Source organism: Danio rerio, chromosome 2 (assembly GCF_049306965.1).
Source record: "Danio rerio strain Tuebingen ecotype United States chromosome 2, GRCz12tu, whole genome shotgun sequence".
Classification (NCBI taxonomy): Eukaryota; Metazoa; Chordata; class Actinopteri; order Cypriniformes; family Danionidae; genus Danio; species Danio rerio.
In genome coordinates this window covers 4,823,664-4,967,842 of record NC_133177.1, presented here as the reverse complement: position 1 = coordinate 4,967,842, position 144,179 = coordinate 4,823,664, and the positions used below count along the sequence as shown (strand labels likewise).

General features: G+C 37.6%; 1 protein-coding gene and 1 long non-coding RNA gene across 2 annotated transcripts; both read left to right on the top strand.

Annotated features, from left to right (window-relative positions):
- Positions 1–35,928: 35,928 nt before the first annotated feature.
- Positions 35,929–120,339, top strand: tmtopsa (teleost multiple tissue opsin a). The gene is given in 4 exon segments (NM_001118899.2): positions 35,929–36,362; positions 46,358–46,686; positions 95,426–95,659; positions 120,010–120,339. Coding segments are annotated over 4 exon segments (1,164 nt in total). The 5' UTR covers positions 35,929–35,992; the 3' UTR covers positions 120,241–120,339.
- LOC141377735 (uncharacterized) lies at positions 100,276–102,998 on the top strand. Its single transcript, XR_012390325.1, has 4 exons — positions 100,276–100,380; positions 100,945–100,999; positions 101,115–101,178; positions 101,298–102,998. It is a non-coding gene; the product is annotated as an uncharacterized lncRNA (long non-coding RNA).
- Positions 120,340–144,179: the final 23,840 nt, after the last annotated feature.

Sequence of the window (144,179 nt, the reverse complement as noted above, 5' to 3'; positions counted from 1 at the left end):
AGTGAATTGGATGAACTAAATTGGCCGTAGTTTATGGGTGTGTGAATGTGAGCCAGTTTCCCAGTAGTGGGTTGTGGCTAGAAGGGCATCCGCTGCATAAAATATATGCTGAATAAATTGGTGGTTCATTCCGCTGTGGCGACCCCTGATAAATAAGGGACTAAGCCGAATGAAAATGAATGGATATTGTATATAAAGAAAAATTAAACATTCTATCTTTTAATAAAGAACTTATCCTCTTAAGAATGGTTGTGCAGGTAGAAAATAACTGGATTATGAATGTCTCCAAAGACATACTTATTAATGCACTCAGAAATGTAACCAAAACTGCCATTACACTGTTTACTACGGTCAGTATTGTGGGTAAAACATTACAAGTAACATGAGTTACGAAATAATATTACTTTTCTAAGTAACAAGTAATGCATTACTTAAAAAAATGAAGTGATAATATTTGAGTTACTGTTCTAAAAAAATAATGTGAGTTACTTTTTAATTAATTTGTGTTTTTTTTTAAATAAATTGCTGAATTATAATTAACATAGTCAACGGATGTCCCTTTGCTTTAAACTTTCCTTAATCTGTATATACGGGATGTACAGCTCTAGGCTCAGAAAGTTCTTAGAAGGTATGATTATCCTAAATTATTGTTAATATTATTTATATTAACAATAATAATTATAATATTTTAAAGGTAAACGAAGGTGTAGGTTATAGGTGTTGTTAGTTGCAGAGCTCCTTTACTGAAAGTAAAAGAGTAATGTGTAAAAGTAAAGTAAAGAGAACGTAAAGAGGCTGAATGGAGGAGGCTCGTTCTTTATCCTTGCGCTGCAGATGGTCGGTTCACCTGTTTTCTCGCTAGTGATGCATACATTTTTTCCACTTACAAAGTCCACCATGTAAACGGCAAATGCACCATGGTGCGAATCAACTGCTTAAAGGAAATGTAAGATGAGACATTGATTGGTTTAATGCAGGTTATGATTAAAACAGACCCAGAGAATAACAACCCTGTAATGCTGTGTTCACACCAGATGCAGAAGAAGCGTCAAGCCTGAGTGCTTTAGATGTTAAGTCAATGCAAAGACGCGAATAGACATCCTGCGGCACGAAACGCACGAATGAGTTCGAGTTGGAAAATCTGAACTTCAGCGGACATTCGCACCCTGTTAACCAATCAGGAGCTTGCTCTTGAGGGGGCGAGATTGTGACATAGCGCCTGTTGTTGGTGTTCCATGTCCTCACCGGGCAGACAGAATCCCATCACGCGAATCTATTGTGAAGTGAATTTGAAGCGCGACTGGAGCGGATTTGAAACACGAATGAAGTAAGTGAACTCAAAATGTTCACGCGTCTATTTACGTGTGAATAGCGCAATTTATCTGCGCGTTCCGCTTCTGGTGTGAACACAGCATTAGACTATGCGCCGGGGCATAGAGCATTTTTTTTTGTCCTTAAGATAGCAGAAGTGGATTTAGACATGCTCTTAATGCTTTCGCACCATGCGCTTTAACCTTTGCGCTTAGATCGTTAAAATAGAGCCTTAATGCCCTGTTACCACTGAGTGGTACGGTACAGTTCGGTACGCTTTTATGGTCATTTCCACTGTCAAAAGGCATACCGAACCGTACCGTACCACTTTTTCTGCACCCTTTCGAAATGGTACCAAACACGAGAATGGGTACCGCAAGGTGGAGCTACACCCACAGCTGAACGCTCATCTGGAGCTAGCCAGAATGAAAACAAAGAGACCGCCATGTTTTTATACACAGCCGAGAGATTACAGCATAAAACTATATGCATATAATAACAAGCAATGGACAACCCAAGCTCAAACAAACCTTGTCGTTGTCTTGATGTAGACACAGCCAAGAAGAACAAAATCTGACGTGTCCTGTTGTTGTTTTACGAGGCCGTCTAAAAGTGCGAGCGGTTCGCTTTCTTCTGAGAGCTTGCGATCACGTCTATATTTGAAATAACGAACTTCTTGAGCTCATGATAATAATGTGTGTGTGGGTGTGTGTGTGATTATTGAAGTGTCTCCGTCATCTAATCCATTCAGACAGAAAAGGACAAATGAGAGAGTGAAGCGCGAACAAAGAAGCCTGACAAAACAGAGGAGCAAGTTGTTTTAGCAACCTGAATCATGAACAAACTGCCGTGTTTACCATCGGCTTTTGGACTATTAAGAACTCAGAATGACTCTCTAACAGAGTTTACATGTGCTGGTGAAGATTACAGACACAGATGAGAAGTTTGCACTGACTGTGGGCTATATGTTGCGTGTTGTTTATGAACCTAAATAAGGACTAAATGTATATTGTGTGTAGTTTTTCTGTATTTGGTAACATATCGGAGACTGTAAGGGTTTTTATGTGTTCATATATGTTCATTTATTTATTTATTTTATGTAATTGCAGACGTTACAGTAGGCTATTTCACACTGTTATTGATCTGCAGTTAAAATCAAATCATGTTCATAGAAAAGCTAGTAATAAACAACTGTTTATGTGTATAAAACATCGGCTTTGTGTGAAGTGCTTTTTATGATATGTGAATGACCCATACGGCTTTACCGTAGGCATTTATTCGAGGGAGAATGACGTTGATTAAAACTTGGATGTAGAAACGCAACCCTGGTAAAGGTGACCCGTACCGACCCGTGGTTGTCAACATTGGGATGTGAAAAAAAGGGATATGCCCACCATAATAAGGGATTGCCCACCCCCTTAAAAAAATTCCAAATTACTAAATATGTTTATTTGGAGCTGTTTGATTGTAAATAAACATTTAACTGGTCAGTAATATGTTTTAAAATGACTATTAACAAAAGAAAAATAAATATATACATTAGCAGCAAATACATTAGCAAACAGTTCAGCTTATTAAAGTTAATAAGCGGGTCTTCGCTGAGGCCATCTTCCAGCCTCCACCACGGCGAATGAAGCTCTGCACAAGACTTTTGGCCAGCGGAGAAATTAAAATGGTCGTGCCCAACTGAGTCTGGTTCCCTCAAGGTTTTTTTTCTTCACTCCCATCAGGTGAAGTTTTTTTTCCCTCTCCGCTGTCGCCACTGCCTCGCATGGTTCAGGATTGGTAGAGCTACACATCGATGAATTGGCTCTTCAGTGTTTGAACTCTCAGTAATGATTAAATCACACTGAACTGAGCTAAACTGAACTGAACTGAACTTAAACACTAAAACCTGAACCACACTGTTCCAGTTACTATGACCATTTATGTGAAGCTGCTTTGACACAATCTACATTGTAAAAGCGCTATACAAATAAAGCTGAATTTAATTGAATTGAATTGAATAGCTATTATAATGAAATAGAATCAAGCTATAAATCTCATTAGCCGTTTCTCCACTGTATAACATTCTGATTAAAGAGCAACAAATGAATCTCTCATTTATTAATTTTTTTTTATTACATTAAATAAGAGGTGTCACTTTAAAAATGCACACGTCTAACGTTATAATGAAAGCATTTGACTGCTTTCCTACGTTTTTATGCTCGTTTAAGACGAAATTAGTTGTGTTTGGGAAAAAAAACCCCGCCAAGATCGACATCTTTATATATCTTTATATATTATTATTATTAATTATGTGTATAAATCTGTTTAAACTAGCACCCAAAAGCCAGACTTCCTCCGCTTCAAATCGCGTGTACAGATTCAGTTTGGGAAACAGCGTCTGTTTATCACTAAGGAGCACGTCAGCTGACAGTCCTGCACCCAAATATAACTGTTTAAGGGATTGTATAGGAGGGGGGACGGCACCTGTAATCAAAAGGAAATGGAATTGCGCTGTTTTTAATATTTATTTAGTGTTTTCATTCCTAAACAAAGCGAAAGCACAGAAGACTCACGTTTTAGAGCAAGGGGCGACCCCTGGTGGTTCGGCGGTATAGGTTGTGTATAGGGAGGCTCGGCTGTCCAGAGAAAGACTGAAAATACGGGAAAACACCTTTACGGGATGAAAGCGGGATAGAAAAGTAAAATACGGGAGAATGTCGGGAAAAAACAGGAGGGTTGACAGGTATGACCCGTACCGTACTGTACCAGTCAGTGAAAACGGGCCATAAATGTCCAACACCGCTGCCTGCTCTTTCATTTTGGCTCCCATGCAATGTGAGGGGCAAATAATCAAAACTGGATCTTTAAAGAAACCCTAAAAATGATAACAAACTGTCCATATCCAGTCAGCATAGTTAAGATACTTCAATTCCGTTTAACTCCCTCAAGCAAAACTCTTGGACGTCTTTTAAAAGTATTATGATCAGGACCCTTGAAATATCCCTAAACCCACATAAGGCGCCCATGTATTGAAACTCATATTTCTCAAATGAAATAATCAGCACTGTATTGTAACGCCTTGTCATTTGGAAGATGTAGGTGGGACTGATGTGGCAATCCCATTAGCCATTTACGAAATAGAAAAAAAAATGTAATACGCTTTTAATTTCAACGATTTTATAGCTCTGCAGTGGCTTGATTTAAGCTGAAATTGTTTGACATTTCTCTTTGAATGCTACAACCAAATCCAGGTGAATAATATAGAAAAAGAAGCAGAGGGGGTAATCATGCCTTGCTCCCTGGATGATTGCTTTTGCATGCGGCGTAACAACTCCTATCAACATCCAATGGCGATTGATTGCGAAATTGCATTTTGAAAACATAACTTTGCGTATTGATTCGCTAAGTGTCAGGCGCAATGATTAGCTCTGTGAGCCCGGAGGCTAATGGATTATGATTTATACCTCAAAACACTATCAGAGTTTACCCTCAGTTTATCACGAGGCTGACAATGGGTAGATAATTTGTCAATGCTTTCGTAAAGCGCCAGACGTTTTCAGCCTGAATATCTGGCTCCAAGAATACAGATACCACGCTGTTCCTTGCTGCACTGTTGCATTTACATAAGCTGCGGTTTGATGAATGATGGTGCGGTGGCCTGATGACCCAGTCCAATACAGAGCCCTATTATATTTAAAGGAGAGTGCTACATGTCTAGATCTGCACCCCTGGGATCTGAGGTACACACAGAGCTGGGAAATCAGTCAAAACATCTCCCTAAACCAATGAGATCATTTAGAAAGTGTCCTATTTCTCTTTGTCAAAAGCAGTTTCTCCTCTTCATTATGTTGTTTTATTCAGGTTATCTAGATAAGTGGTTGTGTTCATGTTTTATTTCTAAGTATCATCTTGTAGTTAAGCTGTATGGAGCCAGATTGGTATCAAAAATAATACATTTAAGAAATAAGGTCCCACTTTATATTAAGTGTCCTTAACTACTATGTACTTACATCAAAAAATAAATACAATGTTCTTACTGTGTTTATAATGTATTTGAGAACACGTGGTGCTTTTGAGTTGGGATAGAGGTTGGGTTATGGACAGGTTTGGTGGCATGGGTAGGTTTAAGGGTGGGTTAAGGTGTGAGGGATGGTCAACAGTGTATTTACAAATGTAATTACAAAAGTTAATTACAGAAGTAATTACATACCTGTATTTAATCAAACATAAGTACACAGTAAATACATGTTCTTACACAACAAGTACATTGTAACAAACTATTAGTTTCTATGTAAGTACATATTAGTTAAGGGGCACTTAATATAAAGTGGGACCAGAAATAAAATTGATAAATGCACTGGACTTATTCACATTTACCGAACCCCCCCCCCAAACAAAAAAAATATAATAATAATACAACAAACAATTTGTGAATTCACAAGTAAAAATTATAAATACTTTTACCAAATGAATTAGATTTGTGTAATTCGTGTTTTGTATGAATTGGAGCCTAGGCTGGTTTAAGCTAGACATAGCTGGTTGACCAGGCTGGTTTTTTGAGTGATTTTGGCCATTTCCAGGCTGGTTTCCAGCCATTTCTTGCCTGGTCTTAGCTGGTCAGGCTGAGATGACCAGCTAAAACCAGCTTGACCAGCCTGGCTGGGAGCCCAGCCAAAATCAGCTATGTCCAGCTTAAACCAGGCTGGTCAAGCTGGTTTTAGCTGGTCATTTTCCAGCTAAGAACTGGCTGGAAATGGCTGGAAACCAGCCTGGAAATGGCCAAAACCCCTCTAAAACCAGCCTGGTCAACCAGCTAAAACCAGCCAAGCAGCCTAGGCTGGTTTAAGCTGGATTTTTCAGCAGGGTTTTAATCCAGTAAATTATGTTAACCTGCTACTTTTGTCCTACCTTCTGTCACATTATGTATTTTTGAATCATGTTTTGAATTCACCAACTGAATTCGAGTATTTAACGAATTGTGTTTTGAACTTATGAATTGTATTTTGTAAATATAAATTGCGTTGTGGATGTATATGAATTATATTTTGTAAATGTATTATTTTTGAGACTGATCTGGCTCCATGAAGCTGCGCTCGTTTGCATAGTTTTGCATGGTGCGCGTACATCCCTGTTTGACTTGTGGCATTCCCTCCAGCTCATGAAGGTTATAGCAGAATAAGGTTAGCTGACAGAAACTGTGCTTAACATGCTGCAGCCATACAGTAAAGATACTCTAAGCATGCCTGACAAGCCCAAGACAAGCTAACCATATCCTTTCCTATCTCTCCCACACCTGCCCACAGCTGCGAGCTTCAGCACATTCTTATTCGTATTCCACACACTAGCACACGATACTCGGGCTGCATATTCCCATGAAAATTCATGCGGTGGCTCTAGTGGGCCTGTGATCATTCCGGTCGGTCTAGGAGATGTCATCCGACAGATGCCTTTTACATCATATGAGGGAAACCACCTGTTAAACATTTATGGCTTGAGCTTCGTGCCTGGAATTCTGGCCAATTAGATGCAAAAAAAATAAAAGTATTTCAATTCACATAAAATAAAAAAGAGAATAGACACAGTTGATATACATTGAATTCAGTTATGTGGAGCATAAGAGCGATAATGCAAAAAGATGAAGTCATTATGCATTTATCGGAGCTGATGTTCAGTCGAATGCCAAGACTGGCTTGTCTTTTTCTTCCAAGATCCAGCAGGATCATGGGTTTGTAGGATAACTGTGAACAACACATTGTCACTCCTGACTCGTACAATATAATGTTGGAAAAAGAAATCTCTATAAATCTTTAACTTGTGGGAGAAGATTGTTTTCATCCATTGTAGAACTCAAGATATTAATATTGGGAGAAAATTTTCCAACATGCCCTATTTGTAAAAGCACTTTAACTATTAGATTGTGTTGGGTTTAATTCTGTGTGGAATAAATTTTATTCAGTTCTATAATTAAAGCAATTTTAAGTTAAATTAAACACAATTTTGAGTTTGTAGCAAAAAAATTATTGTAAAAATGTAATAAAATCTACATCTGGATACACTTTTTCTATCACCATCGACAATAGCTCTAGAAGCTGGCATGGTGTGAAACTCAAACTCAAGCTGCAGTCACACTAGAGTGTGATAATGCGAAATTCTGTCGTGCGGGGCTGCGAAAAGGTGCAGGAATAAACAAGATTTTAAAAAGCGAGCAATTGCTCCATGTTTTACATTTGTGTCCAAAGAGGTCATGTTTTGATCCTCGGTTGGTCTCACGCAGTCAAGTGATGCGTTTTCACAGGTCAGAGTTCACCAAGTTTGAACTTTGCACCGCAGCAACCTGCGAAACTTGACGTATGACCCTGCGTTTACGGTCTGACGCATTCGTGTGCGTATGACTGTAAGTCTATGGGAGGAAAAGCCCAGTGTGACCGCAGCTTAACACTCCTTACCAGTGCTTAATTTGTAAATTGCGAGGTCCCGGAACAGTTTAGGGCAGGGGTGGCCAACCCTGTTCCTGGAGAGCCACCTTGCTGCAGATTTCAGCTGTGAGGAGGGGGATCAATAAAATGAGGTGCTGGATCAGATTTCAGAGGTGCTGGATCAGGATCCGGCTTGTTCCGGCACAAATTATGCTTGGCTCTCGAATCATCACATACTGACATATCTGCCAACACTCCTGGAAAACTCACATAATTCCAACAACTCTTACCCCCTTAGGTTCTCAAATTTGGTACAGTACCCTAACCCCACCAGGTGTCCTGGAATTTCAAAGACAAAGTTGGCATGTGGGGCGATGCAGTGGCACAGTAGGTATTGCTGTTGCCTCACAGCAAGAAGGTTGACAGTTCGAGCCTCGGCTGGGTCAATTGGCATTTCTGTGTGGAGTTTGCATGTTCTTCTCGTTTTGGCGTGGGTTTCCTTCAGGTGCTCCGTTTTCCCCCACACAGGTGAATTGGGTAGGCTAAATTGTCTGTAGTGTATGTCCTGGTCCTCCAGGTTGGGGGTTAAGTGTTGGGCTAACGACTTACCTCATAAAAACTATAGATGTTACGAAACACCAACATGGTGCGGCTGGAAATCAACTTTGAAATAAATGGCCCTGGGAGTAAGAATAATTTTAGTTTTCCTGCTTGCTTTTCTAGTTCACTACTTAGGGCGTACTCACACTATGCTATTCAATCAGTGCCCAGACCCATTTCCTGGATCGTTTGAGAAGTGTGAGTGTGCTGAATCGGGCTCAGGCACGGTTCACTGATTGTGGTTTACTTGCGGCTTTGGCGCGGTACGCTTGTGTGTGAGTGCAAAACGTGCCTGAGCCTGGAACTGAAAGTGAGACGTGACTTTTAAGGGACCGTTTTAATATGGATTATTTAATCATTCTTACTGTTCAGTGAACGCAGACTGTCGTAGTTTATTAAAGACGCAAACCCCTCACTGCACCACAGATGCACACCTTCAGCAAACCTCCTAATTCTTGCAGCACAAGGACTTTGACTGTTTATGGGCGTCAAAAGTGGTGGATCTGTTCGGTGAAAAATTTGACTGCGTATCACTGCATACCAAACGACTTTAACGATATAGCTAAAGAAATGTCCACTGCTCTGAGCGAGAGCACTTACTGAACAGCGCAGCGTCGATGACGTAAGCGTGCCCAGGCCCGAATGTAATGTGAGTGCGGGCCATCGGGGGAGATGTGAAGGTGGACAAGCGTGCTTTGGCCCGGTTCAAGGCAACTGTACATAGTGTGAGTACGACCTAAGTCTAGTTGCTTTTTAATTAGTACCTACACATTCTGTTTTTTCTCTGATTACAGTTCACCATGTCTTCCTCAGGTCAGTGTCTGTTACCATTTATGTTTGTGTTGAATTGATTGACCGTTATCCCTCTGTTGAAACATTTCTTCTTTCTTGCCATTGATTAACCCTCTGTCAGGAGATCAGCAAGAGGCCATATTTGGGAATTTATCAGTTTAGTGTACACAGCTTGTTTTCCTGGACACTCACAATTCTTTTTTTCTACACTATACCTAGCAAATCCACCAAGGCAGATCTTCTAGTGGACAGTCCAAGGAGGGATTTTGACATGTTTCTGGAATGGCTGTTGATCTGCATGGTCGAGGACGGCATCACCACCCCCACTCTCTTGACTTGCAGCCAGGCCAGTCACAGCCAACACACTTTACAAAGCAATTGGCTGTGCCTACTGCGGATGAGCCTGCTGTGATGTCAGTACAAGAGGGAATAACCACTATGCTGACATCGCTCTGGAGCCTAAGCCAAACAGATTTCCTGATCAGGTGCGTGAGTCAGAAACACCAACCTTTACAGATATAGTGCTTGTGAAGTTTCAGTGTATTGAATAGAGCTCTGTACACACACTCCCATCACTGAGACGGGACTGCAGCTGGCCTCTGTAGCATTCTTTGAAGGTTTAGGACAGAGGTCACCATATTCAGATCTAGAGAGCCAGTGTCCAGCAGATTTTAGCTCCTACCTTAATCAACCACAATCTAAACAAGCTATTCAAGGTCTTGCTAGGTATACTTGAAACTTCCAGACAGGTATGTTAAGGCAAGTTATAGCTATAGTAAAGTTTGCAGGACACTGACCTTCCAGGACCAAGTTTGCTGACCCTTGATCTCTAAATCAACTTTCTTCACAATTTCTATCCAGCCCCCAGTCACCTGCATCTCTGCTGATTTGGTCGACCTTGAAACCCAAACAGTTGCCTTCCAGGCTACTTCTCCCAACTTTTTTATTCTAGCTAGATCCCTGACCCAGTCTCTGCTGGCTTCCATCACACCCTCAGTTCCATCCGGTTTTGCAGATTCAGTCAAGGTCTGTTAGTTCCCTGCAACATCTTGGGATGAGACATCACCCTTAACTCCACTTTGGCCCTCTGACCCATCTGCACCATGCACCCTCATACACTGCAAAAAATGCTTTTCTTACTTAGATTTTTTGTCTTGTTTCTAGTCCAAATATCTAAATACTCCTAAATCAAGAAGAATTTTCTAGACAAGCAAAACATATTGTCTTGTTTTGAGAAATAATATGCCAAGATTAAGTGAGTTTTTCCTTAAAACAAGCAAAATAGTCTGCCAATGCAGTAAGCAAAATAATCTTACGTCAAAAGAAAAAACAAGATTATTTTGCTTACCCCATTGGCAGACTATTTTGCTTGTTTTAAGGAAAAACTCGTTTAATCTTGGCACATTATTTCTCAAAACAAAACGATATGTTTTGCTTGTCTAGAAAATTCTTCTTGATATAAGATATTTTAGATATTTGCACTAGAAATAAGTCAAAAAATCTAAGCAAGACAAGCATTTTTTGCAGTGTATTCACCATATACAATCATCCTATTGACTCAACAAGGCTGTGCCTTGGTAAGTAGTTGGCGTGCTTTGGCATATAATATAGGCCTGGCATTGCAGACAGCATTTAAGGCTTAGATACACTTTTTTCGCTCTTCATTTTAAGGGAAAAAAATAGTTAGAAAATGCTGAGAAATAGTATACTTGTTTTGCACACTTCAACATCTGCTGCTCTCTCAAAACAACAATGATGGCTGTGAGAGAAAAACTGTTTTTTAAACATCTGGCAAACAGCCTTCTCTGTGTTTTCTGACATGCAATAGACTGAAGGTGCCTAAACTCTGTCCTGGAGGGCCGGTGTCCAGCAAAGTTTAGTTCCAACCCCAATCAGACACACCCGGGTCAGCTAATTAAGCTATTACAAGGCTCTCTAGAAACATCCTTGCAGGTGTGTTGGGGCAGGTTGGAGCTAAAATCTTCAGGACACCAGCCCTCCAGGACCAAGTTTGGACACCCCTGCCATAGATAGACAAAGAATGGAATAATGTTTAGAACTTTAAGATAATGTAATATTGAGATATTATAAGATCAGTCAGTGAAAGTTTCTAGTCAGACATGCAATTTAGCCTGGGATTAGGCTACAGCCTTGTCTGTGAAACCAGGAAATAATGTTTAAATCAGGCATTGGGCAAATCTTGTCCTGGAGAGCCTCGATACTTTAGAATTGATAAGGAACCCTGGGCCTGGTTTTTCAAAAGGTTTAATTCGGATAAAATTGATCCGGATTTGGTAATCCTGTTTTAGCAATCCGTGATCTCGTAATCCAGCTTACTTTGAGCCAGTTTTTCAAAGCAGCATCGCATTGGATCAATCTGATTCGGATAGGAACTTTTCAGGATCACTAAATCTGGATTACCAGTGCTCAATCAGGATAGGAAATCACAATCACAACTATGCTACGTAAAGAGCAACAAGTAGAATAGCCAGTATGGGGTCAATACAACTTTATTTTTATTTAAAATGAAAACACACACATTTGAAAAAAAAAACTAAAAACAAGAAAAACCCCAGTCCATCCTTGTACAGCAATCCGCTCATCTGAGACCTACAACACAAACACTGTACATTGAGGTTATTAAGTTTCAAAAGTAGATGTATTGAATTAAAAAGCCTTAATGTCAAAACCTCCACAATAATTTCAGTCTTCCTCATCTGATGTGGAGAGAGCAGCTTGTCTGAGCGTAGCCTTTAGGAGTCAGATCTCAAGTCTGGCTTTGGTTTGCTGCAGTTTGGTCAGAGTCAGTTGTTCCTCTGCCAGACGAAGCTGTGCTTCTGCAGTTTCAGTCTCTTTTTGCAATTGTTGAAAAGGATTTCAAAAATCAGTCATTGCCATTCTTTGCCTTTTTAAATATTCTAAAAACTTAAAAATTTTCATTGTGATGAATATATATATCAATTAGTGACAGAATAAAATGTATTGTTTTTGGTCAATTTTGACAGCTATTTGGGGGATTATTTTATGAGGCCAAACTCTTCCTACTTTGCTGTAGGACTATACTGAAAGGCTGAATACGTTGAAGCCTACCTAATCACTATAGCCTGATGGTAGAACAAATACAATTAAAACCTTATGAATAAATATATCTGAAAACCCCAAACTAAAGGTTTGATCCAGATCAAAACCAAGATTGGATTACTGGATCTAATCTAATTATTTAATCAATTTTAATTTTAACTCTAATGAATTTAATTACTTGAATCTATTTAAATTGTTTAAAATCCTTAATCTTTTGTAGTGCATAGACAATAAAGGTTAAATCCTTTATTATCTAATTGTAAGTCAAGCATGGCTTGTCAAGTGCAAGCTTCGGTAGAAATGTAAAATAGAATTATACTGCAAAATTTCTCAAATTAAAAAAAAAACTGAGAAAATACAATGAAAAATTAATACTCTGCTTATTTGACTTTATACCTTGAGTTGCAATTCCCAATTTTTGACTCCATTCATTGATTGATTTTATTTAATATGCAATCTTCTTGACTATTGAAACTATCGTTATCTTAAAATATAATTATTCTGTTAAATATATTTGACTAAACAACAATGCATATATATATTTTTTTTTTAAGTAATTTTTTTTTCAAACTGCAAGCTCAGTGACTCTTAAATTTGTACAGTAGTAGTACAGTAAGTAAAGTAAAGCAGGTGGGTAATCATATCAGTCAGGGCATGTAAGACAAGACAGAGGCTGTTGTTGTGAAAGGTGACTGATTTAATAGTATGGGGGATGAGGTGATCTCTGACAGGTGTGCTAATTAAAGAATTGGGTGCAGGTGTGGATCCAGGGGAATCCTGGGTGATGGAGTTCTTAATAAAAGATGATGACTGAGCTAGTGAGAGGGCTGGCAAAAGGGTTCTGCTATAAATAAATTAAAAAAAGATCTTGAGTCTGTTATTTTTAATACATTTTTTTTATTAAGGTCCATCAAATACCTTAATAAGGCACTTTCATACAAAAACAACAACTTAAGTTCTCAAATTCCAGTTGATCACAGATGTTTACAGCCAATTCAATGTAGTTCAAAGTGATCCAATGTATAATCAAAGTCCACGCTTTTGGGGGCAAGTGTATTTAGTGTATAAATATAACAAGACTGTTTCTAATAAAATGTTGTTAACCTTCCCTAGGTGTATGTGTAGAGAGTTATATTACTGGTGCTTGGGACCGGTGCAGTGCTTTGAAACTGTAGAAATGTGTGTAATCGATGCCTCTAATCTCTCGTAATACACTTTACTAACCCACAAAGGTGTTTAAACCTTTAATGTTTGAAGCAATCATGTGGGTATTACACGCCTTATTCTGCAATATGGAAGTGCACTCATTTTGCGATTTTATTTTAAAACTTTTTATTCAGTCGCATAGGGGAGAAATAACTGTGTAAGAAACGGTAGTAAGATACTGAGCAAGAAACGGCAGAAAACGGTCAAACTACCTGCTCTACATACAAGTCTTTGCTTGAATATATACATTATAAAACCCAAAAAGCTAAGGTAACTCAAACCGTTTCAAGAAACCGATTGTAACAAACCATTTAAAATCAAAAACTAATCCTAATGAGTACTGTGAACTGTAAACAAAGCAATTTGAGCACAGTAAAACCTTAAAAATGAAGAGAACTCAAACCAACTGAGTACTGTAAAACCCAATGGGTTAAGGCAACCCGTTTGAGGAAACCAATGCAACAAACCATTTAAGTTAAAAGTAAGTAATTGAATAAGACCAGAAGTCTTGAGCCAAAAAGACTCAAATGGCTGCACCTGCACATACCTGAAGAATAAAGTCAATAGGCAAAAATGAAGCATCGAACATCACTCATCATGTGATTACAAAAACAAAATTAAAATACTAAACAGTACATAAAAGGTTTTATTTTCTGATTTTAACCATTTTTTTTTTATTTAAAGACGTCTCTTAATTTTCATTTTCAAATCTCTTAACTGCAGACTAACTTCATTCATCAACACTCCACATCAACCTACTCCTCAAAAACGTCCAGCAGGTCCTCAGAAGAGATCCCAAGGCAAGCTGAGAAACCTTCAGCATGTCCTGGGTCTTTCCCAGGGCTTTCTTCCAGTGGGACGAGCCTGGAACACCTTTTCAAGTAGGCATCCTGGAGCCTCTTAGTAATTTTGCAATGTGCTACTGCTATGGTCGGTCAAGCAAATGTGTTTACTTTGCGTCTATTTAATGTTATTGTAAAGCGAATTTATTTCAATATTGATGTCTAGAACTCTTTCCCCAAACTCCCCGCTGTCCTGTATCTTGCAGTCTCATTGGCTGTAGGTCATCGCCAATGTGTTTTTCAGTCAGAACTCATTTCACACAGAATGATGACAGGTCCATGTCAAATATATCACAGATTCTCTCTGATTGCCTCTTTGATTATTCACACTGTATGAATGTCGCTCACGTGAACAAGCACTGATTTGCTTGTGATTTCGGGCATTCGTCAGCAATTTCAGAAAACCTGTCAGTGAGTAGAAATCACGGTTTAAATTGTGCAGTGTGAACTCACCAAAAGGGTCCATCCTGTGATTGAAGCTAACTTCTGTCGCTTGTATCCTTGGTCTTGTCTTTTCGGTCGTGGCCCAAAGCTCATCAGCATAGGTGATAACATGAACATAGATTGGCTGCTAAATGAAGGTCTTTGTCTTTAGGACACCTTTTATTCACCACAAACTGGCCGCATCGCTGCTGCCCCGATCCTTCTGTTGATCTCACACAGATTTCCACTCACTGAAAGGTTTGCTGACGAATGCCCGAAATCACAAGCAAACCAGTGCTCGTTCATGTGAGCGAAATTCATACAGTGTGAATGATCAAAGAGGCAATCAGAGAGAATCTGTGATATATTTGACATGGACCTGTCATCATTCTGTGTGAAATGAGTTCTGACTGAAAAAAACATTGGCAAAGACCTACAGCCAATGACACTGCAAGTTACAGGACAGCGGGGAGTTTGGGGGAGGAGTTCTAGACATCAATATCAGAATAAATTCGCTTTGCAATAACATTAAATAGACGCAAAGTAAACACATTTGCTTGACCGACCATAGCAGTAGCACATTGCAGAATTTCTCATCGAGGCTCCAGGATGCCATTCCTCCACCCGAAGACACTTGAATGTTTGAATATACTCTGTCCCAGGTTGAGGAGTTCATTGTAACCTCTCTCCATAATCTTGTTTAAAAAGTCAGTACTTTGTTGTGTATACGATTTTCTACAAATTGTCCGCTTCAAAATGTAGCTTGCCAACTAGTTTACTAGAAGTGGAATGAATAGCTCTCCCCATGCAAAAGTCTACTATGGTCAGTAGGCCACCCCCAATCATGCAAATGTCCTGAAAACTAATACCATGAGTTATCTTCCTCAAAAGAAAGAAACATCGAGCAATTTGTATCAAGAAAAGGGTGAGTAAACTCACAATTTTAAGTTTTGGGTTTGGGTGAACTCTCCCTTTATGACACCGAAAACTGTCTGACTTAAGCAGGGGTCACCAAACTTGTTCTTGGAGGGCCAGTGTCCAGCAGATTTTAGCTCCAACCCTAATCAAACACACCTGAACAAGCTAATCAAGGTCTTACTTGGTATACTTGAAACATCCAGGCAGGTGTGTTGAGGCAAGTTGGAGCTAAACCCTGCAGGGACACCGGCCCTCCAGGACCGAGATTGGTGACCCCTGGACTTAAGCCTAGTTCACACTACAGGATTTTAAACATCAGCAGATCGCTGTGCCGTTCACACTACATGACTTGACTTTGTGTCTTTTAATCGCTGTGGCGTTCACACTACGCAACACTACGTGAATGATCCACGAAGAGGGGGGTCACACACTACATGATCTGACAACAACTCATTTTCCAACAGCTCATTCAAGCTACCAAACCACAGCCAATGAAATTTTGAGGGAGTGGTCAGAAATAGCTGAACACTATTGGCTGCTTGTGTGCTGATTACATCACTGACAGCGTTTCAAGCATTCGAGGAAGCATTTAAAAACATCGTCAAATCAGCTGATGCATCAGCGGATTAATCACTCATCTGCAAGGTTCGAGTGGATAGATACACAGAGAGTTTTTAATTTTTGTAATTTTATAACTCTTTGAAATAAAACTAACATATCTATAACACCCTGCCACTTTCTAACTATCAGTGTATTTCTTTCTGACATTGTTATTTATTTATTTTTAATTACAAAACAGTAAAGAACTGAGCATTTCTGCCTTAAATTACCATATTGGTCAAAATGACTGCATGCATGTCTGATACTTTTCGCTGTGACTTTAAATATGTGTGCATTTTTTTTGCCTGGCAACTTCCTGCTAACATAAACAAAACTTTCTGATGGCAAAAACATCAATTTACTTCAGATATCTTTCAAAACAGCATATTCTGTGCTGTGAAATAGCTCCTGTTTAAAAGTGAAAACGAAAGCCAAGACCTTTGCGTGTTCTAGTATCTTTACTACATATTTATAGGCTGTATTACCAAAAAAGAGCGCCGTGCACCCGCAGATTTCTTTCCGATCACAGCCCGATCCGTCGGCGAGCTCGTTAACTTCCAAATCAGGCTCAAATCAGGCTTAAAATCCTGTAGTGTGAACTAGGCTTTATAAAACATCTTGAAAGCAAAAGGTTTTGTCCGCAAAGCAATTATCGGATCTAAATACTCCCCCTAGATTCTTGCCCACAAACTGTAATAGTCAGCAAAGTCTATTGTTGTTTTGCTGGCAATATTTGTTTTATTTTTACCATTCTTTATCAGTAAAACCCATCTTAGGTCCCAAACAGGGTACAATATGACTCAACTGAGCATTTGCAGCATAATGATACCCTTGGGTGCAGCTTTTGTGCTTGTTACAGAAAGGTATGGTTATGTTTGTGTGACGGCCTTGGACACCAGCAGTTCCTGAATGGCAGGCAGCCATAAATTCCAGGATTATGAACCTCACAGTGCTTATTTTTGGTGGCATTAAAATCACAAAGGTGCTGATGCAGGTCTGTTTAAATTGCACATTTCGCAGTTATCCTTTTAAACAACATCTTGTCTCTGTCCGTGAATTTTTGTTAAGGTTTGTATTTATCATTGTTTGTTAGTAATTATTGTTACTGATAGACCGGACATTCTTGTGCCAAAGTCACACAGGTAAAGTGTTCTGGTCTTTTCTCACATTTTCTTAAACTTAGACACTATTATGTAGACCAGTGGTTCTCAAACTTTTTTTCCTCAAGTACCACCTCAGAAAAAAATTGTCTCTCCAAGTACCACCAAAATGAGCAGTTTTGAAATACAGTAAAGTAGTAGGCCCAGTAAAGCAGCTACAACTCTGCAAAGTAAAAAAAAAACGTGGCAGATTACCTCAGAAATATAGGCTATATGTCATTTATGGCATATTATATACATCATTTTTGTTAAATTTTGAAATGTGTGTAGCATATACATGACATATTTCATTCCTCCGCGTACCACTAGAAGGAAGTCTGCGTACCACAAGTGGTACACGAACCACAGTTTGAGAACCACTGATGTAGACATTACTTGGACCGGGTTGGACCCCCTTTTGCTTTCAGAACTGCCTTAATCCTTTGTGGCATAGATTTAAAAAGTTACTGGAAATACTCCTCAGAGATTTTGGTCCATATTCAGATGAATCTCCAAAGGCTCCATGTTATCAGAGATGGTTGAACGCGTTCCTTTATGTCATTCAAATGGAACAACTACATCTTCTGAAACCACATGGGAACCTATCTTAAGACTTGGGAGTCTGGCATTTTAAGTTTGGAAATTCTCATCTTTATTTCTAACCTATATATTCATGTCACTGGCTTTGTAAAAATATGAGTATTGTCACAGAGACGATCCCTCCTTTAATTTTGTTTATCTGTTATATTTGTTTATTTTGTAATCCGTCAATTATTTTTTTACTATTTTTATCTTATCTTTATTGATAATTCATTCATTCATTTTCTTGTTGGCTCAGTCCCCTTATTAATCCGTGGTCACCACAGTGGAACGAACCTCCAACTTAAGTTTTTTTTCTGCAGCGGATGCCCTTCCAGCCACAACCCATCTCTGGGAAACATCCACAAACACATTCACACACACACTCATACACTATGGACAATTTAGCCTACCCAATTCACCTGTACCGCATGTCTTTGGACTGTTGGGGAAACCGGAGCACCCTGAGCAAACCCACGCAAACGCAGGGAGAACATGCAAACTCCACGCAGAAACACCAACTGAGCCGAGGTTCGAACCAGCGATCTTCTTGCTGTGAGGCGACAGCACTACCTACTGCACCACTGCCTCGCCTTTCGATTATTTATATGTTTGTTTATTTATTTAATTTTTTAAAGTTATGCACACATTCTGAATATGTCCCACTAATATACGTATATTGCAGACGTTGCAGGCATATCACAGTAATTTTTCCAGAAATTATTCACTATTTCCTTGGGGAGTGCACAAATTAATTGGGGAATGCTATGACCAGGGTTTTGCGAAGGGTCAATTGTTGCAGCTGGATGATTTCAAGTAAAGGACATGGATGTTGACTAGTGCACCTTATATATGCAAAGATCTACTGAGGGGAGACATACAGTAGGATAGGATATACACTAGAACCTTGTTGGGTAGGGAAACTTGAAACATACAGTATGTGGTTTGTGCCCTACTAGTAGCATATTCAATTCAGCCTCCAGGGTGAACCGCTCAAGGTCATTGTCAAAAGTAAAGGATATGTTGGCTCCCTGCGGGGAAAGAGGTGAGAAGGTTGTTGAAACACAGCATGAGAGTGTTAATACTGTGTGCTCCACCTCCGTTTATGAAGTGTACTGCCAGTTTTGTCCTTACAAACTGTCTGATTCTTGCTTCTGTCTTGTGACAGGAGGTCCATGATCAGATCTTGAAAGCTACTTGCTATAAAGCAAGTAATAAAAGTACAAAAATGAGGTCCCAGGTATGTGTTTTGGTTTTGAAATGTTGGATATTTGACACTCAAATGGTTCTAATACAAAAACCTAATGTAGTAAAGACAAATGGACACAAATATCACACTTTAATAGATGCTGACATAATGCATCATATGAACACATCTAAACTGAAGGTTGCCTACTTCTGTCTGGTTAATTAGCTGAATTACAGATGTTGCATTACCGGCCACTTTATTAGGTACACCTTACAAGTACCCGGTTGGACCCTTTTGCCTCCAGAACTGCCTTAATCCTCTGAGGCATAGATTCAACAAAGTACTGGAAATATTCCTCAGAGATTTTGCTCCATATCAACAAGATAGCATCACGCGGTCTGGCTATTCTCCTCTGACATCAACAAGGCAATTGCGCCCACAGAACTGGCGCTCACTGGATATTTTCTCTTATTCAGACCATTCTCTGTAAACCCTAGAGATGGTTGTGTGTGAAAATCCCAGTAGATCCGCAGTTTCTGAAATACTCAGACCTGTCCGTCTGGCACCAACAACCATGCCACATTCAAAGTCACTGAAATCACCTTTCACCAGGGAGATGGATTATATAATTTATACAAGTTAAACGTCATTGAATACATAAGAAGTCCATATAAAGATAGCTGTATGTGTGTGTTTGTTGCAGGTACAGTAGTGCACTTCTAGAGCACTTCAAAAAAGGTCCAACAAGAAGAAAGCTATTCAACAAAAACACCAGGGGCCTCATGTATCAACGCTGCGTACGCACAAAAACTTTGCGTACGCCAGGTTTCACGCTCAGAATCGCTCACGTTTGGATTTACTAACGATGAACTGAATGTGGAAATGTGCGCACCTCCACGCCAGCTTTATGGCTGGCGTACGCACATTTTTTGTGCGTGTCTGTTTTATTTCCATTGGCGACTCCTCGAGGCAGTTGTGTTAAATTCCTCTCTACAAAGTGTCTGAGCCTCGCAATGGCAGCTGTATGAGACTGGTTCATCTAGCACAGGGGTCTCAAACTCATTTTACCTGGGGGCCGCAGGAGGCAAAGTCTGGGTGAGGCTGGGCCGCATAAGGGATTTCACAAAAAAAAGTCCTCAAATGTCATTATTAACAGTTTTAATTATTTCTTCTGAACATGAAGTGTCCTGAACATTAATAGAACATTGAGTGAAGATTATGAACAGTTCTTCTGAACATGGCATCTTTTGCCTACTTCTTGCTGCCAGAGACTTGACAGCGCTTCTTCCCACAAATCTGAACCACATTTGGCTTTAGAGCGGAAGTAGTTGAGACCCTCAGTATGGCTTGAAGATGATCATCATTAAGTCATTAATAAGTCAAAGTAACCTGTACTTTGACTTATTGAAGTCCTAGGGAAAAAAGTGGGGGAACTCACTCAAAACTTCCATTCCCTCACCTAAAAAATGAGGGATAATGTATGTATAAATAAAACACCCCCCCCCCACTCCAGTCACATCAGTCTGTACCAGTCTGTATCTACCTATAATATATATAAGATGCAGGCTGTAGCTAGGTAGGTGGCAGGCTGCAGATAGGTAGCTAAGTGGCAGGCAGGGGCGGGAACAGCTTACCTTGGTTCTGGCCGGCGCGAGTTCCCTCCTAACACTTCCCGCCTGTCACAGCGTCTAACAAAGGGGCGGGGTGCGTGGTGACGTCACCGGCATCCCCGCCCCTTTGTTTACATGGCAGGCGGGGAATGCCAGTGACCGCTGTGTACGGATAGAATCAGCGGAGCGGGGAGCGCTCTCTCTCCCCGCTCCGCTGATTCTGTCAGTGAACAGCAGTCGGCGCGGGCCACAAAATATTGCACTGAGGGCCGCAAATGGCCCGCGGGCCGTGAGTTTGAGACCCCTGATCTAGCAGGTATATAAGGTTTCCATACCATACAGTTGACCAGCTAAACATTAAAGCGCAATTTGCAGCGGTCGCCTGTTTTCCCAATGTAATCTGAGCTATCTACTTTACGCACATTGCTATAAAGACACTATCTGAAGATGAATTTGCATGCGTGAATCAGAAACATTTCCATTCCATAAATGTGCAAATAAAATATTATTCACAGACTTATTAATGATTCCTACTTGTCTTTCTCGTTATAAATAGTTGACAAAATCTGATATGTAGCGGGCGAAAAAAGAAGAAAGAGTTCATCAGACGCTGGATTCGAACCGAGTTCATGCTCGAACATGTCAAAACATGTTGACATGCGTCTTACGAGCTGCGCCACTGAGACTGTTCTGAGTACTGCAACATTTTACACCTATAAACCACACTATTTATTTTTTAATTCACTCAGTGCGGTGTTCAGACCCAACGGTTAACCGCATCAGCTAAACTCTCCCACTCTATTTTTTTCTTTTGTTGTTAATTCCGGAGAACAAACTTGCAAATAACACCACTTTCCTCCGGTCTACCTCCGAAAGCAGCACCTCCAATTCACATTCTGTTCAAAGCTTCTCTTTTTGCTTGCTTTTGCCTTTGCTTTTTCGTTGGGTTTTGCCAAAGTAGAGTCATTAGCATATTCATACGGGGGAGGAGGCAGGGAGGGGTTTTGTGCTCGTGCATGTTGCGCTCAGTTTCACGTTCATTCGGATGTACAAAAGAATATGCGTGAGACTCGGCGTACGCAGTGTTTCATACATCTGAATTTTTTTCTGCGTACGCACATTTACAGCTTTGTGCGTACGCAACGTTTTAGTAAGATTTCCACGCAAGTCTTCGTACATAAGGCTCCAGGATTCATAACTCCATGTAAATGTAAGGTGTCTTGGACATGTTGAAAGATTACTACTGAAACGGCTGAAGATTACAGCATACGGAAACTAGTAGGAAGCGTGAGGTTGGTTACAAACCCATCCATTCTGCTGCTACCGATGACTGACAAATGGGAGGTTTTATGGTTCCTCAGACCAATGGAACAGAGGAGATTGGAATCCACAGACACACTAGAATGAAGTGAGTTTAATAAAAGACTGGATGATTTAATTGTGATTGGGACCACACAAATATTGTAAGCTTATACACTGGGAGTGGGCTAGTTCAGTCCTTTAATGTCCTCCAAGAGACCTCAACACATGATGGAATATGATCTCCACGGTCTCAAAGGATTTGGGCAAGTCATGGAGTGATACGGTCCACCACCACCAAGATTCAAGGGAGTCATCAAGGAACCTTGGACATGGCAGATTGAATTCAACCTGTCCTTGTAGGAAATGATAAAGCTGTTCGCTGGCCTGAGTGTACTCACAAAGATGGACAATGGGCTCTGTGGGGGAGTATGTGACGGGATCATCTTATGAATGTAACCCCATGAAATACTAGGCAGGACATGAATTCAACTTTAACCTTCTGTGTTTAAATGCACTGAGGCTGCATTTTGATAATAAAGGTGCCTTAAAATGTATTGATTCATTATGTTAACAATATGATTTATTTAGTTCTCTATTTATTTCTTTATTTAATACATTGTACTATATTGTAGAGCTGTAATCAGGCCATAAAAGTTAGGTCCGATAAGACTCGAGCCCGACAGAATTCGGCCTGAGCCTGATAAGTACATTTTGATTGATGTCTTTTTTAAAAGCCGGATCCTGTTTACAGCGAAATGCAAATGTGCACATGCACACAGCTCTTTTGCCTTTTTTTTTTCAAGAAAGAGTCGTCGTTTATGTGTTTTAACATAGGAGGCAGTCCCTTAATAATGTCTCTGGGGGCCCCCTAAATGTATGGGCCCTTAGAATCATCCTAACCCTCCCCCACCCAGCAACGCCCATGTATAGGCCACTTGGAAAAAAAAAAAGTCCTCTAAATAAGCACTCTAAATAGGTACATACTTATGCCGAGTTCAGACTGCATGATTTTCAAAGTACTCGTGTCTCAGATGTTTTCACACTGCATGACTATCTGGGCTAGCGGTTTGTCGCTGCTTTGTTAACACTTGCAAGATGGATCAGCGACAGGGGCTTTCACATTGCATGACTTTGAATCAAAGATAACTTCCTCCAAACTACGTCTCACAGCCAAAAACACGTAGTATATCTTTTGTTATTAACTACATAACAAGAAAGAAGCATTTAATGGGGTATAAAATCTACATATTTGCTCACCTTGGTTTGAAGGGAATTAGCAGTTTCTCCTCAACTTTCTTTTTTAACTTTATGTGAAACGTCAAACACACCGGTGTTCCTGTCAAACCTCCACTTGTTTTTCCTCCGTTTCTTGGGTCCAAATAAACCGAGCGCTTTTAACTTCTCCATCAATCTCCCGCAGGCCTGCAGGTACACACACACACACACACACAAGTGAATGCTGCTCTCTCATTGGCTGTAGGTGATTTTCAGTCAAAACTCATTTCATATGATTTGAATCGTCAGAAAGCAACTCCAAAAAGTTAGCACGCCAAATATCTCACAGGCATCGGGGACTTATTGGTGGTTCTCTCAGATCGTGTCTTTGATAGTTCATACTGTGTGATTGTCACTCACGTGCACAAGCAACGATTTGCCTGTGATTTCAGGTATTTGTTGCGTTTTCTCAAAACCTGTCACCGTGTCAAATTCGGGGCTAAAATCATGCAGTCTGAACTCGGCATTAGCCTTTAAATTGGCCAACACACCAATAAAAATGAGTCTTTCTTAACAAATTAAAATGAATTATAAATTATGACTGGTATTTGGCAATAACGAAATTAAGATAAAGGCTCTGTGAGATTTGTTCTTCACAATCTAGCATTAAGGCGACAGTGATGATGATTTAAAAACCGGTTTCCCCCACAGTCCAAAGACATGCGGTACAGGTGAATTGGGTAGGCTAAATTTTTTATAGTGTATAAATGTGTCTGTGTGGATGTTTCCCAGAGATGGGTTGCGGCTGGAAGGGCATCCGCTGCGTAAAACCTTGCTGGATAAGTTGGCGGTTCATTCCGCTGTGGCGACCCCGGATTAATAAAGGGACTAAGCCGACAAGAAAATGAATGAATGAATGAATGAATGAATTTAAAAGTCCCTCACTCGCCAAGATTAGGCTTCCTTTTGTGGAGGAACATGATTTAATCCACTGTAAATGGCTTTAGCGCAGTACTGCGCTCACTGAGCAGCACTGAACACCCTTTCACTGCTGCTGCTACCTGGCTGGGATGCATACTGTTCCGGATAATTTAGCATGTTTTGGGTAAGATTCAGTGGCGTAGCGCAAAATGGAGGAATTATTGACGGGGCCCCTTGTGAAAAGGGCAAATTATACAGTAAAGGTTGTGTGGGCCGTCATAAACTGAAGAGCGAAAGGGGGTGGGTGGGTATGATGAGGTTGAGCGAGAAGAGGGTTGCATTGCCAACCCAACACAATGGGCAGCACATTGAACACATTTTATAAGTGGTCAAAAACTTGTAAATAACTCATGAAAGAATAAAGTTACGTTAAAACCAAACAAACCATTGTTTTTCTTGTGAAATTCCCAATAAGTTTGATGTCAAATGACCCTCTTCCTATTGAAAAAAACAAAAGTTGGATCCAAGATGTCCAACTTTAAAAAGGCGACCATGGTCACCACCCTTCTTGAAAAGTTTGCCCCCTCACAAATACTAATGTGCCACAAACAGGACGTTAATATCACCAACCATTCCCATTTTATTAAGGTGTAACCATATAAATGGCCCACCCTGTACTTAAAGGTGCACATTTAGCCAATTAGTTAGTTAGAAAAGTTCTGACTCTGGCTAGACTCTCCATGAATCAGCTTCGATGACTTGAATACAAACAACTATTATTGGATTCAAAATATTGTAAATATTTAATCAGTTTCTTCATCCTCTCAGGACTGAATCAATGACTTTGGCATTGCGAGTGCAAACAATTGATTTTACATGTCATTACAAGGCTCTATTGTCAGCAGTCAATGCAAATTTAACTGCAGCACAGTATTCATGTGTTACATTTTCAATTGGCAGAAATCCTAAATTTTGTTTCAGTTTTAGCCAGAGCATTATTAATTCAGTGAACAAATCCATACGTACAAATTGAACAGGATTTTGACATGGGTAGAAAAATACAGAACGCTGTGCAGTCATATATATTACATGCTGCTCTTGTTGTCCATCATGTTGAACTTGCGTTAAAAGCTTGAATGTTTTAACAAGCCTCTCGATGTGCCGGCATGCAGTATACAAGGCAGCAGAAACATTTAAGAGGCTCTTTAATAGACCTGTTTCACATTACAACGCTTCACTGACAACAGTCAATTAAAATTCAAGCAGTTTGCAGAATACGATTTTTTTACGTGGTCCATTGTGTGTAACAGTGTAATTGTAAATGTCTTGTAGAGTCATTAAAACAATCAGTCACATTTAATTAATTTACAAGATTATGTGAAATGAGATACAAATTGTGAAGGCTTCTTCTCATGCAGCGCAGATTTTAATCTGCCTTTGCCAACCTGATTTCATCAAGTAGGACATGATACTGGATTAACATCTATGTTGTTCCTAGAACCTGGAATAAGCCAATCAGAAGTAAGGGATTCGTTTACCGTTTATGTTAAGTTTAGACTTGCGGTTAGGTTTTTGCACTTCTACATGATTGTTATCCACTTATTATTGTGATTTGAGAATAATTTACAGGTATGGTTGGGTTTAGAGGTAAGGAATAGGTATGGATTACATTTCCCAATAAAAATGGTGCTCCTGGATCAACATATTTTTAATCCAGGATCGCATCATACTTGGAAAAATCATGATGTCTCACAGCCTGTGACACAAATCCAGTTGCAGTTTTTGTAGGCTGTGTAATGGTTAAGGTAAAAATAACTGCATCTTTGAGTGGATCTACAGTGTAACTGTTGTCCAGGTGTGTAGAGAATTAGAAATACTGAAATTTCTGCAAGTGAGTAGTTTTTCTCAGGAACTGTACTTTAGTACTTTTTATTCCTAGAACTGCTCGATCTTGCAGATTCGCACTCTATAACATCAGAAAGATCCGACCCTTCCTATCTGAACATGCAGCTCAACTCCTTGTTCAAGCTCTTGTTCTCTCCAGACTGGATTACTGCAACTCTCTACTAGCTGGGCTTCCAGCTAGCTCTATCAAACCTCTTCAGCTGCTCCAGAACGCAGCAGCACGAGTGGTCTTTAATGAACCTAAAAGAGCACATGTCACTTTGCTGCTCATCCGTTTGCACTGGCTGCCAGTTGCTACTCGCATCAAATTCAAAGCTCTGATGTTTGCCTACAAACCCACCTCTGGCTTTGCTCCTTCTTATCTGCTCTCACTACTGCCGATTTATGTGCCTTTCAGAAACTTGTGTTCAGTGAATGAACGTCGCCTCGTGGTTCCACTTTCCCGATCTCTCACATTCAATCTGCCCAATTGGTGGAATAATCTCCTTAACTGCATCAGAACGGCAGAGTCACTCGGTGTCTCCAAGAAATGACTAAAAACTCAACTATTTAGTCTCTACTTTCCTTCCTAATCTGCAATTGCCTCTCTGGCTACATCACTAACTGTACTCAAAAAACAACAACAACAACAACAACAACAACTTACATTACTAACCCTTTCCTTCTTAGACTTTACACACCTGAACCTTACCTACTGCACTTATTCATTGTTGCTCTTATAGCTGTGTAATTTGCTTCCTTGTCCTCATTTGTAAGTCGCTTTGGATAAAAGCATCTGCTAAATGACTAAGTGTAAATGTAAATATAGTAGTTTAAAAATGTGAAAAACTTGATTTGTAGTTTGAAAAGTTGAAAAATCTCACAACAAAGTTGCTAAATTGGCACACAAACATTTCGCCTATTAAGGGTTATTTTTGGAATGTAACTTCCATGAATAACGAGGGACCACTGTAACTAAAAGCACTACAGAATGTTACGTTTTCAAACACATGCACTGTTTTTAGTATCAGTGCTGCACGAGCTGTTATTGTGATGCCACCAGCTGGACACTTGTCTGTTGTTTGTCAGTGTTCAAAGCAGTGTTGCCAATTTAGCAATTTTGTTAGCAATTTTTCGTACTACGAATCATTTAGTTAAGCCTAATACTCATTACTCACCACCTTTGAGTACTTTTAGAAAGGCTACTTTTTTACCAGTGGTGTAAAGTAACTAATTACAAATAATCAGATTACTGTAATTGAGTCGTTTTTCTCAGGAATTGTAATTTAGTAAGTAGTTTTAAACACATGTACTTTTACTTTCCCTTGAGTACATTTTTACTGCAGTATCAGCACCTTTAGTCCACTACTTTCCTTCAACCTGCAGTCACTACTTTATTTTTTTCTTGTCTATAGAGATTAGAAAAATCAGTCATGTGATCCCTGTACAATCAAATCGCACAAAGAAGGTAAATCACATCATAATGAACTACCTCTAGCAAGGCCGGATTAACCAATGGGCCTTATGAGCACAGTCCCAGGGGCCCATGTGCACTTGGGGCCCCTGTGTGGGGAGGAAAAAAAAGCTAATTTCGGAGTGTCTTTTTAGGCTAAGTGCAAATAGTACACCTAGTCGAATAAGCTGTTCAACGGTTCATCAATGCCTGATCGACAGAGACAGCATGACTACAGAGCAAAGCAGGATTGCAGTGTGAGTGGGGTACCTCGTAAAGTGCACAGCATTATCTTTACACACATTCGATCATCAACCCCGTTCAAATCCACCATCTGCTGAACTCATGCTATTTTTTCCTCTCAGCATTACAAGTCAGATTGGAAATATATTTATTTTAAATAAGAAAGAAACATAAAAAAATAATGCAACTGTGATATAAAGTCACAAGTGCCTCGTGGGTATCTAATAATGTTTAACGTTAGCCTATTTCCTATGTGTAACAGCATCTAAATAGTGATTATATTCTATAAAGTTATTTTCCACCTGGTGTTAAATGTTAGCAACATTAGGTTTGTAATCAAGTTGATCTATGCTGATTGAGTAATCTTTATCACGAGCAGAGCAGAGAAAATACAGGGAGAGGAGGAGAGAGACAGTAAATCATTAATAAGTGTGTATTATGAAAGACTCGGATACATAGAACTGGATTGGAGAGGCATTGTGTGTTAAATGCCATGGCAATAATATGCTTTATAAGTTTGTAAAAGTTATACATCATCTTTACGCACATTCGTATCATCTTTACACACATTCGATCATCAACCCCGTTCAAATCCACCATCTGCTGAACTCATGCTATTTTTTCTCTCCGCATTACAAGTCAGATTGGAAATATATTTATTTTAAATAAGAAAGAAACATAAAAAAAATAATGCAACTGTGATATAAAGTCACAAGTGCCTCGTGGGTATTTAATAATGTTTAACGTTAGCCTTTTTCCTATGTGTAACAGCATCTAAATAGTGATTATATTCTATAAACAGTTATTTTCCATCTGGTGTTAAATGTTAGCAACATTAGGTTTGTAGTCAAGTTGATCTATGCTGATTGAGTAATCTTTATCACGAGCAGAGTAGAGAAAATACAGGGAGAGGAGGAGAGAGACAGTAAATCATTAATAAGTGTGTATTATGAAAGACATAGAATTTGATACATAGAACTGGATTGGAGAGGCATTGTGTGTTAAATGCCATAGCAATAATATGCTTTATAAGTTTGTAAAAGTTATACATCAAAAATTCTCTTTAAAAAAACAATTATCTACTGTCCTATCAAATAAAGGTTAAAACCCCCCAAAAAAATTATTTAAAAAAAGCTACACTTTTATTCGTTGTGAATAAACGCCCTCTAGTGGCAAAAATTACACACAGTGGCTTTCAACATCAGACGTTATCAAATTTATCAGTGTTCCTTTCTCCTAGAACTTTCTGACTTTGATTTATCGCCGTGTAAATCAAAAAATGTCCACTCATCTTTTTACTGCACTGAAAAAGTATATTTGCTACACTTGTATGTAATGCACTTTGCTGTTTGCATTCTCCGTGCTCTGCAAGTTATACGCTAGATTAATGCTCTTGTTGAAAACATGATCCAAAGCTAGCTTGTTCATTTCTGGCTACAATATTATTCACCGAACGGCCATATCCACATTTTCTTTTGGTGTACATATTAAACTTCAACCTGAGTAACAGAGAACATTGGTCCAATTAGCTACACTAGCGCACAGCTGGATGTAGATTTAATATGCTGCTATTATTTTCCATCCCATTGAACCTGAAGGAAATTACAGTACAAAATGGATTTGAAAAAAGCTATACAGCTATACATTGTACAGTCATGATGTGGCAGCATATGCAAGGCTGCAAAAACCTTTAATAGTCTACAACGCTTTCAATCGCACTGTGTATTGACTGGAATCTTCTTCTAACAAGCGCTAACTTATTGTATGAGGTGTATATTGAGACATTATTATTCTCTATGGGACTATAAAAGCGGGCGCTGGAGTTGTGCTCTTTGCCTTGTGTAGCAGAGGAACTAATTAGACCAGTGTGCAGTTTAGTTTCACAAAAAATCTTTACTAGCCCAATAAGCATTGTCCTAGGATGGCAATCAGGTCACACTTTACTTAAAGGAGGTGTTTATAGGAGTGTTATGAAATATTTAATAATGACATGACAAATGAAAGTTTATGACAACAGTCATTAAGTGTCATTCCCTCAGTTATGTCATTTTATTTTCAACACAGGCTTATTGTGAACACGTACCCACGTATACATTTCTGGAGAGCACAAATTATGTAGCCAGAGCTATGTATTGCCTCATTTTGTCTTTAAAATGAATGCTACAGGGCGGTATGATACTGCCGACAGCTTCTGTTTCTTTTTGCACTACCAGTTTTACCACTATGGCTATTCCACTGTTACCAGTTTGCAGCACACTGCGCACATTGGCGTACTTAAGATGTAAAGCGGAGTTAATCGCGGTGACAGGGTTCAAGTCTGGCAAAGAACAGCTCCAGAAAGCATGTAAAACAAAAACAAAATGCAAAAAAAATTTAATAAACAAGTAAATAACAGGATGAGAATGTGGTGAAATGTGAAAACGAAGCCATGAATGGTTTTCTTTTTCTAGAATGCTTTTGAAAACACTGTTGGTTGGGTTTAGAGAAGGCGGTGGGAAGGTCAATTGGCGCTTTTGAAAACACTATTGGTTGGGAATAGGGAAGGCAGTGGGCAGGTCAATCAGTGCTTTTAAAAAACACTATAGGTTGGGTTTTGGAAAAGCGGTGGGTGGATCAATCGGTGCTTTTCAAAACACTATCAGTTGGATTTAGGGAAGGCGGTGGACAGGTTAATCAGTGCTTTTGAAAACACTATTGGTTGGTTTTAGGGAAGGCAGTGGGCGGGTCAATCGGTGCTTTTAAAAACACTATTGGTGGGGTTTAGGTAAGGCGATGAGTGGGTCAACCAGTGCTTTTTAAAAACACGATTGGTTGGGATTAAAGAAGGCAGTGGGTGGGTCAATCTGTGCTTTTCAAAACACTATCAGTTGGGATTAGGGAATGCTGTGGGTGGGTAAATCAGTGCTTTTAAAAAACACGATTGGTTGGGATTAGGGAAAGTAGTGGGCGGGTCAATCTGTGCTTTTGTAAACACTATCAGTTGACAGGCAGCCGCAAATGGCACTTGCAAGAGAAATTTGAGATCTGAAAAAACGTACACAGCGGCTTCTAGAGCAATCGCAAAAAAATAAAAAAAATAAAAATAAACCTGCATAATAACGTACCTCTTTGGATGTATTTCGCACTGTCCAGCAATGTATGCAGGGGTACATATCAATATTGAGCCTGGGTGGTTTATTTTAAATGCAATAGTGAAATTGAGATGTCTTTATGACAATTTGACATTTACAAACACCATAGCCTGTCTTTGTCTTTGACCTGACAACTTAACATCATCAAGACAAGATAACTTGTCAGAAATCTGTCATAAACATGACTGTCATAAGGTCATTGTAATCGTGTCAGATTTTATAACAGCATCGGTAATATTTTTGTTGACCTCAGACACAGTAATACAAGTTGAATTTGTCAAAAAAATGTCATCAAATATTAATGACATTGTTATAAAATGATTTGAGTAATGACACTTTAACTGAGGAATTTGGATGACAAATTAATTTTGGTTCACTGATAAAAAGCGATCAAAAAAATGTTCATGACACACTGTAAAAATTATCCGTAAATGAGCAGTGTTTCATATTTTGTGGTGCATGTTTTTATTTTTCCAGTTTATTTATGATTTTGAATTGCATTATGGGACCTTGATCTTTCTTCCAACAACGTTTAGCCTTGAAAATTTTAAAAGTAACTTTATTAGCATTTTTATATTAATATTTTTATGCCTAATTTACTAAACTGCCAGTACCTTTTCTGTTATTTTAGACTTGTTTCTCTCTCTATTTATTATTTCTTATGCCTTATAATATTTTCTTTTTTACAAATAACACATGCATGAACTCTTATTCATATTCATGACATGTCATTATGAATGCTTTATGACAGTCTTATGAATGTCCCCTTCAAGTAAAGTGAAATATTAAACTAAATACACATTCCAGCTCACCTCTTACTTGCTAATTACTTGCTGTTTTTTTCATTGTGAAACACTGAAGTGAACATTGGGAATGTGAAAAACAGTGAATTAGAAATAACAGTGTCCTCAGCTTTGTTCGTATGTTTTTGGCTTTTCTTCATCCCCCAGGAAGCTCTCAATTGTAGCCTTCTAGGATATATTTAAAAGTCTCTTCCCCTAAGAGCGATGCAGAGGGCTGGTTGTTTGTCAGACACCCTGTCTCCCCATTTTCTGTCTTACAACTCAATGTGTTGTGCACATGCATCTGTTTTAGCCAAGGCAGATTTACAGCCATTCATAAATTTCAGTAAGATCCAGGGCGAGGAACAAACAGAATGTCAAATAACCCAGAAAATCAAAGCGGCTGAACAAAGCCTGCATGAATGTGAAGGGGTTATATGGAAACTTTGCTACACAGAATACAAAGACCACAAATCAAATAACATATCAAATGCACATTCATCATCAACAGGTCTATATATATATATATATATATATATATATATATATATATATATATATATATATATATATATATATATATGTATATGTATATATATATATATATATATATATATATATATATATATATATATATATATATATATATATATATATTTATATATAAATACATTTGTTTTTTGACAATTTAAATATATGACCCTGGGTATAAATATGGGTTATTTATTTGGGTTTTATGCCAAAACTCAATCATATTAGGTAAAGTTCGTTTTTTTTCTCACGAAGCAAACTTGAGCACCATGGACAGAGCTCAGACCAAACATGTGAACAAGTATGAGCGATTCAAATGAAAACAAACATTGGGTTTTTATATATTTACAGTAGGACATTTACTTAATGTACACATTTGCTTATCACGTGATTACAAAAAAAAAAAAAAAAAAAAAAACGTGTGAAGTGAGGGCACTGTTCAGGGACTGGGTTTGGTTTTGGGCTAGTTTGAAAGGACACTGGGATACTTTTGTTGTAAAACCTGGCAACGCTGAGTAACAGTGAAGCGAACAGACCACAAGTACGTTCCTAACCACAGTCGACGCTTTGGAAAAATCCTGAACTGCTCAAAAGTCAAAGTTTTTTTGTTATGGAGCAAACTTAAGCACCATGGACAGCGCTCAGACCAAATATGTGAACAAAAATAAGGGATTCAATTTAAGTTATGGATGTCAAACTTGCCCTTGTCTTAAATTGAACATTGCCCTCGAGAGAGATAGAGAGTAAACTAAAATAAATGTTTTGAATTTTTTTCCTCAGGCTTCTATGTGTACAGTAAGTTTATTAACTTTCTTTTATCATAAATAATAGGTACTTTTCATTGCCTTTAAATTGAGTTACTGAACCTACACACACAAACACAAACTAACCCGAGAAAAAAAAGATCAATTACAAAAAAAGAATTGGAATCTGAGAGTCCAAAAACAAAATAGAAATACTGAGGAAAATGGCTAATGTTGTCTAGTGCTCAGTAATACACATTACTAATCAAACAACGGGTTTTGATATATTAACAGAATGACATTTACTTAATACCTACATAGAACATGACTATGGTCTTTACTTAAAATCCAAATGAAATTTGGCATAACAAAATCTTTCATTTTGACCCATAAAATGTATTTTTTTGGATATTACCAAAAATTACCTGTGCAGAATAAGTCTTTGGGTTTATGGTCCAGGGTCACATTTGCTTACATAAATCACATGAAGTGAGGGCGCTGTTCATGGACTGGACTGGACTTAAGTTGAGTTTTGATTGGCCTTTGGGCAACATTTGGTGTGAAAACCTGGCAACCCTGAGTAGCAGTAAAGCCAACAGAACACAAGTACGTTCCCATACAGTCAACGCTTTGAAAAAATCCGGAACTGCTCAAAAGTCGATGATTTTTTTCTTATGGAGCAAACTTAAGCACCATGGACAGCGCTCAGACCAAACGTGAACAAAAATAAGGGATTCAATTTAAGTTATGGATGTCAAACTAGCCCTTGTCTTTCACTGAACATTCCCCTCGAGAGAGATTGAGAGTTAAACTAAAATAAATGTTTTGCACTTTTTTTCTCAGGCTTCTATGTGTACGTTCAGTAACTTTCCTTTATCATAAATCTTATGTTCTTTTTATTGCCTTTAAAGTGAGTTAATGAACCTACACACACAAACACAAACTAACCCGAGAAAAAAAAGGATGATTTAAAAAAGAATTGGAATCTGAGAGTCCAAAAACAAAATAGAAATACTGAGGAAAATGGCTTTAATCTTGTCTAGTGATTAGTAATGCACATTACTAATCGAACAACGGGTTTATTCACAGCAGGACATTTACTTAATACCTTCATAGAACATGACTGTGATCTTTACTTAAAATCCTGATGAAATTTTGCATTACAAAATCTTTATTTAATTTTGACCCAAAACAAATGTAATTTTGAACATAACCAAAAGCATAAGTGTGCAGAATAATTCTTTTGCCTTGTGGTCCAGGGTCACATTTGCTTATCTTGCGATTACAATAACACGTGAAGTGAGGTGTTTGTTTTTTGTGTTAGTTTAAATGGACATTGGGCTAGTTTTAACTGACCATTTCCCTGCTGAAACATCCAGCTTAAACCAGCCTAGGCTGGTTGGCTGGTTTTAGCTGGTCGACCAGGCTGGTTTTAGAGGGGTTTTGGCCACTTCCAGGCTGGTTTACAGCCATTTCCAGCCTGGTCTTAGCTGGTCAGGCTGGGAGATAACCAGCTAAAACCAGCTTGACCAGCCTAGCCAAGCTGGGATTCCAGCCAAAACCAGCTATATCCAGCTTAAACCAGGCTGGTCAATCTGGTTTTAGCTGGATTTGGCTGGTCATTTTCCAGCCTGACCAGCTAAGACCAGGCTGGAAATGGCTGGAAACCAGCCTGGAAATGGCCAAAACCCCTCTAAAACCAGCCTGGTCAACCAGCTAAAACCAGCCAACCAGCCTAGGCTGGTTTAAGCTGGATTTTTCACCAGGGTTGGCTACCTTTGTTGTGAAAACCTGGCAATCCTGAGTAACAGCGAAGCAAACAGAACGCAAGCATGTTCCCATGCAGTCTACGCTTTAAAAAAACACTGAACTGCTCAAAAAGTTGATGTTTTTTGTTTCTCACGGAGCAAACTTTGAGCACCACAGCGCTCAGACCAAACATGTGAACAAACATGAGCAATTCAATTTAAGTTATCGATGTCAAACTTTTCCTTGTCTTAAAAAAACATCTTGAACACAAACATTGGGTTTTAATATATTTACAGTAGGACATTTACTTAATATCCAGGGTCACATTTGCTTATCACATGATTACAAAAAACACGTTAAGTGAATTGAGGTAAAGTTGGTTTTATATTCACACATTTAAACTTTGTCCTTTATAATTTCAGAAAGGTATTATTTGCAAATTTTAAGTAGGGAAATGATATTAGCAGCCAATATCAAAGCACAGTCAATTAAATGTGTTAATGTTGTTTAGAAGTCATACTTGCATGTTAATTCAATATTAAATGTACAAAACAGAGACTGGGTCACAAGTTGTCATTGTTTAAAAATGAATTAACGTGCGAACATAAAACCAACTTTACCTCAATGTGAAGTGTGAGGGCACTGTTCAGGGACTGGGCTTGAATTTGGGCTAGTTTGAAAGGACACTGGGGTACTTTTGTTGTAAAACCTGGCAACCCTGAGTAACAGTGCAGCGACCAGACCACAAGTACGTTCCTTATCACAGTCGACGCTTTGGAAAAACCCTGAACTGCTCAAAAGTCGATGTTTTTTCCCCTCGTGGAGCAAACTTGAGCACCATGGACAGCGATCAGGCGTGCGAACAAAAATAAGCGATTCAAATGAAGTTATGAATGTCACACTGACTTCCCCATCTCTGAATATTCCCCTCGAGAGCGAGAAAATTAATGTATTGCAAACCATTTATTGCGTCGTGCGTCAAAACACAGACGGGCAGATGTGCTGCAGAGGTTTTCTGCTCATAACCTGGATGATGCGTCCAGTAAAGCTCAGTAGAGCAGACAGACTCGGGCGTCAGAGAGGAGGTACACTACTTACACCAACAGTACACTTTCACCGCACATCAGGACTGTAAACACCACACGGTGGAGCAAAGGGACGCCAAACTTTATTCCTACTTTTAAAGTTGAGCAATTGCTAAATAATCGTCGCGCAACACCCAAACTCTTCAGCAAAAATACGATTAGATTTGCAGACTGTTGTCAAAACAGCACATCAAATGTGTCGCTTTCCCCTCAGAAAACAAAGCAGTGACTTATTGTGCTCAATGGATTGCGGATTGCGATGATTGTGTCCAACTTGAGTGTGCTCAGTTGCAGGAGGAACAGCGCGCTGTGTCTCGGTGCAGTGGAGGGACATTTGGAGGCGTCCTCCTCCTATCGCACCCTCAGTCCGACTGGACACATCCTCGTGGCGGTGAGCTTGGGATTCATCGGGACTTTCGGATTCCTCAACAACCTCCTGGTCCTCGTGCTCTTCGGCCGATACAAGGTGCTGCGCTCCCCCATCAACTTTCTGCTGGTGAACATCTGCTTGAGCGATCTCCTGGTTTGCGTTCTGGGGACGCCGTTCAGCTTCGCGGCGAGCACGCAGGGGCGATGGCTCATCGGGGACACTGGATGCGTGTGGTACGGCTTTGCCAACTCGCTGTTAGGTGAGTGTTTCGAGGAATGAATCTCCATATACTGCAGCCTATGTAAACTGCGACCCTTTTAGTTCATCTGTTTGATTGTTTTTGCATGTGAAAAAAAAGCTGATTGAGCGTTTGAAATCGACAGAAATAAATCAAAAACCTGTTGTTGAAATACATTGGTCTCCAGTTGCAGCTTTATGTTTATGAGTAATTCAAGTTATGTGACGTGGGATGCTGCAGCTTGTATATTAGTCGAATAATAGTCGACTAATATATTATTACGAATTAGTCGACTAATATATTATACGAATTAGTCAACTAATATATTAGTCGCTTTGGATAAAAGCGTCTGCTAAATGACTAAATGTAAAATGTAAATGTAAATAAAAAAAGCAATATTCTGAAGAAATGTTTTCCTTAAAGTGTCTGCACGTTGTCAAACTGACTTTGAATCAGTGAAAAAACGTGTTTCTTATTTTCAGAAGCATCATTAAAGGAATGTAACCGTTGTTGTTTTATTGACCTTTAAAATGTTTTTTCCCCTGAATAAATTTAGCAAGTTTGACTTGTCCTTCAGCGAGAAAACATTACAATGACTTGCTGTTAGGTGATTGTTTCATGGAATGAACCGCCACGTACTGCAATCCATCTGCTCAATCAAAGCTTATAGTTTGTGTTTGAAATCAACAGAAAAAATGAATCAAATTATCAAACTTGATATGAAATACATTTCGTCACCTTAGAATTATAAGGTTCTATCTGACATTTTTGTCAAAATTGAGTTATTGACATATTCTTATTAATTAACAACTTATTTATATTATGGGATGTTTTTATTTAATTTAATTTTTTTTTACAAATGTTACACACATGCTGTTTGTTATGGATTGCAAAAACTTTGAAGCTCATTATTTCAAAATCATTCAGAACTCAGATAGAACCTTATATATTTCCAAGGTGAAGATTTGTCTTCATGTTTATTTTTATAAATAATATAACTTGTATGGCTTTCCCAGAGATGGGTTGCGGCTGGAAGGGCATCCGCTGCGTAAAAACTTGCTGGATATGTTGGCGGTTCATTCCGTTGTGGCGACCCTGGATTAATAAAGGGACTAAGCCGGCAAGAAAATGAATGAATGACAACTTGCATATCGTAGGATGCTGCAGCTTGTATATTAGTCGATTAAAAAAGCAATATTCATGAGAAATGTCTTTAAGTGGCATTTTATATTTAAGTGGCATTTAATATTCCTAAATGATGTTTAACAGAGCAAGGACATTTTCAAAGGATGTCTGATAATATTTTTTCTTCTGGAGAAAGTCTTAGTTGTTTTATTTTGGCTAGAATAAAAGCAGTTATTAATTTTTTAAACACCATTTTAAGGTAAAACTTAATACCCCATTTAAGCAAATTGTTTTTCGATATACAATAACTTGCCTAATTACCCTAACCCGCCTAATTAACCTAGTTAAGCCTTTAAATGTCACTAAGCTGTATAGAAGTGTCTTGGAAAATATTTTTTCAAATATTATTTACTGTCATCATGGCAAAGATAAAATAAATCAGGTATTAGAAATGAGTTATCAGAACTATTATGATTAGAAATGTGTTGAAAGATATCTACTCTCCCTTAAACAGAAAAATAAACAAGGGGGCTAGTAATTCAGGGGGGCTAATAATTCTGACTTTAACTGTATATATATATATATATATATATATATATATATATATATATATATATAATTTTATTTATTTATTTTTTGATTATTATTATAAACAGTCTAAACCAACACAATCTCACGGCAGTTCGTAACTTTTTGATTTAGTGGCTAATTCGAATGAATTTGTACGATCTAATTCGTACAATTAATTTGTACGTTGCTCATCCCCCAATGACAGTTGGGTTTAGGGGTGGGGTTAGGTGCCGTACAATTCATACAAATCGTACAATTTCATCCGACTGAACTAGGTAAAATGAATAAACTAAATCATCCGTAGTGTATGAGTCAGGGATGGGCGATACCACAAATCTTTAATTCGATACGTTACCGATACTTTTTGTTAATTTTTTTACGATTCCGGTAAAAAAAAAATCATTACATGGAAATCTGATTTATTATTCTTATTATTTATTATTTGTATTTAATTATTATTATTATTATTATTATAGTTATTATTATTATAGTATATATTAATATACTATACTACTATTTGCTTACTATGTTTATACATATATATATATATATATATATATATATATATATATATATATATATATATATATATATATATATATATATATATATAGCAATTATTGCATTGAATTGGGGGGGGGGGGGGGGTTGCTTCCTTTTAAACTCACCTATATTGTCTTTTGTCAGACAGAGGGAGACTGAGCAGAGGAACACTAGACATCTTGTTTTTGTTTCGCTTTATAAGTTTCAGGTTGTGTTGTCTGTAAGTGTTCATAAAGGCTGCTTGTATTGTTGTTGTGTACGACTTTCCAAAAATATTGCTCCTTCATCGCTTTTTCAGCTGATGAGCACCACAACTCGCTGCGTTAACTCTGTCATTCCGTAATGCAGACGTGTTGACTTGCGTGTGTTGCGTACGTAAGTTATCTGAAAGGCACATGATTGCTCACGTCACGTTCCGCAGCAGATGGATTGGTGTAAGGTCTTGTATACAAAGCGTGACAGCGCTAAAACATTAAGTTATACAGAAATTATTAAAATATCAATACTTTTAAAAAAATATCAATACTAAATAGAAAGCTTCTAAGTTTCGATACTCGAGCATGGATGTGCACATCCCTTGTATGAGTGTGTGTGTGAATGAGAATGTATGTTTGTTTTCCAGTACTGGGTTGCGGCTGGAAGGACATCCGCTGCGTAAAACATATGCTGGAATAGTTAGTGATTCATTCCTCTGTGGCGACCCCTGAAATGGAGACTAAGCCCAAGGAAAATGAATGAATGAAAGTTACTATGACATTCAGAAAGTGAAAATCTGTTAATCATACCACAGATGTTTGTTCAAACCAGTAGTCTGCTTAAATGACTGGCATAATAGTTTTTAAATACTCTAAGACCTAATGAGAACTCATAGACAAAATCCACAAAAGCTGCATTGATAGAAGGAGGGAAGTGTAGTTTATAGATATGTATGAGGGTGATGGATATTTTCCCTTTTAGAGGCGGTGAACTGTATGCCAGAATAAATGCTGAATCTCTGATGTGATTCTTTGTCAATAACTCAGCTGATGAAACACAAACATTTGCTTATTGGGTTCAGTGGGAGACGGATTGAAATCACTATTTATTAAATTTCAGGAATTGTTATGTTCATCGTTATTAAAAAATGAACTGAAGCGAGGCATGAAGAATCTGATCACAATTTGAAGATTGCTTGTTACTGGTTTCACCACTTGACAAGCATGCTAGCCTAATAGCTTGTATTCAAGCCAAGTCCAGAGTTTATTGTCATTCTGCTATATGTGTGGACATAAGAGTGGAATGAAATGTTGTGTCTTGCTGGACTACGGTGCTACATAAATAAAAATAATCATAAATATGAACAACTTTGGGCACAAGAGCTGTTATAAACGTATTATAAACATAACTGACATATTACATATTACAGCAGTAATCTAAGTATACTATGCATGTACTACATAACAGTTACTATGTAAGCAGCTAGCTCTCTGCAACTCTCACATGGTCGCCCACTGAAGCTAAGCAGGGCTGCGCGCGGTCAGTACTTGGATGCGAGACCACATGGAAAAGCTAGGTTGCTGCCGGAAGTGGTGTTAGTGAGGCCAGCAGGGGGCGCTCAACCTGTGGTCTGTGTGGGTCCTAATGCCCCAGTATAGTGACAGGGACTCTATACTGCTCAGTAACCTGTGGTCTGTGTGGGTCCTAATGCCCCAGTATAGTGACGGGGACTCTATACTGCTCAGTAACCGCCGTCTTTCGGAAGAGATGTTAAATAAGAGGTCCTGACTTTCTGTGGTCGTTAAAAATCCCAGGATGTCCTACGAAAAAGATTCCTGGCCAAATCTGCCCACTGGCCTCTGTCCATCATGGCCTCCCCATATCATAATTTCCTTCATCACTCTGTCTCCTCTCCACCTATCAGCTGGTGTGCGGTCTGGAGCAAAATAGCTGCCTTCGCATCATCCAGGTGGATGCTGCACTCTGGTGGTGGATGAGGAGATTCCCCCCAATGTGTAAAGCGCTTTGAGTGCCCAGAAAAGCGCTATATAAATGTAAGGAATTATTATTATTATTATTATTATTATTATTATTATTATTATTATTATTATTATTATTATTATTATTATTATTATTATTATTATTAAGATCAGGCTGGTTATTTTTACATTGACAACCCCAGCTCATTGTGCCTCAGCCTTCATTTTTACAAAATATAAAAAACGTTGCTCCGGGTACATTTCGTTGTAAGTTTCAGATGCATTTCGTCTTTAAAATGAATGCAGCGGGGCGGTATGAATCCATTCCTTTTCTTGCTTACCAGCTGACCACTTACCTCCATATTGATGGCTTTTCCGATGTTACCAATTTAGCTCGACACGTACGTCGGCAGACTTTAGACACAGAGCGGAGTTGACAGCAATGACAGGGTTAGAGTCTGGTGGAGAACAGTTTTAGAAAGCAGGCAAGATAAAAACAAAAGCCAAAAAATAAAGTAAACAAGTAGAGAACAGGGTGAGAATGTGGTCAAGCGTGGTCAAAATCAGGCTGCAAGGTCTTTTTTTTTCTGCTTTTGAAAACACTGTCGGTTGGGTTTTATGGAAGTGGGTGGGCGGGTCAATCTGTGCTTTTTAAAACATTGTTTGGATTTAGGGAAGGGGGAAGGTGGAGGATCAGTTAAACGGTCAGTCAGCCAGTCGACAGCGGCCTCTGGTGCATTTATGCGAGAACAGCAGGCGCGCATGGTACTCGCGAGAGACATTTGAGATCTGAAAATTGTACACAGTGGCCTCTGGTGGATTTGCGAAAGCAAAAACTGCAAAAAACATCCTGGGATGTATTTGGTGCTCTCCAGAAATCTATACAGGGGTACATAATCAGAATGAGCCTGGGTTGTGTTCAATTTTCCCCACTGTCTCCAGTGGAAATTACCTGCCTCTAAATATCATTAGCGTGAAAAGCAATAAAAGTTGCTGTCATACTGCCCCCTAGTGTTCATTTTACCTAGAAACTGCTGTCAAATGTATGTTGAAGTACACTTTTTTTATGTGGTTTAACAAAAATGTAGGCTGAAGCACGTATTTCCAGTGAGCCTGTGTTGTAAGTTCAGTATGGTGAAATACTTCTGATTGTATTAGATCTCCAGGCTGCATCACAGATCAAACCAGCCCATGTGCAACTGATGTTCTCCACAAATGTTGCATCGGCTGATGTCGAATTAGGTGTGAAATGGAAAAGTCTGGAGAAGTATCACCACTGTTATAATTTGATTTGAACAGAATTTGTTTTTCATTGAAAGGCTGCCAGTGAACGCAGGAGAGCATCATTTCTTTGTCTGTGGGACAAAAATCACCTCTTGGCAACTTAACATAACCAGAATATTAGATTTCTGAATCCACCTCAGTGTTGCAATATTGAGATCTTATGCAATTTTTCAGGCACTTGCCTCATCAGATTCATCTCCTGCGAGATGTTTTGTAGGCAATTTATCATTAGAACAAGCAAGGGGAAAAAAAAAGCCTCTCGTCTCATAAAATGCTGTTGGTTTCATCTGGAATCGGTTTGAAGCAAGTAATCAAAAAGCGATCTTAAACTCTGATCCCCGAAGAACGCTTTAACAGTCTGACTGTGAGTGAAAAACCAAAGTTACATCTTACTAGTGCAACTGTTTGGCGGCATTTTGAAGCAATTGACTGTTATTTTATTCACTCATTCATTTTCAAGAGTTCACACTTAGCTCATGATTTATACATAGCTTGTTTGGCATGCTGTCCCGGGAGAGAGCCCTGAGCTCAAGGGATCCTCGAGCCCAGGGCTCCCCCCCTTTTGCAGGGCGAGTGGAGATTGAGCTCAGGTCTATCTCAAACTCCCCCGCTGCTGAGGCCAAGGCGAACTTCCTGAGAGTAAGACATTATAAAAAAGGTTTAGGCTTGTTTTATCTATAATATAGAGCACATTTGGGTGGTGGGAGGAAACCGGGGAACCCGGGGGAAACCCACGCGGACACGGGGAGAACATGCAAACTCCACACAGAAATACCAGATGGCTCAGCGAGGACCCAACACCATTGGTATTCTTGCTGTGAGGCAACAGTGCTAGTCACTGGGCCACCGTGCCGCCCATTCTGGATAAAGGAGGAAGAAGGGGAGGAGGGGGGGGTTTCTTCCAGACGAAGATAGTTGTAGAAAGGAAATGAGGATATATATAGTGGTTTGGGATCCTTTGATTGGAGGATCATAATTAGTTAATGTGGACCAGCTGGGTAAATCATGAGCACATGCTCCTCTCGAAATTAGTTTAAAACTAAACTTCACTTCGTTTCGGCTTAGTTTCTTTATTAATCAGGGTCGCCACAGCGGAATGAACCGCCAACTCACCCAGCATCTGTTTTACGCAGCGGATGTGTCTTGACTGTGTTTGTCCACCGGATGCCACTGTAGTTCGCCAGCAACCCCCAGCGAACTACAGTGGCTTAAGAACTACATATCCATACATACATCGCGCACACATCGGAATTCACGTACACTGATATGCAACCACAGCTGTCCTTGTTTACCGATGATTACCTGGACTATATATTCTGTCATTCCACCTCTGTTTGTTAGTTGGTCGTTGTCATCTTTGGTATGTTGTTCCTGATCTCGCTCTTGTATCTTGTTAAAGTCTAATTCGAGTTTAATCTGTCTTAGTTTCTTGCTTTGTTTGTTTGTTTGCCATTTTGTTACTTTGAACTTTAATTTTCAAATTGAACTTTTAATTTTTGTTACTTAACTTGAATTTTTGGTCACTGTTACTGCAAAATTCTATATTGAATCTGCACTTGGATTCTACGCCCGTTTTTGTTCCTGTTTTGATCACTCTAACGTGACAGGATGCCCTTCCAGCCGCAACCCATCACTGGGTAAATGTTATTTTATGATTGATTGATTTATTTAGCAATGTTTGTGTGTGGTGGCTCGGTGGTTAGCACCGTCACCTCACCGCAGGAAGATCACTGGTTTGAGTCCCGACCGGGTCAATTGGCATTTTTGTGTGTAGTTTGCATGTTCTCCCCATGTTCGCATGGGTTTCTTCTAGGTGCTCTGGTTTTACCTCAGAGTCCTAAGACATGTGCTATAGGTGAACTGAATATGCTAAATTGGCCATAATGTATGAGTGTGTGTGTGTGTGTGTGTGTGTGTGTGTGTGTGTGTGTGTGTGTGTGTGTGTGTGTGTGTGTGTGTGTGTGAATGCGAGTGTGTATGGGTGATTCACAGTACTGGGTTGCAACTGGAAGGGCATCCACTGCTTAAAACATATGCTGGAATAGTTGGCGGTTCATTCCGCTGTGGTGAGAGAGAGTAAGCCGAAGGAAAATGAATGAATGTATGTGTGTGTACTGGTTTTAGTGGTTTACAAAGAGATTTTTTTGTATAGTGACGTGTGTATGACCTAGTTGTACTCTATTATGGTGGTTTACGAGGACATGTTTGATGTCCAAATGCTCCAAATTCACACTTAATGGAATTTCTTGATGTTTAAATTTTGCCACAGGTTTCCTGTGAGGGTTGGGTTTACGGGTAGATGTGGAGAAGGGCTTTATAATAAGTGTTTTTTTTACTGGATGTAATACATTGTGGCTACTGAGAGTCCCTGTAAACCACTAATACCAACCTGTGTGTTTGATTTGTGCAGCTTATACCAGTGTTGCTGATCATGATAGTTAAAATTCAGTAAACTTTAAGGGTATAAACATAAGTTGTGAAGTAGTAGTTTTAAGGGAGAATTAAGTTGTTGTTTTTTTTGCACACGTTGTTCCAATGATGGAGTACGTAGTGGCTCAGTGGTTAGCACTGTCACCTCAAAGCAAGAAAGTCATTGGTTCGAGTCCTGGCTGCGTGGAGTTTGCATGTTCTCCCTGTGTTGGTGTGGGCTTCTTCTGGGTGCTCCGGTTTCCCCCACAGCCCAAACACAGCCGCTATAGGTGAATTGAATAAACTAAATTGGCTTTAGTGGATGAGTGTGTACGGATGCTTCTCAATACTGGGTTGCAGCTGAAAGACGTATCAACTAAATAGTTGGTGGTTCATTCAGCTGTGGCAACCCCTGATAAATAATGGACTAAACTGAAGGAAAATGAATTAATGAATGAATTGATAAAAAAACTCTAAGGTCATTATTATCAGCCCACTTTATTATTTTTATTATTTTTCAGTTCCGATTGACTACAAAAGCAACCTCTGTTGTGCAATGACTGACTTAGTTAACCTAATTAGGCCTTTAAATTACAGTTTAAACTGAGAACTAGTATCTGGAATAATAACTAATAAAAAGCAAAGATAAAAGAAATTAGTTATGAAAAATATTATGTTTATGCATTGAAAAAAGCATGTCCCTTAAACAAAACTTAAGAAAACATCAACCCAGGCTCATTCTGAGAACATAGTCCCGCGGACGTCTCTGGAGATAGCGAAATACGAATCTCGGGAGGTATGTATTTGTGCAGTTTTTGATTTCATGAATCCACGAGAGGCTGCTGTGTGTGCTTTTTTGCATCTCGAACGCCTCTTGTGAGCACCTGTTCACGCCCGCGCTGTTCTTGCGTGAACCTTCCAGAGGCCGCTGTCGAACAACCATTTGTCTGTCTGCCTGTCTGAATGACAGAATGATTGACTGTGCGACCGGCCAATCGGCTGACCCACCCTCCTCCTTCCCTAAACCCAACCAACGGTCCAGAACAAGAAAAGCCCTCGTCTGATTTTTTTTTTTTTTTAACCACGTTTTCGGATTTTACCACATTCTCAACCTGTTATGAACTCATTCACTTTATTTTTTGGATTTTGTTTTTATTTTCTTACCTGATTTCTGGAACTGCTCTTCCACGGACTCAAACCCGGTCGTCGCCGTGGTCAGCTCCTCTCTGCACCTCGAGTCTGCCGTCATTACTCAACGAGCTAACCAGACAAACTGGTTGCAGCAGGAAAGCCCTCTACATGGAGATCAGCGGTTGGCCGGCCGGCCGGCAAGCGCGAAAGGGAACATCGTCACTCCGTTTGCTTAAAAGATGAAATGCAGCCATACGTACCTCTGGCTACATAATACGTCTCCAGAAACGTCCGCGGGACTATGTTTTCAGAATGAGCCTGGGTTGGAAAACATATAAAAGTATAAAAATGGGTTAGTAATTCTGACTTTAACTGTACATACATTTCTTTGAGTGGCATTTTTATCAAATCACCCAATTATATGCATAAAAATTGTCATTCAAAATATATTTTAAATGCCACAGAAAACTATAAATCATAAACTTTTGGAAAAGCTGAATAATGATGACAGAATTTCAATTTTGGGAGTTTCTTTAAGATCTGAAAGTCTCATAATCATGGCGGTTGTCAGACCAGCGCATTGTTTTCCCTATAGATCCTCTGAGCTGGTTTATTTGGTACTTAAGTCATGCTCTAGTGGTTTAGTTAATGGATCAGCAATCGAGCTGGAGAAGGATTAGATCTCCATTGTGGTTATGCCCTTGAGCTGGTGCTTAAGTTTATGTATCATCCCCATTACACCATCACACAGTCAGATGAACTCACAGTATACACAGCTTTCAGAAACATCCATGCAAAACCATTATGTGACCTAAACAAATAAGTGTGGTAATATATAAGTGTTATAAGTGTAAATGAATAGGGGCAATAAATAAACTTTTCAGTGATGTATAGCTTTTTAGGATACTGCATGTAGTTTAAATTCCACAGTACTATATACACCTTATCATTAAACCAATGTCACAGCCTTATTTTAATGTGATCTTAAATTGTTTGCAGGCATTGTATCGCTCATCTCTCTGGCTGTGCTGTCATACGAACGCTACTGTACAATGATGGGCTCCACAGAGGCTGATGCGACCAACTACAAGAAGGTGATCGGTGGGGTGCTGATGTCCTGGATCTACTCTTTAATTTGGACCCTGCCTCCTCTGTTTGGGTGGAGCCGCTATGGCCCCGAAGGCCCCGGGACAACCTGCTCTGTAGACTGGACGACCAAGACCGCCAATAACATCTCCTACATCATTTGCCTCTTTATTTTTTGCCTGATCGTCCCCTTCCTGGTCATCATATTCTGCTATGGGAAGCTGCTGCATGCCATTAAACAGGTGAGTGAAACATTATTTACTCGTTGTCAGCGCACAAACACATTGACTCTCAGTCGGGATCCCTGCTTGACATTCTTTGGGATATCCCGATGGCATCAGATTAAGACATGCAGAGTCCTCCATTGTTTTAAATGAGAAAACGTTGGCCTTGACGCTAAAAGTAAATCTCAAATTATTATTATGATAAAAGGGTCCAGTGAAATGTTGATGTTAGTAAGGGTGTTGCTAGTTTAAAGGATGTCGTGAGCTCCAAAAAAGTGACAATATTTGCATTTAGAAGATGCAAAACTGATTCCGACTTGTTACTTCTGCCGAAACGGAGTAACGATTTTATTCACGTCACCTCATACTTCAGTTTGTCATTAAAGGGTCACGAAACACCAAAACACATGTTTTGAGCTGTTGACAGCCGTATGTGTGTCCCACACTGCTAAAAACACTATTAGGACACCTATATTTCACTAAAAAGTGTAAATTGGTTGTTTTTGTGTTATTTCAAGCAAATTCGTACTTCCGGTTTGAAACGAATTTTTGAAGCTGCGTCACGGTCATGACATAATAGCGTGTATTCCAGCGTGCAGACTGGACGTCTGTGCCAGAGTGTGCCTTATTACGTCTTACACTGTGCTGCATTAATGCATGAGTAAGGATTGGTTCAAACCAATCAGCGCGCTCTATTGTGCAACTTCATTAATATTCATTACTGTCACAGTGTTTAGACGACAGAGACGCCACGTTGTGTTGGCAGAACAAGCGTGAAGTGTTGCTTTTATAGTTTGCTGCCGTTAAGTTTTGTTTTCATTTTCTCTCTGTGAGAGCTCAGCTGGAGTCACGTGTGGATTAACAGTGTATGCGACGCTCGACAACATTAACTTACGTGTCTGAGGAGGCACATTGTTTACCTAAGAGCTGTTCTCATCTGCAAACGCTGAGATCCGGATTCGCTTGTAGTATTCTCTTGTTGCTGGTGATTGTCCTGTCTCTACAGATTTGGTAAGTGAGCGACCAGCGCTCTTTGCTTATTCAGTTTGTTCGTATCGAACTAAGTTAACTATTGCACCGAGTGTAAACATGTTAGCACCACAACCAAACTTTAAACTCGTGTAGGGTTTTCACAGCATTTAGTGACCGGAATAACACACGCGGCTTTCTGATGCTACCTGCCGTGTGCATCTAAGTTTCCGGGAATGCAGAGGTTTTTTTTTCTCTCATTCGCCGTGCGGTATCAAACATTGCATGAAAAATACACGCTTAGAGCAGATCCTCGAATCAAATATCTCGTTTGTCGCGAGGGGCATGAATGAATTCCCTGAATGAAAGAGCCAAACTGCAGTTAAAGTCCACCATTTAATAATTTGGCAAATAATTCGACTACAGATGTCCATGTAGGTTAAACACCATCACTTTCTACTGTGTGTGTGTGTGTGTGTGTGTGTGTGTGTGTGTATTTTGACTCTGAAACTCACGCGTGCCCAAATAGACACTCCAACACCATCCCACTTTTCTTCCTCCGACACTCCTCCCTAAACAGAGCTGGACACTCCCACTTTTCTGACTTTTTCCAAAGTAGAGGTGTGAAAACACCCTGCTGAAACGAGGGGGTTTCATGGCCCTTTAAATCTTCTGACCAATCAAATGCTCTCTATTATCTGACATGCCCCGCCTCCTTTAAGATGCTTCTCATTTTCCTTTTATGTGATGTGCTTGAGCTCAACCACTCTCACAGGCAGGGTTGTATGAAAAACGGAACGCTATAGAGGAGATACTAGCCTACATCACACATGACGTCACACGGGTTCTCGGTTGCAAAAAAAAAAAAAGGCAGCTTGCAATAGCAAACATGTCGTGTTGTGCGGTAGGATGCCAAATTTGAATAGAAAACTTAATGTTTACCGTGCACCACATTGCTTTTAATGCCAACTTCTTTGGCTAAAAGGGAGGTGAATGGAGTGAGGACCTAATTAATTAATTAACAAAACTATTTTACGCTTTGCCAGTTTAGTGGCTAATTCGTTACGTGGTACGTTTTCCAAAGCATCACAAAGTAAGAAGAGATTTTAACCAAGGACCAGTATCTGATGGGTCGGGACTCAGGAGTGAGAATGGGTTGCACTGAATGATTTCTTGAAAGTGTTTTCCCCTAAAAATGTTGCATTTTGTCCTTGATAGTGCGGATAGTACCTAATAAAGGTTATAATTTCTGTCATTTAGCAGCTGTTTATAGTTTACTTACTGCAGGGAGCATCCTGGGGTTTTGTTCTTTGTGCAAGGACACAGTATTGGTAGGAGATCTCAATAACTTTCGGGTTGCCTGCCATGATCCCTAAAGGTTCGCAAAATGTTCACCTTAAAATAAACATGTGTTTCTTTATTTAACTTCTCTGTGTGTTGTTTTAAACATGTATTTTCACCAGAACACAAATATATCTTATAGTTTTATGCTCCGATTACATGGTTTTTAAATTAAAACTACAACCAAAATTACCAGTAATACTGTAGCAATTTTGTACAATGTATGTGTTACCACAGGGAGTGACACAGACAACTGAGGTTTGGATCCAAATGCAGGTTTAATCAGTGGTCAGGCAAGCAATGGTCAATACAGGTGCAAACAGGTATATGAAGACTCCAGAATCGTAGTCAAAGTAACAGGCAAGAGGTCAGAAGGCAGGCGGCAGACGGAGACAAAAGGTAAACAAGGTCAAAACAGAGAAACAAGACAAGGAAAACGTGTTGTAGTGTTACTATACAGTTAACAAGACTCGGCAAAGTGAAGGAGTGAGTGTGTAGCTTAAATAGTGTGTGCAATCAGTCTCTGACAATCCTCAGGTGGTGTGAATGTAATCAGTCTAGCTGAGGAAGCATGTGTAAGTGTGAGCGGACTCAGCGGAGTGCATGTATGAAAATGTAGTCCAGAAATGGCGGATTTGTAGTCCATGCCCTGCTGAAAAATCCAGCTTAAACCAGCCTAGGCTGGTTGGCTGGTTTTAGCTGGTTGACCAGGCTGGTTTTAGAGGGGTTTTGGCCATTTCCTGGCTGGTTTCCAGCCATTTCCAGCCTCGTCTTAGCTGGTCAGGCTGGAAAATGACCAGCTAAATCCAGCTAAAACCAGCTTGACCAGCCTGGTTTAAGCTGGACAAAGCTGGTTTTGGCTGGGCTCCCAGCCTGGCTAGGCTGGTCAAGCTGGTTTTAGCTGGATTTAGCTGGTCATTTTCCAGCCTGACCAGCTAAGACCAGGCTGGAAATGGCTGGAAACCAGCCTGGAAATGGCCAAAACCCCTCTAAAACCAGCCTGGTCGACCAGCTAAAACCAGCCAACCAGCCTAGGCTGGTTTTTATAGTAGAGTGGTTATTGTTAGTAAAATCCAGCGATCTTATGAAATACGATCGCTGGTAATCGTGACAGTATGTACAGTGGGGAAAATTGAACACGTCATTTTTTCATGGGACTAATATTTCTAAAGGAGTTGTTGACATGTAGTTCAACCAGATTTTTAGTAAAACCCAAACAATACAGACATAAAAATAAAACAAACTAAACCATTTAAAATGAGTTATGTGTAGGGCCAGACATTTAAAATATCTGGTTTCTGTTAAAAAAAAAGAAAGTCAAACATTTTTGAAACAATTAAAAAAACGTGTAAAGGATTGAGCAGACTCCAAACTCCAAAGAGAAGTACCTAGAAGGTATATTTTCTTAGTTTAAAAGATGTAATGACACACTTGAATAAACTTATATTTTTTTAAAGGGTTATCAAAGACACGATCTGACAGAAGCAGTGATGTTTCACTGATGCCCGTGAGCCTGCTGAATATCTGGACATCGCTGTGACTCACAGTTGTCACAGTCCTGCAGTGTGAAAAGTGTTTTTGACTGGGAGTTGTACTGGCAATGACCTCAAGCCTGTGACAGAGCAAGATACAGGGCAAGGGAAAGTTCAGGGGGAGGAGTTGTAGAGTTGACACAAAACCAACCCAGGCTCATTCTGAAAACGTACCCCTATATACATTTCAGAAGAGCACCAAATACGTCCCAGGAGGTACATATTTTGCAGTTTTTGTTTTCGCGAATACACCAGAGGCCGCTGTGTACGCTTTTTCACATTTCAAATTTCTCTTGTGTCATTTGCGCCTGCTTTTCTGACGTAAATTCACTGTCGACTGACTGACCGACTGACCGATCGACTGACCCACCCTCCTCCTTCCCTTCTTTTCAAAAGCACTGATTTACCAGCAACCACCCACTTCCCTAAACCCAACCCATAATGTTTTTAAAAGCAATCCAGAAAAAGAGAAGCCCTCGCCTAATCTGTTTACCACATTTTCAGATTTCACCACATTATCGCCTTGTTATTTACTTATTTTACTTTTAGCTTTTGTTTTTGTCTTACCTGCTTTCTGGAACTGTTCTTTATTGGACTCAAACCCCGCCATCAGAGTCAACTCCTTGTTGCGTCTCTGGTTTGCCAACAAGCCACTGGACAAGCAGGTAACAACGGAAAAGCTGTTCACATAGAGGTAAACAGTCAGCTGGTAGCACGAAAAGGAATGCTGTCATACAGTACCACCCCATAATGTACTTTTAAAGATGAAATGCAGCCATATTTACTTCTACATAACTCAGCTACGGCGAGGCAGTGGCGCAGTAGGTAGTGCTGTTGCCTCACAGCAAGAAGATTGCTGGGACGCTGGTTCGAACCTCGGCTCAGTTGGCGTTTCTTTGTGGAGTTTGCATGTTCTCCCTGCCTTCGCGTGGGTTTCCTCCGGGTGCTCCGGTTTCCCCCACAGTCCAAAGACATGCGGTGCAGGTGAATTGGGTAGGCTAAATTGTCTGTAGTGTATGAGTTTTTTGTGTGAATGAGTGTGTGAATTTTTCCCAGAGATGGGTTGCGGTTGGAAGGGCATCTGCTGCGTAAAAACTTGCTGGATAAGTTGGCGGTTCATTCCGCTGTGGCGACCCCAGATTAATAAAGGGACTAAGCCGACAAGAAGAAATAACTCGGCTACATAATTTGCGAAGTCTAAAAGTGTATATAAAGGTACGTTTTCAGAATGAGCCTGTATTCTGTTTTCATAATCATATTTTCTTCTCAATTTTTATTTATTTTATTTCTTTCACTGCAAATCAGCAATACAACTACAACTCTTTCCTTTCATTGTGGTAAACACACAATATTTAGACCTATAAGATTTATGTATTCTAATTGCATTTAAAAATTTTATCCATTTGGATTACTTACTTTTTTTATACACAGTGGTAATTCAGAGTGTCTTACATAAACAGGAATAAAAGAGACAAGAATAAGAAAAAAAACAAAGAATAAAAGTGATTGAAAACCGATAAAAACAGATCACAATGTGTTTAACAGGTTACAAAAGAACAAAAATGTAAAGAAACACTAACAGTGCGATCTGTCGGATGTAGCACAGTGCTCATTCAGCAAAGGCACAGCTAAACAGATGGGTTTTCAGTCTTGATGTGAACGAGCCTAATGTTGGAGCACATCTGATCATTTCTGGAAGCTGATTCCTGCAGCGAGCGGCGCTTTTAGTAGCTGAAGGCTAATTCACCCTGCTTTGACTGACCTCTTGGAATTTCTAGTTGATCCTAAAGTGTGAGTGATCTGTTGGGTTTGTATTCAGTAAGCATACCTGTAATGTATTGAGGTCCTTGGCCATTTAGTGATTTGAAGATAGGTAATAATATTTAAAAATCTACTCTGAATGTAACTGGGAGCCAGTGTAAAAACATGAGGACAGGTGTATTGTGCTCTGACTTTCTGGTTCTGGTCAGAATCCTGGCCCTTGCGTTCTGGATGAGCTGCAACTGTCGGACTGTCTTTTTTGGCTGCAACAGTAATCCACCCTGCTGCTGATAAAAGCATGAACAAGTTTCTCTAAGTTCTCACTGGAAACAAAGTATCTAATTCTTGAAATGTTTTTGAGATGCTGACTTACTTGCTGCTTTGACATAACTATTAAGACTCAGATCTGACTCCAGAATCACACCAAGATTCTTGACATTATTTTGTGTTGTTTGACCCTTAGAGCAAAGGTACGCATTCAATGTACTCCTTCCAGTTAAAGTCAGAATTAATAGCCCTCCTGGATTCTTTTTCCCCTCATGTTTTGTTTAATGGAAACAAGATTTTTTCAGCACATTTATAAACAATATAATTCATTAATAACGCATTTCTAGTAACTGTTGATTTGAAGTTCTTCTTTTGTCCGCATTTGTACAGTAAGTCACTTTGGATAATGAATAAATGTAAGTGTGAACTTGTTTTTTTTTTTTTTTTGCTGTAAGTTTTTTGGTGGGTTACAACTTTTGACAACACATCTCAAGTGGCCAAGACTGAACTAAAGAGAAACTTTGTCTTTCAAATGCAGGACTGGTAACCAAAATATAGATTTTTGCAGAGACTAACTTGGACACCCGAGTTTTAATCCCAAATGAAAACACTTTACAAAGCACCACAAAAAGGAGTGCTGGCAAATTTGAAAGTTTCCTGTGATTTTACAGAGTTTTGTTAACATGGCTTCTATCGCCCACCATGTTCGACTTCTTCTAGAAGATGAGGAGACTGCTGTGCAGAGAAGTGGCATGGGAGAGAAGTGTAAGAAGATACTAGGAAGCAAATCATTCTCAGCGAGTGAGGGTGGGCGGAATTTAAAGCAGGAAAATGTCTGTCAATGGTGAGTCTGAGTGTTGCTTCTAGTGCAGCTCTACTGCAGTGTTTCCCAACCTTGTTCCTGAAGCCACACCGACAGTATACTTTTTCAGTCTCTCCCTATTCAAACACCCCTGAACCAACTCAAGTTAATGGGACAGATAAGTAGAGTCATTGGTGTGCTTCGGGAACAGGGTTGGGAAACACTGTGCTACAGAACATTGCCAGCAGAAAGATCTTGAAGATCTTAAGGCCTTTTTTAATCCTTTATATTCTTTTCATAGCAACTTTGAAAATATTTTTTCCCCCGCAAGTTCACTCATGCCTCACAGCAAAAAGGTCACTGGTTCGAGCCTCGGCTGGGTCAGCTGGCATTTCTATGGGGAGTCTGCATGTTCTCCCCGTGTTTGCGTAGGTTTCCTCCTGGTGCTCCGGTTTCCCCCACAGTCCAAAGACATGCGGTACAGGTGAATTGAATAAACTAAATTTCCTGCAGTGTGTGTGAGTGTGAATGAGTGTGTATTGGTGTTTGCCAGTGTTGGATTGTGGCTGGAAGGGCATCCGCTGCATATAATATATGCTGGATAAGTTGGCGGTTCATTCCGCTGTGCTGATCCCTGATTAATATAAGGACTAAGCCGAAAAGAAAATGAACGAATGAATGAAGATTGGCGACGCAGTGGCGCAGTGGGTTGCACGTTCGCCTCACAGCAAGAAGGTTGCTGGGTCGCTGGTTCGATCCTCGGCTCAGTTGGCGTTTCTGTGTGGAGTTTGCATGTTCTCCCTGCATTTGCGTGGATTTCCTCCGGGTGCTCCGGTTTCCCCCACAGTCCAAAGACATGCGGTACAGGTGAATTGGGTAGGCTAAATTGTCTGTTGTGTGTGTGTGTGTGTGTGTGTGTGTGTGTGTGTGTGTGTGTGTGTGTGTGTGTGTGTGTGTGTGTGTGTGTGTGTGGATGTTTCCCAGAGATGGGTTGCGGCTGGATGGGCATCCGCTGCGTAAAAACTTGCTGGATAAGTTGGCGTTTCATTCCGCTGTGGCGACCCCAGACTAATAAAGGGACTAAGCTGAAAAGAAAATGAATGAATGAATGAAGATTACTGATCCACCTGGAAAACATCAAAGAAAAACTCATAGGCCCAGTTTCACAAACAGGGCTTAGATTAAGCCAGGACTAGGCCTTAGTTAAATTAGGCTATTTAAGCCACATTTATAAAAATGGCCTCAGAAAAATATACTACTGGTGTGCACCTGGTGATAAAATATGGCACTGACATATTTTAAGACATCTCACCGCAAGTTATTTTGAGTTCATACAGCTCAAACATGCAATTTAATCTTGACTAGCCTTAAACCTTGTTTGTGAAACCGGGGGATAATGATTTTTGTTCAGCCGTCTGTTTCTTTTTCTTCAGCTGGCTCTTTTAAATGGACTAATGAAAGCCTCTGTAGCTGTAAACATTCACTTTACCGATGCATCTTAATTGCTGGTGTCATTCTGCCTTTACAAATGTGTGATAAATAACAGTTTAAAATCCATTCAGCTACTGACATAAATACTGCTCACTGGTATATTATTTATTTATATTGACCTTATTCTAAAATGCGGAAGTGTGCCTGTTTTCGCGATTGTCTTGGTCACACTTTACAATAAGGTTCATTTGTTGATGTTAATTAATGCATTTACTAACATGAACAAACAATGAACAGTACATGTTCATGTTAGTTAATGTTAGTTAATGAAAATACAGTAGTTCATTGTTAGTTCATGTTAACTCACGGTGCATTAACTAATGTTAACAAGCATGGACTTGGATGTTAATAATGCATTAGTAAATGTTCAATTATGATTAATAAATGCTGTACATGTGTTGTTCATGATTAGTTCATGTTAGTAAATGCATTAACTAATGAACCTTATTGTAAAGTGTTACCATTGTCTTAGAACTTCTGTTTCAGTCGCCTATGGGAGAAATGACAAGGAATAATAAACAGCAAAAAACGGTCAAACTACTTGCTCTACAAACAAATGTTTGCATGACTATACAGACCAAGTAGAATAATATAACAAGGAAATATCAGTTTGCAACATCAAACAGCGAAACGAGCAGTTTTTAATGTCTAAAAATGAATGATACCGGAAGTCTCGTGCCAAAAAGATTCAAATGGCTGCGCCCGCTCCTCTGCGGAGAATAAGCTCTAAAAATGCTGAATTTTTAGACACACACAAAACATTGCATGGGGCAACTTTTTGAGCAATGCTGCCAGGCGCTATTGCAGGGTAATGTTGCTTGACTGATGCAAATTTCTAATCAGCCAATCACATGGCAGCACCTCAATGCATTTAGGCATGTAGACATGGTCAAGATGATCTGCTGCAGTTCAAAGCGAGCATCAGAAGGGGGAAGAAAGAAGATTTAAGAGACTTTGAACATGGCATGGTTGTTCGTTGCCAGACGGGCTGGTCTGAGTATTTCAGAAACTGCTGATCTACTGGGATTTTCACGCACAACTATCTCTAGGGTTTACAGAGAATGGTCTGAACAAGAGAACATTTTCAGTAAGCAGCAGTTCTGTCGGTGCAAATGTTTTATTGATGTCAGAGAAGAATGGCCAGACTGGTTCCAGCTGATAGAAAGACAACAATAACTCAAATAACCAAATGGTGATAGTGGTGTAATGGTGTGGGGGATATTTTCTTGGCACACTTTGTGCCCATTAGTACTAATTGAGCATCATGTCAACACCTGAGTATTGTTGCTGACCATGTCCATCCCTTTATGACCACATTGCACCCATCTCTGATGGCTACTTCTAGCAGGATAACGCGCCATGTCATAAAGAGCTAATCATCTTAGACTTGAACATGACAATGAGTTCAATGTACTCAAATGGCCTCCACAGTCACCAAAGCTCAATCCAATAAAGCACGTTTGGGATGTGGTGGAACGGGGGATTCGCATCATGGATGTGCAGCTGACAAATCTGCAGCAACAGTGTGATGCTATCATGTCAATATGGACCAAAATCTTGGAGGAATATTTCCAGTACCTTGTTGAATCTGTGCCACAATGGATTAAGGTGGTTCTGAAGGCAAAAAGGGGATCCAATCTGTTATTAGTAAAGTGTACCTAATAAAGTGGCCAGTGAGTGTATATATATATATATATATATATATATATATATATATATATATATATATATATATATATATATATATATATAGCATAGTTTTCTTCAGCATTTACATACCTTAGGTTTTTACATTTTAAAGAAGTAATTTTAACTAATTAACTAATTAAATCAATAAGGATAGAAACCCTGCATTTTAATTATAGACTGTTTAAAGTACAAAATATGAGGTCATTTGTGATTTTCGTTTGTGTTTGGACTGCAGTTGCTTGCAATTATCAAGTTGAATAATAATACCTGTGCCAACTGAATATTTTATATATGTATATACATTAAGTTTGTCTCAAGTTTTAAATCTACATACATTTTCACAGTAAACGGATACAGGGTAGGGCTTTTCATTAATAAGGATGACTATGATTAATATTTGCATGCATTGCATGCGACTGTGTAATATTTATACAGTGCGGTTTTTGCATATTCAGTTCCTTAGGTTTGCATAGTTCAGCTTTTGCACATATTCTTTGTGCTTTTCCTGTATGTTTGACTCTGATCAATACCACAGAGTTATGATTTTGCAGTTTATACTGGTTTTGACATCAGCTTGACCTTTTCAACAACACTTGAAATGATCTTCAATGCTGTATGGAAGCACTAGCAGATAGCTGATTCCTGTTCCTAATTATTCAGAATTTTAATTTATAACTTGATCATCTTGGTGATGTGATTATAGTGTGCTTGATGATGAACTTACATGCATAAGCTTAACTTTCTTTTGCACAACCCTCATCACAGCTGCTTTTCATACAGTGTAAAATTTACCACACACATTTCTGTTCTAACATCTGTGAATTAAGTCTGGAATATTGTTAATGATATATTATGATGTACAAGAATCCTCATTATCATTAGTGCATTGCTTGAAGACGTGGCTATAAATACAGCAGCAAAAAATGTCCCCACTACTTTTTTTTTTTAGTCACTGTTATAAAAAGCAGAAGACTAGATTTTTGGTAACACTGTATAATAACTATACACGGTCCCACTTTACATTAATTGTCCTTAACTACTATGTATTTACATAAAAAAAAAAAAAAAAAAAATATATATATATATATATATATATATATATATATACATATATATATATATATATATATATATATATATATATATATATATACATATATATATATATATATATATATATACATATATATATATATATATATATATATATATATATATATATATATATATATATATATATATATATATATTTATAATGTATATGAGAACACTTGTGGTGCTTTTGAGTTGGGACAGAGCAGGGGTTGGCAACCCAAAATGTTGAAAGAGCCATATTGGACCAAAAAAAAAAAAAAAACAAATATGTCTGGAGCCGCAAAAAATGTAAAGCCTTATATAAGCCTTATAATGAAGGAAACATGCTGTATGTATCTATATTAGCCTATTATGAATATGTCTAAGTTGGCTACAAATACATAATGAGCCTTCATGATTAAATAGCCACTGAAATCAGGAGGTTGGTGTTTATTTCGTTGTCATTTAAACACTTCAGCACAGCCTTTGGTCTTTCAGTGGTATTAATTTGATCATTTCTTCTTGAGGCCCATCAGAGTTCACATACCTGCATAAACGCGCGTTGAATATCGGTCACATCACAGGCAATTGAGTATGCTGGCACTGAATTAATGTCCTTGGTTTGCTGATCGGTGATGTTACCTGCCATTTTAATAGCCCTTTCCTTCACTGTCTTAGCGGAGAGAGGTATATCTTTAATTTTTTGTATTATCTTGGTTTTGTTTTTGAAATCTGCAAATAGGTGTTCTAATATGTTGATGAATGACTCCTTCATGTAGTCACCACTGGTTTTCCATGCTTTATTATCTCCCGGTTTGTTTACAACAGCCACCTGCCTGGCATCCCGCCCTGCTGATACGTGTGTCGCAAATCTTCGTTGACAGAAATGTTGAAATTAAATATTAATTCTACACACTTTTACAGCATTTGAAAACTTTAAAAATGTTTGTCCTCCTATAGAAATAATATTAAAACTGAAAAAAATATATTAACCTCCCCCATCTTTTTCCATTTTCAAACATTTTTTGAAAAAGCTCCAGGGAGTCACAAGGGCAGCGCTAAAGAGCCGCATGCGGCTCTAGAGCCACGGGTTGCTGACCCCTGAGATAGAGGTTGTGTTATGGACAGGTTTGGTGGTATGGGTATGTTTAAGGGTGGATTAAGGTGTAAGGGATGGTCAACAGTGTATTTACAAATGTATTTACAAAAGTTAATTACAGACGTATTTAATCAACCATAAGTACACAGTAAATACATGTATTTATACAATAAGTACATTGTAACAAACTTAATTTCTGTGTAAGTACATAATAGTTAAGGCCACTTAATATAAAGTATGACCCTATACACTATTAATCATTCATTGAGCATAAGCATCTAGTGAGTTCATTATTTGTTCAGCATTAACTCTACATATATGTTAGTAAGCAGTTTATAACTGCAGTTACAAATGCTGTATTTTGTTTTTATGAACGCTTCACATTTGATGTGCTTGAGCTCAACCCAGGCCCGGATTGGCTAATCGGGAGGACTGGGAGAATTCCCGGTGGGCCGGTCCGTTCTTTGGTCGCGAGGGCCGGTGTCCCTAACTGCTTGCACTCTTAGCAGTTGCACTTTTTTCATTTATTTGTTTATTTGAATATAACCTCACTCTTTTTATTCATTATTTTGCTGCTGCTCCACTCTTTTTATTTGCAAAATGCAGCCCACAGGTTAATTTGGGGTCATTCCACCCCAAACAGCAGCACCTTAGTGAATATTAATTAATATTAATAAATATTACACCTGCTCAATGAAAATCAGATGATTCACTACATTAATAAATCTGACATAACTTGATCAGAAATCTAAAAAGGGGAGAAAAAGAGTAGGGTAAAAAAAGAGAGTAGACATAAATAGCAGCAGATAACAGTGCAATACTTATTCTTTATTCCGAACACCATCTCTTAATAGCGTCTTAATAGCATCTCTTAAAACATATTTTTTTCATTTTTAGTGTTAAGACATATAATACTGTTTGGGTTACTTATGTAGAGGTACATTTGTGTGTGTGTGTGTGTGTGTGTGTGTGTGTGACGACCGTTACAAACGACTGGATATAAAGCATTAATCTTCTCATATTTATGAAAAACATTTGAAGTTCTAAAGCAGCTGTGTCCTTGAAAAATGAGTGATAGTGTCATTAGAAACAGAATTGGAAATAACGTTATTTTAATATAATCAGTCGTCGACTGAGGTGGGCCGGTCTAAGGCTTGAAACTCCAGAGCTAAAAAGGAGTCCCACTCCTTAATAAAACCAAACACAATTGGCTGGTTTTTTTTTTGTTTTTTTGTTTTTAAGGGGAGGAGCTACTATATGCCCTATCCTTTCTTTATGTTTTGGTTGAGATTATGTCAAACATTAAAATGCACATTTCAAAACATTCTTATTTAGCATTAGCTTCCTTTTTTTTTTTTTTTTTACTAACTGCGAAAAGATTCCCTTCACGTTAGGATTGAAAACTCGGCTACTATCACAAATGACTTGAGCTGCAGTCCACAGCTCTGAACAATGGGTATAGCCTGAAGGTATGTGTCAGAACACGGGGGTCTGGAAACAGGAGCTTGTCAAGAGAGGCAGGGGAGGTGTACTGTAGATATAAATTCTAATTAAAGGACGATTGTACTGTTCCTCACCAGTCTGGGGAGCACGTAACCAACAGGGCCTGCATCGCTGTGATTCAGCAGCGCAACATGACAGAACTCAGAGTTTGGCCTCAGGTGCTGGTTGTGTTCAGAGACACTGGACGGAGCCGTTTGGACATTATCAGTCCTGCTGCAGCTGTGTGCGCGGTACGATCTGGCCAGCTCATTGCCTTGGGCGCAGGCTTCTCACACACAGATACAAATCCACACGTGTTTGTACAGCCTGAAGACTAACAGCCTAACCTATAGGGGAGGGAAAAAAAGCTTGTGTGAAGCGAGAAAATTAAACAAGTAGGGCTGCATGATACTGAAAAACTGACATTGCGATATTTTGGATTTCTGCAATATACAGTGGGGGAAATAAGTATTGAACTCATCACTATTGAACATGACATACTTCTAAAGGTGCGGTTGACGTGAAATTTTCACCAAATGTTGGTAATAACCAAAGAAGTTATGCATAATAAAGTGAAATGACGCAGGGAAAACGTATCGAACACATGAAGAAAGGAAGATTTGGAAAGGCAGGGAAGGCCCAGACAGCAGCTGAAATCTCTCAGTAGTTCTTTAGCAACCCACTGCTCTTTTGCATTGTAACTTAATTCCTGGAGGGCCGCAGCCCTGCACAGTTTAGTTCCAACCCTAATTAAACACTGAATTAAACTAATCGAGTCCTTCAGGCTTGTTTGAAACCTACAGGTAAGTGTGTTGGAGCAGGGTTGGAACTAAACTGTGCAAGCCTGCGGACCTCCAGGAATTGAGTTTGACATCCCTGTTGTAAATGAATATCAGCTGCTTCAGTCCAATATCTACATTAGCAGGATGATGAGGATGAAACCAGGGTGGACATTTCAGCAAGACAATGATCCAAAACTTCAAGCGTAAATAAGTACAGTACAGACAAGCTGTTAGATATTTCTCTCAGGACTCTATAAATCACTGCATTAAAGCACACTAATAGTTATTACTAGAGTGTTTTTGATCCATACTAAAGCACTTGAATTATTCTGTTGTGGTATTTCTATAGTTGATAGTAAAGTACGTTTGAGGAAACATTATGGACCCTTCAGGTACAAATATGTACCTTTTGAAAAGGTACTGCTCCAGTGGGCGAAGCAGTGGCGCAGTAGGTAGTGCTGTCGCCTCACAGCAAGAAGGTCGCTGGTTTGAGCCTCGGCTCAGTTGGCGTTTTTTGTGTGGAGTTTGCATGTTCTCCCTGCGTTCGCATGGGTTTCCTCCGGGTGCTCCGGTTTCCCCCAAAGTCCAAAGACATACAGGTGAATTGGGTAGACTAAATAGTCTGTAGCGTGTGAATGTGTGTATGGATGTTTCCCAGAGATAAGTTGCAGCTGGAAGAGCATCCGCTGCGTAAAAAACTTGCTGGATAAGTTGGCGGTTCATTCCGCTGTGGCGACTCCGGATTAATAAAGAGACTAAGCCGACAAGAAAATGAATGAATGAATGAAGGAATGAATGAATGACTGCTCCAGTGACAGCTCCTGTACCATTATTTCTGAGAGTGTAGAAATTAAACTTCGTTATGGTTGTCTGGAGAGTCTAACAGTATCGAGGGACAAAAGTTAAATAATAAATGTAAAATAGATAAGAATGTCCAGATCATGTGATCGTAAATCGGACCCAATCACATAGTTTCAGATTTGATCGAAATAGGACGTAACCTCCCGATTAAATATATATATATATAGTATTTTTTGACACATCTATAGACCGCTTTCTTGACTTCACGCAGAAACAGCAACGCATGTGGCATGACATCACTTTGTTGCAGAGACGCTGTTAGTTAAATGTCAGCAAAGTAGAACACGGAAGCAGCTTGAGTTAAAAAGCGCGAGTATGTCTGCAGTCTGGTGCTATTATAAAGTTGATGATGACAACATTGCCAAACAAACTGTGAGATATGTAAACTTGGAATTGCCTGCTGGGTATTTTAAGTTGAGGTGCTCTTAGTTTTTATATTAGACTAATATTTATACAGAACTTTGAGACCTTAAAATCATACCAACACAATCTCACGACAATTCTTAACTTTTTGATTTAGTGGCTAATTCGTATGAATTTGCACAATCTAATTCGTACAATTTGCTCATCCCCCAATGACGGTTGGGTTTAGGGGTGGGGTTATAGGCCACGCCTCCTTTTAAAAATTGTACAATTTCATACGACTGAACTTGTACAAACTCGTACAAATTAGCCACTAAACTGCCAAAACGTAAAACACTTACGTTTTCTCGTGAGATCAGGCTGAGCATACACGGCTGCCACTGCTTGATCCGTAAAAACTAAAAACTGCAGAAAAACTTGGCTCCTGAGGCGTGTTTGGCACTCCAGGAATGTATATAAAGATACGTTTTCAGAATGAGCCTGGGTTGGTATAATTCTTTGTGCTCAAATTGCTTGAGCTTTTAGTCACAGGCCCCAAAAATCTCTATTAGGGTTAAACTTTGCATGTGTTCTGAACTGTTTTCTGGTTAATTTATCATCCCAACTTGATATTGGAGATCCTGCCATGTGACTATTCTCACACATCGATGCTGAAGTGATTTATTTTGCAGCCCTTGAAACAAGTGTAATTCTCTATTGGTAAAAGAAATGGGTTTTTATGATGTGATTTTAATTGGGTATGAGCTACTGCTAATATCACCAAGCTTTTTAAGCGCGACCGTGTAAAAATGCTTACATAATGTTGCATTCTGATTGGCAAACCAAGCTTGTAATTAGCCTCCTCCAGAGCTCTTTTTTTTTCTTAGATTACTTAGCACCTTGTGGGTTGTGTGCTGAGATTAAACCTACTATGAATTGCAGTGAAGCGCAGTGTGGATGCCTGTGTGTGTGTGTGTGTAATTCATGCTTAGGGAACTTATTATCCTTGTATTAGTGTAAACTGTACTTGGCAGATCGCCTGCGCCAGGTGTCATTAGCATGCATGATTATCTGACCCACTTAATTTTGTTCCCTTTGCTGGTTGTGAGTAGCACATACGGCATGAGAAGTTTATCATTACTGTTATACAGCACTTATCAAATTTCCATCGTTGCGGTGTATCGATTTCTAGTAAATACACTTGGTTATGCTTTACAGTAAGTCTAACTGAACCAGTTAGAAAGAAAACTTTTTTTATGAATGTTTACTTTGCGTGACACAGTGGCGCAGTAGGTAGTGCTGTCGCCTCTCAGCAAGAAGGTCACTACAGTAGTTCGAGCCTCGGCTGGGTCAATTGGCGTTTATGTGTGAAGTTTGCATGTTCTCCCTGCATTCGCGTGGGTTTCCTCCTATAAGAGCCATGAGTTCATTGTTTTATTTATGTTAAATTTGTAATTTTGTGAAAGGCAAAACTTGAAAATATTTTGATAAAAGTCATTTAATTTTTAATATAAAGTATATGCTGATGTCACTTCCGGGAAGGAAGAATTTGTGTCATGAAGATGGAAGCAAGACAGTTTTTTGACCGTGTAATATAGTTCAGTTAAGTTGTTATTAAACATTTTCAAAAGGTGAGGCAGTGGCGCAGTAGGTAGTGCTGCCGCCTCACAGCAAGAAGGTCGCTGGGTTGCTGGTTCGAACCTCGGCTCACTTGGCGTTTTTTGTGTGGAGTTTGCATGTTCTCCCTGCCTTCGCTTGGGTTTCCTCCGGGTGCTCCGGTTTTCCCCACAGTCCAAAGACATGTGGTACAGGTGAATTGGGTAGGCTAAATTGTCTGTAGTGTATGAGTGTGTGTGTGTGTGTGAATTTGTGTGTGGATGTTTCCCAGAGAAGGGTTGTGGCTAGAAGGGCATCCGCTGCGTAAAAAAACTTGCTGGATATGTTGGTGGTTCATTCCGCTGTGGCGACCCTGGATTAATAAAGGGACTAAGCCGACAAGAAAATGAATGAATGAATAAACATTTTCGAAACGACATCACTGGACTGTATATTGGGGATACTCATCCCGAGGTCCTCAGATTATGCGGAGTCACTGATTGGATCCAAGACCAGCGACGAGATGATCCCAAGGTTTCCATATCCGGGACCAGGCCATATCCTGAGCTGCTGCTGCGCTGATGGTCGTGGGGAGTGGAGAACATGTGTCTGATTCCAGTAACGCTCCAAGGACAGATGAGTCTTCGCTGAGGCCATCTTCCAGCCTCCACCACGATGACTGAAGCTCTGCACAAGACTTTTGGCCAGCGGAGAAATTAAAATGGTCGTGCCCAACTGAGTCTGGTTCTCTCAAGATTTTTTTTCTTCACTCCAATCAGGTGAAGTTTTTTTTCCCTCTCCGCTGTCGCCACTGGCTCGCATGGTTCAGGATTGGTAGAGCTACACATCGATGAATTGGCTCTTCAGTGTTTGGACTCTCAGTAATGATTGATTCACACTGAACTAAGCTAAACTGAACTGAACTGAACTTAAACACCAAAAACTGAACTACCCTGTTCCAGTTACTATGACCATTTATGTGAAGCTGCTTCGACACAATCTATATTATAAAAGCACTATACAAATAAAGCTGAATTGAATTGAATTATGTTACTCGCGTTCAAATCCTGCTATTTCAAAGAGAGAAACAAGACAAGAAGAAATGGATTGATGGCACAAACACCTCCGGTTTCCTCCACGGTCCAAAGACATGCAGTGCGGGTGAGTTGGGTAGGCTAAATTGTCCTTAGTGTATGAGTGTGAATGAGTGTGTGTGGATGTTTCCCAGAGATGGGTTACAGCTGAGAGGGCATCCATTGCGTAAAAACGTGCTGGATAAGTTGGTGGTTCATTCCGCTGTGGCGACCCCGGATTAATAAAGAGACTAAGCCGAAAAGAAAATGAATGAATGAATGTTTACTTTGCCAACAGCTGTAATAATATGGAGGAATGAAATATTGGCGCTGGCTTACATCAGACAATATATCTGATGCAATAAATAAATAAATAAATAAATAAATAAATAAATAAATAAATAAATAAATAAATCAAATAAGGATGCTAGCCTTCTGTAACTCAGAAGACCGTAATAAGCTATTTTGGATATTAGAAGCATGGAAATGAATATCCAATCATTAGGGACTTATGGTCAGTTGAAGTTCTAAAGAACCTTTTTAAAGGTAAACACCTACTTAAAGTATTTATTATAAAGCACTAATTTAGGAAGAATTGCAAATGTTTTTTTTATTTTGCTGATTTTTGCAGCCTGTTTGAACCTCAACGTTCATATTATGTCATTACTTGATTGTGTATACTTGCAGGCCTATTTTAATAAAATAGAAAAAATATATAATAATTAAATATAAATCAAATGGTGTAAAATTAGATTGCGTATGTATATTTGTTTTATGCAGCGGATGCCCTTCCAGCTGCAACCCATCACTGAGCAACATATATACACTCATTCACACCACATACACTACGGACAATTTAGTCTGGAGGAAGCAAGTGCAAATCTGCAAATAAAGTGACATTTAAGGCTTAGGTTAATTAGATTAACCAGGCCAGTCATTGTATAACAGTGGTTTATTCTGTATGTATATATATATATATATATATATATATATATATATATATTTAAAAAAAAAAAAATATATATATATATATATATATATATATATATATATATATATATATATATATATATATATATATATATATATATATATATATATATAGCTTAAGGGCTAATAATATTGACGTTAAAATGGTGTTTAAAAAATTAAAAACTGCTTTTATTCCAGCCGAAATAAAACAAATAAGACTTTGTCCAGAGGAAAAAATATTATAGGAAATTCTGTGAAATCCTTGCACTGTTAAACATCATTTAGGAAATATTTGACAAATAAATAGAATTCACAAGAGGGCTAATTACTTTGACTTCAAATGTACATAATAAATATATGCACATATATTTTGGATGCGAATAATCGTGATTAATCTTTCCCCAGCACTAATATATTAGCTAACGTTAACTTATGAAACCAATCATTCATCATACCTTTTGCTCATGCTGTAAGCACATAGTTATAAATGTAACGTCAATAACACCCAAACCCCATTACTGCTGCTTTCAGCCATCGTCAAAAATCCCAGCAATTTGCATTTCATTATACACAAGACCTGGACAAATCATAACTAAAGTTCATAGGGAATAACACCATGCAATCTTTGAGCACTTAGAAAGAATTGATTTCCTAGAGAGCAGCCGTCCTATTCATTCACTGTCATTTTATCAAATTAAAATCACATGTATGGTGCGCAGCTTCGACACGCATTGAGAAAAAGATCAATTATTCACCTGTGAGAAAGGCTGAGTGACAGGTGAAGTGGCGGTTGTGTCAGGAACTTGACTCCCGGTATTCAGTTTGAGGAATGGCTTCAATTGTTGACTTTTGTCCCATCAATAAATCCAGCAGCCCATGACTGTAATTTACATTCAATTATGTTGTGTCTTACTCTTTGACTTTTTCTGCTGGCACAACAGTTGACAGCTTCATCTCTCAGATCGTTTCCGGTGATTTTTTTCAAGCCAGAACAGCAATGTATTTGAAATATTTGTTGAGATTAGTTTGTCAGATGTTTCTCAGATAGGAAAATGGCTTAAACTCTGTCATCGACTTTCGCACTAAGATTTAAAGGGCTAGCATTGCACCAGACACCCGTAAGTGGTTTCGTTTGAACGTGTAGAATCTATATTTTATGCACATATGCATCACTTTGGTTTTTATTCCACTGTACAAAAGTTATTTACACTTAAATACACAGTATTTTGGATACCCGAGCTGGGTATTGAACATTGGTTCATTTTCATATTTTTCAAATGACACATGTAGAAGTTATAGCTCAAATGAAAGCTCTTGCCGGTGCTCATACAGTTCTAGCATTCTTTTTACTGAATTATATTCACATATCAAACAGTTGTTGAATGAATCGCGGTGTTTCCATGACACAGAAGTGAAAACAATACATTCATGATCAATAAGCAGCCCCAGATAGCACAGACAGCTGTCATCTCTTACCTTATGCTGTGCGCTTCAGGGCCATTCTCCTCTGTTTTTGAGGTTTTGTGCATAAGTAATCCTTTTATATGTCTGATGTGGTCCAAACACAGTGAATTATGTTTGATTAAACAAAAGCATAGTGAAATATGAAAACAATGATCGCTCCCTGTGGCTTGTACAGCACCTCTCATCGGTTGGAATCCAATAACTTTTGCATAGATTATGGTGGAGACATTTTTCTTTTTTCCTATGATTACAGACATGTGCAGGAACCACCAACATTAATTACAGCACGTTAAACCACCTAAAAGCTACACTTTCAAATTTAAGTTTATAAAAAAAAAAAAAAATACAAAAAGCGCCTCTTTTTTGTGTTTATTATAACACAGACAACATATACAGATATTTCAAACACTTTCAATAGTGTTTTATGAAAATTCAAAGGGTTTTCTTTAAAATGAGACCAAATTTTTGCATTTACACCTCTGCATGTGGATTTGGGAAGCTTTTAAATTTGGGTAGGCAAAATAAAGGTGGAAATCCCAAAATAGCACTGGAGTTTAAGAGGTTAAATAGTAGCTGCTTATCAAGGCCTACTACATTACTGTTTCCATACTGGTCATTATGGTGGTACTTGGAGAACGTTTTTTTTTTTCTAAAAGCTTGACGACCACTGTTCCATATATTAGTATGATTCTCTGTGAGAAAAGTTGTTTGATACGAGCATTGGTTCATTATATGACAGTCTCTTCAACACCTCTTGTGCTCATGTCTGTAACAAATTGAAGTTGTGTAATTGTTAGTACTTCAAAACAAAAGCAAATTATATGAAATACGGTAAATTAACATAAAAATTTAGAAATTTTAAAAGTTAACTTAAAAGTTACATTTCGACAACCACAGCTTCTTTTACTGTAACTTACAGATCATTTTGTTTTTTGATTTTTTGCTGAGGAAATTTATTTTTCAACTTAATAAGGTTACATTTATCAAGACGCTTGGAAACAATGAACTAAACAAAGATGTGAGAAATTATTTTAAGAAAATACAAGGTACACATTCAGAGAAGCAGAGTGATAATGTGCATATATTTAAACTATTTAAACTAAACTACAAAAAATATTTTAATCAAGTAAAATAACTCCAGATTATACTTTGTTTACATACAGTCATGATGACCACAGCTCCACTCTCGAGTTTTACAACCTGCGCTGGGTGTGTGTGGTGTCTGTACTACTATGCTGTGAGCTAACTCTGACCTCTTAGCGGAGATACAGCGGAAGAATATTATAGTTCCCTTTCGTGTTCCTATTTAAATAAATATTTTTATAATATGCAACGCTTTAATTATTTAGACATTCTTAAATCTCTGATCACTCAGTAAGAAAACCCCCCAGAAAGATAGATACTTTTACTTCAGGATCGATCCTTTTGATACATTCCCAGTATCGAAAATAACAATATTTCAGGGTCGATCTGCCCATCCCTACCTGTGACAACAACAAAAAAATCCAACACAGTCTCATTGTGAATATGTACCACCGTATACATTTCTGGAGAGCGTGAATTATGCAGCCAGAGGTACGTTTAGCTGCGGTTCGTCATTAAAGTAAACGCTTCAGGGTGGTATGATGCCGCAGATGGCTTCTGTTTCTTTTCTTTCACGCTATCAGCTGACCACGTACCTCCATGTGGACAGCTTTTCCGCTGTTACCAGTTTGCACAGTAGCTCACCACCTACAGCGGCAGACTTAAGAAGCAGAGAGGATTTGATTGCGATGACAAGGTCTGGCGAAGAACGGTTCCAGAAAGCAGGCAAGACAAAAACAGAAGCCAGAAAATTAAATAAATAACAGGGTGAGAACGTGGTAAGATTTTTCAGGTTTCTTTGTCTGCATTGCTTTGAAAAAACACTATCAGTTGGGTTTAGGGAAATGGGTGGTTGGGGTCATCAGTCGGTCGGTTAGTCATTCGACAGCAGCCTATGTTGGATTTACAAGAGAACAGCAGGCACGAATGGCACTAGCAAGATAAATTTGAGATCTGAAATAGCGTATACAGTGACCTCTGGTGAATTCTTGATAACAAAAACTGCAACAACAACAACAAAAAAAAAAAACGTAGCTCCTGGGACTTGTTTCACAATCTCCAGAAATGTATATAGGGGTACATGTCCATAATGAGTCTGGGTTGAAAATGTCTGTCTTTCAGACGGCTGTAAAAATGCAACATTTTCCTTTTACCTTTTTATCACCAGTATGCTACATCATTTTGTGAATGACCCTTAAAGCAGATGGGGAATGGATGGACTGGATAATGGGGACTTTTTCAGGAAGATAAATCAAATGCAGGGCCTGCTGCTGAAAGCAAATTTCTATGTTATGTAAATGTACCCACTTATAAATAGAAGAAAAAAAAAGAAGTTTCACCATGTTTAGGCCAACCCAATTAAGTTGAGGATCCTGGTGAAGACTATAGTAAATCTGTAGGCAGCGCTGCAGCTCTGACACACACACACACACACACACACACACAAACACACATTGCACATTCATAGCAGGTTTATAGGATTGTGGCTGCTCAATTCCACCTACCGCTCTCATTGAACATGATTTGTGTCAGGGTGCACTGTCTCACTTCTGTATGCACACCACTTTTCTCACCTATAAGGGGCTGAACACAGTGGGCGACAGATGATACTGTGCTGAACAAGTTAATTTTAGTAAACTGATTAAACACACACACAATGAAATGTGTTCTGGGTGTACAACTCTAAAAATAGGAGCAAATTTGTTGCTTGTGGATGAGCTTTTATCACAACTAAAAGATTCTTTCTTTATTTTTGATCACCAGCAGCGCCCTATTTTCATTCCTATTTTCGTTTTAGATATAAAATGATAGTAATGTTTATAATAATACTAATAAACAATCTAATCTAATAATACTTACTTTTAAAAAATTGTTTAAAAAGAGTGTGTTTTTTGTTAGCCAAACTAAAAGAAACAAGACTCACTCCAGAAGAAAAAATTATAATATTGGAAATACTGTGAAAATGTTCTTAGTCAGGTAAACATCACTTGGTATATTTTTAATAATACAACTTTTACAGGAGGACTAATATTTTTTATAATAATTTCAGAAAAATTATATATATTTGTGCTGTCATATTATTAATCACAATTAATTGCATTTAAAAAAAAATCTCTTTACATAATGTGTGTACTCATTGTGTATAAATGTTAAGTATTATATAAATTATATTAAATACCAAACCAATATCTTAAATTTATACAAAATAAATCTGCACAATATAGACACATGCCGTATTATATAAATATAATGTAAATATAAAATATACAAGCTTTTTTTTGGATGTGATTAATGTTTTATATATATATATATATATATATATATATATATATATATATATATATATATATATATATATATATATATATATATATATATATATATAGATTCGAATACATTTTGGATTCTAAAGTCACGGTTCGATTTGATTTTAGATAATGAATAATTAATTAATAACAAATTAAATATTTGTAGCCTACCGTTTAAACTACCTGACCTGCATGGTCTTTGTTTTACCCATAAACAAATCATACAGTAAATGAATAAAGGCAAGATACACACATAATTACCACCTGTCAATCACTTTTTCTGCGGGACTCGTGAATAGGCAGTGATCTGTGTCGTTATAATGGCGTCGGTAAAAAAGACGCACAACCAACAGGAACCAGCCAACAGTATCTGAGGTGTTCGCTAAAATGACTAAGTACAAGTGAGTGAAAGATTGAAGCAGTCTACTGACCATCTGACTGCCTGGACTCGCTGTCTCGAGCGCATGACTGTGTGTGCGTCTTTTTGTGAATGAGTGTGTGTGGTCACGTGATGCGTGTTTTCAGCGGTAGTGAGGAAGGAGGGCTGCTCAGAAATGCTACACGCCAGTGTGGATGTGGATCGTTGTTGTTCTAATATGGCATTTAAAAACAAAGACCTATTAGTGTAAACAGGGTCTGAGTGTTTACTTTTCGCTAGCGGATTTGCAACAGGGGCAAGGCGGGGCGGAGGATCGCGATGCGCCCATCGTCTATCGGCCCAACCCTAATACATACATAGCAGAGCTTGCAAACTGCGTTTTTTTTTTTTTTTTTTTTTGTCGACAACACGAACGTTGTCAACATAACTCACTGGATATCAAAAATAGTTTCACACCGGCAACTTTATAAAAAGAGGAGAGGGGTTAAGTTCTGGCGATGGGTCTCCTGCGTCTGCAGTTCAACAAGCACTTCAACAAGCCTGTTTTTTCACGCTTGGCTGACGTGACATGGGGGTGTGGCAGCATCGACGATTCTACTTTTTGTTTCGATAATCGAAATTGAGCATAAATTTTAATCGATTTTAAATCAAAATCGTGACACCCTTAATGTATATATATATATATATATATATATATATATATATATATATATATATATGTGTAGAGATTGTAACAAATGCAGTTTATTTATAAGGATAGTGCCTATTTCATGCCGTTTAGCCTTATAACCCTAAAATCACCAGTTTTGTCATTACTTTAGACATCCGCTAGAGAATCATAGGTAACGTTAGATTAGTAATAATTAGGTAGTAAATTAGTAATGGCTTCTGCTATACTGGCGTCAGCTGCATCATTCATGTGAATGAATGGTGGAAGAAAGTAGTTCCTCATACAAAAGGGTTTTCGAGACTCTCCGTGTTTGGTTTTCTTTTTTTATAAACACGATAATGTCGTCGAACTGTTGTATAAACGCAATATCACACTCGTAGCAGTGCGATATTGCTGTATATGCTACTTGTGCTGATATAAAGCCACATCACACATGACACATCTAGTGTGAGTGTGATGTTGCTCATATATACTATGCAGTTTTACTATGGGGTTAGGCTGTGTGTCTCTATTCCAGAATAGCTGGAATAATTTTTTTGGCGATCAGATCTCTATGAAGGCCTCACCATCTGTTGGTGGATTTGGATAAAAGTTTAAACAGAAATGGGAATTATTATGATGTTGGCAACAGAAACTTTTGCAAATAAGAAAAGTTGTTACAACTTATTTCATGAATGATTTTCATCATTAACTATGACAAAAAAAAGTTACTTGCGGTTCTGAGATGCCGGATGGCTCATTTAATCGAGCTCCATATTCATCAAAAGCAGCTTATATGAGGGTTAATTGGTTAAGCCAATTTTCTAATAACATCCTTCATCTGGAGAGGACCGCAGCAACGTCCAAGACCAAAATTGCAATGCTGTTTTGATCTTTTTCATATCCGAGAGCACGAAGCCAAATGATCATGTCAAGCAGTGCACACCATCTGTGTATCATCTCCCATCCAACCCCCAAAATGAAGATGTGACACATTTGCAAGTTCCCACATGATGATAAACATGATGATAAAATGGACAAGACAAACTAATTCAGTCAATTAGATGAGCAATATCGCACGACGTTGTGCTGTAGGTAATTACAGCCATGTTGATATAGGGCCATATCGTATGCAAATGAGGGCGATATTGCATTTATGTAACTATATAAGATTGTAAATAAAGAAGAAACGACACAGAAACCCATCTGTGTTAGAAATGATTTCCTTCTGCCACTGATTCAACTCTCAAATTGACATTTAAACAGCTGAGCAAAAGCCTACAAGTTCATAAACATCTCTTTAGGACTGGTAGCTAAGCTAAATTGAGTTTTTATGCGTAGTGTTGGGTAACAATTTAGTATAGGAACCAATTCAGTTTAGTATAGGGACCAATTCTCGCTATTAACTAATGGCTTATTGCCAGAATCTGCAGACATTTTTTTTGCTATTTTTGCACAGAAGTTTGTAAATAATATCTGCAGATATATGAATGATTTTGAGAGTATAGTAACTAAAAATGCAAAACATGTCACTTTTTAATTCACGGTTTACAATACAAATCTAATTCGAACCGCTTGTTGAGCATAAAAAGTCATTCTCTCATAAAATTTGTTTACTAAAAACAGAAAATATCCCTTTTATGAACTGTATTGTAAATAAACCATATGCACATTAGCATATTATCCAGTAATGTTACTAAAATTAACATAAAAATTAATGAATATTTATTTATGCACATTTAAGTTCAGATGGCAAACTTAGAAAAGGTTTCAACTGCTCAGATTAATGAAAAGTATAAATAATAATGATTTTGCCCAAAAAAGTCGCTGTTAACACACCACACAACACAAACAAATATGATAAGAAAATCTTTAGAACAACTAAGATAATCAGGACATTACCCAGTAATGCAGGAAGAAGATAATTGCAACCCAGGCTCATTGGAAATATGTGCCCAGGACTACATTTTTGAGAACCAAGAAATATGTAGCCTGGACTACATTTTCTTGTAGTTTTTGTTTCCACAAATGTGCGCAGTGTAAATTTTTTTACCATTTCAAATATGTTACTGAGCCACATTTTCTCATACATGTGTAGTTCCTAAGCCACCCAACCTGCTCAGAGTTGGGATCGAACCAGCAACCTTCCACATGGCAGTTGGTTGCTCTTCCAAGTAGGCTAAAGACCATTGCCTCTAGCGTCTGTCGCGAGAGCACCTATAGAGAAGTGAAGTTGTAAAATGGTGCTCAGCACTTCACTAGCTGGCCTCTGCTACACTCACTCCCCTAAACCTCACTCCCATCCGGGTCACGGCACCAATGTAGCCCTGCCGGTCCTACACCATCCAACCCGATAGTGTTTTCAAAAACCAAACTATAATAGAAAAGGTTCTACCGTGACCTCACGCTGCTTTTTTGTGCTTTGTTTTACCTGGATTCTAGAACCTTCTTTTGCCAGACTTGAAACGAACCCCAGTCTGCTTGTTTTACACACAAAATGTAGCCATGTGTACCCGAGAGCACATATTTCTCGGTTCTCAAAAAATGTACACCACGGCACATTTTCCTAATGAGCTTATGTTAAATAATTAATCTCAAAATCATCCCGAGTATCTTGTGGTCTGTGCTTGTGGTCTGTTTAATTCTGTTGTTGTTTGAAAAAAAAAACATATCCAGGACGCAGCTTTCATTCATTTGAGTGAGTTGAGTTTAACTCGACAGATTACAGAAAGTTCACCCTGTCAACTTTCAGATCGTATAATTCCCTTCATATACAACAATCAGAGGAAGCGCCACTTCAGAAGCTTCTCTGTATGTATGAAGGCACATTATATTGTTTACAAAATAATGAAATGCACAGATACATCATTTATAACAAGCTCTACTATATACAGTTGAAACCAAAAGTTTACATACACTAAAAAAAGGAACATATCCATTTAAAAATATATATATATTTGATGGTAAATCATACTAAATGTTTACTATTTTAAGTCTGTTAGGCTTACCTAAATGATTTACATTTGCTAAATGCCAGAATAATGGCAAACAATAAAAATAAAATTGTTATTAATTTCTAGACTGTCAAAACTTTACATACATTTTCTTGGTATTTTTTAGCCTTGCTTTTAAACTGTATAACTTTGGTTAAATGTATTGGGTATCCTTCCACAAGCTTCTCACAATAGTTTGAAGAAATTTTGACCCATTCCTCCTGACAGAAGATTTGTTGGCTGTCTTGCTTGCACAAGCTTTTTCAACTCTGCCCACACATTTTCTATAGGGTTAAGCTCAGGGCTTTGTGATGGCCACTCCAAAACATTCACTCTGTTGTCCTTTAAGCACATTTTAACTAATTTGGCAGTATGCTTAGGGTCATGGTCTGTTTGGAAGACCCATTTGTGGCCGAGTTTGAATTTCCTGGCTGATGTCTTGAGTTGTTGCTTCAGTATTTCTACATAATGTTCTTTCTTCATGATGCCATCTATGCTGTGAAGTGGACCAGTCCATCCTGCAGCAAAACAGCCCCACAACATGATGCTGCCACCCCCATACTTCACAGTTGGGATGGTGTTCCTAGGCTTGTAGGCTTTTCCCTTTGTCCTCCAAATGTAACACTGGTCATTATGGCCAAACAGTTCAATCTTCAATCTCAGTCTTTTTTCCAGTGTAATTTAACAAATTGTAATCTGGCTGTTTTTGTTAATTCTGATTTGTTGTTGATTTTCCCATGTTGTCACACAAGGAAGCAGTGGGTTTGCTTGTGTATGCTATTCTAGAGTTGTGCCCCAATTAACTCAAATGTTGTCAATTAGCCAATCAGAAACTTCCAAAACCGTGACACCATCATCTGAGAGGCAGAATAATCTTATTGTATGTAAACCTGACTTTCAAGAAAAGTTGGTCCCACTTTATATTAAGTGTCCTTAACTACTGTGTACTTACATCAAAAAATAAATACAATGTACTTACTTTGTTTATAATGTATTTGAGAACACTTGCTGTGCTTTTAAGTTGGGATACAGGTTGGGTTATGGACAGGTTTGGTGGCATGGGTAGGTTTAAGGGTGGGTTAAGGTGTAAGGGATGGTAAACAGTGTATTTACAAATGTAATTACAAAAGATAATTACAGATGTAATTACATAGATGTATGTAATGTATTTACACAATTAGTACATTGTATTAAACTAGTAATTTCTATTTAAGTACATATTAGTTAAGGCCACTTAATATAAAGTGGGACTGAAAAGTTATAACAATTTCTCAAAAAAATTCTCATTATTCTGTTGTTAAGCATATCAGAAACACATTTGATAATCCTAACTTACCTAAAAAGGAAAAAGTTTAGTCACATTAACATCTGACTTTTTTAAATGATTATGTGCCTTTTTATACAGTTTATGTAAACTTCTGGTTTCAACTGTACATATTAAAATAAGAAGACTACATTTAGATGTCATGCCTGCTTTAAAGTAAACAATTTTTGAACAATTCAGGTTCATGTTGCTTATTACACACACAGGGATGCAGAGCAGCACACAAACATCTTTAAAGTATAAAAAAATGAAAGGATTAAAACGTGAAAGATGATTTTTGTCTACAAAAATATTTAACACATGTACAGACTTTGGATGCATCAAAATGAAAAGCTGTTATTCATTTGATTGGGTTGAGTTTAACTTGACAGATTACAGAAAGTTCACTCTGTCAGTTCACTCCCAAGTCTTATAATTCCCTTCATTTCTGGCAATCAGAAGAAACGCCACTTCGCAGGCTGCTTTGAGCAGGGGAGGTTGAATTGAGTCTCTGATTGTAATTTGATGTTAATCTTACATCTGATGATCATGTGGGTCCCTCGCCTTCTGCTATAAATTTGTGAAATTAGCCACCGAGGCCTTGCTAATTCGTTTAGGGCGTCTGCCCCACTGTGACTTTGATGACTTGAGAAGCGCGGCCCTTTCTCTCTCTCCGCTGAAATCAAATGAGCAGAGACACAGTCCTCACTCCCTGGCATTTGTAAGAAGACTCGTTTAATGACTTGTGGTCCTCATAAATTCTGGAGTGAGGCTGGGATTCGGCGTAGATGCTGCTGTCACCGTTAATTTCTTCTGCATCTCCTGCAGGGAGTATCAATCCCGGTTCCTTTGAGAGTTGCGAGAAGGAATCAGGGCAGCAACTCGAGCCGATTATCAAATGTTCCATCCGACCCACTTTCGCATATGCACTTTTAAATAGGTGGGTACTAATTTCAGGGTCCTTTTTGATCTCTTTATGGACCAAACGACAGCGTTTATATGCACATTATTTCCTAATTAAATTCCATATTCTGTTATATTCGATTATGAAATATATAACACTGCAAAAATTAGGGGCCTATCTTACACCCATGCAGCCAGCGCAAGTATCATTTTTATATTCAATACTGTAGAAGATCTATTGGAACCCGCCTAAAGCCAAGATTCTCACAAAAATCAGTCAAGTTTGCTAAAGATAAAATCATGGTTTGGGGTCGCATTCAGTATGGGGGCGTGCGAGAGATCTGCAGAGTGGACGGCAACATCAACAGCCATGAGGTATCAAGACATTTGAGCTGCCCATTACATTACAAACCACAGGAGAGGGCAAATTCTCCAGCAGGATAGCGCTCCTTCATACTTCAGCCTCCACATCAAAGCTCCCCAAAGCAAAAAAGGTCAAGGTGCTCCAGGACTGTTCAGCCCAGTCACCAGACTTGACCATTATCGAGCATGTCTGGGTTAAGATGAAGGTGGAGACATTAAAGATGAATCTTGATGAACTCTAGGAGTCAATTTCTTAGGACTCCAGTTGACTTTATTAATAAGTTATTTGAGTGTCAGTGACAAGACTTTTGTCCAAGCAAAGTCAGACCTGACTGTCCTAATTAAATCATTAAAAATCAAGGCATGATCACAATTTATTTAGGTAAAATAAGCGCAATCTAGAGGCCTTTCATAAAAGCCACTTCTGATGCTAAATGATCAACTAGAAGTCAAGTTATTATCTGTTGTTCCTAAAACTTGGATAGGCGACAAGACTTTTGTCAGACTCTTTCAGAGTGCACTGCTGTCTGATGATAATATGCTTTCTGCAGCCTTTCTTTTCCTCTTCACCACTCTTATTTATTAATGGTGTTTATGTCCATGGTGATTTCAAGTCTGGGATTGATTACTTACCTCTGTTGGTCTGGAAAAAAAAAACTCTCTACACTGGATACTGTATGCTACTTAGCTGAAGAGAAGAAGAAACCGGCATCGATGTTCAGCTCAAATTAATTCAATTCATCTTTATTTCTATAGCGCTTTTACAATGTCAATTGTGTCCTAGCAGCTTAACATAGAAGTTATAGTAAATTAAAACTGTGTCATTGCAGTTTTCAATGCCCTTTTTTTCCTAGCATATTCATGAAATTAACAAATGTGATGTTTGTTTAGCTTTATTAATCACCCATGTCTTATTCAGATTACTGGATTAATCTTTTTAATGCGTTTGCTATAAATTTTATAAGTCACACAGTGCCAGTGAATAATAATCAGCTATTTAAATATGGCTATAACCAGTTTGATGCCAACATAAGTGCATTAATATCACTTACACGACTTTGATTGTGATTTATTGTCACACCAACTCATACTTCATTACATCCGTTATGATGAAGTCTCTGTTAAATATTCACGACATTCAGATTTCTGCCGGTTCCTGAGCATTTACTGATTAGCAACAGTGCAGAACTGAGTACGTGAGTAAATCAGAAGCTACCTGACAGCACTCCATCTGTTTTCATTCATGTAATACCAGGCTTGCACATTCAGAAATCCTGAAAGCAAAAATAATCGCGTTGATCAAAAGGATTTGAGCGTGTCACAGTTGAATCAAAAAGGGCTCCAAACCTCTTCATTGATTTCCTTCAGAAACATAATCCAAGAGTCTAAGCGTTTAGTCCAATCAGTCGTGCAATTTTCTTGGGAATGTCAATAGATGTATACAAATCGCTCTGCTCAAATGGACATTGAAATTGCAGAATTGCAATAAGTGCTGTTGGATGCATCTGCCATGCTTTGGTTGGATAAAACAGGGCCTTTCAAATGTAGATCGAGACAGGCTAACTACATACCGCTTTCAATCTCTTTAAGCCATCGTATATTTCAACCAGAACGTCCTAAAAGTTTTTTTCTTTTTTCTTTTTAACCCTCAAGATTTCCTAAGGACAGTTTCCCTAAGGCAAAATTTTTTTGTTTTTATTATTTTTTAAATAGTTTCCTTAATTTGACCAGTCTTCCCAGAGATGGGTTGCGGCTGGAAGGGCATCCGCTGTGGCGACCCCAGATTAATAAAGGGACTAAGCCGACAAGAAAATGAATGAATGAATGAATGAATGAATTTGACCAGTTCAAAACTTGACTTCACTGTAAAAAATATCTGTTAATGAAAGGTTTCCATATTTTGCGATTCACAAGTGTTTTCCGTTTATTTTTGGTTGTGAATTGCATTATTGGAGCTTGATCTCTTGACATTTGATGCTGAAATTCAACTCTACAGTTTGACAAAGTCACTTTTATTGACCTTTAAGTAGTTTAAAGTGATAGAATGTTCAAGAAATAAAGTATATATATATATAAAAAAAGTCTAATATAAGAGGAAATGGCAGTACTGACAGTTTATTACAATGGACTTTTAATAACATACAGCATCAACCCAGACAATATAGTAATAATAATAATAATAATAATAATAATAATAATAATTCCTTACATTTTTATTAGATTAGATTAGATTCAACTTTATTGTCATTATGTACAAGTACAATGCAACGAAATGCAGTTTAGGTCTAACCAGCAGTGCAATAGCAGCAAGTGCAGGATACAGGTATAAGTTATAAACAGGGCTTGACATTAACACCTGCCAACCCGCCAAATGCGGGTAGATTTCACCTGTGGCGGGTTAGACACACTCCTCCAATAACCACTTTGGCTGGTTGAAAATAATTTTGTAATGGTCGTTTTCTTAGAGGCAGGGTTCGATAATAAAGATGGCCCAATATTCGCGAAAATGTGATCTTAGAATCAAGTAGCACGACCGACAAATATAACAGTTTTCGTGCGAGCAAATGAAAGCAGGTGAATACCTTGTGACAGGATGATGACTCTATTAAAAAGAGCATGTGTACAGTGATATTTTGCTTGTTTTGACACATTTAAAATTTGTGGCTAAAAAATAATAATTTATTTTTGGTGTGGTCAGAGATAAATTTGGTTAAACCTTAATTTTGACACCTGAAAAGTTATGTGAAATAAAAACCTAATTGCAATGCGACACATTTGCACATTCACATTGAGCAAGCTCATACACGACACTCACGAAAAGTGAAATAAATAAGGAGGCATGTGGACATAACACTAAATCAGGTAATTTTAGCATGTCAAAGTCAAATTTATGCATATAAAATATATTATCTCAATGAAAAATTGTAACTAGTGAAAATGGCTAATAATGGCTAATAATAAAAGTGGCTAATAATGTTGGAAATCTACTAGCCACAGTGGCTGGCGATAAAAAAAAGTCAATGTCAAGCCCTGGTTATAAAGTGCAGTTATAGAAAAACTATGGTGATATTTACAGATGGATGTACTATCAACATTATATACGTTGTATTAGCTATGAACAGAGATTTACAATAAATGAATGTATGTACCGGTTGCTATTAATAATGTAATGGGTCTCTTTGAATTTGAATTTTCATATCCGATAGGTGGATATATCCGATCCCTGGACCAGAACAATGCAATTTGGGTACATTGCCAGAACATAAGCATATAAGTACCTTGTGCAGAGTTGTCATAGATTTTATTTTGTTAAACCGAGTTGTGAGGGACCAAGCCAGCACGTACAGTAAGGGGCATACAAAAAAGAAGATTTTCAAAAATAATTATTTTTAATAAATTCAAAAAAGGTTCACAAAAAGTTCAAAAATAAATTAATTAAATAATTAAATCAATTGAAAGAACACTAAACTAAACAAGGAAAACAAACTGAGTTCAAACCAAACAAATCATGTCTAATCCAAAAACAGAACTCCATGAAATGACAAGACAGACCACATTTATAGCACAGGGACTAGTCCACATTAAACAAGAAGGGGGAGACAAAAACATACAATTTACAAATACAATAAACTAAGCCAAACATCTAAATACAAATCTAAATATAAGTTAAATAAATTATAAATAAAGCAAAACTAAATATAAATCTGAATAAACAAACATTGCAAATCATTATTGAACTAAACTAAACATGAGCTCTCCCTCCAAGCCATTAAGCCAATGGTATCGGCAGGAGGAACCAAAAGACGGCCTCTTGCGGCACATCGGACCTTTACTTGGGCGGACCACACCCGGAAACTCTTTTCCTCGTCGGCACTGCAGCACGGTAACTTAAACTCAAAAGAAAACTAAATTAGCAAAACATACAGTACAGATAACTGATTTTGTGTGCACCCAAAATAGTAATAAATGTACTGTGAATAATAAAGAAAGGTAATGAGAAACTGAAAAAGTGTATGCGTCTTATTTAAATCAGATATGTATGAAACGAAAATGTATAAACACAATAACTGAAATTGTGACCAATAAATAATCTTAAATGAATACGTATAACGTGTGTGTGTGTGTGTGTGTGTGTGTGTGTGTGTGTGTGTGTGTGTGTGTGTGTGTGCATGCCTCACTCTCAGGGTGCTTTCACACCTATGAATCGATTCAGTTGTTCCGAAACAGAGATTAAAATTGTTACATTGTTGCTCTTTGCTCTTGGAGCGGTTCGCTTTCACACTGCAAAGCTTCTAATCGGACCAAAAGAGCTAAAACAAGTCACGTGCGAGTAAACTCTCCTCACATTGGTCAGTGTCAGGGTTTATTTTGCAGCGTCCCGCTCAGCTGTCAGGAGAGGTGGTGGTTTGGTGGTGATCGACAGAGTGCGCGCGCGTGACGTGTCTGAGGAGAGATGTGGTGGGGAGGGGTGAGAAGGGTGCGCGACGATGCCTATTTGAGGACTGGGAGAGAGACGCGAGATTACCGGGAGATCAACACTCGTTTGCGGGCGTATCGGAGACTCGCGAAACTTCCCGCCCTACTCATAATTCTCTCTTCATATAGCCGTAAGCCTATTACATATCCATAAAACACTGTGATATAACCACGCTCGGATCGGATCGCTTTCTCACTGCAATCGAACCGCTCCAGGGTTCGTTTCAATCGAGCCGAGACCACCTCATTCAAGCGATCTCGGAGCGATTACTTTGGCGCGGAACAGAGCGCGATTGCCCTGTTCACATATGCCAAACGAACCGCGCTAACGAGATACGTTCCGAAACAAAAGTGTAGGTGTGAAAGCACCCTCAATGTGTGGCCACCACACTGGCCATCACACGAGTGATAGTGATATTAAAAAAAATAATAACAAAACATTAGGTTCACACTTGAGACCTTCCTGCTCAAAAATGTCCACTATTCAAAGATTAAGCAAGGGATGCTTAAGGGTTTAAATGGATTAAATGTTCCTCATAACTGAATTGGCTGAGCACAGGGTTACCACGTCTACATGCTGAGAAGCCAAGAGGCATGACAGACATATAGGGTAGGCTGATGAAGTGTAGAGCATGTCTACAAAGAGCAAAGCAGGACAGATCGTTGTTGAAAAGAAGCCTCAAGCCGTCTTTGCTGATGACATGAAATCCTGACAGGGTGAGGAATCCGATGTCAGGCAACACACAAAAGCAGGGCATGCCATATATCACATTAAGGCCCAAAGAGACAAGACAAGTTTTCTTGTTCTCTTTGTTTGAATGAGAGTGAGCATGTGGCTTTGACAGTGGACATAAAGCAAATTATTTCTGTTGAAAAACAGCTAAAAATGTGTGCTATTCAGCAAAACCAGTGCATTCCTAAAGGTTTGGAATGTACTTGTGGTAGCCGAATTGAAAACACACCATTTACCCAAATTTCAACTATATGCGACAAACAATACATAATTGATTTTTTTTTGTTTGTTTATGATTTATTTAACATTTTTCCATTTTACAAACATATTAAACAACTATAATAGTCTCACATGGTCGCCCACTGAAGCTAAGTGGTCAGTACCTGGATGGGAGACCACATGGGAAAGCTAGGTTGCTGCCAAAAGTGGTGTTAGTGAGGCCAGCAGAGGGCACCCAACCTGCGGTCTGTGTGGGTCCTGATGCCCCAGTATAGTGAAGGGGACTCTGTACTGCTCAGTGAGTGCCGTCTTTCGGATGAAACAATAAACCGAGGTCCCGACTCTCTGTGGTCATTAAAAATCCCAGGATGTCCTTCAAAAAAAAGTAGGGGTTTAACCCCGGTATCCTGGCTAAATCTGCCCACTACCCTTTGTTCTTCATCGCCTCCTAACCCTCCCCATATCATAATTGGTTTCATCACTCTGTCTCCTCTCCACCAATCAGCTGGTGTGTGGTGTGCGGTCTGGCACAAAATGGCTGCCGTCGCGTCATCCTGGTGGATGCTGCACACTGGCGATGGATGAGGAGGTTTCCCCCAATGTGTAAAGCGCTTTGAGTGCCCAGAAAAGCGCTATATATTAATGTAAGAAATTATTATTATTATTATTATTATTATAGAAATAATAATAGAAAAAATATATAAATACAAATAATAATAAAATAATAATAAATCAAGTAACATTATAATAAAGTAAAATAAGACCAAATTACACAAATAATGAGGGGCAGATGTCTACATTTATGCAATAATCTCAATTTGTCACCGAGTCGGTCCCAGTCATTCCCCTCGCTGGCCAGCAGAGGCCGCCATCTCCGGACTTCTAGCATTACATCATCCACATACGCTGATTGTGCATACACCTGTTCTGAATCAAGCTAACGACCCACGTACCCTTTATAAGCCAGCTCCAAACACTCAGTCAGTGCGAAGTCTTGTTTAGCCCCGGCCAGCATTTCTGAGCGTTATTCCCTGCCTAATTCTTCGTGTATTACTCCAGCCTGTTTCTGACTCTGCTTCGCCTTCTGCCTGCCCACGACCCACGCCTGGTACATGGACTCTGATACTCGCTACCTGCCCACGACCCACGCCTGATACACGGACTCTGATACTCGCTACCTGCCCACGACCCACGCCTGATACACGGACTCTGATACTCGCTACCTGCCCACGAACCACGCCTGTTATACGGACTCTGATACTTGCAGCCTGCCCTCAACCTATGCCTGGTAAACCCCTCTGTGTCTGTTCATTGCCAGTCTTGATACTTCATAGACTGTTGTGGATGTGAGTTTGCACGCTAGTGCATATTGTGTGTTTGAGTGAAAGCTTGACTAATAAATACTGCATAATGGATCCCTCCGTGTCAGTCTCCTCGTTACACAATTCGAGTAGTGAAAGATAACAAACGGATGTATTATTATTGTCAAGGGCTAGCAAAGGTGATCAGTCTAGATCCAGCCGGAGAGTTTTCATAACTGAATTTTAACAATAATTTTATTGTTTATCTTATTTATTATTGTTTATTTGTGTATCTTATTTTGATGGTACCTTTAACACATTTTGAGTTCAAGCTACATTGCATCTACATGCCAACTAATTCTCATTAAATTATAAGTAGACTGTCTGGTTGGGTTAGGATTAGTGTAAATTGACTTGCACTTGCAAATATTGTTATGGTCAGTTAAATGTCTGTTGAAAGAGCTGTATCAACAGATGTTAAGCAGACAGTAATATTCAAATTAGAAGTAGTTGGCAGGTAGTTGCGATTCAACTTTTAGTCAACAAAATGTGCAGTAGGGACTATCAAAAAAGTATTACCGTTTGCTTCTCTCTTTCTTTCAAGTTCAAAGCAAACTTGAATGCCAAAGCATTTTAGATATGTATGTAAAATAGCATATAATATTAACATCATCAAATTAATTAAATAATCAGCAAATGAGAAATAAAAGACTGAAAGACAGGAATAAAAACAGACGATATCTCTGAATATTATTATAATTACGAGATTAAAACCTGTCTATTTAAATAAGGCAAATGCGTTGATTACCATTACTAAAGGTCTGCATAAGTTTTGCAGCAAATTTAGACCAGTCTCTTCGAGTATATAATAAAGTTTTTCTGAGTCATTTAGATTAAACAAAATTATTATTAATTGTTTCTCTTGTGACTGTGCGCACACAGTCCCTTGCAAAGCCAAGCGAAAGTAGGGTTAACCAAAAAAAAAAAAAACAGCCTGATCTCAAGAGGAAATGTAAATATTTTACGTTTTGACAGTTTGGTGGCTAATTCGTACGAATTTGTATGAGTTCAGTCGTACGAAAAGGTACGATTTTAAAAAGGAGACGTGGCACTCAACCCCACCCCTAACCCCAACCGTCATTGGGTAATGAGCAAATCGTACTAAATTGTACGAATAGATCGTACAAATTCATACGAATTAACCAGTAAATCTGAAAGCTACGAATTGCTGCGAGAATTTGTTGAAAGACAGTTATAGGAGATTTTGAAAGCCAGGCCGGACAAACTTTTTAAGTCCCCAAGAGGCACGCCTCTGTGGGTCTGCAGAGCACATGAGACTGTCTGCGGGAGTGTTGACATTTCTCGCGCACACAGAACGAAACGGGTAAACGAGAGAAGATTTTCCACTACTTAATCGATCATGGAAATTTTGGTTATATTAGGCGGATACAAAAGAATGTAATAGGATGTTGTTGACAGTTTTACTTAGATGTAATGAGCTCAGAAAAATATCTATTACCTTTTAGGTTTATTTTAGGTTCGAATGTGTGTGTTTGGGAATGCGAGAGTGGGATTGCGAGCCTAAAACTCAAAACTGGCTCGAATAATAACAACATCAAGGTTTGAGCCAAACATATGAAAGAACACAGATGCTTGAATTAATATTTGACGTCCCATCAATAAAAGCTTTAATTTCCACAAATTAAATATTCCAAAAGAGACAAAACATTGACAAAAATCATGTAGACAGGTAGGGCAGCTAAGAACAACAGGTCTCTGATTATCACTGTTTTTAAATGGACAGATCTTACCTACAACTCCAGGGAAAGGAATAAAAAACAGGTGAGTTCTCTGGGCCACTGCTTTCCTTCGCCAAATTAAATGAATAACAAAACGTGACTATGAAAAATAATCCACTACCTGCTACAAAAAAACAAAGTATCAAAATAAACAAACTAGTTTAAACATTAAGAAAACTAAAGATTCAAAAAGTTAACAAGAACACAATTCTAAAGAGACTGGCATGCAGATGGATCCTGGCATGCGGGGCACCGCCTGAACGCAAGCCATCACCGAGCTGAGAGAAAGAGAGCGAGAGACTGAGCCGTCATTGTTGTCAGACTTATAAACTGGGAATCCCTAGTGAGGTCACGGGTGTCATCCAAATTAAAGAATTAAATAAAACACAGACCTGCGTAACAGAAAGCATTAAAACTTGTTGGAGCAGAGATTGAAGTCCCAAAAGGCAATTTAAATATGGGGAACTATTAATTGAATTATCCTTGTTGGAAAAAAAACTATGACCGATATGAAGACATTTAAATCTTCTACGATTATTTAAACCAGCAGTTTGTAACTTTTTAACATTTTCTTGGTTTTAACTTGAAATAAACAGCTCTCTGTGCCTATATGTGAGGTGAAACAGGTGAAGAATGAGATCAGATCGAGGCAGAATTGAACTGTCTCCACACCACTGCTTCTGTGAACAAATTAGTTCCTAACTTTGAATGGCTTTACTGGGCGTTGGTGGGCAGAGCTGGAGTAAATAGATGGGGCTATTTGCACTAATGGAAATGGATACTCTGAAAACACTGTGCTTATGAACAAGCAACAGATTAAAATGTGAAAACATTTGACCAAAATGATTAACAAGTACAACGCTCACTCACTCTAGCAATATACAGTTGAAATCAGAATTATTAGCCCTCCAGAATTGTATATTTGTATATTTGTTCCCCAATTTCTGTTTAACGAAAATATTTTTTTCAACACATTTCTAAACACAATAGTTTTAATAACTCATTTCTAATAACTGATTTATCTTTGCCATGATGACAGTAAATAATATTTGACTAGATATTTTTCAAGACACTACTATTCAGCTTAAAGTGACATTAAAAGGCTTAACCAGGTAAATTAAGTTAACTAGGCAAGTGAGGGTAATTAGGCAAGGTGTGTTCTTGTCACAAATACCAGCGATCTAGTCCATACAGATCGATGGAGAACAAATAAAGAACTACAAATCCCATTTTACCTGTTCACACACACCTGTTCCAGATTACCAATGAAGAGACACACACATAGACACACAGCTGAAGCTCATCATTGAATCATTTACTGGACTATGAAGGGAGCTCTTTTTGCAAAACACAGTCTTGTTTTACCCTGTGTAAAATTACAAAGTGGTTGTCCTTTTTCGTTGTGTCATGTTTCAGTCCTTGCTCTGTTTTTATTCTTTGCCGCCTAGCCTGACCTTTTGCCTGCATTTCGACCATGTATTTTTGATTATCGCCTGCATGACTTTTCTTAATAAAACTGCACATGGATCCCTAACTCTGTTGTCAGCGTCCATATGTTACCGTTTTATAGACTATTAAGAAATTATTTTGACATTATTGACCTTACTGGAGTTTGCCCTGTGCGCTTGCTTTTTTTTTTTTTTTTTTTTTTTTAGTTACTTCTTTGGTTTGGTGCATCAATCTTATCGATGCTATTATTAAAAAAAAAAAAGGTAATGATTCACACTCAGTTGCTTCGTACTGATTTTATTTTTTATTTTTCTTACATTTTACGGGTGATTAAAAGACAGAAGTTTCAGCTCAAAGCCTTCTTCAGTGTGTGACACAATTCTTTAACTCCACCCTTTTATCCCATAGTCACACACCTGTTTTTTTTAATTGTGTCACACACTGAGGAAGGCTTTGTGCCGAAACGTCTGTCTTTTAATCACCCGTAAAATGTAAGAAAAATAAAAAATAAAATCAGTACAAAGCAAGTGAGTGCGAATAATTACCTTTTTTTTGGACATTATTGACCTTAAAATAGTTTACAATTTCACAACTGCTTTTTATACTAGTTGAAATAAAATAAATAAGACTCACACCAGAAGGAAAAATATTATAGGAAGTACTGTGAAAAATTCCCCTGCTCTGTTAAGCATCATTTGGGAAATATTTCAAGACAAAAACTCACAGGAGGTCTAATAATTCTGACTTCAACTGTACCTTGTTGTAATATTGCTTTATTTTTCTCTGTTTAGAAGTGGGACAGTTGCTCTGTTTGATCGATTCAGTCTGTACTAATCTGGCAAGTGTGGGAAGCCTTTCAGCAAGGTCTTGCTGTAGATCAGGCAGTAGAGCGCGTGGTGCTAGAAACATCAAGGTCACGGGGTCAATTCCCAGGGAAAGCAAGAACTGACAAGATATCAACTCTCGCTTTTGGAAAATCGTCTGCCAAATGTGCAAATGTGGAAGTGAGCATCACTGTCACCTACTTACTCTGAAGGGCACACTCCTTAAAATGGGAAATCTGTGGGGAGCGGGGAAAGGGTGTCTCATGATGTGGCACACTTGGAGCAATGTAAAACTTAGCTTTTTTTTTTATTTGTTCAACAGTCATTCATAGTTTTCATATAGTATATCCCTTTACACAATGCTAAATATTCCCTTTAGAGTTTGCATCAACACAACACAGGCTCATTGTGGATACGTACCCCTGTCTATATTTCTGGAGATCGTGAAATATGTTCACAGAGGTATCTCGCTTCATTTCACATGTAAAACGAATGTTATGGGGCAGTATGATGCCACCAACGAATTGACCGCTTACCTTCATTGGACGGGTTTTCTGGTGTTACCAGATTGCCCAGTACCTCGCCAGATATGCCAATGTTAGGAGGTGGAGTTGACCATGATGATGGGGTTTAAGTCTGGCAAAGAACAATTCCAGAAATCAGGTAAAATATATATATAAAATGTATAATATAACCAGTATATATATATATATATATATATATATATATATATATATATATATATATATATATATATATATATATATATATATATATATATATATATTTATATATATATATATATATATATATATATTTATATATATATATATATATATATATTTTTATATATATATATATATATATATATATATATATATATATATATATATATATATATATATATATATATATTTATTTATATATATATATATATATATATATATATATATATATATATATATATATATTTATATATATATATATATTTATATATATATATATATATATATATATATATATATATATATATATTTATATATATTTATATATATATATATATTTATATATATATATATATATATATATATATATATATATATATATTTATATATATTTATATATATATATATATATATATATATATATATATATATATATATATATATATATATATATATATTTATATATATATATATTTATATATATATATATATATATATATATATATATATATATATATATATATATATATATATATATTTATATTTATATATATATATATATATATATATATATATATATATATATATATATATATATATATATATTCAGTGCAGGCTGATAACTTTTATATCAGATCTACTGGTGGTTTCGATCACAGAGCTTAACCTCCTTTGATTTTCCAGCTTATTCCGAATCTCCTCAAACACGCTGCTGTTGCATTCTGCATCTAAATCAACTCCTGTCCAGCAAGTTCAGCACAACTAACGCATGCTAAATACTCCCTCATCACCTTTTATTGTGTCTTTTCATCTTCTGACTGCTGACAGTGGGATGAAATGTGTTTGACGAGGTTATGCTCTTCACCATCAGTCACTGCGCAGATCCTCAATAGTGGATGAAACTGAATTTGTCAGTGACTTTGCTACACTGGCTCCTACAAATGTGATTTGAGTTATGTCCAAGAGACGAGAAAGAGCAATGCTCAATCCTAATTCAATCAGAAGTGTTGGGATTTGTTTTTAGCCGTTTAGCTTGCTAGCTTCAAACCTTTTTTAAAGGGGTGGTTCATCCAAAAAGTGAAAATGTACAATCAATGGTAATACTTAAGTTTAGGTCACAGTACACATTATTAACAAAACGTTAACAGATTGACAGATTGATTGATTGGCTCTAGAACACTCATCTGAAGTGTTGTCATACAGTGTTATGCTGGATTTCATCAATAGCCTTGCATTTACTAACACAGACTATATCTGAAGTGTTTGAAAGTCATTCGCTTTTTCCTCCTGTAGGAAAACATCATAAGAACAATACTTAGTGGCTCAATGTAGTAAAGCAGTGTTTTTAAAAGACTAAACACTTTATTGATATAGTGTACAGCCAAGCACATGTGGTCAGAACAAAAACGAGTCGCAGGTGATAAAGTATTAAAGGGCCATGAAACACCCTCGTTTCAGCAGGGTGTTTTCACACCTCTACTTTGGAAAAAGTCAGAAAAGTGGGCGTGTCCAGCTCTGTTTAGGGGGGAGTGTCGGAGGAACTAAAGTGGGAGGGTGTGGGAGTGTCTATTTGGGCACGCGCGAGTTTCAGTCAAAATACACACACATGAGAAAGTGATGGTGTTTAACCTACATGGACATCTGTAGTCGAATTATTTGCCAAATTATTAAATAGTGGACTTTAACTGCAGTTTGGCTCTTTCATTCAGGGAATTCATTCATGCCCCTCGCGACAAACGCGATATTTGATTTGAGGATCTGCTCTAAGCGTGTATTTTTCATGCAATGTTTGATACCGCACGGCGAATGAGAGAAAAAAAACTCTGCATTTCCTGGAAACTTAGATGCACACGGCAGGTAGCGTCAGAAAGCCGCGTGTGTTATTCCGGTCACAAAATGTGGCGCTATGTTTGCACTCAGTGCAATAGTTAACTTAATTCGATACGAACAAACTGAATAAACAAAGAGCGCTGGTCGCTCACTTACCAAATCTGTAGAGACAGGACAATCACCAGCAACTAGAGCCGCGTCTTTATGAAGAGAAGACTAACGTTACAAGCGAATCCGGATTACAGCGTTTGCAGATGAGAACAGCTCTCAGGTTAACAATAATCCTCCTTAGACACGTAAGTTATTGTTGTCGAGCGTCGCGTACACTGTTAATCCACACGTGACTCCAGCTGAGCTCTCACAGAGAGAAAATGAAAACGAAACTTAATGGCAGCAAACTATAAAAGCAACACTTCACGCTTGTTTTGCCAACACAACGTGGCGTCTCTGTGGCGTAAGCGCGGTGACACTAATGAATATTAATGAAGTTGCACAATAGAGCGCGCTGATTGGTTTGAACCAAGCCTTACTCATGCATTAATGCATCACACTGTAAGACGTAATAAGACACACTCTGGCACAGACGTCCAGTCTGCACGCTGGAATACACGCTATTATGTCATGACCGTGACGCAGCTTCAAAAATTCGTTTCAAACCGGAAGTACGAATTTGCTTGAAATAACGCAAAAACAACCAATTTACACTTTTTAGTGAAATATAGGTGTCCTAATAGTGTTTTTAGCAGTGTGGGACACATATACGACTGTCAACAGCTCAAAAAATGTGTTTTGGTGTTTCGTGACCCTTTAAGCGTTTTCCCAAAGTAAAGTGTGTCTGAGCCAGGTCCAAGCAAAATGCCAGCAGGTGTCTGTAGCTCCGCTCACTCTCCGTATCGTTGTCCTTGTTTGGTATTCCGCCATGAGTGCGATGACGCACGAACAAAATGGCGACGGTTGGCCGCGCCTATTTGTGGCTTCTTTTGCGCTCTTCAGAAACCTATGGGTGACGGACACTACGTCCATATATTTCACAGTCTATGGTCCCAAACCACATGGACAAACATTAAAAACACTTAACGAAAAGCAGAGGAAACTGAAGGACTTAATTACACAGAGTGATGATGAAATGAAAATTAAGAGATCTGTAGAACTATTCAATTCAGTTTAAATAATCAACATTCAGGTGACACAGCAGCTTAGTGGTTAGATCTGTCGCCTCATAGCAAGAAGATTGCTGGTTTGAGTCTGGCTGAAATCGGTTGGAGTTAAACAAAAGAAACTATGTTGTAGCGTTGCCAGCAGCACTACACCACCTGACAAAAGTCTTGTCGTCGATCCCAGTTGTTCGAGCAACAAATAATAACTTGACTTCTTGTTGATCATTTGGAAAAGGGGCAGAAAGGACCATCTTTCTGATGAATCTTCTGTTGAGCTGCATCCCAATCATCACAAATACTGCAGAAGACCTACTGGAACCCACATGGACCCAAGATTCTCACAGAAATCAGTCAAGTTTGGTGAAGGAAAAATCATGGTTTGGGGTTATATTATATTTGGGGGTTGGGTTTGTGGAGAGGATGGCAACATCAACAACCCGAGGTATCAAGATATTTGCGCTGCCCATTACATTACACATTACAGTGGTCTTTCTCATACCTCCACATCAAAGTTCTCGAAAGCAAAGAAGGTCAAGGTGCTCCAGGATTGGCCAGCCCAGTCACCAGATATTAACATTATTGAGCATGTCTGGGGTAAGATGGAGAAGGCATTGAAGATGAATCCAAAGAATCTCGAGGAGTCCCGCAAGAACGCTTTCTTTGCCATTCCAGATGACTTTATTAATAAGTGATTGGAGTCATTGCAGAGATCTGTGGATGCAGTCCTCCAAGCTCATGGGAGTCAGACTAGTGGCGTAGTGTAAAATGCGGAGGCCCCCCTGCAGGGATCACTGACGGGGCCCCCTGATGATTGGGGGGAGGGGGGGACAACGCTGGGAAGCGATCACAAACTAAGGAGCGGGAAAGGGAGGCAGGGTGGAGCGACAACGTAGGGAAGCCTTCACAAACAGAGGAGCGATCACAAACCTAAAGTTGCAAGAGCGTCAAAGTTGCCAGAAGTCATTCAATTTCATTGAGAACCAGCAGCTAGAAACAGCGCGGCCCGTCTTCTCTGGTGTGAGCGTCGAGGAGAGTTGAAATCAAGTCAACTTTATGGTATGAGCTATGACGCGGTTCGGCAGCAAGCAATCAGAATGAAGTAGTCCACCGCTTGAGAGGTGTTCAGAGAACACAGACCTGTGAACTTCGGTTCCAACCACAGTTGTTCCCAAGAGTTTGATTATTGCGGTTGCCGGATTTTCAATTATTGAAAATAGCGACGACGCGAATCACGCGGGGCCCCCCCCGCAGTGTGTGCCCTGCGGGCCCATCCGCTACGCCACTGAGTCAGACACAATATTCATCCTTTTTCCACTGCACCATGACTTTATATTCTATACTGCACATTATTTCTGTTAAGTGACAAGACTTTTGTCTAAGCAAAGTCAGACCTTACTGTCCTAAATAAATAATTAAAAATCAAGGCATGATCATCTTTCATTTTGGTAAAATAAGCGTAATCTAGAGGCCTTCGGCTTTTTATATAAGCCACTTCTGACACCAAATGATCAGCTAGAAGCAACAAGATTTGATGCCATAGTGGAAACCTACTGTAAGTCTCAGGGTGGCTTTAAAAGAGATTACTCAGATCCACAAGTCCCCTAAAAACACTCAGAACAGCATCACATAGGAACAATTTGAAGAGTGACTCATTTTTAAAAATGCCACAAATGTACAAATGTCACTGGTGGAACTCAACAGAAAAAGCCTCGGTTTCTTTGTGCTGCAGAAAAAGTAAGGGTGTCTAGCTTTCATTCACATTTACATGACAGCAGCGATGAGGTATTTCTTATCACATGCTGCCAGTGAAGTCCCACCTCCTCTCTTAATCACCCGTTCTCATTGTACGTCTGAACCTGGAACAGTGATAAGAGGCTCAGGACAAGAGGATGTGGATCCCTCAACACAGCAGTGGCTTTTCTTAGTGTAAACGGACAATGAAGGAGATGACGTGCACATTTGGAATCTCTTTTACTGTCTAGCACATGGAGGTCGGTTATATAATACAATGATCAATACCTGACCAATGGCGCACACAATTACTATACGGCATGCCTTTTCTTCAGTGCTAATTAGTCTTCTTTTTATCCCTTCACACATCGACCTTCCACCTTCCGTCTTTTTTGTGTTCTCATTTATAAAAACTCGTGATTAATGTGTGAACTCTAAACAAAGAGGTTTAAATAGAAATCAATCATGAGTGATGAAGCTGTCAAGTTACAGTCTATGAAAGATCGAGATATTTAACCCTTTACGAAGACTTTATCCTGTTTACATGTAGCTTTCGAAGACCCCTAAATGGTCTACTACATGACTAGAGTTGTTTGATTAATAGTTTGTACTCTGCAAAGTCAAGTAGAAGGTCTTGTGCGGTGTCTGCATAATTATTGTTCATTCATTTCCTTTGGCTTAGTTCCTTATTCATCAGGGGTCGCCACAACGGAATGAACCGCCAACTATTCTGGCATATATTTTGCACAGCGCCTTTCTAGTCACAACCCAGTACTGGGAGGCAATCTCGCAATTACACACACACACACACTGTCACGTACAAAGAATGTTCAGATGGATCCAAGTGCAAGTGAAAAGAGTATTTATTGACACAGTCAAGATAAATGAAAAAAAAGAAAGAATAGATGGATGAACAAATTAATGAATTATTAAAAATCAATGAATTAATGGATGAATGAATGAAAAAAGAAAGAATATATGAATAAATGAAAAAAGAATGGATGGATAAACGAATCAATGAATTAATCAAAAAGTCAATGAATGAATGAATGAATGAATGGAAATTTATTTATTGAAAATGAATGAATGAATGAATGAATGAAAAAAGAATAAATGAATTCATTAATGAAAAATGAATGAATGAAAAAATGAATGAATGAATGAATGAATGAATGAATGAATGGAAATTTATTTATTGAAAATGAATGAATGAATGAATGAATGAAAAAATGAATGAATGAAAAAAATGAATGATTGAATGAATGAATGTAAACATTTATTAATTTATTAAGAATAAATGAATGAATGAATGAATGAATGAATGAATGAAAAGAAGGAATTCATGAATGAAAAAATAAATGAATGAAAAAAATTAATGATTGATTAATTGAATCAATGAATTAATGTAAACGTTTATTTATTTATTAAGAATGAATGAATGAATGAATGAATGAATTAATTAATTAATGAAAAAGAGAATGAATAAAGAAATAACCAATTAAAATACCTCCCTAAAATGCAACTTTTGCCACATTTAGTGTATGAAAATCCCTGAAACTATTTCATTCTGTCTACAGGTGTTGAGCAGTTTCTCCAGAGGATGCTTATCTGTTCTTGATTAAAACTTTATTGTTCCTTGAGGGGTATTTCAGTAGAAAGAAAGCTTTCTTAGTCAGCAGAGTTCTAGCCTTTAGAGAGAAACACTATTGGACTTCATATCAGAACAAGCTTAAGAGATATTAAGGTTCACAATAAGTTCCTGCACCAAATGTTTGTGAAATAAGTATGTTTTATTATATTATATGTAACTAATAAACATACTAAAATGTGGTTATTCTTATATCTAACATATACAAGTGTTGTTACAGATGAACAGATGAAATGTTGTTACTGATGCTCCATCTATCTGTATTTGTTTCTATCTGATGATGAAGGTCAGCAGTGTGAACACGTCTGTGAGCCGCAAGCGTGAGCACCGTGTCCTACTGATGGTCATCACTATGGTGGTTTTCTATCTGCTGTGCTGGCTCCCCTACGGCATCATGGCCCTGCTGGCCACTTTTGGAGCTCCAGGACTCGTGACGGCGGAAGCCAGCATAGTGCCCTCCATCTTAGCCAAGTCCAGCACAGTCATCAATCCTGTCATCTACATCTTTATGAATAAACAGGTGAGCATGTGGAAAGATATAGCTGGATTTTGAGTAAATGTGAATTGACCTTATGCACTGATAATATGGATTTGATTAGTCATTTTCATATTGTTATATCATTTTATATTTGTTGTGTTTAAAGGTGCCATAAAAAGAAAATCTAGAAATACCTAGAAAGAAAGAAAGAAAGAAAGAAAGAAAGACAGAAAGAAATAATGAATGAATGAATGAATGAATGAATGAATGAATGAATGAATGAATGAATGAATGAAAATAAAGAAAACAATAGTTAATGAATGCATGAATGAAAAAACAATGGATGAATGAATGAAAAAAATGAATGAATTAATAAAAAAATGAATAAATGTATGGATGAATGAGTGAATGAATGAATGAAAAAAATAAGAAAACAATAGTTAATGAATGCATGAATGAAAAAACAATGGATGAATGAATGAAAAAATGAATTAATTAATAAAAAATGAATGAATGAATGAATGAATGACAAAATAAACAAATTAATTAATGGATGAATGAATGAAAAAGTAGATGAATGAATGTAAAATGAACTAATTATCGAATTAATTAAAAATGAATGAATGAATGAATGAATGAATGAATGAAAAAGAATGAATGAACAAAAAAGAATGAATGAATGGTTGAAAGAATTAATAAATGAATGGATGATGACAAATAATGAATAAATAAATGAATGAATAGATGAAAACAATAATTAATGAATGCATGAATGACAAAATAAACAAATGAATTAATGGATGAATGAATGAAAAAGTGAATAAATAAATTCAAATGAACAAAGTAATGAATTAATTTAAAATGAATGAATGGATGGATGGATGGATGGATGAAAAAGAATGAATGAATAAAAAGGAATGAATGAACGGTTAAAAGAATTAATGAATGAATGGATGATGAAAAAGAATGAATGAATACACAAATTAATGGATGAATAAATCAATGAATAAAAACAATAATTATAGAATGCATGAATGAATGGATGAATGAATGAAAAAATGAATGGATGGATGAATAAATTAATTAAATAATACATTGATAAAAATTAATGAATCAATAAAGGAATAAATAAACAAAAGAACGAATGAATGAATGAATAAAAAAAATCAATAAAGTAATTTTAAAAAATGAATGAATGAATGGGTGTGAAAAAGAGTTAATGAACTAATGAATAAATTAATAAGTGAAAAGAGAATGAATAAACTGAAAGAACGAATAAAAATGTGTTTAAAGATGTCATATAATAAAAATTTGGAAACACCCTGGCATAGTTGAATAATAAGAGTTCAGAGCATGATGAATCCAACATCACTGGCTAAAAACGTAAATTTTTTACATGAAAATTGAACCAAAACAAATGCTAACAATTTCAATAAAGGCTCAGGTATTTTTGTCAAACATTTATGTGTGCACATTCCATGCGGGCTTTTTAAAAACTAAAACTTTAGATTTTTAGCTTCCTGCCATGAGAAGAAGCTCCCTCGAAGCCGAGTCTGCTCATTGAAGTTTTCCGAGTCTCCAGAAAGTGGGTGCCAGGGATGTTGTAGTCCAATCCATCCATGCTGTCAGCCTGATAAAAGTGATTCGACTGGTTTACTTGCGTACTCTCGTGTGAAACAATCCAATTCATTGTGCTTGTTGTGCCATCCGTCAATCTGTCAGCGGTGCAGTGTGGCACCGATGAAGAGGGTAAATAGCTCTGTGCCCTCCACATGTGCCTTGGGACCCACTATTTATACAAGCAAATCAAGCTTCTGCCAACCTAGGAGAAGTAGACTATGTTAACACTCCACTAACTCAATAAAGCTGACTCTGTTTGGCTCTGAGAGGTGGTTTGTAGGGCGAGAGTGTTTTTTTTTCTTCTCGTCGAGTGCGCTATTGGGTTGTCTCATTGCAGGAAAGCAGATCTCTCTGGAATAAGATGGAATGCCATGCAAAGGTCATAGACGGCCTGTCAGCTCTGCAGTCTGAAAAACCACATCAGTGAGATGCTTAACTTCCTCTAAATCCCAGATATGTTTTACTCTTGGCACCAGACTCTGCTTTGATTGATGGGGCTTGTCATTTGTCCTGTCTAATGTTGTCTGTGAACCAAAGAGCACAACAAGCAGTTACACACTCCACATACCTTCAGAAGGGAACACTGGTGCATCTCTGTGTAAATATCAGCCTGTTTTGAGAGATTCCTTCCTTCCAGTCTCTTGTGTAGCCACGGAAACTTACTATAAGGTATTTTCAGTTTGTGTAAACTCCATGTGGCCCGTCACATCTCAAATAGTTTGGAAAGCAAGAAATACCAAGCCTCAGCATAAAATACATAGTCTTATGATCTAATGTTTACAGTATTTAAAAAATAATAATAATAAAAATAAATAATTATAAAAAATAAATAATATATATATATATATATATATATATATATATAAAGGCCATGTTTTCTAATTTTAATGGTAATAGCTACAATGCGTACAAAACATTGTTCAGAACTTCAATAGTTAAATCATTCTTCAAATTAAATGCAAAGCTGGCAGAACTAAAAACAGCTGATGGAGTATACACAAACCTGCAAATTAATCAGTCACAAGATGGCGCCAAACAGTCAAAAACACAAAGCTGACAGAAACGAAAACAGCTGATGGAGTATACACTAACCTGCTCATTATTTAGTCACAAGATGGAGCTAAACAATCAAACACACAAAGCTGACAGAAACAAAAACAGCTGATGGAGTAAACACTAACATGTGCATTATTCAGTCACAAGATGGCGCCAAACAGTCAAACACACAAAGCTGACAGAAACGAAAACAGCTGATAGAGAATACACAAATCTGCGCATTATTCAGTCACAAGATGGCGCTAAACAGTCAAACACAAAAAGCTGACAGAAACGAAAACAGCTGATGGAGTATACACTAACCTGCTCATTATTGAGTCACAAGATGGAGCTAAACAATCAAACACACAAAGCTGACAGAAACAAAAACAGCTGATGGAGTAAACACTAACATGTGCATTATTCAGTCACAAGATGGCGCCAAACAGTCAAACACACAAAGCTGACAGAAACGAAAACAGCTGATGGAGTATACACTAACCGGCACAATATTCAGTCACAAGATGGCGCCAAACAGTCAAACACACAAAGCTGACAGAAACGAAAACAGCTGATGGAGTATACACTAACCGGCACAATATTCAGTCACAAGATAGCGCCAAACAGTCAAAAACGAAAACAGCTGATCAAGTATACACTAACCTGATCATTATTCAGTCTCAAGATGGCGCTAATAGTCAAAAATGTAAAGCTGACAAAAATTAAAACAGCTGATGGAGTATAGACTAACCTGATCATTATTCAGTCTCAAGATGGCGCCAAACAGTCAAACACACAAAGCTGCCAGAAATGAAAACAGCAGATGGAGTAAACACTAACATGCGCATTATTCAGTCACAAGATGGCGCCAAACAGTCAAACACACAAAGCTGACAGAAACGAAAACAGCTGATGGAGTATACACTAACATGCGCATCATTCAGTCACAAGATGGCGCCAAACTGTCAAAAACGAAAACAGCTGACGAAATATCCACTAACCTGCGCATTATTCAGTCACAAGATGGCACCAAGCAGTCAAACACAAAAAGCTGACAGAAATGAAAACAGCTGATGGAGTATACACTAAACTGCTCATTATTCAGTCACAAGATGGCGCCAAACTGTCAAAAACGAAAACAGCTAATTGAGTATACACTAACCTGTACATTATTCAGTCACAATATGGTGCCAAGCAGTCAAACACACAAAGCTGACAGAAACGAAAACAGCTGATGGAGTATACACTAACATGCGCATCATTCAGTCACAAGATGGCGCCAAACTGTCAAAAACGAAAACAGCTGATGAAATATCCACTAACCTGCGCATTAATCAGTCACAAGATGGCGTCAAACAGTCAAACACAAAAAGCTGACAGAAATGAAAACAGCTGATGGAGTATACACTAACCTGCTCATTATTCAGTCACAAGATAGCGCCAAACAGTCAAAAACGAAAACAGCTAATGGAGTATACACTAACCTGTACATTATTCAGTCACAATATGGTGCCAAGCAGTCAAACACAAAAAGCTGGCAGAAATGAAAACAGCTGATGGAGTATACACTAACCTGCTCATTATTCAGTCACAAAATGGCGCCAAACAGTCAAAAATGAAAACAGCTAATGGAGTATACACTAACCTGCTCATTATTCAGTCACAAGATAGCGCCAAACAGTCAAAAACGAAAACAGCTAATGGAGTATACACTAACCTGTACACTCAAAAAAATGAATTTTGGCTTTTGTTGGTCCAAAGAATATAACTATGTTTAAATTAAACAATTTGCTTATGTTTGTGTACTAAAAATAAAAGTGTTATGTTGGAAAAAATTAGAAAAAGTAAGTTTTCACATTTAAACAGCTTGCTTAATTAACATGAATGAAAGGGAGTTGTGTTGCTTCTGCAGTACTGCATTTTGGTCAATAGGTGGAGTAATATCTGCACATGCGCAGTTTCAAAACAACACAGGAAGTCAGAAGATTCAAACCACAACGATCACTCTCAGCTCGTTTAGATCGGCGCCATAATATGGGAATCAAAAGATGAAGATTACAGTACAAATTGAGAACGTGCACAGAAAGCTTTCCTTAATGTGGACGCAGGTGAGATTTTTTTACTTTGTATATATTCATACTGAGGCTGTGACAACATTTGAATCATTAATGAACTTCCTTGTAATACTATGTTGTGTTTGTGTATAGTATTGTTATGAAATTGTCATGTTTCCTGTGTCTTTTTCACATTAAAGGCAGATTAATTTCTAGTTTTTTTGCATTCCTGTGAAATTTTAAACTTGGTATATATTAACCCCAAAATAAAGTTGCAAACGTTGGTAGTAAGAAATAGTCTAATTTTAAATGAGTGTCAAGCAGTTTATCAAGTTTTAATGCCAGTTTTGATAACTTACATAATATTAATTAAAAGGTGGTGTTGGCACAAGCATATGTGACACTTACTGTATATAGGATGACATCTAGCATGATGACATATTTAATGTAAGCTTATATGTTTGGTCATCTAACACATTTAAACTTTTAAGTTTAGTAGTTTGCAGTTTTTTTTTCATTTTTATTATTATAAATATATTATTCTAAATGCTATATATTTATATTATTATATTTTATTATTACAAATCTTTGCTCACTCGCATCTTTTTTCTCCCTCAGGGTTACAGCTCAGCCTCTGTCCCATATCTGGTTGAGGAGACTGTGGATAATCCAGGTACTATGCCTTTAGATGCCTAGACACGCATTAAAATGATGTACAGTAAAAATTACTAGTAATTTTAACTACTAATTATTTAGTAAATTACTAATTGTCATTTCATGTCGTTTAGAACATCACCAGTGGAAAAAAAGGTGTGAATGCATTCAGAAAAAGCCCTTGTGAGTGAGTACACGGTAAGCCATTTACTTTTTTTTTTTTTTTTTTTACATTTTGCATTTTCCTCTTAAACTATTTCCTCCTTTCACCTTTGATCTGTTGGTAAACTTTTTATTTTTTTACTTGACATTTTTAGGATGCTGGGCATGATGAAGCACAAACCTTGATGTGCAACACCACCTTATGAATCTACAGTAGTTACATTAACATTTAGCAGACTCTTTTGTCTAAAGTGACTTACAATTGAGGAGACATTCAGCAAATCAACAAGAAGAGGCAATACACCCAAGATGTGCTAATTATACAAAAAATGTTAAGAATTAAGAATGCTTCTACATGTGGTTTGTCAAGCCCACTCACCTGTGTGAAGCAGACTTCATGCACAATGTTTTTTTGCGTGTGTGTTTGTTTTTTTAGATATAGGGAGTGGTTGTAAGAAAGTGTCTAGTGCAAATGTGCAGAAATGGTGCCCAGAGAGATGAATGTGTCTAGCTATTGCATGTTCTGTGATGGTTGGTCTAATTTATGATGTAATGCTGATTGTGTTACATTGCTTTAAAGTGGTAATCTTTCTTTGAACAACTAAAGTGTTATCTGCTTTTTCAGTGTAAAGAAGTTACAGCATAGTTTACAAAAGAAGACTTAATTTTTCTAAGTATATTTTTGTAACTCATTTAATGGCAGAATATTATTTTTAAATGTTTTTTGTAATATATGAAAAGTAATTTGAAAAGTGTATTTTATGATGTTTTTGTAAGCTTATTTTTGTAAATCATTTATTGTTTTTAATTTACTTCATACTTGTATTAATATTAATTTAATAGTATATTGTACATACAGTATTTAACTTATTGTAATAAGTGAAGATACAGATAAAGACAATATTTGGATTTTGATAATCATTTTATTGCTGGAAAATTTGTAAAACTGTAAAAATGCTATTGAATAAACTCAATGAAACAGAAACTGTTTTTTTATTTTGTTAAACATAACAATATAAATTTTAGAATAATTGAACTTAAATAACTACATTGATTAAAGCTAAATTCTGAATGTTACATTGATTGAACTAAACAACATTACATTACCTTTATGTAACTAACTTAAGTTCACTAAAATAAATATTCTTTCTTAAAGGTAACTTAACTCAGTTACGTGGAACGAGTGGACAAAAAAAAGTTAATTAACGCCAACATGTCATTTTTTTGAGTGTACATTATTCAGTCACAATATGGTGCCAAGCAGTCAAACACAAAAAGCTGACAGAAATTAAAACAGCTGATGGAGTATACACTAAACTGCAAATTGTTCAGTCATAAGATAGCATCACACAGTCACTGCTAACTTCATTCAACAGGCTACAGTCCTTTCACTGCCTCCAAGTGTTCATTTTACACAACAACAAAAATGTGTGTTTTTGCACTTCTGTAGAAGTCTAGTGTCACGTATTTGGGGTCTTGTTGAAGGAACATGTTGTTTGTAAGTGGCCGGACTTAAGGTATCTGTCCACTGGCACAGATTGGTGAGATTGATAGCAAAGCAGTGAGAGCGCAAACGTTTTCCCATGCCAAGCAGAAGGCAATTGCTTTTCATTCGAGAGCAGGCATGTCTGTGGTGATAGCGTTTCTGGTGGATTTAGTGATTAAATCACAGAATACCGCTGTCAGTCCTGAATACACTTACAATCAGGGATGCACTTGATACCTATAGTGGAAATTCGCATACTTATTATACGATCTGACACCAACAACTGATCTGTGCACAGACTGAGAAATACAGACAACAGAACAGAATGGAGATATCAAAGAACGTAAAAGTAGATAGAGAGAGAGGTAGGAAGAAAAAGAGAGAGGGCATACTGTTACATTTGGTATCATAAATAAATATATAGAATTTATAGTTGATTCACACAGGAAATGTTGCATCCCACACACCAGAAACGCCACTGATTACTGACCGACAGAATAATTAGAATGAAATGTAAATATATTTAAATGGTTTTAAAGGGTCACACCAAAACACATTTTTTGAGCTGTTGACAGTAGTATATGTGTCCCACACTGCTAAAAACACTATTAGGACACCTATATTTCACAAAAAAGTGTAAATTGGTTGTTTTTGCATTATTTCAAGCAAATTCGTACTTCCTGTTTGAAACGAATTTTTGAAGCTGCGTCACGGTCATGACATAATAGCGTGTATTCCAGCGTGCAGACTGAGCGTCTGTGCCAGAGTGTGTCTTATTACGTCTTACAGTGTGATGCATTAATGCATGAGTAAGGCTTGGTTCAAACCAATCAGCGCGCTCTATTGTGCAACTTCATTAATATTCATTAGTGTCACCGCGTTTACACCACAAAGACGCCACGTTTTGTTGGCAAAACAAGCGTGAAGTGTTGCTTTTATAGTTTGCTGCCGTTAAGTTTCGTTTTCATTTTCTCTCTGTGAGAGCTCAGCTGGATCACGTGTGGATTAACAGTTGACGCGACGCTCGACAACAATAACTTAAGTGTCTAAGGAGGATTATTGTTTACCTGAGAGCTGTTCTCATCTGCAAACGCTGTAATCCAGATTCGCTTGTAACGTTAGTCTTCTCTTCATAATGACGCGGTTCAAGTTGCTGGTGATTGTCCTGTCTCTACAGATTTGGTAAGTGAGCGACCAGTGCTCTTTGTTTATTCAGTTTGTTCATATCGAATTAAGTTAACTATTGCACTGAGTGCAAACATAGCGCCGCATTTTGTGACAGGAATAACACACGCGGCTTTCTGACGCTACCTGTCGTGTGCATCTAAGTTTCCGGGAAATGCGGAGGGTTTTTTTTCTCTCATTCGCCGTGCGGTATCAAACATTGCATGAAAAATACACGCTTAGAGCAGATCCTCAAATCAAATATCGCGCTTGTCGCGAGGGGCATGAATGAATTCCCTGAATGAAAGAGCCAAACTGCATTTAAAGTCCAACATTTAATAATTTGGCAAATAATTCGACTACAGATGTCCATGTAGGTTAAACACCATCACTTTCTCATGTGTGTGTATTTTGACTGAAACTCGCGCGTGCCCAAATAGACACTCCCACACCATCCCACTTTAGTTCCTCCGACACTCCCCCCTAAACAGAGCTGGACACGCCCACTTTTCTGACTTTTTCCAAAGTAGAGGTGTGAAAACACCCTGCTGAAACGAGGGGGTTTCATGGCCCTTTAAGCAGGGCCGGCCCGTGGCATAGGCAGTATAGGCAAATGCTACGGGCGCTGTACATCCAGGGGGGCGCCAGAAATGAGCGCGGTTGAGTTGGTTTTGTGTTTGATATTCCTGACACATTCAGTATTAGACGGCCAAACCTCAAAAACCTCTTACCCTAAAAAGATCTAAAGTTAGTTTCCTACAAAAAGACAAAGCTGGTTATGTTTCACAGCTGTCTTTTTCTTTTTTTTTTTTTGCTCAACACTACGACCACTGATCCGTTTGAGCCCTCGCAATCTGCGTTTAACTGGAAGAGCTCGTGCTGAGCAAGCTCTCAGTAAGGGACCGTCAGAAAAGTGCTTATTTTTTTCGTTTTTTTTTTTTTTTTTGCTTGGTCCTGCTTGTTTTATTTCAAACACAACTAATATTCTGTTAAATGAGCACAAACGTGTACTAAAGCAGTCGAATGCTTTATTATAGATCTGTGCATTCTTACATTAACACCTCTGTTATCAAGCAAAACACAATGAGAGATTCATTTGCTGCTCTTCACTAAATAACTAGTAACTTTAATCAATATGCAAATACAATTAAAAGTTAAATAGATTTTATAGCTTTATTTAATTTCTGTTTAGGCTATTGTTTTTAATAGGCTAAACCTTTTATGTTATTGTCAATATTTTATAATGTTTGCTATGTATTCTATCATTTGAAGCTATTTGTTTTCCCATGTTTTTTTACATCCCAACGTTGACAGATTGCTAATCAATAAATAGCTATAGTGCTATCTGTTAGTTTTAACGTCAGCTAATGTTATGGAAGGGCATGGATGTTATGTAAATAGTACTAGTAATGTAACCACCCCCATCAGTCCTTCCTCAAGCAAATGTGTAAATATTAGATCTATTCAGCAATAACATTAATTGCATTGGCATATTTATCTGACGTTTTCCCAGCTTGTAGCAGTCAATCAAAAAGCTATTCAGTCTCTTATGATTATACTCTAGCAGTGGAATTTACTGCGATGTGACGGGGCGTCACCTGAAATCTTGCCTAGGGTGCCAAACTGGTTAGGGCTGGGCCTGGTTTTAAGCATCTAAAATGTACTGTATGTTCACTTGCTTATTGTGCCTTTATCCGTTTAAATTCACGTCAACTACACCATTTCCCAAATTATTGTGCAGTGACATATCAGTAAGACTAAATTAAAATAAATGCGCAGATCTTAATTTTCAAAGAAAGGGTCTTTTTTATATCGAATATTAATCTTAAAATGAGGATACACAGGGCATTCAGATGAGACACAGGTCAACTATTTAGTGCAATATATACACTCACTGCTCACTTCATCAGGTACACCTGTCTAACTGCTTGTTAACGCAAATTTCTAATCAGCCAATCACATGGCAGCAACTCAGCAATCACATGGCATGGTAGTTGGTGCCAGACGGGCTGATCTGAGTATTTCAGAATCTGCTGATCTACTGGAATTTTTACGAGAATGATCTGAAAAAGAGAAACTATCCAGCGGCAGTTCTGTGAGTGCAAATGCCTTGTTGATACCAAAGATTAGAGGCGGGAAGGCCAGATTGGTTCGAGCTGATGGAAAGACAACTGTAATGCCTTGTTCAGACTGCGTGATTTTCGCCCCGATTTTGGCTCGCCGATAGGTTTTGAGAAATCGCCAACTAATGCCTGAAATCACAGGCAAATCCTGCTCGTGCACGTGAGTGACAATCACACAGTATGAACGATCAAAGACGCGATCTGAGAGAATCGCCGATGAGTCGCCGATGCCTGTGAGATATTTGCCGTGCTGAATATCTAAAGCTGTCGGCGATTCAAATCATGCCGTGTGAATTGAGTTTTGACTGAAAATAACATCAGCGATCGCCTACAGCCAATGAGAGAACAGCTTTTGCTTGTGTGTGCGTGTGTGTGTATACCTGCTGCAGGCCAGCGGGAGGCCGGGGGAGAAGTTAAAAGCGCTCTTTTTCGGTTTATTTGGACCCACGAAATGGAGGAAAAACTAGTGAAAAAACTAGTGTTTGACAGGACTCAGGAGCAACTGTGTCTGTTTGACGTTTCATACAGAAAGAAATTAGTTTATTATCAACGTTGAGGAGAAATGGCTAATTCCCTTTAAACCCAGGTGAGCAAACATGTACATGTTCTACCCCATTAAAGGCTTCTTTCTCATTATGTAGTTAATAACAAAAGATATACGACGTGTTTTTGGCTGTGAGACGTAGTTTGGACGAAGTTGTCGGCGATTCTTCCTATCATGCAATGTGAATGTCCCTGTCGCCGATCCATCTTGCAGTGTAAACAAAGCAGCGGCGAAACGCTAGCCCAGATAGTCATGCAGTGTGAAAACATCTGACACGACTACTTTGAAAATCATGCAGTCTGAACTCGGCATAACTCAAATAAGCACTCGTTACAACTGTGGTCTGCAGAAGAGCATCTCTGAACACACAACACGTCCAACCTTGAGGCAGATGGGCTACAGCAGCAGAAGACCGCTCCTGTCAGCTAAGAACATGAAACTGAGGTGACAATTCACACAGACTCACCAAAACTGGACAATAGAAGATTGGAAAAACATTGCCTGGTCTGATGAGTCTCAATTTCTGCTGTGACATTCGGATGGTCGGGTCAGAATATGGTGTCAACAACACGAAAGCATCGATCCATCCTGATTTGGATAAGTGTTTCAGGCTGGTGGTGGTGGTGTAATGGTGTGGGGGATATTTTCTTAGCACACTTTGGGTCTATTAGTACCAATTGAAAATTGTGTGAATGCCACAGCCTACCTGAGTATTGTTGCTGACCATGTCCATCCTTTATGACCACAGTGTACACATCTTCTGATGGCCACTTTCAGCAGGACAACTGTCACGGTTGCAGGTTTGTGCGCTTTCCAGAGTGTCTGTTTGGTCACGTGGGTTTGTTTTGTTTTGGTTGTCCACGTGTATTTGCTATGGTCATGTGCCATGACGGTACTCAGCTGTTTTGATTAGCTCACCAGCTGAGGCTCACTATCGTGCCTATATCTGGGCGACGCTTCAATGTTTCTTTGTCAGTTCGTTGTGTTTGCTCATATGTGTCTGTCTGTGCTCAGGACTGTGAGGAGTGGCTGCTGGACCCGATCTTTCTGTTTCCTGAGCAGCCCTTTACTCCTCGTGAACCTACACTATTTCCCTGTCCTTTCTTGTTTATCCTGACTGTGTCAAATAAACTTTTTACTTGCATTTTAGATCCTACTCTGAATCTTTATAACTGTGACAGATAGCGCAGCATGTCATGAAGCTTGAATCATCTCAGACTGGCTTCTTGAACATGACAGTGAGTTCACTGTACTCAAATGGCCTCCACTGTTGAGGACCAGATTTGATCCTTGTTAAGTTTTGTCCTTTCTGTGCCCTGCTCTCACCTGTTAGTCCTTGTGACTAACCTGTTCTAGCTTTACTCTTATTGGCGTCCTTATATCTGGCTTGCCCTTCATACCCTTTCTTGTCAGTTTATTGTTGTTACGTGTTTCATCTCTAGTCTGCATTGCTCAGCTTACCTTCTTTGTTCTGCCCAGTCCTGTCTCGTTCCTCATCTGCTTGTATACTTTGATGAATGTACTGTGAGATTTGTTATGCCTCTCACTCTGCCCAGACTGCCAGCGTGTTGATGTCGGGTGTTCTCCAAGTAGCTGTGGGCTAACCGTATCCTCCAGCCCTCATCTCTGTTCAGGTTAAGCTGATGGCTTTTGTGTTTTTAGAAGATCCAGCTCTGCGTTCCACTTTTCAGTTCTGTTTTTGAACGGCAGACTGCCTATTTTGGACTTTGATACAATAAGCTCTTTTAACTCGCCTTTTTTGTCCATAACATCCACAGTCACTAGATCTCAACAGCACAATTTGGATCAAAGCCTGACAAAGGTAGTTTCATCAAGTCAAAAAAAAATATTTATGTGGTATTTTGAGCTGAAACACTGTAGGATTTATCAGAGGCTTATTTTTTTTTTCTTGTAAAAATGGGTAAAATAGGTCCCCTTTAAGAAATTTTGTAGTATCATTTCCCTCCATTTTCCATTTCATTCAATGATGGGTGGTCCAAATGCATGGATTTCTGGATGGCTGCTGAATGGAGTCTCTGTTCCAACAAGACGTCAGCAAGCAGGTGGTGGATGGAGATTTGGTTTGGAATATTAGACAGTGAAAAGGTTAGATGCCTTCAGGGGTACTGAGAGCATCAGGCCGTCTGTCTTGAGCCCATAACTGACCATTTTTGCCATCTGCTGTGGTATAAATAAACGATCTTTTCTGCTAGAAATTAAAAATGTATATTTATTTTCATTAATCACAACTTTTATTTTTAATTAATCACATCGTACTGCACTGTGCAAATTACTTTTTTTTTATTTAATAAATTATTTTAAAAAGTAACCATGCAGGTTTTGCAATAAATAATCATAATAATAATAATAATAATAATAATAATAATAATAATAATAATAATAATAATAATGAAAATAATAATAATATAATAATAACAATAATAATAATAATAATATTAATGATAATAATAATAATAATAATAATAATAATAATACTATAATAATAATAATAATAATAATAATGATAATAATAATAATAATAATAATAATAATAATAATACTATAATAATAATAATAATAATAATAATAATAATAATAATGATAATAATAATAATAATAATAGTAATAGTAATTGTAATAAATAACCTAGTGATGTGTAGTACAAAATAACCACAACAAAAATAAATAACTAAACTAGACTAAACTAAATTAGACCAAACTAAATTAGATTAAACTAAACTAAATGACATGAAATAATAAATAAATAAATAAATTAATAAATTAATTATTCAATTAATTAATTATTCAATTAATTAATTAATGCTCAAGTAGTTCAAAAACCTTTATGAATCTCTTTTTTCTGTTGATCACAAAAAGAAGATATTTTAAAGAATGTTCTAAGTCTATGACAACTGACTTCCATAGTTGGAAAAACAAATAGAAGTCAGTGGTTATTGACTTTGACCATTTCTCCTAATAACTTCTTCCAAGTTCAATGGAGGAAAGAAACTGAGGTTTGTAAGCAAAGCGTGTGTAAACGGTGGCAGAATTTCCCTTTAAAAACTGTGCGTTTACCACCAGCCCAAGATGGAATGATAAAAATGTAACAAGATTGTAATTACATTTTTAACATCTGGTAAAGGGAGAATTAGGAGTCAAATGAGCTGTTATGTTTTACTGCAGTTGCTGTTTTGGCATATTTTTAAAAAGCTGTTTACAACTGAGTTTGAGACATTTTTTAAGAGAGCTAAAATAAATAAAAAAATAGCTTTGCTGACATAGTGGTGGACTTTTCTGACCTGGACTTGCCAAAATAAGATGATTTTAAAAGCAATCGGGGTTTTAGTATAATAATAACAACAATAATGATGATGATGATGATAATAATAATAATAATAATAATAATAATAATAATAATAATAATAATAATAATAATAATAAACCACCTAGAGATTGTAGTACAAAATAACCAAGATCAAAAAATAAATAAAAAAATTAAATAAATAAATAAAATAAATATATCAAATAAAATTTATTTTTGTTCAATCAATTATTTTTAAGATGGTTAAAAAAGTAGCTATGATTTTAAATGATAATAATAATAATAAATACATAATAATAATAATAATAAAAATAGTAATAATAATAATTAATAATAATAATAAGCAACCTAGGTTGTGTAGTACAAAATAACAAACAAAACAAGCAAAATTAACTGAAATGTGTTAATAAATGCGTTAAAAAAATAAATAACAAGACCATTCAAAACAACCTACTGCATATAAGCAACATGCTAAAAAATCAAATAAAATAAAATAAATTGCAGTAAAATAAAATAAAATAAAATAAACCAACACACCATAAAATCCATCAGCCACAGCAGTACCACTTAAATTTCTTCCACTTTATTTTTATCTCATGTGATTTTTCTCATATATACTACATTTTTTGGCCAATACAAATTATACAATATTACAATGCTTTGTTAATGAATGCTACAGCATACCTGTCAAAAGTTTTGTCATCAATCCCAGTTGTTAGAGTAACAAATACTAACTTGATTTCAAGTTAATCATTTGGAAAAGTGGCAGAAGGTCCATTTGTCTGACGAATCATCTGTTGAACTGCATCCCAATCATCACAAATACTGCAGAAGACCTACTGGAACAGAATTGGCCAGCCCAGTCTCCAGACATGAACATTATTGAGCATGTCTGGGTAAGATAAAGGAGGAGACATTAAAGATGAAATTAAAGTATCTTGATGAACTCTGGGAGTCCTGCAGGAACGCTTTCTTTGCCATTCCAGATAACTTTATTAATAAGTGATTTGAGTCATTGCAGAGATGTTTGGATGCAGTCCTCCAAGCTCATGATGGAGTCAGACACAATAGTCATTCTGTTTCCACTGCAGCAGGACTTTATATTCTATACTGGACATTATTTCTGTGAAGTGACAAGACTTTTGTCTAAGCAAAGTCAGATGTCACTGTCCTAATTAAATCATTAAAAATCAAGGCATGATCATATTTTATTTTGGTCAAATAAGCGTAATCTAGAGGCCTTTGCCTTTCATATAAGCTACTTCTGATACCAAATGATCATGTAGAAGTCAACTTATTATCTGTTGTTCCTAAAACTTCAGTCGAGAGTTTTGTCAGGTAGTGTACTGTTATAGTATAAATAGGTACAGAAAATGTGGGGTAATTTGATGAGATCACTACAGTATTATTACTGAATTACCACAACAGATTAATTCTAATGTAATAAATTATAATTTTAAAGTAATTTATTATAGTGTGGTTCAAAAACCCTGTAGGATAGTGTTTTTTGAAGTGGGTTAACACTGTTATCCTTCTCCCTAGTCTAATGATTTCCCTATATGTAATGTGTATTTATATAGCGCATTTATTGTGTATGGCCACACCCCCAAAGCGCTTCACAATCATGATGGGCGTCTCTCCACACCACCACTAGTGTGCAGCATCCACTTGGATGATGCGACGGCAGCCACAGGACAACGGCGCCAGTGCGCTCACCACACACCAGCTATTGGTGGAGTGGAGAGACAGTGATAAAGCCAATTCGGTCATACCTGTCTACATTGGGGATAAGGGATGAGATATAATGGATATGCCCACCATAATAAGGGATTCCCCCAACACCCCAACCAACCCAATATGTTCATTTAGAGTTGTTTCATTTTAAATAAACAGTTAAATGGTAAGTAATATGTTTAAAGAGCAACAAATTAATCTCATATATTAAGATTTTTTTATTACATTAAATAAGAGGTCTCACTTTAAACATGCACACATCTAACGTTAAAATGAAAGCATTCAACTGCTTTCCTTACTTTTTAATGCTCATTTCAGTTAAAAATTAGTTTGGGAAAAAAAACAACAAGATCAACATCCTTATATGCTGTTATTATTAATTATGTGTGTTCCATATGTGTGTATGGAAACAGCATCTGTTTATCACTATGGAGCGTGTCAGCTGATCATGCACCATTATATGACTGTTTTGAGGATTGTATAGGATGGGCGACGGCACCTGTAATCAAAAAGAAATGGAATCACGCCGTTTTTAATATTTATTTTTAAGTGTTTTCATTTCTAAACAAAGCAAAAGCACAGAACAGACTCACGTTTTAGAGCCAGGGGCGACCCCTGGTGGTTCGGCGGTATGGGTTGCGTATAGGGAGGCTCGGCTGTTCAGAGAAAGACTGAAAATACGGGAGAAATACGGGAAACTACCTTTACGGGATGATAGCAGGATAGAACTGAAAAATACGGGAGAATCCCAGGAAAAACGGGAGGGTTGACAGGTATGAATTCGGTGGATATTCACTGTAATGTATTGTTATTGTACGATCGCTTTGTCCAGTCTCAACATCTTGAGTCAGAATGATGCCAAAAACATCCTTACAAACATCCTCGACTTATATTTCGCTGGTAAATCATTGCATTGATTTACAATCAGTTCATCCCAGGTTAATTATGTGTCTGGCACTGAGCGTCTGGCTTTCCCTTTTATATAGTCTTTCAGGAAAAGACGAGCGCAGCATTCATTGTGCTTGATTAATTACCTCTTTGCTCTGATATGCTTCATCTAACAACTGATTGCGCTCTTTTTCACGCTGTTGAAATAAATGATTAAGCAGCACATTTCCTGCGCTCGGACACGGTTTTGTGCGTATCCAAAAATGCCACAGATCTGCTGCAGGCTGCTTTAATCCAAGTTCAGCAAACTTCAGAAGAATATGTCATTCCAGCTGCATACAGACGCACCAAAAACGCAGAGACAACAAAGAAGCGTCAGTAAAGTCATGTCTGTCGTTGAGACGCATCTCTCAGGACGGTTCAGAAAGACTCTTGTCAGATGTGATATCATATCAAAACCTCTGTCCTGCTTTGTTGCGTGGCTTTTATCATCTGTCTGAAGCAGTGCATTCTGACGAGATCAGCCTTCTTGAGTCTGTTTGTGGTAGATTTAAAACTGATTGGACAAGTGTGGGCGACGCAGTGGATCAATGGTTAGGACTGTCGCCTCACAGCAAGAATGTCAATGATTCGAGTCCCAGCTGGGCCAGTTGGCATTTCTGTGTGGAGTTTGAATGTTCTCCTTGTGTTGGTGTGGGTTTCCTCCTTGTCCTCCGGTTTCCCTCACAGTCCAAAGACATATAGGCAAGGCAAGAATGTGTGGATGTTTCCTAGTACTGGGTTGCAGCTGGAAGGGTATCCGCTGCATTAAAAAAAATGCTAGAATAGTTAACGGTTCGTTCCGCTGTGGCGACCTCTGATAAATCAGAGACTAAGCCAAAGGAAAATAAATGAATAGTTAAGTTTAGATAATGTATTGACTAACATGAACTAATACTATGAATAATAATACATCCAGACAGTTGTTATCGCTAAATAAAAAGGCTTATTATGGAGGTCTTTCTCACCGCAACCAGTTTGTCCGGTTAGCTCGTCATGTTACGTTGGCGGAGCGGAGACTGGTAGGGTTCGAGTCCGGGGAAGAGCGGTTCCAGAAATCAGGCAAGACAAAAAACAGAATCCGAAAAATAAAGCGGCGAGAATGCGGTGAAATCCGAAAACGTGGTCAAAATCAGATTTTCTTTTTCTGGATGGCTTTTGAAAATTGTCGCTTGGGTTTAGGGAAGGAGGAAGAGGAGAGTGGCTGGGTCGGCCGATAGGCCAGTCGCCCAGTCTATCGTTCAGTCATTTAGTCAGTCATTCGGACAGTTGGTTGCTCGACAGTGACTCAAAAGACTTGAAATGAACGATATCACCTGCACAAATGTGCACTTGAGCGGATGAACGAATCACTCCCTGAGAGGACTCGTAGTTCCCAAATCATATTGAAGATTCGTTCAAAATGAATGAATCGTTCAAGAACAAACTATTACTAATCCGCAATCCTAACATTAAGCGCCAATGTTTCAAAAGAATTAAACATAAGTCCATTTCTCTAATTAGCATTAAAGGGGTGGTCCACTTCGATATCATATTTCAAACTTTAGTTGATGTGTAAGGTAGCTGTGTGAACATAAACAACATCTCTGAATGCAAGACTCTCAAAGTTCAATGCAAAGGGAGGCATTGGCTTTTACAGCGTTAGCTTGGTGCATCTTACAGCGAACAAAGCTTGGGGACTACAATGGTTAATGATGTCATAATCCCTTCAGGTTACACACACACCCCGTGCAGTGAAGGGGCGTGTCCAGAGCCGCTGTAAAGTTATAACAGAGATGCTTCCTAGTGATGTGAATCACAGCACGTTATGTTAGCTGACCAATCAGAGCCTCTCGAAGGTGGGTCTTCAGAGGAACTAGGAAATATGACAGTCATTTTCATGTTAGCAGAGTAGCTGTTTATAATTATTAAAAGATATATATAAAAAAATTACCTGATTTTCTACAAATGAACCACAAGCACACATTGCTTTGCACCCCATAAACACAACCAAACCTTAAAAATACAGTCTGAACCACCCCTATAAAAAAATATCACTAAAGATTAATGCGGCTCATGCTTATAATTATATCCTGAAAGAGCGGCTTCATTTAAACTAATATAGTCATTTTGTTTAAGTCAGGTTTCAGTAAGACAGAGTGCATTAAGATTGTTGTCTGTTATTATATCAACACAGAGATGGATTTTTTTGTAATTCATATAGAGTGCTCCATGCCAGACAAATTCTTATTGGTGCACAGTATAAGAGATGTTTTCAGGTATTCATCAAACTCCAGCTGATGAAGAAAGATTCTCCTGTATGTCATTTTCAGTCTTCAATTCCTCCCAGCCCGTAACTATGGAAACTGTGAGTTGAGGCGAGTTGAAGACTAAAAATGCTGTACAGATACAAGAACCATTTCTTCGCTATCAACGTCCACCAGAAAACTCAGGAACAGAAGATCTGCGGTGAGTCCAGCCTGCGTTTTCTCTGGTTGCGCTTCAACTTGCTTGAGCATCCGTTTGATGTGAAACTTGATCTGGGGTTTCTTACTACCATATTGTTAGTGAAACAATCTCGCCGGTTATGGCAGTTTCCCATAATGTGAGAAAGTGAGTATGAATTAAAAGCATGGATTTTAAATAACCAGTTCGCTATGTGTTTTCCATCATTTTGTTTTAAGATGAAGGTTGTTTTGAGGTTTACATTGTTGTGCACAGTCCAAAGACATGTGCTACAGGTGAATTGAATAAACTAAACTGTCCATAGTGTGTGTGTCTTTCACACTCATACACTATGGCCAGTCTATTCAATTTATCTAAAGCACATGCCTTTTACTGTGGGGGAAACACCCTGAGGAAACCCACACTAACACAAGGAGAACATGCAAACTCCACACAGAAATGCCAACCTACTCAGCCAAGACTCAAACCAATGACCTTCTTGCTGTGAGGCGACAGTGCTAACCACTGAGCCACAGTGTCACTCCTAGGTATTTTATATTTATTTGATTTTTCCTCCTAATGCTGAAATTTTGTTCTTTAGCCTTCATATGGTTATTTAGTGGGTTTTGCCTAGACACAGACAAGAGGCTGAAAGCAATCATTTAGCAAGTCTATCTTACACTGCATACTCAAACAGCAAATAAATAACACATGATTATTTCACTGACCATAATAATAGGCCACAATTTATACTGATTGTGTAAACACAATGATGCTGACAGTTTATTTGGCGCTGAGTTGAGTGCAATGGGGAAAAAAGACTTACTGTAGAAAATGATCTCACAGTAGATGGATGGATGGATTGATGGATACTGTAGATAGACTGATATCTATATAGATAGATAGTGGGATGGATGCATGGATGGATGGATAGATGGATAGATGGATGAACGGACTGATGGATGGATGGATACTGCAGATAGACTAATAGGTATATAGATAGATGGCAGGATGGATGGATGGATGGATGGATGGATGGATGGATGGATGGATGGATGGTGGTGGGTGGGTGGATTGGATGGATGTATAGATAGATATATGGATGGATGGATGGATAGATACTGTAGATAGACTAATAGATATATTGATAGATAGTGGGATGCATTCGCAAGTGTGCATGGATAGATAGTGGGATAGTAGGATGCACGGATAGATCTCACAATAGATGGAAAGATGTATGTATGGATGGATGGATGGATAGATGGATACTGTAGATAGACTGACAGATATATAGATAGATGGATGGATGGATGGATAGATGGATACTGTAGATAGACTGACAGATATATAGATAGATGGATGGATGGATGGATGGATGGATGGATGGATGGATGGATGGTGGGTGGGTGGGTGGGTGCTATGGATGGATGGATGGTGGGTGGGTGGGATGGATGGATGGATGGATAGATTGTGGTGAATGGATGGATGGATAGATAGACTGATATATAGATGGATTGATGGATGGATGGATGGATAGATGGATACTGTAGATAGACTAATAGATATATAGATGCATAGTGGGATGGATGCATGGATAGATAGATAGATAGATAGATAGATAGATAGATAGATAGATAGATAGATAGATAGATAGATAGATAGATAGATAGATAGATAGATAGATAGATAGATAGATAGATAGATAGATAGATAGATAGACAGACAGACGGACAGATGGACAGATAGATAGATAGATAGATAGATAGATAGATAGATAGATAGATAGATAGATAGATAGATAGATAGATAGATAGATAGATAGATAGATAGATAGATAGATAGATAGATAGATAAATAGATGATGGATGGATGGATGGATGGATGGATGGATGGATGGATGGATGGTGGTGGTGGGTGGGTTGTTGAGTGGATGGATGGATGGATACTGTAGATAGATACTGTAGATAGACAGATAGATATATAGATAGATAGTGGGATGGATGGATAGATAGATAGATAGATAGATAGATAGATAGATAGATAGATAGATAGATAGATAGATAGATAGATAGATAGATAGATAGATAGATAGATAGATAGATAGATAGATAGATAGATAGATAGATAGATAGATATCTATTGTTTGTTCGTTAGATGGAAACGCTGCTTTATTCGCATGTCTTTTATGCAATATTCCAGTTTCGCACATGAAGTTAATAAGCTTTTTCGTATGGAAACACAGCTACTGTTTGCTTTATCATGTAATGAACGTCATGTGTAAATGTTGCACCTTTCAATTTCTTGAGGAAATGTAGTTGACTATAAGTATACTTATAGCAGACAATGTATACTAAGTACACTACGTTTTCTTAGGAGAAGTGAGATCCCGAATATTATTTGAAAGAGAAGCGCCACACATCTGAGATTCTCCATTTAATGGTTTGCTTGTCATGTTTGCACTAAACTACAGAGGTCAAACTTTCGGTCTTTCAGTGTCCACAAAAAATAAAAAATAAAAAAAAAGATGACAAATGAACCATCTTTGTTGATCTTTTTATTTAATTTTCACATGTTTTGATCAGGATAATTGCATATCTACTATTCGTTATACAAAAACAGACCTGTTATATGACAAGTCTGTCTTATTATGCCTTGTCAATGTGTCATTTAATTAGCGCCATTTACCTTTGTTAGCCTTACAGATGACCCCCCCCCCCCCTTCTTTTTTTTCCCTTTGTGACTAAATGGAACGGACACAATTACTCCAGATGATCAATTCCAATGGAAATAATTGAGCCGGTGTACATTATCAGCACATTATTAAATTGCAAATTGCATAATTGTGCTGTTTAAAATGTGTAAAATGTCATTTAGATAGCATTTTCAAATAAAACCAATGATGAATATGAAAAGGATCTCTCTGCGAATGGCGGCGCTGATAATAATGAGGGGTGTTTGGATAAGAGAAGGGTCCTTTTCTAATCAGACTTCCTAAATGAGCTGTAATTGTTGTCTAAGCTTAGCTATAGCTGATGGGCTTGTTCTTAGTTGCAAGCAGGGGGGAAAGTGACTCATTAGTGTTATGCGGCTCTTATGAAGTAAAGGCACTGAAGTAAATGTGCATGCAAGGTCATATGAAATCAAAGAACTGGGAGAAAGCAGAACAAAACTAATGAACTACAACCTTACATGCAGTGCTCAACGTATAAATGACTCCCTCAAAAATCTCTCATTTAAACTAATATATTCTATAGGAAGCTTTACAATATTATATTTGTGCAAATACATTAGATTAGTCAGTACTGGAGACAATTTTGGAGATAATCTAACAAAATACCCGACTAAACAGTCTAAAAGTAGTACACCCAAATGATTATGTTCGGGAAAAATATTAAATTAAAAATGAAAACGTTCAAAAAGACCCACAAATTTGTACAATTTGTGGAAATTTTGTACGTTTTCCCCAATATTTTACATGAATTTTAATGTTTTCTCTTTATATCTAAAGATGTTCTGCGACTAAAATATTATTTTAATAAAAATATCCGTTTAATAAATCTGTTTTGTTTAAATGCACTAAAATACATTCACCGGCCACTTTATTAGGTACACTTTACTAGTAACAGGTTGGACCCTTCAGAACTGCCTTAATCCTTCATGGCATAGATTCAACAAGGTACAGCAAATGTTCCTCAAAGAAATTGACGCGATAGCATTACAGATGCTGCAGATTTGTTGGCTGCACATCCAAGATGCGAATCTCCCGTTCCACCACATCACCAAAGGTGCTCTATTGGTTTGCTTTGTAATGTGTTTTACAGTGCTGGGCAAGCTACTTGAAAAGTGTAGTGAGCTAAGCTACTTAAAATGTAGCTTAACTACACTTAAAGCTACCCACTTGGAAAGGTTGTAAGCTAAGCTAAAAGCTACTCAGCAAAAGTAGCTCAGCTACATCCAAGCTATTTTTGCAATTTTCATATTTAAATCGAAGCAACTTAAATCCAAGTCTAATCTTAGTGATCAATTAAACTGTCAATGAAACATATGAGACATAATAGTTCAGATCAGTTGTTTACTGTAAATAATATACTGTACTAAACAGAAACAAATTATAGTATGTATCAGCTAAAACAAAAAATCCAATAAAACCAGGTGTTACACAATTAAAAAATTATAGTAATTTATAGTAAAGGGAAGTATTTTGACATAAGCATTATAATGTATGAATATATATTGCATCTTATAGGGGTATGTACTTCTCGAGCTATGGTCACGAGGAATCCTGCTTCAGAAATAACTCCTCTCCCACAGTCAACTTTCCATCAAGCATCCGACATCGCCAACCAGAGGTGGCAGTAACGCACCAAAAACTTAAAAAAACAGAAAGAAGAAGAAGAATTCCTCATTCTCGCCATCATATGGATTTACTTTCATCGGCTAGACATCGGCCTCACAGCTCCGTGAATGTCGGTGCCGTCACTTATTGATCCGCGATCAGTAAATGTAGCAATTAGATTTAGAAGGTAGCAACGCTACCGCCACACTACTGAGAAATGTAGTTAAGCTAGTAGCGTCACTACTTGTAGCGACGCTACTGCCCAACACTGGTGTTGTATATTGAATAAATGAAGAAATCGATTTAACTACGATCATTTTTATTTCTATCAAGGGCAAGGGGTGAAGTATTCGAAACCCAGACAAATAACCTGTTGTATAAAGAACAACAAGTACCATTGGTTATTCATTATTTTGAATAATTGAATCATTTATTTTACCATTGCATTCTTCAGCATGATTTTTTTTTGTTTGTTTATTTTTATCACGTTCGTTAAAGGGACAGTTCATCCCAAAAAAAAGTCCTTAACATTTACTCCCGCTCAAGTAGTTCAGATGTTTATGAATTCATTTCTTCTGCTTAACACAAACGAAGATATTCTGAAGAATGTTGGAAACCAGCAGCCATTGGCATCATTCTTCAGGATATCTTCCTTTGTGTTCAACAGAAGAAAGGATCTCAAACAGGTTTGAATGAATGAGTAAATTGACAGAATTATTTATTTGGGTGAACTATCCCTTTAATTTGTGTACCCCCATTATTCCTCTAATGTTTTGTATTTGTTTGTGTTTGTGTGTGTGTGTTAAGTTCTACAGGTGTTTCAGAGCTCTTCTCAACTGCGACAAACCACAACGAGGTTCTAGTCTGAAAAGCTCTTCAAAGACCAAACCTTTTCGTCCCGGACGCCGCACGGACAACTTCACTTTTATGGTTGCTTCAGTGGGACCCAATCAGACAAACCCAGTGGAGGACGGCCCACCATCAGCAGATAACACCAAACCTGCAGTGCTCTCCCTCGTGGCCCATTATAACGGATGAGAGTCATTCTCCATCAGAAATGACAACACTTGAAGAACTTTTCACACTAAATGAGGGAAATGCAGTGTGAGATTTGGATTTGTTTACAGGCGAGTGGCATTTACATACTGTAAGATATGGGAAATGAATCCTGAGGGAAGCTGATTTTTATTATTATTATTATTATTATTAAAGGGGACCTATTATGCAAAAATCACTTTAATGAGGGGTTTTAACACACTTTTGTGGCGACAGTGTGTGAATACAGCCAGTCTCTTATGGTAAAAATGAATTATTTCTATATTTTTATAATCACACTTGATGAACACTTCGTCTGCAGAAACACTTTGATTGACATTCTTCCTTTGTACGTGTCATCAGACCGAGAAAGCCCCACCCACTAGTGATGATCTCTCTCTTATTCGCAAAGACAGCCCTAAGTGAGAAGCAGCCAGGGCCAGAGCAAGCTGAAATGCCGCTCTGGGCAGAGGACGGTCATGCCACCCTCAACCCGAAAGTGAAAACGAAAGTGACCGCTTATCAAAGTGAAGAACTGGGGTGGTGAGGGAGGTGTTGCGGACACCGCCCTCTCTATTCTGCTGCCCTATGCACTGATCTAACTGAGGACGCGAGTAGTGAGGGAGGTGTTGTGGAAATAACTAATAACGCAGGTGGTGAGGGAGGTGTCACGGACATAACTGATGAGGCAGGTGGTGAGGCAGGTGTTGCGGACGCCGCCCTCTCTATTTCGCCACCCTAGGTCACCTCTATGGACGCGCTGGCCCTGGAAGCAGCCGTCATTAATCCTGTTTTGAATGTGCCCCTATGCTGACACATAGGCAAGTATAGCTCCGCCCTCTTCTGAAAAGAGCACAATCTCATTTGAATTTAAAGTGACAGTCACCAAAATGGCACATTTCGAAACAAAGCCGTAATGGAGCAGTTTCAAATAGTTATAAAACATTTTTCGTGTAGTATTTTGAGCTGAAACTTCACATTCATACTCTAGGGATATCAGAGACTTAGTTTACATCTTGTAAAAAGAGACATAGTAGGTCACCTTTAAGTTTATTTTTGCGTTCCATGTATGTCTGTAGTAATATGTAGCTATCCGCTTCTAGTTTTGGAATTTTCTTCAGATTCTGTTGAGATGACTATTTTGTAGACCAGTCCAAAAGCCTGCAGAAAATAGAAAGAAAAAAACTCTTCCGTAAACAACTGTCCTTGAATGTCTTTTTAAAACGATGATCTTTTTTGTAATACTCTACACTGAAGATATTTTTAAAAACGCACTCTTTTTTTCAATGTTAGTATTATAACAAAAGGTTTTTTTTACATATGTATGCTTACTTTCCTGGTGTTAAAATGCCGTTTTCACTTTGTTAGCAGTGTTACTGCTTGGTGTGTTCGCAGTGAATGTAAGTTTTAGTTAAATCTTTTTCTTATAATTTATGATTGTATTACAGTTCAATGTATGTCTAAATGCATTCAGTAAGCCAGTACCTAAAAACCTACTTTAAGTATTAGATACTTAACGGTTTACTGTTTAAATGTGTTCAAATGACATATTACACAAAAAAATGAAGTTTGCTGTTTGTTCAAACTGCTTTTTTAAAATGAGCAGAAACAACACAATGTTTTATGGTTAATCTATGGAGCCAGGTCAGTCTCAACAATAATACATTTACAAAATAAAATTCATACACAATTCACATTTACAGAATGGAAACCGCAAATTCAAGACACAGTTCATAAATATGCAAATTCAATTCATGAATTTAAAACACAATTCAGGAATACACAATACACAATTCGAAAATTAAAAACACAATTCATAAATATGCTAATTCAATTCGGAAATTCAAAACTCAATTCATAAATACAAAAACAAATTTGTAAACTTAATACACAACTAATAAATATGCTAATTCATTTCAAAAACTCAAAACACAATTCATAAATATGCTAATTCAGTTTATAAATTCAAAACACAATTCATAAATATGCAAATTCATTTCATAAACTCAAAACACAATTAATAAATATGCTAATTCAGTTCATAAACTTAAAACACAATTCATAAAAATGTTAATTCAATTCATAAACTCAAAACACGATTCATAAATATGCTAATTCAATTCATAAACTCAAAACACAATTCATAAATATGCTAATTCAGTTCATAAACTCAAAGCAAAATTCATAAATATGCTAATTCAATTCATAAACTCAAAACAAAATTAATAAATATGCTAATTCAGTTCATAAACTCAAAACAAAATTCATAAATATTCTAATTCAGTTCATAAACTCAAAACACAATTCATAAAAATGTTAATTCAATTCATAAACTCAAAACACGATTCATAAATATGCTAATTAAATTTATTAACTCAAAACACAATTCATAAATATGCTAATTCAGTTCATAAACTCAAAGCAAAATTCATAAATATGCTAATTCAATTCATAAACTCAAAACAAAATTCATAAATATGCTAATTCAGTTCATAAACTCAAAACAAAATTCATAAATATGCTAATTCAATTCATAAACTAAAAACAAAATTCATAAATATGCTAATTCAATTCGTAAACTCAAAACAAAATTCATAAATATGCTAATTCAATTCATAAACTAAAAACAAAATTCATAAATATGCTAATTCAATTCGTAACTCAAAACAAAATTCATAAATATGCTAATTCAATTCGTAAATTCAAAACACAATTCATAAATATGCAAATCTAATTTGTGAATTCAAAATTCATTCATTCATTTTTTTTTCGCCTTAGTCCCTCTATTAATCCGGGGTTGCCATAGCAGAATGAACCACCAACTAATCCAGCACATGTTTTATGCAGCGGATGCCCTCCCAGCTGCAACCCATCTCTGAGAAACATCCATACACACTCATACACTATCGACAATTTAGCCTACTCAATTAACCTGTACAGCATGTATTTGGAATTGTGTGGGAAATCGAAGCACCTGAAGGAAACCCACACGAACACAGGGAGAATATACAAACTCCACACAGAAACGCCAACTGTCCCAGCCGAGACTCGAACCAGCAGCCTTCTTGCTGTGAGGCGACATCACTACCTACTGCACGATTGCGTCACATAAATTCAAAATTCATGTCATAATTACACAAAACACAATTGATAAATACACAAAACACAATTCGTAAATTCAAAACAATTCATAAATATGCAAATCCTATATGTAAAATCGAAACACAATTCATAAATATGCTAATCTAATTCAGAGATTTAAAACACAATTCATAAATATGCTAATCCTATTTTTAAAGTCAAAACACAGTTCATTTGGGGAAGTATTCTTGATTTTTGAGTCTAAATTCACGGTGAGATTGCGTTGGTCATTTTGAGCAGACAATGAACCCAAGATCTCATAAAACAGCATGTTAATCTGTAAAAAACTGGAGTGCAAATTCATAATTGCATGATGGGAACCAGGGCATGAAGGGAGCACAACTCAGAAAGTAATTCCTTCATTTTATCTCTTTGATATTTACTCAAAGACTCATTGTAAACATCATAAACAATTTGAAGTAGCGTGTAAATCCATGCTTTAACTCTTCTACAAGCGTCAATTGAGTAATAATATAAACTTTACGGTTAGGCTTTACTTAAAAGGGGTGTTCATAAAAAAACATTTATATTCACGACACATGTTATGAATGTGAATGAATATTCATTTATGCTTAAGATAACTGTCTTTAAGTGCCATTCGGACAATTATATAATGTCTTTATGAGTACTTGACATTTAAAAAATAAATCTCAACTCAGCCCTGTCTCATGGGGAAAGTAACTATTTTATGTTTTGTCAGTTCAGCTGTAAATTCATATGAATTCATTCATTCATTCATTCATTCATTCATTCATTCATTATCTTTTTGGCTTTAATAATCCCTTTAATAGTCCCATTAATAATCTGAGGTCGCCACAGCGGAATGAACCACCAATTTATACAGCATATGTTTTACGCAGCATATCCATACAAACTCGTACACTATGGACAATTTACCGCATTTCTTTGGACTGTGGCCAAACTATTAAGGTGTACCTAATAAAGTGGCAGGTGAGAGTATTTTGAATTTGTGTCTGAACTTTTTTCTGAGATACGTTTAATGTAGAAATAAACAAAAACTATTACTCCAGCTTGATGTCACGCAGAAACATAACTATTTCACATTTTGTGAGTTTAGTGGCTAATTCGTGTGAATTCATATGAAAAAGTAAAAATTTTAAAAGGAGGCGTGGCATAAAACCCCACCCCTAAACCCAACCATCATTGGTAATTGAGAAAATCGTACTAAAGTGTACGAAAAAAACTGCGGTCACACTGGGCTTTTCCTCCCAAGAATGCGTCAGACCGGAAACACAGGGTCATGTGTCAAGTTTTGCAGCTTGGTGAACTCTGACCTGCGAAATCGCATCACTTGACTGCGTGAGACCAATCGAGGATCAAGATGTAACCCTCTTCGTTGGTGTGCTTCCCCAAAATGTCTCTGCGTTGTGTATGTGTGAAAGGATGAATAAGGACACCAAGACCGTGGTTAAGCCAAACAGCAGCTTTCCCTTTAATGGACTCCTCTCTTCATTTTGTCACTTCACAAAATAATTACAATGTGTAACAAATTATTAGATAGAAATGATGTAAATGCTGCAGCTACAAAACTAATAAGCTAGCTGTTCACAAACTAGCTTAAACGATAAACTAGAACATATGAAAGGCAAATATAAATGTTAAATATATTCAGGATATAAAGAACCAACCAAATAACAGAAATTTAAAACATGGAGCACACGCTTGCTTTTTTAAACGTCTAATAATCTTGTTTAACCCCACCCCTTTTCGCAGCGCCGCACAACAGAATATCGCATGCTCAAACTCTAATGTGACCGCAGCTTAAGATCATACGAATTAGCCACTGAAAAGTTTCCAATTGCCGTGAGATTGTAGCCCCTTTCACACAGTGATACCGGTAAATTTCTGGAAAATTTCCGGAACGACTTTACCGTTATATTGAAAAAAGGGCTGTTCACACAGGCGAGGACGTTACGGAAATTTTCCGGAAAAGAGCATTCACACATCCATCGCAAAATACCGGTAAATTCTGACATCATTCACCACAAATGAGCTTTAAACGGCTGCGCTTGTATTAGTAAACATTTGACTACATTACAAACTCTGTGGATGATCAATATTGTGAACAACTTTCGCAGGATCACTTTCGCATGTCGAGATGTTCATAATATGTGCGTGTGCAGGCGCTCATAGGCGCACGCAAAGCTTGAAGGTAAACAAACAACGGCTTATCATAAGCATCTCATCGATGATTATTTACACAGTTGGCATTAAGAAGAACATATAAACGTGATCTGACTAACTTCTAGCAGCTAAATGTGTCTGGAAAAATATTCAAAGGCTTTTATCCTCACAAACCGCGCGGACGTAAATGCGTCTGACTGTTGTGATTGGCTAAAGCAGACGTCTCACGTCAGCACGTTCTAGACGTGCACGCGCTTATTACGGGAATCTTCCTTCTGCATTCACACAGCGCAGCATTCCGGCAAATTGCCGGTAATGTTACAACTTCTCTTTCCGGAAAATAGCCAGAACGAATTTACCGGTATTTTCAAAAAGGACCTGTTCACACATACAACCTTTCCGGAAAATTGCCGGTAATTTTCCGGAAAGGTCTGTATGTGTGAAAGGGGCTTGTGTCAATATTACAACATATTTTTTATCAGCATATCAAACCTATACATTAGCACTTTATATTGTAGCATATTTTAAACATGTTAGAATTGTTATGTCTGATTCCTAATCACTGTGTAGTATTTATTAGTTCTTTTGAATTCACTATGGGAAACTACTTCTGCATTTCCGACTTTAAAAGCTTGATATAATTGACACATTTTTGATGTTAGGCTGGACATTCATGTTCTTGAGTGGAATTAAAGCCTTTTCATTTAATTAACATATTAAATTAGTCACGCTCTCCAAACGCATTCCATTTCCGAGCGCACAAACACATCCGAAATTTTAAGATGCTCTAGCACACAAGTTCAAGGCTCGTCAATGTTAGGATGTTTAAAAAAAAAAGCTTGTTTAAGCGTTTTAATCAGCTCTGCGTCTGCTTGTGCTCAGCGTAGGCTTATATAAATGAAATTAATTAGTCGTGCATGACTTTGTGCTTTCATTCATTCACCCAGAAACTCTGTAGTCACAATTACTTTGGTACAATAATGCAATAGCGACACATTTCTGAATGATGCAAATTACGCAGTGCACAAGTATTTTGCCTTGCTAATGACAGTTTGCCTAAAAAAGGACTATAAAAACGTGCAAATCAGATGCAAATTTTGTGAATAATTTTCTGTAGGGACTGTTAAAGATGGCTTTTTATCCAAACTCTTATTGGAAGAATTTTAATTTATCTTTCAAATGACAAACTTGTCCACAATGCCATATGAATTTTGAAAATGGACTATTCTGATCTTCGTGTTTGATAATAAGTCGTTATTTGATTTGAAATGTATACTTTTACAATAGTTATCTTTGTAAAGTGTGTAAAATCTCAGTCTGAGGTTGTCACGTTTGAGATTGAACACAGTATGATCAATAAAGGTCTTTTAAAAGCATCATTTTTTTCCCATATATGATTTTTTTTTATTATTATTGGTTGATCTTCCACAACATAACCTCTGGCTTCTGTCAACAGTCTAGTGAGTTTCACTCATCCTTTAAATGTGGAGATGATTATGTGACTTGACAGAATGGCAGTTTCTAAAGAGGTTAAACTGTCAGTCAAGCAGAAGAAGCTCAACACTTACGATGTAAGAACTTAAAATAAACTTTGACTTCGTGGTAAGCTTCAAACTGTTGCTAAAAAAAGAGGACTCAACTTTTCAAGTATACTTTATATATATATATATATATATATATATATATATATATATATATATATATATATATATATATATAATATATATATATATATATAAACAACCCAGGCTCATTCTGAAAACATAGTCCCGTGGAGGTTTATGAAGACTGCGAATTGGGTGCATGACTGCGAAATGGCTGCATTTAATTTTTTAAGTGTACGTTATGGGCGGTCATGTATGACTTGAGATGCAGAAAAGAGCTGAACATGATAATGACCGGGTTCGAGTCCGGAAAAGAGCGGTTTCAGAAATCAGGTAAGACAAAAACAGAATCCAAAAAAATAAAGTTTTATAACAGGGTGAGAATGTGGTAAACTCTGAAAACGTGGTAAAAATCAGACGAGGGCTTTTATTTTTTTGAACGGCTTTTCTAAATTGTTGGTTGGGTCAAGGGAGGTAAGCAGGTGGGCGTGTCGATTGGTAAAATTGGTTGGGTTTAGGGAAGGAGGAGGGTGGGTAAGTCGATTGGCCGGTCGCCCAGTCAATCTTTCAGTCAGTCAGACAGACGGTCGTTCGACAGTGGCCTATGGTGGGTTTCGGCACTCACGAGAGACATTTGAGATACAAAAAAAATGCACACAGCGGGCTCTTGTGGATTCACAAAAATACATACCTCCCAGGACGTATTTCGCGGTCTCCAGAAACGTCCACGGGACTACATTTTCAGAATGACCCTGGGTTGTATAAAAAATACTACAAACACAACACAGGTTCATTCTGAAAATGTGCCCCTATATACATTTCTGGAGATTACAAATTATGTAGCCAGAGGTACAAATGGCTGCATTTCGTCTTTAAAACTAACGCTAGAGGGTGGTATGACGCCGTTTCTTTTCGCACTCACCAGCTGACTCTTTACCTCTGTATGGACAGCTTTCCCGCTGTTACCAGTTTGTCCAGTGGCTCACCATGTACGGCGGCGGACTTAAGATGCAGAGAGATGTTGACTTCGAGAATGGGGTTCGAGTCTGGTGAAGAACAGTTCTAGGAGGCACACATTATGAGACGTTAATATTAGGTTAGTTTTAGGTCGTGACTCCAGGTGACCAAAATTCAATGTCTAGCCAGCGTCTAAGGACAACGTTATTTTGACGTCAAATTACATTAAAGTTTGGTTGATTTTAGGTTGTATTGTACAGTGACTAATGTCCAACGTCTGATAGACATCACATTGGTAATGTCCACACAATGTCAAGGTATAACATGATTAGAAATTTGTTATTTGTTTGATTTTAGGTTGATTTTTTTGTTGGACGCTGAACTTTGACGCCGGCCTGATGTTAAGTTCTGACGTCAACCTGATTTTCATTTCCAAACAAATCCAACGTCCCTCCGATACAATGTACAATGGGGTACAATGTCAATGTGATATCATGTTAATGTCCTGTGCCTGCAGGGGCGGTTTCAGAAAGCAGGTAAGACAAAAAAATGAAATAGACAAGTAAATAACAGAGTTAGAATGTGGTAAAATCTGAAAACATGGTAGAAAAAAACAGAGGCCTTTCTTTTTTAAACTGTCGGGGGTGATCAGGTCATTCTGTGCTTTTAAACACTATCAGTGTTTTACCATTTAGCCACAGGGAGATCTGATGAACCCAATTGCCAAGGCACAAGGTCTAGTTCAAAAAAGGTGTTTATTCAGGAAATCCAAAATCATCATAAAAAAAAAGCAGCCAGGCAAAAACATAGAAAGTCTACAAGCTAACTAGCTAACAAACATAAAGTTCTCCGTAGAGCAAAGGGTACTTTAACCAAAAACACAATTAATGAAAGGTAATGACTAGAGGACTTACGACAACAGCGAGAGCACATCAAACTCAAAAACCAAGTGACAAGTGAAGACAAGAGGGTAGAATAATTAGGCTAGTCTAACAAAACACCTGAACAGAATTAACACAAATGAACCCTTAACAGAAACACTAGGGAAATAGGCGACATCATTTGGAGAAAATCAACAATAGCTCAGAATATGACACAGTTGACAGGAGCCTTTGGTGGATTTACGTGAAAACAGCAGGCGCCAATGGCCCTCGCGAGAGAAATTTTAGATCTCAAAAAGCGTACACAGCGGCCTCTGGTGGATTCGCAAAAACAAAAAGACAACTAAAAGCGTACCTCCTGGGATGCATTTCTCGCTCTCCAGAAATGTATATAGTGGTACATTTTCAGAAAGAGCCTGGGTTGTACAAAGATGTAAACAAACAGTCAGCGGGTAAATGAGGAGTTTATGGATTACCCAATAACGTCATGTCTCTTGTTTTTCCTCCAAGTTCAGCTTCTGATACCCATGACACTTCAAAGCGTGTTTCATCAAAGCTTCTTTTAAGGGGAACAAGACGCTGTTGATGTCAGACACAATCAGCCACAGAGATCCTGTCTCAGTATCCTCAAGCAGAAAATTACACATAAGAAAAAAATACCATCAGATCTGTCTGGAGTCGATGTGGGCAGACCAGCACTGGCCGAGTCATGACAAAAAAAAACTGTAGGGCATGCTTATGAACAGTTACCTACAATTTCAGCTTTTGAAAAAATGTTCCTTAAACATTCTTATTAAGTTACAGTATATATTGAACTGTCATGTAGTCTCTGAGAGATTTGGTATGGTGATAAATATGTTTGGACTTGGTGGAATAAACCTGCTGCACTGCTGCTGCTTTAATTATCACACCAGAGCAAATATCGAGAGCACTAGAGCAGAGTACCATGCAGACTTTCCCAGGCATGTGCTGAAAATACTGAAAGAGTTGTGTCTGTGTGTGTGTGTATGTGTAGGGTTGAGCCCTATCTGTGCACGTGCTTGACTGCCAGTATATTCACAGACATGCAGTCTGTAATTACAACACACTGCTGCTGCTGCTAACATAACATATATTTAACACACAGAGCAGGTCTAAACAGGTGGCGCGGGGCTGGAGGAGGGTCTCTGAAACAGTGTTTCGAACTATTTTCAATGTAAAGGCGCTAAGCTTTGCCTGAAAAGTTGCTAAATGTTGCTAGATTACATCATACGTCAATTTGCATATTACTGACGTCATCACGTCCAACTATTTCTGTTTGTTTATTAAACTATGGTTAATAAAGGAGTATATTTATATTTGCACTGTGCTTTATGTATGCATGTCAATTCAACTAAATTTATAGCTGATTAAATACAGAATATCAGTATAGATGTGTAGTGAATGTGCAGTAATCTCTGAGGGGTAATAAACTCAAACAAGTTCTAAAACTTTCACTAAAATCTCTCTGTTTGTGAACAAGAAAAGAATAAACGGTCAAATCAAATTGTTAAATTTAAAAACAAAAGAGAAGAACATGAGAGTCTATTAAAACCTCCAGTAACACCAAAAAAAGTGGCTAGATTTTGTCGCTTGTTGCTTTTTTTTATTTGTTGCTAAGGGGGTCTGAAAAGTTGCTAAATATAGTGACAAAGATGCTAAGTTGACAACAAAACAACGATGAGGCATTTAAAATGCTAAGGAGCAAGCTCATTGGCTGCTAAGGCGACAGCAACCAATCACCCTCTCCATAGTTGATTTCGGACATCCAGAATGACCTATCAGCCTGCACCAATAAGTTTTATGACAGAGCTAAATATGTGTGTGTGTGTGTGTGTGTATATGTGTGTGTGTGTGTATATATATATATATATATATATATATATATATATATATATATATATATATATATATATATATATATATATATATATATATATATATATATATATATATCATACCGACCAATACATATATACATATCATACAGTCCCATCTACAGTTTTTGTCTGTCTCCCGAAAACTCCCAGAATTTCACTTCAGTCAACTTAATTTAAGGAATTGTGTGCAATGCAGCATTTTTTTTTTTTTTTTTTTACAATGCTGTAAGCTAGGTGTACATCTGAATTAATCTACTCACAGCTTCATTAAAGCCAGGACCATTAACTCTTTCCATACCACCTAAAAAGGACAGCCTTTAGACCAATTTCTGCAAGGAATATATGAGCATACTGTAGATGCTCTATAAGACATAGTACTAAGTCTCTCAACACAGGCTAATTCTGAAAGCGTAGCCCTATATACATTTCTAGAGACATGATGGCACATGATGTAGCCAAAAGTACATATGGTGGTATTTTGTCATTAAAAAGAATACGATAGGTCAGTTCCTTTTCACACTTACCAACTGATTTAAACCGCCTCCATATAAACAGCTTTTACTAGTTTGCCCAGTGGCTCGCTTCATCCGTAGAGAATTTGAGACGCAGAGCAGAGTTGATCATGACGAGGAGGTTCGAGCCTGGCAAAGAACAGTTCCAGAAAGTGGCTGAGACAAACAATTAAATAAATAAGTAAATAACAGGGTGAGATTGTGGTAAGATCTGAAAATGTGGTCAAATATCAAGCTGCCACAAGGGCTTTTCTTTTTCTGGATTGCTTTTAAAAAAAACACTGTCAGTTGGGTTTAGAGAAGGCGATGATCGGGTCAATCTGTGCATGAAAACACTATCGGTTGGGTTTTGGATGGGGGTGGGTGGGGGCATCGCTCAGTCAGTCGACAGCGGACTCTGGTGGGTTTATATAGGAACAGCAGGTATGAATGGCATTTGCGAGAAAAAAATTGAGATCTAGAAATCGCACAGGCCTGGTGAATTCGCAAAAACAAACACAACAACAAAATGTACCTCCTGGGACATATTTTGCGCTCTCCAGAAATATATATAGGGGTATGTTTTCAGAATGACCCTAGGTTGAGGGCTTTCAAAGACAAAGAAACAGTTGGTACGGTACAGTGGGTTTCATCAAAACTGCAACATTTTTGACAACCTTCACACCCCCATTTTTTTAAGATAAATAGCATAACACACACACACACACACACACACACACACTTTGGTTATTTCAACAATGGGAGAGAAACAGTTAAAAATAATTCAACGGATTAACATCACTAAAACGATAAGAAGATACTGTTGCTCTTTCTCTGCTGGAGGTGCCTGGAAAACAAGACATAAGCATGTTTTATAAAAGTTGTATTCTCCGCTGGCAAAGATGAAGTGCAGTCTGTCTCGGTGATAAATGGACTCGGTGATGAAAAGCCTCAGTGAGACACACAGAAGAAATTCTGGACCATAATTGGGCCATAATTTTTTCTCACTTCATCCCTTCTGGGAATGTCATGGAGTCCTAATAAACTGAACCCTTAAACTACAAGTAAACTAAATAAAGTAAAGGATGCAGACACACTCAACAATACTGTGAAATAAACTAGGGCTCGGAAATGGCTGCACTAATTATTGTAACCAACCAACTAACTATACTAACTATACAAAAAATAATAATTACATTTAAATCTAGTGTGAACACAGCATTAAAGGGAATGGTAGATGAGACTCTGATTAGTTCAATTCTCAAAACACAACCATAACTCATTAAGAGAATAAGCTCAACCCTGTTAGACCGTGCGCCAGGGCGCAGACCACATTTTTCCATCTTTAAAATAGCAAAAGTGGATTCCGACACACCCTTAATGCTTTTGCGCCATGCGCTTTAGACTTTGTGCCTAGATCATTAAATTACGCTGGCTCAGTGGTTAGCACTGTTGTCTCACAGCAAGAAGGTTGCCTCAAGGAAGATGGTTCGAATCCCAGCTGGGTCAGTTGGCATTTTTGTGTGGAGTTTGCATGTTCTCCTCGTGTTGTTGTGGGTTTCCTCCAGGTGCTCTGGTTTCCCCCAGAGTCCAAACTCATGTGTTATAAGTGAATTGAATAAACTAAATTGGCTGTGAATAAACATATAATAGAATAGTTGGTGGTTCATTCTGTTGTGGCGACCTCTAAAATAGAGACTAAGGGCGTGCCAAATGGCACACTATGCACTCATGAACTATGTACTTATGCACTTACACACTCAACGGGATAGTATATGTATGTAGTGGCGACCCAAATGGCACACTAATGTTTTTTTACTAAGCGGATATTCAAACCATTTCCCCGATGATGTTTGACGATTGCCAAATCAGTGAAATAAACGACTGAATAATCAAATAATACCTGCCGTAAGTACTGCCGCATTCACTATCGGGAGGCGCTATAATCACTCTCGTAGGAGAATTTTGCTTTCACCATCCAAAATAAATAAAGTTATTCAACATGTGCGTCCGATAGCTCCGCCCCTTCCGCTACGTAAGCAAACCTTCGGTCATTGAGTGCGTGAACTGTCCATCATTCCACACTTCAATTTAGTGGCTGAATGAGTGCATCATCCGGGTAATTAAAGTGCACTTATTATTTTTAGAGTTTTCAGTGTGAACACACTACTTACACTATTTATACTACAAAATGGCAAAGAATATTGCATAAGTATGCGTTTTGGGACGCAGCTTAAGCCAAAGAAAAATGAATGAATGACTTATCTAAACTCTTCTTATAAAAAATTGGACATTTTTTTTCAGCATAGCACACAAGAGAAGGAAAGTCAGTGTTCGAACAGGATTTATTGAAAAGCACAGGCAAATGAGAAGCTGGAGACTTCACTGATGGATGTCTTGTTTTGCAGGAAATTGTCAGGAGAAAAGGATGATGAAGATGCATGTACCTTTTCAAGTCAAGTAAGTATCACAGTTAAAAAAAATAGTCAAAGATATCTTAACTGACTTGGAGAATATTTGAAACTTCCTCTGACTGAAACATGCTCAGGAGAACACAGGAGACACATATGCACTGGAGACCCAATGCTGGAGACTGCAGATAAACTTACAAGCCATGCAGAAGGTTTCTTGCCTAGTTGGAAGCTAGAAGCAGACTGAGTGATGGTGAGTGCCTATGTGTGTGTGCAGGGAAGGATTGTTGGCTTGATGAGTAAAGTACACTGTAAAAGCTTTGGTTGTATCTTCTCAATCACCCCTTATACCCTTAAAAGGGGAGCTATTATTTTTACAAGATGTGCAATATCTCTCTGATGTCCCTAGAGTGTGTATGTAAAGTTTCATCTCTGAAACTACCCCTTTCAGACTTTGATGCTAATTGTGCTGCTAACAGACGTTTTAAATTTAAATGAGATTGTGCTCTTTTTAAAAAGGGTGACGGTACAAAAGCCTGTGTGTCAGCATAGTGGTAGATTCAAAACTCTAATGGAGGTTGGCTGCTTCTCACTCAGGGCTGTTTATGCTATTGAGGGAGAGATCATCACTAGTGGGTGGGGTTTTCCCCTTCTGATGACATGTACACAGGGAGAATGTCAATCAAAGTGTTTCTGCAGACTGTTTTTATAAAATGTGATTATAAAATATGTTTTTTTTTATGTGTTTCATCTTAATTTAAAAAGTTAATCTGGTTTCAACTTTTTTTTTAAGTTAATTAAATTTTAGCTTGATGTTTTAAGTCAGCTTAATTAACGGAAGTTAAATCCACTTGTAAAGATAAGAGATCTCATACAGCCTCTATAACCAGTGGTAGAGAACCTATGGCTCACAAGCTCACAAGCAAACCTGTATTATTTATAGTAGTAGTATACACTGGGGTGTAAATATACCCCAGTGGCTCTTTAAAAAAATGCATTTGGCAAAAATATTAGAAATGGCTCTTTGCTGAAAAAAGTGGTGGCCTTTTCACAACTGCGTTTCATCAGCTGTTTTCTTCTCCTCTCCAAATAGGATTTCACTGTATGTTTTTATGTTACTCTAACTTAATTTAGAAAGTAATCAGGTTTCAACTTATTTTAATTAATCCATGTTTAAATCGATGTTTTAAGTCAGCTTTATTTATGGAAGTTAAATTCACTTGTAAAAATAAGTGATCTCAGACAGCCTCTATAATATTCAGCTCTGGAGCTGTGGAGGCCATTTCATGACTGTCTGTGTTTTATCAACTGTTTTTTTTTTTTCTTCCCCCCCCCCCCCCCAAATAGGATTTCACAGCATTTTTTACATTACTTCAACTCTAACTTGATGTTTTAAGTCAGCTTAATTGATAAGCTGACTGAATAGATGTCATAGCCTCTATAATTATATTCAGGTCTGGACCCTATGGAGACCTTTTCATGACTGTTTCATCAGCTGTTGTTTTTTTTTTCTAAGAATAGGATTTCACTGAATTTTTTGTTACTCTTACTCAATTTAGAAAGTTAATCAGGCTTCAACATATTTTTTTTTAAGTAAAATTTGACTTGATGTTGTAATTCAGCTTAATTAACGTAAGTTAAATTCACTTAGTAAAGATAAGAGGTCGTATACAGCCTCCATAATATTTAGGTCTGGACCCTGTGGAGACCATTTCATGACTGTCTGTGTTTTATCAACTGTTTATTTGTTTATTTTTTAAATAGGATTTTAACCTTTTTTTTTCTTTTTTTTTTAGGTAAATTTTTACTTGAAGTTTTAAGTCAGCTTAATTAACAGAAGTTAAATTCACTTGTTAAAATAAGAGATCTCATAAAGCCTCTATAATGTTCAGGTCTAGACCCTGTGGAGGCCATTTCATGACTGACTCATCAGCTGTTTTTTTTTCTTCTCCAAACAGCATTTCACAGCTTTTTTTTTTTTTTTTTTTTTTTTTACGTTACTCTAACTTTTTTTTAGAAAGTTAATCAGGTTTCCACATTTTTTTAGCTAAAAAAAATTTAACAATGTTTTAAGGCAGCTTAATTAGCAGAAATTAAATTGAACTTAAAACTTAAAAATTGAAGTGCGCAAAATATTTTTACAATGTGTAGATGTAGAGTGAACTTCTGAGTTTAAAATAAAAGCCTTCAGCTCTATTTAGAAAAAAAAGAATCCAGTGTCTGCCAGTTTAGTACCTGAAGTGCACATTAATGTCCCTTTCTGTTTCTTTTTATATAGAAATGTAATAGCATGTGGTCACACCAAAGCGATTTCTGAAATAAGTGAAGATGATAGACACGCAGTGGCACGCTTCAAAAGTGACAGATCATTTATAAACCAGAGCCAACAGTGGGGGGATTCAGCCATACTCCAGTATTTATCTGTGATTCTTGTTATTTGGATTCTGTCATACAGCAGAATAATGATTTGTCCTACTGCTAATAACACACTCCTCAGCAAGGTATATAATTACTGTCTGCAGTTCTTTACTGAGTGGGGGAAAAAACTCCCTCTTAACATCAAACAGCTCCACCCAATTGTTCCACTTTTTTGTGCTAAAGAAGAAAGAAGAATATATACAGTTAAGGTAAAAAAAAAATAAAATAAAAATAAATAAATATATATAGTATAAATATATATATAGTATATATATATATATATATATATATATAAATATATACAAAACAAAATACTATATATATATATATATATATATATATATATATATATATATATATATATACTATATATATATTTATACTATATATATATATATACTATATATATATTTATATAATATATATACTATTTTTTAGGACGCTCAAATTTCAGAAATCAAATCTCAGAATGCATTGTGATTCTGTATGGTTGCACAATGTCAAAACTTTCATTTATTAGTAATCAGCTCTCCCTGAGAAGCGAGACCTAAGGCACCTTGTAACATTGCGGACCTGACAGAAGAAAGCCAGAAACACAGAAGTGATGCAGGACACGTGTACAATGGTGCTGTGTATTCCAGCAAAGCAGGAACACGCTGTTGTGCGATGGGTCTGGAGACACTTGGCTTTAATCCCGGTCTGGGATGAGAGCCAGGAGTAGAAAGATGAATTTTAGACAGATACTGACAGCTCAACGGGTCATTTATTAATTCTACACCTACCAAATGATAAGGATAATATGTACATATATTGTTGACATCAAAATTATTAGCCCTCCTGTGATTTTTTAAAAATATTTCCCAAATTATGCTTAACAGGGCATGGATTTTTTTTCAGTGTTTTCTATAATATTTCTTTATGGAGAAAGTCTCTTCGTTAAACAGAAATTGGGGAAAAAATAAACGGGGGGCTAATATTTCTGACTTCAACTGTATAACAATGGTTTGTTCTGTACTATCAAAAAATATACTGCTTTAAAGGGGCTAATAATTTTGACCTTAAAATAGATTTAAAAAAATTAAAAACTGCTTTTATTCTAGCCGAAATAAAACAAATAAGACTTTCTCCATAAGAAAAAATATTATCAGACATACTGTGAAAATTTCCCTGCTCTGTTATACATCATTTGGGAAATATTTAAAAAAGAAGAAAAAAAATTCAAAGAGGGGCTAATAATTCTGACTTCATATATATATATATATATATATATATATATATATATATATATATATATATATATATATATATATATATATATATATTTATATATATATATATATATATTTATATATATTTATATATATATATATATATATATATATATATATATATTTATATATATATTTATATATATATATATATATATATTTATATATTTATATATATATATATATATATATATATATATATATATATATATATATATATATATATATATATATATATACAGCTGAAGTCAGAATTATTAACCCCCTTTTGATTTTGATTTTTTTTTTTAAATATTTCCCAAATTATGTTTAACAGAGCAAGGAAATTTTCACAGTATGTCTGATAATATTTTTTCTTATGGTGAAAGTCTTATTTGTTTTATTTCAGCTAGGATAAAAGCAGTTTTTAATGTTTTAAAAACATTTTTGGGACAAAACTATTGGCCCTTTAGACAATTTTTAGTTTTTTCGATAATCTACAGAACAAACCAGTGTTATACAATAACTTGCCTAATTACCCTAACCTGCCTAGTTAACCTAATTAACCTAGTTAAGCCTTTTAATGTCACTTTAAGCCATATAGAAGTGTCTTGAAAAATCTCAATTAAAATGTTATTTACTGTCAGCATGACCAAGAATAAATCTGTTATTAGAAATACGTTTTTAAAACTATTATGATTAGAAATGTGCTAAAACAACTTCAACTGTATATATATATATATATATATATATATATATATATATATATATATATATATATATATATATATATATATATATATAGGCTGGCATACTGCAGAGATGGGGTATATACATACATATATCTCATCTCTGCAGTATGCCAGTCTTCAGGACAGTTGCAGCTGTTATTATACAGCAGTTTTCTAAAGGGTATAATTATTTCCACACGCTGGTGTTGTAACAATCAAACATTTGCTCATACAGCAATAGTCTGCGCACAAAATGTCCATTCAGCTGTTCTCTGACACCAAATGATTAGTCATTTTTTTCCAACATTTAGCCACTGCATAAGTTAAGTGTCATTTCAAAATTGCATTTAACAAACAAAACAAAAACCAAGTCAGGTAAGGTCAGGTATATTTGTAGCATTTTCTACAATACATATTTTCAAAGCAGCTTTACAGGTTGCATTATTATATCATGAAATACAATCCAAAATTATTAGCCGTCCTCTGATTTTTTTTATGCTGGAGTATTTGGCAGTTCATTTTGCTGTGACGACCTCTGATAAATCAAAGACTAAGTTAAAGGTGAATGAATGGAAAGAAAGAAAGAAATCTAAGGGTGCCTATAATGTCCCTAGAGTTTGTATGTGTAGTTGCAGCTCAAAATACCCCACAAATAATGTTTTATAAGTCTCAGAATCTGCCCCTTTTAGGTTTTGATCCTCATTGGGCCGTTTTGGAGACTGTCGCTTTAAATTCAAATGAGATTGTGCTCTTTTCAAAACAGGGTGGAGCTACAAATACCTATGCATTAGCATAGTGGCAGAGTCAAAAACAACTAACATTCTATCAATGACTACGTTTACATGGACACCAATAATTCGATTTTAATGCGATTAAGACAATACTCTGATTAAAAGTCTACCATGTAAACAGCGATTTGTGATTAATTTAATCAGATTAAGGTCGTAATAGAACTAAAGAGAAATCGAATTAAGACATGTGCAGTATGGTGATTTTAGTTGCATTATTAAAGTGCATTACAGGCATGTAAACACCTTAATCGAAATATTACCGTCATGTTGGGCTTTTCGCCGCGTTTTGTGACAGGATAGTCCACACACACACACACACAGACACACACATACACATGGCTGTTTGACACTCTTTGCCCCTACCAAGTCAGTGCAGACCACAGACGCCTGCCTCGTGAAATGCTGAGCTTTTTTTTTCTTTCATTCAGGATGCGGTATGAACTTTCATTAAAACAACACTCTTCCAGGAGTTCATAGTTGCAGCCAATATCTCGTTTGTCACGGGGAGCATGCCCGAATGAAAGTGAAAGTGCCTAACCGCAGTTAGGGTTGACAAATTAATAATGAAACACCCGAAATTACATGAAACTTCGGAGGAAATGCGGATATCGCGGTGACAATGACGTTAATCTAATTATGTGCTCTAACATGTAAAACGAGATCATGAAAGAAACATTCAAAAAGCAACTCATGTAAACGCCTTAATCTTATTAATGTCTTAATTAGATTAAGGAAAATAATTCGATTACTGATGTCCATTTTAACGTAGTGAGTGTCAATTTTTTCATCTTATAGACTGATTTCACACGGCCGTCTTTTTAAAAGTAAAATCGAGGCTGCACTGGGAAGAAACCCAGAAGTATCGCCTAGAGTCACACAGGAATGTTGTGTACCTGGCTGTATATCTTATCAGCGAAGAGAAAGTGACACAAATTTATCATTTCACGACCTTCCGAGAGACCTAAAGGTCTGTTCTGAATGGATAGTGAAAATAAAAAGGGATATCAGACCTCATTTCAGCTAAAGCCTAGTTCACACTACAGGATTTTAAACATCAGCAGAGTGCTGTGCTGTTTACACTACATGACTTGACTTTGTGTCTTTTGATCTCTGTGGTGTTCACACTACGCAACACTCCGTGAACGATCCACAAGATCATGACAACGATCACATGATCTGACAACATCTCATTTCCCATCAGCTCATTCAAGCTACCAAACCACAGCCAATGAAAATTTGAGGGAGGAGTCGTCAGAAAAAAGCTGAACACTATTAGCTGCTTATGTGCTGATTACATCACTGACAGCTTTTCAAGCTTTGGAGAAAGCATTTAAAAACATCGTCAAATCAGCTGATTTATCAGCGCATTAATCACTCATCTGCAAGGTTCCAGTGGATAGATACACAGAGAGTTTTTAATTTTTGTAATTGTATAACTCTTTGAAATAAAACTAACATATTTATAACACCCTGCCGTTTTCTAACTATCAGTGTATTTCTTTCTGACATTGTTATTTTTTTTTATTACAAAACAGTAAAGAACTGAGCATTCCTACCTTAAATTACCATATTGGTCAAAATGACTTTATGCATGTCTGATACTTTTCGCTGTGACTTTAAATATGTGTGCATTTTCTTGCCTGGCAACTTCCTGCTAACATAAACAAAACTTTTTGATGACAAAAACATCAATTTACTTCAGATATCTTTCAAAACAGCATATTCTGTGCTGTTAAATAGCTCCTGTTTGAAAGTGAAAATGAAAGCCAAGCCTTTAAGTGTTTTAGTATCTTAACTACATATTTATAGGCTGTATTACCAAAAAAATATTATATTTTTAGGGTAATGGTGTCATTAAATGTGATGCCAGACATTCAAAGCTTAATTTTAATATCTCAATAATAGCTTTGAATATAAATATGTTGTGACAATTTGGCGTTTTATATGAGAACGGTCAGAATGAGCAGTATGGTAATTCTAATAGTTACAGATTTCTAGTTCCACTGTTAATATATCCTACTGTCATGTCTGTGCTAACGCAGAAAGAAGCGAGTGCACCGATGCCCATTCTGACCAATCACAGATGTTTCTGCTGAGCTCCTGAACACACAGGCATTCAGCTCATGCTGATATGCTCTCTCATTGGCTGCAGCTAGTCACTACATCTGACCACACGTGGGGTTGAGTCGGCCGACTGCTCTGGAATATTTAGCATGCTGAATGTTGGATTTCCGTCTGCGAGGTGTCGGCGACGCGTCAGCGAGCCTTGTTGATGCGTTGCTCAGTAGTTCACACATAAAGAGCGGCGAGCGCCGAGCACCCGCAGATTTCTTCCCGATCACAGCCCGATCTGTCGGCGAGCTCGTTAACTTCCAAATCGGGCTCAAATCAGGCTTAAAATCCTCCAGTGTGAACTAGGCATAAGTTAAGGGAAATGGCACTCGTTAGCTAACATTTTCTTTCCCAAACACACGTTTTAGATACCGTTTATCAAACTTAGATGCCATTTAAAAAAACGTCAATTTGATCAAATTTGAGCACTGTTGAGCGCGTTCTTAATCACCACTGATTTGCCATAGTATTCACCAGTATTCAACAGAATGGACTGTGATTGGCCTAGAGCAGGGGTGGCCAATCCTGTTCCTGTAGATCTACCTTCCTGCAGATTTCAGTTGCAACCCTTATCAAACACACCTGTCTGTAATTATCAAGTGGGTTACTGGTCCTAATTGATTGGTTTAGGTGGGTTTGATCAAGGTAGGAGCTAAACTGTACAGGAAGGTAGATCTCCAGGAACAGGATTGAGCACCCCTGGCCTAGAAGGTCATCAGTTCACTGCACTTCACCGATGTTTACTGAGTGCAAACACAAATGAGCAATCAACTAATCTTCGCTGCTTTAAAATGCTTCAATGTCCCTGTATTTGTGTTTGCACTTGATGAAGAGCAGTGAACTGATTACCTTCACCCCATGTAAAAGATTTTTGCTCAATAGCTCCCCTTTAAGATCACTTGCATAAGCTTGTACCTGCAAAGTTAGTTTTTTGTTATACTTTTCCTCCACTCACAACATGGTAATTAAATTCTGCTTACTCTTTGGTTTTAGACCATGTTATTCAGAAAGACATGCAAACTGCAAGTAATCTGAATAATAATCTGTCATCTCTTTTCTTTGCCAGGAGCTTTCTGTGATAAGAAGCTAATGTGTTTTGTAATGACAGCTAATAAACATCCTACAGTATATACAGCGCAGTGTAATAAACGTGTTCAGCACGGCGGTTTTTGTAGATAATCTTTGCCCTGCTAAGGTTCGCAATTTGATGTGGTTTAAAGATTTGGGGGGCATTCATGGCCTCAAGACTAGATTATTGTAATTTATTTTTTTTTGGCCGGTTGTCCACCTAAGCTGCAGTTTTTGCTGAAGCCAGAGAGATTTCTAGATCCAAGACGAACATTCACAACAGCCTCTCGGGTTATTTCCAAACACAATGTTGTTTGCCTCGAAATAACTAATATACAGTTTAAGTCAGAATTATTAGCCCTTTAAAATTAGCCTCCCTGAATATTTTCTTCCCCAATTTCTGTTTAACGGAGAGTTTATTATTCAACACATTTCTAATCATAATAGTTTTAATAACTCATTTCTAATAACTGATTTATTTTATCTTTTGCCATGATGAAAGCACATAATATTTGACTAGTAATTTTTAAGATACTAGTATTCAGCTTAAAGTGACATTTAAAGGCTTAACTAGGTTAATTAGGGTAACTAGGCAGGTCATTGTTCTGTAGACAATTGGAAAAAAAAATTGCTTAAGCTGCATTCGAAATTGCAAACCTCCATACTACAGTGCATCCGGAAAGTATTCATGGCGCTTCACTTTTTCCAAATTTTTTATGTTCCTGCCTTATTCTAAAATGTAATTTTTTTCTTCAAAATTCTACACACAATACCCCATAATGACAATGTGGAAAAAAAAAAAGGTTTGTTGAAATTGTTGCAAATTTATTACAAATAAAAAAGCTGAAAAATCACATGTGCATCAGTATTCTCAGCCTTTGCTCAATACCTAGTTGATGCACCTTTGGCAGTAATTACAACCTTAGGTCTTTTTGAATATGATGCCTTAAGCTTGGCACACCTGTCTTTGGGAATTTTTGCCTATTCCTCTTAGCAGTACCTCTCAAGCTCTTTCAGGTTGGATGAGAAGCGAGGGTGCGCAGCCATTTTCAGATCTCTCCAGAGATGATCAACAGGATTTAGGTCTGGGCTCTGGCTGGGCCACTTAAGAACCGTCACCAAGTTTTTGTGAAGCCACTCCATTGATATGTGCTTTGGGTTATTGTCCTGCTGGAAGATGAACCGTCGCCCTAGTCTGAGGTCAAGAGCACTCTGAAGCAGGTTTTCATTCAGGATGTCTCTGTACATTGCTGCATTCATCTTTCCCTCGATCCTGTCTAGTTTTCCAGTTCCTGCTGCTGAAAAACATCCCCACAGCATGATGCTGCCACCACCATGCTTCACTGTAGGGATGGTATGAGCCTGGTGATGAGCGGTGCCAGGTTTTCTCCAAACGTAACGCCTGGCATTTAATCCAAAGAGTTCAATTTTAGTCTTATCATATCAGGGAATTTTGTTTCAGAGATGGCTTTTGGCAAATTCACATATAAATAAATATCAAGATCACATCCGGGAAGTTTCACGCGTCCTCCGTACTTGCGGTCTTGAGTATTGGAACTGAACTTAGGCAGCTGATGATGACGTTGCACGAGAACACGAGGATGCAAGACCGCTGAAGAACGCATATTGAGAGACAGCCTGAGAGTCCAAACACTGAAGAGCAAATTCATCGATGCGTAGCTCTACCAATCCTGAACCATGCGAGCCAGTGGCGACAGCGGAGAGGGAAAAAAAACTTCACCTGATGGAAGTGAAGAAAAAAAACCTTGATAGAACCAGACTCAGTTGAGCAGGACCATTTTAATTTCTCCGCTGGCCAAAAGTCTTGTTCAGGGCTTCAGTCACCGCGGTGGAGGCTGGAAGATGGCCTCAGCGAAGACTCGTCTGTCCCTGGACCGTCGCTGGAATCAGACTCATGTTCTCCACTCCCCACGACCATCAGCGCAGCAGCAGCTCAGGATATGGCCTGGTCCCGGATATGGTACAGATACAGATATAGTATGTTAAAAGCACATTTTAGTTCAGTTTCAGGATGTCTCAAAATAGC